This window comes from Colius striatus, chromosome 12, assembly GCF_028858725.1.
Source record: "Colius striatus isolate bColStr4 chromosome 12, bColStr4.1.hap1, whole genome shotgun sequence".
NCBI lineage: Eukaryota > Metazoa > Chordata > Aves > Coliiformes > Coliidae > Colius > Colius striatus.
In genome coordinates, this window is record NC_084770.1 from 14042573 (window position 1) to 14186751 (window position 144179).

General features: G+C 42.8%; 2 protein-coding genes across 2 annotated transcripts; both read left to right on the top strand.

Annotated features, from left to right (window-relative positions):
- Positions 1 to 605: 605 nt before the first annotated feature.
- On the top strand, positions 606 to 57630 carry CUL3 (cullin 3). Its single transcript, XM_062005764.1, has 16 exons — positions 606 to 1085; positions 20145 to 20342; positions 27612 to 27725; positions 34027 to 34187; positions 35536 to 35650; positions 36950 to 37178; positions 38615 to 38760; positions 41531 to 41707; positions 42770 to 42940; positions 44284 to 44391; positions 47575 to 47699; positions 48026 to 48122; positions 48748 to 48882; positions 53691 to 53877; positions 55562 to 55707; positions 56416 to 57630. The coding sequence occupies exons 1-16, from the start codon at positions 1020 to 1022 to the stop codon at positions 56545 to 56547; spliced, it is 2307 nt and encodes a 768-aa protein (XP_061861748.1). The 5' UTR covers positions 606 to 1019; the 3' UTR covers positions 56548 to 57630.
- A 13260-nt stretch (positions 57631 to 70890) lies between these two features.
- FAM124B (family with sequence similarity 124 member B) lies at positions 70891 to 77422 on the top strand. The gene is made up of 3 exons (XM_010209447.2): positions 70891 to 71216; positions 71374 to 72110; positions 74810 to 77422. The coding sequence occupies exons 1-3, from the start codon at positions 71186 to 71188 to the stop codon at positions 75404 to 75406; spliced, it is 1365 nt and encodes a 454-aa protein (XP_010207749.2). The 5' UTR covers positions 70891 to 71185; the 3' UTR covers positions 75407 to 77422.
- Positions 77423 to 144179: the final 66757 nt, after the last annotated feature.

Sequence of the window (144179 nt, forward strand, 5' to 3'; positions counted from 1 at the left end):
TGAATCAGCGGGGCAAAAGCGACAGCCGGCAGCCTTCAAAGGGTAAGAGCAGCAAAGGGAACAAACAGGCTTTCCTTCTCCAGCTGTACACTGCCAAGTTAACACCGGAACACGGCCAAGGCGCCGACCGTCTGGGAACACGGCTGGGGCTGGGCCCCGTGTTCCACAGGCCGCTGGGGCTGAAGCGGCGCTCAAGTCACTCTGAATGCTGCGAGGCCCACTCACGCTTCCCCGTGTGGGTGCCAGAACCTGCCCTTTAACCCTACTGAAACATCAGCCGTCATCCCAAGACGCGGGACGAGGCCGGGGCGGGAAGTGCCGCCCCAGCCGCGGCCCCAGCAGGCGGTGGCGCCTCAACAGGCCGTGCCGCCCGCCGCCCTCGGCCCCGCCCCGCCGCCACGCGGCCTCGCTCTCCCGCCAATCAGCGGCGCCCTCTCCTCCCGCGCGCCGACCCCGCCCTCTCTCCTCCGCCCGCCGCGGCTGTGACAGCTCGGAGCGGCCCCGCCCCGCGCCGGCGTCTCGCGAGAGCGGCGGAAACCACGCGAGAGCGACGAGGCACACCCCCCCCCCGCGCCCCCCGCAGGCGGCGCTCCGCCCCGCGGCCCTCCTGCCGCCGCCGCCCCCGCCCGCCGCCGCGGCCGGATCTCTCGCTGGCTGCGCGGCTGCAAGGGAAGAGAAGGGAGAGGAAGGGGGGGGGCGTTCGGCCCTGCGCACTGAGCTATGTTTGTCCGCCATCGCGGCGGAGGAGGCGGGTGAAGGAAGCGCCGCCGCCGGAGAGAGGGGCCTGCTCCGCCGCCTCGCCCCTCGCCGCCGCCTCCCCACCCCTTACCCTGCGGCCCGGCCCAGCTCGGCCCGGCCCTCCCGCCCTCCGCGCACCCCCCAGGGGCCGCAGCCCGGAGTGAAGGTCGCCAGCGGCCTCCCCTGCCTGGCCCCCGGCCCCGCTCGCGGGGTCTGTTGCCCCGCCGCGCGTCCTCCGGCGCCCCTCCGGACGGGAGGCGCCGCCGCCGCCAAGCCCGAAGATGTCGAACCTGAGCAAGGGGACGGGCAGCCGGAAGGACACCAAGATGCGGATCCGAGCCTTCCCTGTGAGTACCGGGCCTAGGCCGGGCCGAGCGGCCGCGCCAGGCCCCGGCCTCCGCCTGCCCGCAGGCCCCGCGGCCTCGTCGCCCTGTCAGCCGCGCCGTGTGCCCGAGGCGGCAAGCAAGGCTGGCCCCGGGCAGAGGCGGCCTCGGAGGGGACCACGCGCGCGAGCGGTTGGGGTGAGCTGTCAGCCGGCCGGCGGCCTCGGGCACCCGCCGTGTGAGTTGCGGCGGGGGGGCGGGAACGAACGGGAGCTGCTTCTCGGGGGAGCAGTGCTACCTGCCGCACGGCAAGTAGGAGGTGGAGGAACTGGTCCCCGCGATTATCGTCTCCCTTATCAGTCAAACAAATCAATCATGAAAATCCACGTACAACATTGAGGGGGGAGACCGAGGTTTCTTTGTGTTCGAGGAAAAGGCTCGAAGAAGTCGAAGGTTATACGTCTAGATCAATAAAATGAGTTAACCCCGGAAAGAGGGGTTGCAGGTATTTTTTTTTAAGTCCTTTAGAGAATTTCCCCCTGGTGAATTTATTTCACTCCACACTCTATAAAAGAGACTAGAAGTTGTATGATTATGAGATTTAGGTGGCACAGTGCCAAATGTTCAGAAGATGTTACTGTAAACATATCGGCAAAGGTAACTTTCATGCCTGTTTGGTAGAGCCGTGAGCATGCCATCCCTTTGAGTTACAGAAGGGAGTGAGCCAGATTATTAATTTATACTGCCATAAAGCTGGCTGTGTTTTGACAGTTGGTTCAATTAAAGCTTACAACAGAATAACAGCTACAGTACTATTAATGGCGTTGAGGAACGAGAGAAATAGAAAAGCTTTAGCCTGCCGGAGGATGGCCAGGAAGTGTGTGTGTGTGCGTGTTCGTTGGTGTATGCGTTATAAAGAAGATACTTAGTTGAGTCATTGGCTTTTAATGTTTAGCGTTAACTTTCTGATGCTACGTCTGATCCCGGTAGGCAACAGTGTAGAACTAATGTGCCTTGCCTTTGTAGAGAAACTGGACATACCTGTTTATCTTACTTCACTGGCAAGGAATATATCAATATATTTGCTCCATAAAAACTCTTGCTGATGAAATTAGAATTGTTTATATTTGCAACTGCCATGTTACACATAGCAATCTGATTTGTACTGGTTTACACTTTCCTCTGCTTTTTGTCAACAGTTGCATTTAGCGATAAAAGTCAAAAGAAAAAAATTGGTATGAAATTATGGATTTTTGCTGAATGAAAAGTCTTTTTCAAGAGTGTCAATTTTCTTAGGATTATAGGAATAAAGAAAAAGACTTTCTGCAATGTGACCAGGACTTTGCTAATGAGTAGTAGGGGAAACTCGTGCAAAAATAAACCATGATAAAACCAGTATGTATGCTTTTTAACAAACTACACAAAAAAATATAGGAGTCTTTCAACTGTGGATGTGTAGACATGAGTCAGCCAACAAAGATAGTCTTAACAATGGGATAAACTTTAGTGTTTTACTTTTTTCACCATTTTTGTAAATGAGCGTGTGAAACTAGTCTGGGAGGTGAATGCTTATACAGAGCCCTGCTCTTACATAACATTAAACATTGTCATCAGAAGGATTTTTTTCTCCTGAAGTTGTTTTTGCTAGTGTTATCTTTCTTTCCAGCTGCCTAAAGAATGCATAGGTTAAAAGTTAGTCTTGTTCCTAAAATAATTCGATAAGTAAATAAGCATAAAGGCCTACAGATCCTAAATGTTTGGTGACATCTATTGACAGCAATTTTTCAGGTGTTCCCCTCAATAGTTTTTCTGTTCCAAGACATTTTGTTGACAATCCTGTTGATAAAGTGTCTATAGAAAAGAAGCATGTACTTGGTTGTGAGATTAAGGAGGAGGGGAGGTTCTCTTTCATAATTGCAGAAGGCGGTAGCTGTGGTTCATGTAAAAATCTCAATGCAGATTCTGTGGAGCCCAAAGCAGTTGTATAGCGTTGGTCCTGCAAATAGTGCCAGTGACTGCAGTGGGATTATTCATGTCAATGAGGCTGCATTTGTGTGTTGGGTAGAGTCTATATTTAGAAAGTGTACTATTTGTACTTCAGCTACTGATCTTCACTCTTTTATCTCAAATTTGGTGGTTCTGCTCTTCAGTTCTGAATTAGGAGTACCTCCAGAGGTGACTTTGTAGATTGCTTCAATTTGTCTTCTTATTGATCCTCTTTCCTCAGCAGATCTACGTGGTTTTGATTAGATCACTTCTTGCATGGAGGTAGCTGTTTACTATTATTTTAAACAAGAAGTAGCCAAATTGGAGAGTAAGGTTCCTGGAACACAGAAATATTGTGATAACTCCTTCCATGCAGGTTCTGTCTCTAATATTTTCTGTTTTCCATAACCTTTCAATATCTCTGTTCTTGTTAATATTTATAGTAGCTGAAAGTAATTTGCAAAATATTACTACTCTAAAGTTTTCTGTTTCTACCTTACTAGATATAGAGATTGACCAAAACATTTGAAAACCACTAATGTTGTGCCTAGTGATATTAATGTTTTTGAATTAATTTTATTCTAGATTCCTTCTTTATTATTTCTAGTAATTGGTGGCAGATTATCTGTCATCTTAAGTGTCTGTTAATATTTGCTGCCTCCTGGTATGTACTCTTGGTGTGTGTCTTCGTACCTCAAGGGCAATGACTCTGAGTACGTGACATACTGTTTCACTGAAGTGGGTTGTAGAGTAATAAAGAGTAGTTGAGGAAAATAGTTTTGTATACATCTAAACCATAGAAAAAATGCATTTCCCTTCCTAATTTAAAAAATAAAAATACTAAAAATAAGTTTCTTATGTTCTGTTGTTTGGCTGGACTTAGTGATAATCTTCACATCAAAAGTAGTCCAGATGAGGATGTATTCATTTTTGAGGCTTTAGACTTGCACATTTTTTAGATCTAGAAAGAATAATGAAGATAATTTTTTAAGAAAGTTTACTCTGTGTTCAGTAGAGCAAACTGATGAGGTTAAGCTTGTGCAGTTAAGTAACTTAATGCACCACTGTGAAAAACTTCCATTGTACTGCTTTCAGTAACCACTTATGGTACTTTTAACATATATAGCTGTTCTGTATTTGTGCAGGGTCTATCCAGATAGCATTCAGAGTAGCATTAGAGTTAAAATGAGAGAGGGAAGAGTGTAAGTTCTTTTTTCTGAAGCAGTCTTTAAACTTTCTTGTTTTAAATCCATACCTGCTGCAACAAATAGGAATATGTTGTGGTCAGGCAGTAAAAGCAACAAAATAACTTCTGTAATGTTGAGTCATTGTCAGTGATGTAAGTTGGATATAGTTTTAAGTATTTTTCTCGTTAAAAAAAAATAATCTGGAGGAGTACAGTAGTATTTTTTTCTGAATATACAGTATGTTCATTGTGTGAAAATGCAGGTTTGATCCTCCTACAAAACATGAAATAATTGTGTCTGTTTTGGAGAAGTGTTGGGAGTTGTTTTCTTCCCTTCCCTGGATTAAAATGCTCTCAGGGTCTCAAATTGTCTCTGGTTGCTTTACTCTCAGTGAGCCCATTACTAATGGTTAAAGGAACACTTTAAAAACTCTCAAACAAGCTTGCAGCAAATCTAGTTTTAAGATTATTTAGTTGATCTGTGAGATGTGATGCCAAGGAGTGCTAGATTTTTGAGAGATCTGATGTCTGTAATGGAGATCCACTATGTATAAATTATGATTTCTGCAAATACATTTGACCTGTTTTGCTGTGAGTCTTTAGCTAGTGGAAAATGGTAGCCTTAAATGCGTTTTTATGGAGAAGTTGTACAAAGTGAAAAAATGGATGTTTCTTACAGAAATAAACAGTATATGAGAATTTGGGAAAGCAGTTTGGAGTTGATTTTCAAAATTTATATAAGTAACATTAGGCTGTGTTACGTGAACTTCTTTTTGCAGTAACTCCTCTCCATGTGGTATGTCAGTCGTCACCATAAAATTGGCTGGACAGATCTTTCAGAAAAGCAGCATGAGCTGATGTGGGTTATTGGGTTTGATCTTAAGAGTTGAGAAGATTTTTTAAATTTTTTTTTTGAGTGCTTTTAATAATTTTCATTTCCTGCAGTGCTATCTCACCTCTCTAGAGCAGTGCTGCAGAACAGTGTTTTGCCAATTCTCAGAACTGTTCCAGTGGAGCAGTGTTATTGTGGCTGCATTGAGAATACTGGAAAGCATTTGGAAATCCTAGACATGCACTTGAGATACAATGAATCTTTCGGTGAGGGGAGCGGGGGCTGTATATATGTGTAGATACATCTAAGTGTGAGTTTTGCTGATGCATTTATTGTTTTTAAATGCTTATGCTCAAGAAAATTCTTCATCTGGTCTTATGTAGAGAGGCAGACAGCATTTAGTTTCTTTCAACCCCATTTATCAATTGATGTTACTTCTTCCTCAAATAAATTTCTGTAAACTTAGAAGTAAATTATTTCTGCTCTAAGACTCATTGCCACTGTTTCTTTCTTCTCAGATCTAACAGCCACTTGTTTTAGGCTTTGTGTAGGCAGAAAGCTTTTTTTTTTTTTTCTGAGGGAGTACTGACTGCTTCTGTGGTTTGTTTTGAGTCTTGGGAAATTGATGATGTAAGTTGAGATGAGGTTTGTCAAATTTATGCTTCAACCTATAATGTGTAAATCTGTCAGTTCAGGAAGTTTATATACATTTTGTGTCTTGAGTATCTTGGTGCAGCTAGATCACATAAAATATGTTGATCTGCAGTGGATTTTTAAGTGTTCAGATTGTGTAAGCAATAGGTATATTTCTGCTTTGGCTTACAACTGTTAGAACATTTGTGCTGTATTAGTGAGTAAATGGATTTGCATGGAAGATGGGATGAGAGTAGAACTGGAGGATGGCTTACTGCAGTGTCTTTCAGTTCTGATTAAAATAATGCAAACTGAGTGCTACAAGACCATGTAGTTAACTGAATGTTTTACATGGTTTGCTTTGTCCATCTGAATGCTTTCTGTATTCTCAAACGTATTTATAAGAGCATTTTGGCTATTAACCCACATAGTGTACACAGTAAGTTTAAAACCTAAAAATAAAATACACCAAAACAACACCCTCTTCCTTCAAATAAGACAAACAGTGATTTAGTTTTTGGTCTAAGTTACAGAGAAATGCAGAAATACTTGCTTATTAATGGATAGTTAATCTTACGAAGGCCTGGTTTTCTCAGATATTTAAAAATTAAATGCTATGAGCAGACTCAGTGCCCTAATTATCTTTAGCGTTTTTGAGATGGTAACACTAATTCCAGCATATACTTTTGAGTAGTTGGGGTTTTTGTTTCGTGGGTTTATTCAGTTGTACATACTGTCTTTTAGTTGTGGTCTAACCTAATCTCATTTGAATTCCTGAATTCTGTAGATGCTGACATTTCACTTGCAAATTCTCTTATTTTTCCTTGTTAGCTGAGAATTAAGTTCTGAGTAATCATCATTCCAGTTGGTCTGAGTTTTGAGCGTGGTGTTGGAAAGAACTCAGCTGTTTAAGGATCTTGTATTTGAAATTTGCCTGAATTTTGTGCAAGAGTATAAAGGTAACATCACTGCCGTTCTGTTAAGATTTTTATACTGGCTAATTCAGTCTGGGGTTTTTCAAGTGGCTTTGCAGGTTTCTCCACCTCCTCATTCTTGTGCTGTACAGTAGTGTGTTAGTAAACAGGAATTACTCTTTTCCCCTGGTAGTGATAGGTAAAAGGGTTCTATGAAAGTTGCTATAAAACTGATCAAGATTTTTGTTATTCTACATTAAAAGCTTTAAGAACAGAAATTAGCATAAAACCAGAAGTTTTATTTTAGAAAGAGTATTACATTTTTTCAAAATATTTCCTCTTTTTTTTCATCTCTTTAGGACAGATGTACATGGTACAAGTGGCAACATTTCTCAGTTTCAAATTTTCTGAAGTCTTTGCTCTGTAGGACAGGTAGTCTTAGCTCAGGTGCTTTTAAATTTTCATAGCCATGACTGATCTACAGTGTCTGATAATCTCTCAGTATGTGGTGAAAACATTTTTGTGGTAGACTGGGACAGATTTTCTTAACATAGTTTGATTTAGTCCATTCATAAAATGCACAGTGATTCTGTTACAGACCAAAATAGGTTCTTGACCTCGTGTGTATCATCACTGGATGCTATCTTTGGTTCTAGCAGCTATTGGAGCTATGCATGTGGAAAACCAGCTCTTGAGAAGTGATCTTGTATTTTTCATTGTGAGTTAGTTTTTATGAATAAGGGGCAGGAAAGTACTGTAATACAAAAGTACAGCATGGCCAAGCACGGTTTTTAACATAATTATTTTATTTTTCTGAAGTTCAGTTATAGCTAGTAGAACCTTTTAAGTCACTAATGGTTCTTTTGTGAAGTTGCAAGTGCTGGCATACCAGCAGAAGTAAATACTGTTAAACGACTTAACAAAAGAACTTCCATATTGACCTTATTGCATTTTAGGGATAGAAAAAAGTATTAAACACACAGCAAGAACAAAACTGTAAGAAGCATTTACATTTGGATGGTGTTTGCTTTGGAGTTGCCTTGATTCTTTAATTAGTTGTGCATAAAATTAGCATTTGAAAGCTGAAAGTGTCTTACTTATAGTTTAAATAAGGTATAATAATATGTGAAATGTAAGCAGCTGACTTGCTTTATTTGTTTACGGTTATAGATGAGGTACATTTGTGGAAGTGCCAATTTTTGGTTTAATACTAATGAGAATAAACATAAATGAAGAGGCAACAGTAATTTAAATTATTATGTGTGAATTATATAAAATTGGGCAAGGTTATATTATCCAAAATTCATAGCATTCATTTCTACATGTAGTCTGACTACAGGCTGTTTGTCTGTTTCTTACATTTTCCAAGCGAATACTTTCTACTGTCACACTACTCTTGTCTTTAAGGTGTTGGTAGCATCTGGTTAAACCTATTTTTTTTATATTATTTATAAGAATATAACTTGTGTAGATATGTGGGGTTTTTTTCTGTTGGATTTGTTTCAGTGTTAGTCTTGCTTCTCCAGACACTGCTGGTTTGTGCATCTAATCATGGTGTATGCGCTATATGGTGCAGAAATTCTCCAGAGAAAGGTTATTGTCAGCATGTAGCCATATTGATTACCTGTAAATGTACAAGTGATTTATTAAGTGTCTCTTCCTTCCCCTCCTTGAAGTAAGCCAAGAAAAAAAAAAATCATCCTCTGTTGGCCTCTGTCTACCATAAAATGGTGTCTTTTATTTACTATACAAGCTCTGACAAAGTTAAACTGTTACCATTATGGAGAAATAGTTATTATCAAGCTCCTAAACCTCTAAAGGCCTTTCTGTCCCTTTTTTCCTTCAACCCCTCCCAAATCATTCCTTGTGTTCTTTGTTTTGAAATGGCTTCAGGAAATATGTCTACAACCTGTATAGCGTGGTCTGTATCTCACAGATTTCATCTAGAGTTGGTTTTTTTGAAAGTTGTAAATTACTGAACTACTGGTAGGTTAATTGAAAAAAAACCCAACCAAATCTTATGGGGTTTGCACTGAAGTGAGTAGACAAGGAATGAGCCATTTGTGGTTTAGGGAAGCTTTCTGAATCCAGGTCATCGATGCTGGGAAGTTAATGAACTAATGGATTTTTTCACTTGGAGAGATGATACCCCTGAGGAGACTTGGTACCTTCCATAGAAGACACTGATGTGTAGAACAGCATTGCTCTTGTCTCTAACAATTCTTAACTGGGATTGAGGCATAGAGTATCTTCATTATTCTTTGAAGTCATTGTAATGTTAACATTATGCAATTCATCAATATAAAAGATTTGCCCAAAAAAACCCATTAATTTGCCTCTTACTAAACAAACTTTATTTATTTCTACTTTTTAGTATTGAGACGATGGTTTTAAAAGTGATAGAAGTATGGTCACATTCTGAATCAAAGAGAAATATTTCTGCTAGCTTAGAGTTAGGAGTGGTATGAGTAGCAGGCTGGGGTGTAGCAGTGCTGCTTCTGTGGGCAGCCTCTGTCATCTCTACAGCAGTTTCAAGACAACCTACTGCACATTACCTGGAAGATTCCAATTCCACACTTGGGTTTTAAAAAGGAGATGAAGAGAGTCGGGGACCTAAATCCCATTGAAATTTGATACTTCCAGCAGTTTTTAATCTTCGCTAGTAAGTCTTGTTAAGTTATAGGTAAATGAATGACTTCCCTTTCTACTCTTACATCTCTGGTAAATTGTAAGTAATCCCAGTGGGACAGGAATGAGCCACCTTCATTCTGCTGCAGCATAAGTATTTAAGCCACTTCCAGGAAATTTGCAGACCAGTTTACTTTGTAGTAGCTTACTTGTAGCCAGTCTCCAAATTTTTAAAAGCATGTCCTTGGCTGTTCCAAGATTTTATTGCAGTGGGATGATAAATGACTTGAATGACATTTTTAGGATCTAGCGCTTGTTTATGAATAGGGAAAGACATGATCAGTTGTGCCCGTTTCCAGCCTTTGACAAGAGCTTGTTCAACAGCAGCACACAGCTGAGCTCTTGAAGTGCAGAACTACCTGTCTCTCCCTGTGCCTTCTAGACCTCCAGGATCCTGCTGACAGATGAGAGGGATGATTCACACCCAGAAATTTAGTTCTTCATTCCATTTCTGCTGTTTTAATTAGGTTCAAATATTTTCTTTTAACACCAACTTTGTTTAGGATAGAAACCTTAAAGCTATTGTATTTCTTTCAGGAATGTAGTTCCTGCTGTTACACAAGCCTTTCAGAATTTTTTTTCCATGACTTCTTATTTGAAGAAAGTTGTCATAGGATTGTTACTTCTAAAGAGGACTCTGAGCTTCTCGTTAGTCTTCAAAGTATTGATAATAAGTTTTGGGGGGAGAGGGGCAGAAGAGCAGAAGTGAGCAGATACTTGGTGTAAAGTCTTTGTATATATTCCTCTGTTTTGTTCAGAATGGATTTTTTTTCCAAGTTAAGCAATCCTGACCCAGTAGACTTTTTTTTTTCCCCCCCATGCATGTTCTTTGCACCTTAAATAATCAATGCAACAACAGAAATAAAGCAAAAACTTACTTCGTGTGTGAAAATGCTTCTGTTACCTTCTGAAGTTTAACAGGAAAGATCAAACTTCTTGAAGTGTAAACTTATATGTAGATTTCAGCTCTAACAGTTTCTAAATTAGTAAGAGAAGTTTCTGAAGGATAGGCAGTTCTTCACTATTGTGGGTTGAAGTGTTCTTAGGAAATAAGTAGTTTCATTATAGATGTTTTATAATCCTCCTCCATTTTCAGGCACTATAGTAATGAAATGTCATTGAGATGGTTTGAAAAGAACCTTGGTTAATAATACAGGCAGTGTCACTATTTTGGCTGTATAAGCAGTTCCATTCTGTATCAGTGACAACTATTTTTTGAAGTAGAGCTTCCTATATTTAACCTCTTACCAATTCAGTTCTTCTGGAAGCTTGAATAAAACCAGGTAATTGTTATCTTTTAAACAGAGCTTTTTCTGAAACAACTTTCATAATGTGAGGACGAGTGGGCAGAAGCTTGTACTGTGGCAAGGGAAGACTTACTCCTTCACAAATAATGGCTTTCTGGAATTTGAAAAGGCATTTATGTTTGTCTGCAAATGCTGGGGGAAAAGAAGGTAACTTTAAAACTTGGATTTATGGATTTTTAATTAAATAGTCTTCCACTGTGCTGTTTGACAAAGCGTCAAATTCTAGAAATTCTAGAATAGTAAAAAAAATTCATTAAATAGAAAGCTTATCTTAAAGATGCTAATTTTGGTCAGTTTTGTTTCTCTCCAATATCCAGCCCTGCTGGAGAACAACAAGCTTGTTGGCTAAATAATATGTGTATTTCAAAGGGTTTGTGGAAAACAAATAGTAAGACAGATAAGTGTATAAGAGACAGTTAAGCTTGTATGAGTGACCATAGATAAAATATTTACAGACTTTAATTATCCTATGTAGTTACTTAACTTCCTGAGATAGTTTTTTATGCAAAACCTTACAGACTGGTCTATGTGAATCCATGTATAACTCTAAGTGAATAAAAAAATTAGGCTCATGAGCTATCAATTCATTTTTCATTGACCAGCTCAGACAAGTAATATTTTACTATTTTCTGTATAAGTGAGAATTCTGTTTTTATCTGTATTAATCAGAGTGGTGGTTTGAAGGTGCACTTTTTAAGTTGAGCATCATGAGCACCATAAATTGCAAATTGAACTATAAGTTGATTTTTAGAGAGCATAACATACGTTGTGGACTATCCTTAGCAGACCCGCAGGAGAAGAAAAAGATAGGGACATTTTGCCCACAGACTTTAACATGTCATGCAAAATTGCCAAATCAGACAGTCTCAAGCATATTAGAGTGGTGAATGCACATGGACGTTGTTTTGAATTAAGTAGATGCTGTTACATACTACACTTCTGCCATTTACTAATGGCTACATATGTTGTCTTTTACAGTTGGATTAGGCTGTGAAACACTTTTACAAAAGACTATTGATCTTAAAGATCTCTTCCAACTGAAACAATCCTATGATTCTTTGTGTTTGTGTATATGATAGACTCTTCAGAGTTGTTTTTTAGTAATTAGAAACTGTATGAGTGTTGGGAAAGTGTGTGAAGGTCTGTAAATGGAATTATGTTCATGTTCACAGAATCAGCACTGTGTTATTTTGTGTTTTAGCTTATATTTAGTTGTCTGCCTCTCCAGGTAGTCTCCATTTTTTTTACATTTTTTAAAAGAAATAATTCAAAACACTTAAGCTTATCTTTTGCCTTCTGTTTATTCAGTAACTGGTGGCTGCTCAAATTTACATAGTTCATGGCCATAGTTTAGATGAAACAGGTGTTCAGGAGGAGTTGTTTTTCTCACTTTTATCCCTTTCCTCCAGGATATTCCATTCAAACAGATCTGCAGGACTGAAGTTGAGGAGTGGCATTTGGGAAAAAATGAGGAAATTGTATTAAATGAAAGTTAATCTTGAACATGGGAAGTATGTTGGCAGTTCAGAATTAGTCTCATTCTTCTGAAATGATCCCTAAAATGTGAAAGATAAATCTTTACATTTGTTCCATTTCCTAAACATGTCAAAACTATTGCTGCATTCTGACATTTTCTATTTAAGGCTTGTTTTAAACTTTTTATAGAGGCTGTTAAATTGCTGTTGTGTTGTGAAGCTCCTGTCAGGCCTACCTATAATGCAGACAAATGGCACCTTTTGAGAGGAATCTTTTTTTTTTTTTTTTTCCTGGGCTTTAGGCTTACTAGAAAAAGGAAGTTCTTGGAGGATATTAGTTTGCTGTAATGATTACCAAAACCAGCCAAACCCATTCCTCTTCAAGCCCCACTCCAAAGCAACATTTGTTTTGTGACATCAGCAGTGGTCTGGGACAATGCCTTTGGAGGTAGACCAAATCTGTCAATCACTATGCAGCAGGGCCAACTCCATCTTTTAAGGAAAATCACTTTTTAAAATCTACTTACCTTTTCTGCACGATGCTATCAGAATAGCTTTCCATTGCTGCAGAACTCATTTAAGCAAAGTGAAGAAGGGGTTTCCCTAAAAAGTTGAAACTCTTGAGTATTTTAATTGACAAAGAGGATTCCCTTTTTAATTGCTCATTCTTTCTTCTGCCAAGTAAAGCCTGACAGCTGGGAAGGAGAGACATATATCACAATTCCTGCTTTTCTACTTTTGAGTGAATATTTTCATGGACCCCTGCCTATTCTGCAGAGGCTGGAGCCTTTTTTGGGGTTAGCTCAGAGTTGTTTTTTCTCCTGGCGTTTATGGGATTACGCTTAGCACTGGTTACTCAGCTCACCTTCTGAGTCTGGAATGGAGCACAGTGCAGGCCATGAGTATTCCTTGCAGGAGGAATCTGGAGGAGTTTAGTGTAGAGATTGCCCACTCAAACAAGGCTAAGGTTTGAATGTCAAGAGATGAACTAAGAACAGAATGCAGATGTGAAATGTTGTCAGTATATAATGTTGTAGATGATAACTGGCAGGTGCCATAAGCAAATTGTAAGTATAGATTTCCCACTACCACACACACCCTCTGAGGGAGTATAATAGTATAGTAGGCATTTCCTGACACTCCTAGGAGATGTAGATAATAACAGACTGCCATCTCTATTTTTTGTTATAGGACACCTAAGAGCAAAAGTTGAGTTATTGGGACCAGTTTTGGTAGCCCATTGCTATGACTTTCTTGTGACTCTTTCAGCAGATGGCCAAAGTGCAGTAGAAGGCCAGATGGATAACAGCAGTAGGTCAGGGTTCCTCTTTCTTCATGCTCCCTCTCTTAGCTTCCAGTCATGTTTTTTGGAATAACAGTCAACCTATTCAGATGACACTACCCAGGTATTTTGTGCATTGTGATTTTGGTTGTTCAGGGGTTAGTGTTTTATTTGTGAGTGTGTGTGTGTGTTGTTCACTTCTTGGCATACTGATGTTCCTTAAGCAATGAGATGAAGCCAATATATCCTCTTCCAGGTATGCTCATCGCTACACAGTAATGAAAACTTCAACATTCAGATAAGTGTGCATATTGAGCTCTCTGTTTGACATTAACAGCAGTATATTTTATCTGTTCCTTAGTTGAAGAATATGTAGATCCATATCTTAATATGCCATTTTTTCAGATATATTCTTGGAGCAAACACTGGGCAATATGTCTCTGTCATGGTGAATTCTCATCTTTTAATTTAACACTATTGGAAGGATTTATAAAAATTCAAGTAGTAATTAGGTTCTGAGGCTGAAAATGTGCTGCTCTTGCCCTTTTCTGGATAACCTCAGTCAAGTTTCATCTAGAATGAAGAATCCAGGCTAAAGAAGCTGAGTTATCATATAACAGACTTTTTAATACCATCTTGATGAATGTCCTGTCTTGAAATGTAAGTGAATACTGTTTGTTTTGACAGCGTCCTTTACCTCTTGGACTGTGGGTCAGGACCTGTGTGGTGGTGATTTTAGACAACAGCCAGCCCCTGCTTATTTTATCTGCTGAGGGTTTGGAAACAGGGGAGTGAGAACAGTCTGCAGTTATTATAAATGTTTGCTCCTAGAGCTGCCAACTAACTTTAATTGTCAGTATCCACTCACTTCCTTCAAGATAGAGAGCATAAACACCTGCATTCTGTAATTTCAATTGGTTCTTACTCCAGTGCTCTGGCATATTAGACCTAAAGGATGTCATGGAAAGGAATGAGGCAAGTGATGGTTGTGTATTTTGAAAATTCTGAGAAACACTGCTCTGCAGTAAGCATTTCCAAGTTGATCTGTTTCACCTGGTAGTGAGTAATTGTGATAAACACTCTTCAGCTAGTCTGTAGGAAAAATTAGTAGCAATGTTGAGACTTTTTTAGAAAGGTTCTGCAAGTGTGTTTACAGTGTGTTAAATCTCTGTTTACTTTCTGAGAATTAGCAATGACCTGTTTGGTCTGAGGTCTTTGTGAGAACTTTATAGAACTTATCTAGAAACAATTTCTGCAAGGATGAGAAGCTCTGCTTAGTTACCAGTCTGGTGAGTAATAGTTAATATGCCTCCTGTTTTTGCTGGTTGATGAACTGTGGATACTCCTCCCAAGATTCTGTGGGATGTCTATTACTTCTTCCTCGCTTCTTTCTTAACCACCTCCTGTTAAAGAAGACTCAGAAAGTACTTCCAGTAAAAGTAAGCTGGTATAATCTGTCAGGAATTCAGCAGGTTCTTAACAATTTACCCCTATAACTGCCTTTCATTAACGTTCACAACACTTCAAGCATTGTTATGTAAGTAAGAGGAGCAAGCTTAGTAGTGTTAAGGGCAAAATGACCAACTGGCAAGAATGTGAAATGAAATTGCATTCAAAATAAATAAAAGCTAAGATGTATAGAATGGAAAGTACACACCTCAAAACATTTATTTCTATGCAAAGTAATCTGAATTTCCAGCAGTAGATCTGTGTTCTTGGTGAATCTGGGAGTTTTAGTGGTGTTCTTTGACTGTAGTTGGTATAAGCTAGAGAGCATGGTTCCACTGCCAACCACAAATTTTGTTGTTCACCATTTTTATCCTGTGATGCATTTTAGTTGGAAGACTGCTATTGACAGTTTCAATAGGTTGCACTTAGTTAGGGAGCCTTGGTTTTCTGGGATCCTCAGTGTACAGCTCTAACATGTATTCCCAAATCACAGAGTGGTTGAGATTAGAAGGCACCTGCGGATGTCATCTCCCTCTGCCTTGCTCAAGCAGAGTCACCTCGAACCAGTTACTCAGGGCTGCATCCTGACAGTTTTTAGTATTTCCAGGGATGAAGACTCCACAGCCTCTCTGGGCAATGTGTACCAGTGCTTGGCCATCCTCAGTAGAAAAAGATTTCCTGATGTTCAGAAGGAACCTTCAGTGTTTGAGTTGGTATCCATTGCCACTGATTCTGTCACTGGGCAACACTGAAAAGAGCCCATTTCCCTGTTCTGTGTAGACTCCTTTTAGATATCTGTAGACATTGATTTACTCCTCATGAGGCTTCTCTAAGATAAACCTGATTCTCAGTCTTTCCTCATAAAAGAGATGTTCTAGTCAGTTATCTTAGTGGCCCTTCACTGGACTCTCTCCAGTATGTCCATGTACTGGGGAGCCCAGAGCTGGGCACAGTACTCCACACCTGTCTCACCAATGCTGAGTAAACTGCAAATGCAATGACACTCCTCCAAATGCAGGTGAGGATACCATTAACCTTCTCTGCCCTTAAGGCCCGTTGTCTCATCTCAGTTGAGCCTTAGATTCTCTTCTGCCAAGCTGCTTTCCAGCTGCTTGGTCCAAGCATGTATTAATGCATGGAGTTGCTCTTCCCCAGGGTTAGGATGTCGCACTTCACTTTGAACAACATGACTGCAAGGGAGATGACAATATTTTGCATGAAGTTACATGTTAATACCAAAATTAGTGGAGTTTAGCAGTTTACCTCTTTTGATTTAAGGAATACTGATGAAGTTATTTGAAAGAGATGGTGGCTGTAGTGTTAGCTTCTGGGAGGGAAACATTGCAAATTATGTTCAGGACTGTTACTGGCTTTACCTGCTGATGTCATGCTCTTCAGGTGATAATGGCAATAGATTGCTGACAGTGATTGTTTAATTGTTCCTGGAGAACAATTAGGGTAATCAAACATTGTTAAAAAAAGGGCTAGCATGTGTCTGATCCTGCACTGTGGCAGTAGTGTGGAATAAAGAATCTTTTGAGTCTTTTGCAGACTTTTGGTTTTTTAAGTCATCGCACTTTCATGTACACTGATATTTTAGTCTCATTTCCTCAAGATATACTACTGCCACAATTTGAGTTCAGATGACTGTGTTCAAGTTGCATCTTTGAATCATTAGGACTTGGGCAGCGGTTTTTGGAAGCTTTCCAACTAGTGGCTTCTTATAAACAGTTCTCCTGCCAATAACAGACTTGATCTCTCTCCCATTCCCCAAGAAAGGTAATGTTCAGATAAACTGGTGTATATTAACACAATTCCTCTCTTTGGACACTGGCTTCTTACTGTGTTGGTGACTTGGGTTGTAAACTCTACTGAAATTATGGATATTTTGCTTCTGAAAGCTTTTCTGAACCTGGGGGTTTGAGGGGTTTTTGGACTTTGGTTGGTTTTTTTTTCCCCTTCAGAGAAGCAGCAGAAGCAGTTATCTAGCACTCTGCTTAAATCTGCAATAGAAGGCATAAGCGAGGTAACTGTTACAACTGTGGAGTTCACTTGTAAAATATAACCACTATAATAAATCTGAGAAGGAGCATGGAAAAACATTTGTTCTCTGATCCTTTTTTTTAGTATTTGTGGAAGTGGATAACTTACAGGCTTTGAGAGGGATCTAGAGAGTTGCAAATATCATCACTGTTGGGGATTAGGATTACAGTTCTCTCTTAGTTTTTGGAGATATTTTTGTACAGAATTCTGAAAGGTGCCAAATGTTCTAGTAGTATCACAAACTTATTGCTTAGTTGTTTGTTTTTTTAAAAAATCTGCATACAAGCCTAGCTAAAAGAATGAGGATGAAAAGAGATGAGTTGAGGGATCCAAGGGTAGATTTACTCATTGCAGTCCTGACGTAACTTTGAGGCTACCAATACAGGAAGACCTCTTCTGTTCAAAAGCTAAAACACCCTTCAGCAGTGGAATGGAAAAGAAGCTTTTGGTGAAGTTTTACTGCAGTGACTTACTGTTTGATAGAGTGGAGTTATGAGAAGTATTAAAGATCTCTGCTTTATTAGAAAACACTGCTGCAAACAGGCCAGCTATGCTAGCTGTTTTTTGGAAGACGGTGCTCTTTTAACTCGATATCCTAGAACTCAAGCAAACCTGTTCCTACAAAACCTCACAGATGATAATCTAGTCAGACAGTACCAAAATAGGAAGCTGCACTGAGAAGCAGAGTCCTTAATGCTTAATCTTAAAAGGTAATAATTTTATAATACTGCTTCAATTATTTCTTTATGTTGATCCCTTGGAGATGTGTACCCCTTAAAATTACCTTTACGGATCTTTCTTGTACTTCCAGAGCAGCTTGTGATGTGTCAATTGTTAAGTGGCAGAAAGTTTGTGTTCAACAAGTTTGGAGCAAGTAATGTTACAATTGGTCCTTCATTTCATATAGCATTTGGATTAAAAGTAGAAAAATATAAGCAGTTAACCTCTGGCTTTTTCTCGAATCGGCTTTTTAGATGTACTCCTTATCTGTAATGTACAGAAACATTTACTGTCTGACCAACTCACAAACAGCAATGCTGTAACAGCTCTTCAAACTAGTGGCTGGTTTTACACTTTTTTTTTTTTTTAAAATAGGTGAGCAATTAAATTGCAGTTGAGATTAAAAGGTTGTCATATTGGCTGGGAGATGTTTTTTATTAGTAAAAGGAGAAAATGGCACTGGGAAGTGTTGGTGTCAGTCTGTGCTTTGTTTGAAAACAAAACTTTTTTTTGAAAGGAAAACTGAAAAGCTTTTACTTAGATTGCTGTCTGCAATTCTAAATAGTTGCCTTCATTATCAGTACTTGGAAAATTGCTTGTTCAGGAATACTTTAGAAGGTAATTTCCCTGAAGAGGCATGAATGTAGCAAATGCAAATTAAAAAGAAAATAACTGACCTTTTATCATTATACAGAGCAGAATAAGCAAAAAGCAGGAGGGGATGACATTCTACCATTTCTCTGTTGCTTTGAGGGTTTGGGAGATGGAGAGCTAAGAATATTTTTAATAGGTTTTATTTTTTTTTTTTTTAATTGGTTTTGATATACGAGGCACATCTGTTAAATTTTGGGTACATACAGATTAGTAGGCTAGTGGATTCGGTATCAGCAGGTAGCAAAAGTAACAATAGGATTATTTTAATCATGAAAATTGTAATATTTGACCAAAACTGCAATAGATGAGTAGGATAGAGGAGTATGCATCCTTGTCTTGATTTTGCTCGGCAGCTCATTTCTTCCCAAGGCAGTGAATGATTTATTCTTAAGAGCTGTACTTTTATTTATAATGCCTAGAAAAGCTGAGGTTTTGAAATGTTAAAATATACTTTCAATTTTAAAAATTCTGCTAATCACAGAACAGTAAGGATGGGAAAGGACCTTTAGAGATCATGTAGTCCACACCCCCCACCTTCTCCAGAGAAGGAGACTCCACAACCTCCCTGGGCAGCCTGTGCCAGTATTTTATTACAAATACAGGCAAATTTAGTCTTCCATATCTTTCCTGTATTCACTTAGTGGTTTTTTTGCATGGAAGGGGAGATAGAAGAGAGTTAGACAAGGGCTGGCCATGGTTTTTCTCTGTCATACCATCATTCTCTACTCCTTTATTACTTTCAGCTCTTACTTTCAAGACTGCTTTGACAGTATTGGTAGACTCAGAAAGATTTTCTTTCTCCACAGAAATTCTGGGAATATTGGCTTTTTTCCTCTTGTCAGAGTTGCTCTTCAGATGTAAAATGCTCAATCAGTTCATTTTTGTATAAACTAAACCAGACTTAAAACATTACATTTTAAATTTGGTTTACTTAAGAAGATGTGGATTTTTTCAATTGAGTGATGAAACTTTGATAAATTACGAGCTTTAAGCAATACTGGCATCTGAAGTTTTGTTGTTACACTTATTTGCCATTCTAGATATTGCTTTATCTATAAAGCGTCATAAGTTGAAGCTTCTTTGCAATTGTGAAGCACCGTTGTAAACTGGGTCACACTAGCAGTAGATAGTAGAGGACAAAAGTTGGTTTGCTGTTCTGTTGAGACTATTCCTTGTAAGAGTTTCTCTTGTTTCTCTGATTTTTTTTTTATTGCTATAGTTTTTATCTGATGTCTTTACTGAAGTACATAGTTTCTGAATAACAGATTGAGTGGATGCATTTTCTCCTTAGTGCTTGATGTCAGTTATTTAACCATATGGAGATGGAAATATGTTCAATACAGATGTAAATTTTGGACATTTATGGGTGCTTTTAACACCACCTGTAAGTATTAAAGTTGTAGGTACATAATTCTTTGACCCTTTGTAAATTGCTGTAAATAAGCAGTTAATTAGTTAGCTCAAGCAGATGACTAAGTTTGCTAACTCTGTGTCAGGCTTTATTGTAGATGTTGATTTGGGGTCTGGCTAAGCAGATCAGTGTTGCAGTAGAATTTAGGAGGTATGAAACAGCATGTTAGTATGGGAAAGAAGTGTAGCTATTAACACTGTGGAGTAAGACTAGGGATTACCTGCCTTCACAACTGCACAGGCTCCAGAGTTCTAGGGATTTGCAGCTCTGAAGAAGAAAAGCATTTAACTTTTACAAATTATAATGTTCATAACTATTGAAATCCTTACTATGTTCATAAATAGTGGTTTCCTTTTGATAAAATTTGAGAAACCTCACGATAATGAAATTAACAAAATATAGCAGAAACAGTGGTTGTTCCTGAGTAAAGGAACTTGTAAAGATCACTTTCTGTAGTGATCTTTCTTCACTCTAAACAATAATGTATTGTTTCATTGTTACAGATGACTATGGACGAGAAATATGTGAACAGCATTTGGGATCTTCTGAAAAATGCAATCCAGGAGATCCAGCGGAAGAACAATAGTGGTCTCAGTTTTGAGGAGCTGTATAGGAATGCATATACAATGGTGTTGCATAAACATGGTGAAAAACTTTACACTGGATTAAGAGAAGTGGTCACTGAGCATCTAATAAACAAGGTATGTTATTTATCAATTAAAATTGAAGTGTTTTATATTAAAGAATTCTGAATAGTTATTTAAATGATGAAAAATCTAACTTTTATTATTATGTTGCCTTGTATGGAAATTGTATTGGTACCCTCCAAAATGGTATCTTAGAGCTAATGTCAAGCTTAAATGATAATTACAGAAATGATGATTGTAGATACTCTTTGTTGTAAGTTACTGATGGAGAGCCGACCATAGAAAGTATTTGAAACCGTGTAAGAAAGAACTTTAGCTGAAGCACAACTCTTGAGAGCTGGGATTTTAAAAAAAAAAAGGTTTGTGCCCCTTTGGTAGCATTTTGTGACTTTCTCAGAACAAATTTCAGTTTGTTTTCCAGTCAGTTTTTTAATCTGTGGAACAAAATAAATACCAGTGTAAGAACTTGCTTGTCCTGGGCTAATGACCTAATTCAGGAGTTAATGAGTTGTGCTAGGATTATGTATTTAAAGAGGCAGTAGGCAGTGTACAAAACATCAGCTCAGCAACAACAAAAGTCCTGGGTAGTCTGCGTTCTATCATTTCAGCCTTTTCAAAACCATGCAAGTCAATCAAAATGACATGCAATCACTTCTTGTTTCTGAAGATGTACCGTCTGAGAAGGGCTCTTCACATGTCGTGTTAAACCACAGAAGCTTCTCTTCAGCCTTTGTGAGGAAAGTTTATCACTGGAAAAAATTAAAATTCACTATTTTGTGGGTCTAGGTAATATTTAGTGGTAATAGGATCCCTAAGTCTAGTGAAGATGCCTTCCTTACTACTTGCTGTAATATTCATAACTGCCTATCTTTGAAGAGATGCATGTCCACTTTGATCCCATGTGCTGGCTGTGGGTCCAGGTGGTGTGTCAGGTTTTTGTCCTGTTATTACACCATTCGAAAAAGGAAGTCATATACCAGCATATGGAAAGAAGCTGAAACACAAAAAGTTCCATTTAAACTTAAGGAAAAACTGTTTTACTGTTGAGGTGAGGGAGCCTTGGCACAGGCTGCCCAGGGAGGGTGTGGAGTCTCCTTCTCTGGAGTTTTTCAGAACACGCCTGGACGCGTTCCTGTGTGACCTGATCTACGTGGACCTGCTTTAGCAGGGGATTGGACTAGATGATCTTTAAAGGTCCCTTCCAACCCCTACCATTTACTTCTTACTAAGTTACAACAAATGGATGGAATGGTTGTCTAAATGATGCGTAATACTCGGGGAGTTTTTTCCACGTTCTAACTGGAGTTACTACCATTCCAGAGAATGTGTTATTTCTTCTTTAAAATTCTATTTTTCAAAGATGTGATCCAGATAAATATAGTCTTAAACTGCTTTAAATGTGGGACTTTTTTTGTTGTATGTATGAGAGGAAACATCCTGTATAAAGTGGCTTGAATAATTTATGGCTCTATTCTGTAATTGTAGCACATCTGTGACTCTCAAACACTTTTCATAATTTGTGTATTCATAATCTGTACTACTCGCATAAAATGTGGCAAATGACTAAGACTTTTTTGTCCTGTTCTTCTATATGCCTATTTACAGTCTACACTTAATAAAAGCTTAGTGTCATTATTATTATTATTAGGCTTCAGTTTATCCTGGTTTAATTTGAGGAAAGCTTCTTATCTTTGTTCCTAGCTATTCTGCATATTAAAAATTATCCATATGCAAAACTGACAGTGGCAAACTGACAAAAAGGCAGAAAATCCTGAGAGTTTGTACTGTCACTACACTGGCTGAGGGGGTTGCATACATACCAGCATAGAGAAGTTTCTTTCTGATGCTTAATGCTGTTGTATCTGATACTTAAAAAAAAAAAAATCTTCTCCGATTATATAGTATTCTGATCCTTAATGTTATCAATCGGATAGTATCTGTGTGTATGGGTAACAAAAATAGATGACCAAAAGGTTTTTTTAAATAAAAAGGCTTGCTACTGAGTTTTAGTAGGCAAATACTATGAAGTTAAAAGATTAAAATTATTCAAACATGTGAAGATGCTGTCCTGTAAATGAAATAATCCAGGAAGAGGTTAAAAAAAAGAAAATGTGACTTCTGTCAAAGTTCTGAATAAAAAAAAAAACCTTCTGTAGTGTCAAAGATATTTGTAGTTTTTGGTGGTGTGCTTAAGGATGTTATCTTGATACAGTTAATAGATGGAAGGATGGAAAAAATTGTGCATTGTTACTAAAAATAGGATCAATCCTATAATGGCATCTTATGATCATGCCATTAGTACTTGTAGGATAGATGAGAAGAAGTTTTTATTCAACCTCACACTCTAAAGAAAAGAAATTTTAGAGGAATCTTCTATTTTTAGTGTCTTCTCAAGAGCAGTTCTCTGTTAACATTAACATGTCTACATAACATTTAACAAAAAATGCTCTTATCCCAACTTCTATTCAGAAAATCAATGATGGACGCTGGAGTTTAGAAGAGGAGGATTTTGCCAGCTGAAGTGTTGCTCATGAAATACTAACTTTTATCAAAATGAAAATCTGTAGAAATGTAATATATTCTAATGAAGGAGTAAATTCAGTTTAGGGAATGCTTCAGAGAAGATAAACCCAAATTTTGATTTTCTAGAGTCCTTGAAACAGAATTGCCATTTGCTATTCATACCTACTGGTTGTTTTTATACAAAAAAATTACATTCCGGTAAACTCAAGTCATGCAGGTTAATTAAGAATGGATGAAGAGACTAGATAGAGGCAATGTATTTGTTCAGATGTTTTTACAAATAGCTTTCAAGCTTGGAAAGGGAAAGTTTTTATTTTTGTTGTGACGTGGTTAAAAGGTATATTTATGCTTCATACTTATTTAATTACTAGATCAAAGTTTTACCTACTCAGCATTTTTATTAGAAAGAAAAGAAACACTTTAGAGAAGAAAATTATTTAACTTCCCATAAAGAAAACATCATACCATGTACTGTCTTTACAGCCTGTTTAATTGTAAATATATTGTTAAGTGCAAACATGATCAATGCAAGACACAAACATGCAAGCAGGTTACTGTAAAGTATGCTTTATTTTGAACTTGCTGACTCTAATGGCTTGTAGTGAGCAGTCACTGGGTTCTGGCTGCTTGGTGAAGGCAGTAGGAAGCCAGGTAATTTACATCATTGACAGGAGTCAGCTGTCTTGAACTACCTTGGTTTTACTTACAGGTTATGGACATGCTGAAGCTTGTATTTGTCTGTGTATTGACATCATTATTAAAGTGTAGTATATGTAGAACTGAGTTTAAAAACACCATTGAATAAAAGTACTGAAACCTTTCATCTTCATACAAGCTAATTCTTAGTGTATCTGGTACTTCATTGATTTTGCCCTTTCCTGTCCTTCAGCAATCCTGTAGCTTGATGTGTATGTTCTTCCTTCATGCTTCTTGAGCCTAGTCTGTTTCTTCTTCACACAAGTGGTGTAAGAGTGATTTTAAAAACAAACACACAAAGCTTAGTTTACAGTTCCCTAAATCATTTTATAAAAAACATCACTTGAAGTTACAAAGTTTACAGGATAATATTTTTTAAGTACCCTTCATTTTTATGAACATATCATAGTGAAATCTAAACCCATGACATGTAGCACATTAGACACATTATATAAATTGTGTGTATGTGACAAAGGAATTGAATGATTTTTTGGCCAAGCCCAATACAGTTTTGTTGAGTTTTCTATGTGACGTACATGGGAGATTCAGAGATGTGAAGGATTGTTCTAAACTTAAATGGGCTGAGACATGTTGGTTTGGAGAGATACTAGAGCATTATTGAAAAGGAAGAGATGCTTGGGATATTCTCATGTCCTGTAAGATTTTTTTTTTTCCTTCTTTTTTTTTTTTTTGATCTTACCAGGAGTTTCTGTTACTTTCTGTTTCTGGCAAGCCAGAATGTCTTACAACATGGTAGTCTTGGCTGATAGAACTGGTGGAGTTGGGTTTGGGGTGAAGGAAGTGTGGTTTCTCTGGGGCTTATGAAGGTATGTCTAGGATCCTTGGCAAGCTTTGAAGTTTACTGTCATTGTGTCACAGAGAGAAAGGGAAAGAGAAGGTGGGAATCACCTAGAGGGAGTTTGAAATTTTTTCTTCAATGTTATGGAAATAGGGAAGAATGACATACAGGAAACTAATTAGTGAGTATTGGGGTGTGTTGTAAACTTGACTGGCGATCTCTGAAGTGTTGTCTGCCTTTATCTTTCCTTAATGATGTTTTAAGATGATCTTGTGTAAATCAGCAATTATATGGAAGGCAGAAGATTGAGGCAATTGCCAAAAAGTAAATGCAATTCAGAATCATCGGTATTATTCAGTAGTAATTTCGTTTTTGCTTTCAGCAAAAAGATAGCAGCTGCAGGGGTGAACAGATATTTAACATAATTAGAACTCACAGGACTTGAGAATACTCTCTTTTGGACTACTTACTTGGACTTTTCTAGAAGAGGAAAAAGCTCTGTAATAAAAGTTCTGAAACCTTGATGCCTTAGTTCAGAAAGTGCTGTTCCATACTGCTGCCCCTCACAGAAGGTCCTGACTGTCCTTACGGTAGTGGAAATTACATAATTGACGTATTCCTGCTGCTGCATCAGACCAGGCACTGTAAGAGAGAAAATAATAGGCCACAAGTTTGCTGTGTGTACACTTAATAGAGAGTTATTTAAAGATTATGAAAGCTTATGCCAACAAGCCATTCTTCAGAGATTGGCAGGGGAGAGTGCTGTATTTCCTTAAGAGTTATATCCAGTATAAAATATGACTGAGCCTGAAGTTATTTACAAGGATGAATTCTTGTATATATGAGAACACCTTACGTAGATTATGAAGCTGCCAGTGTAGTTTTGAGACTTTATGGACAATCATATTTAAGCTGGATATGCCTGCCAATTTACTGCATAACTGCAAAAATTGTCATAGAAATCATTACAAGCTCAACAAATTGAAAGTAACATTCTGATGATAAGAATCCGTGAGAGAAAAATTATCTTAAGGCTTTGGAAGAACAGCAGCTGTGTCTCTGGAGGGCTTTCTTTCTACAGAAGAGTGTGGTTATCTAGATTTTCTTTACTACAAGTCATTTATTCCACCAAAGTGGTTTGACTCTGCGCATCTGCATGGCTGTTTTGTGCATTATAGTAGTTTTCTTGTAATATTGTTGTATTTGTGGCACAAGCAAGGAATTTATTCGATGTTTATTAACTGGGCAACTGTTGTCAGCAATAACTTGGTTGGCTTTTGTGGCAACTAAAAGCACTGATTACCAAACCTGTCCATAGCTTAAAATAAACTTGTGAAAATGTCATCAAGAAGCTTTACAGGGAGATTCTCTTTAGAGTAGTTGTGTTGTACAGCACCCATTCCTGGATTTACAACACATTTCTGGAAAGCCACGTGGCATACTGTGTGGAGTAGAGGTGGCAGGTCTGAGTGGTCCCTTGTCTACTTGGATGCAAATCTTTTGCTACCAGTTGGTATGTGATTTGTTACTGGCTGGTCTAGTAGGATTATTATAATGGTTGCGTGTAGCTATTGAGGGCACAGTGCCTCTGTGTTTAAAAAAATAAATCTTTTGTTTTTGAAGAGTTCTGTGATGGCCTCACACACTTTTGTAAAATTTATCAATCCCTGCCCTGGTTATCTATGCTTGTATACTAATAATGCTTTTAGTTTTACTTTGGGAAATGTTACTAGTGTGAGTGATGTACCAAATAATGTTTCCAAATGTTTCCAATGTTTTTCCACATTGACTGAAGAAGTGAAAGCAACCAAGTCACATTTGTTTCTCTTCTTATGGGAGGTTCTGTGTACTTGTACTCTTCATGAGTATTTTTAGTGTGTATCTGCATTTTAACTAAAAAGTACATAGATTAAATAACAACAGGGCACACATAGCTAAGGCCAAAGTGTAAATGATGATCAGTATCAGAAAGTATGAGGTAGCTAAGCAGTGCTGGTTGTTACATAGCTGCACATTGTATTTTCAAAATGGAAGGAAAGGCCTTGCTCAGGTCTGGGGAGGAGATACCTGAAGATTTTGGAAAGCTTTGAAAAATTTACAAGCATACCTACGTTACCTAGATTCAATAACAAGGTGAATATTATGGGGATAATTTTCTACAGCTTCTCAAAGAGACTATTATGTTGGTATATTATGCAATGCTATGTTTCTGGTTTGTTCATCTTAAGTTTATGGCATATATACAGTAGTGAGACAGACTTATTTTTTTGTTATGCTTGGTTTGCCTATTAAGTTCCTAAGACTTGATTCTGCAAAGTTGCATATGATGCCGGTGCAGCTTGGGATTGCTTGTCGTATGTCTTGTTTTGTGTAAATTCTCTATTGAAATTTATACTATTGCACAAGTATAAATGCAGATCTGTAAACGTAAAAATACATTCCATTTGATGACAACAGAGAGCAGCATGTGTTCTTTGTGTTCTGTCAAAAGTCGATTTATGCATTTTGTTGACTGGAGCATTTTTTTTACATTCTTTAAGGTCCTCCTTTATGCAAGTTTTTAAAGCTTGAGCACTGTAGTATGTGCCTACTGCCTGAAAATAAGAAAATGAAACTGGATGTGCTTTTTTATTAGTAGGGAGTAGTACTATCAAAAATAAATAAGGCATGAAGTCAGTGGGACAAATGAATCAACTAGCAAATATTTTCATACAAACAGCAATGACTGTCTTTTGTTCTATGTAGTCTTGTGGTTAGCGATTATGGACTGTTAGTGTAAGAGTGTAGTCTTTACCAAATGATTGTTTCCTTTCAGAAGTGTTGTTTGCTGTAACTTTTTGCTATATCAGCATATCTTTCTAAATGTCATCATAGTTCATTTTCCACCTGTACTACTTCCTATTTGTAACTTTTAGCACTGCTATCTGATACTCTGAAATTACTTGTGACGGTAAAAATAATATCTATTGAAACACTATAGCATAGGCAGTTAAACCTTTGAGGAGTTGTAAAATATATTTAACATTTGAAGCTTGAGGTAGTCCTCTGAAATTCAAATATTCTTGTTTATTTTGATTCTCTTTATTTTAGCCTGTTTTTTCTTACTTGTGTGAAGTCTTATTTTTCCACAGAAGTGAAATACAGGGTAGGGATGTTAAGCACCAAGGAAAAAAAAATGCACTTATTCATAATATTAAAGTTCATAGAGAAGTAGGAATTTTTCTTGAAGAGAAGATTTTTAAGATTAAAATGGTGTAGTAGAAACTGATTTGGGCTTATGACAATGTATTTTTGTTTTGCTTTAGGTGCGAGAAGATGTGTTAAACTCTTTGAATAACAACTTCCTACAAACACTAAACCAAGCGTGGAATGATCATCAAACAGCAATGGTGATGATTAGAGACATTCTAATGTATATGGTGGGTATTCTGTTTTTTCACACACTTAATTTGTTGCAATATGTGCAATTTGACAAATGTAAACACATGAGCTGAAGGGATAAAAATGCCTACCAGTGTCCTTCCCAAGTCTACTGTCTGTCCCTTGTTTCAATTCCCTGTGTGTGTGCACAACTATTACAGGTGTGTGACAAGTAATAATTGGATTCTCCTTTCAGGTTATCTCATTATCACTTGAAAAAGGTTTCTGGAGAAATGGCTGAATTTTGCAATTCTTAAAATATAAGCTAGTCAAACCTATTCTAATACATTACAGATGTTATTTGCATGTTTTATTTCCCTTAGTGGTGGTTTCTTACCATGGAAAGCATGATGGTGTAAAGCCTCCTCAGACTTCTGATGTAGTTGTCCTTTAAGCTTAAGAATTTGAAGAGGACAACTTTGCTTAGGTGCAGTCTATCCTTGAATGTTCAATCCTGATTGACTCTGCTGTTCACACAGACCCTGAGTACAAGATTAAGCAGTGTACATGGATGAGAATGGGATTTTTAAATTATTATTTTGTTGTTGCATGGCTGTAATTTTAAAGAAAAATGCAAGCATTCTTTACCTGATAGCTGACAGAAAAGAATTTTTGAAGAGAGAGTGCCTAACATTTTTGTGTTTGGATTGTGTTACACTTTGGGTAATTGGTATATGTTTAAATTCCTACAACAGTGGACATGCTCTCAGGATGCAGGAGGGTGTATTTTTGCATAGCTTCTAGCCATATGCTTGAACTTCAGAAGGAAAAGAGATATATGCCGAGACACTGTGATTTCTTTTTTCCACATGAAAGTTCTCTTTTTCCCCAAATATCATACTGAAGATATTAGATGTAGATTTAGAAAATGAAGGGCAGATAATAGTAGTGCTTTTTGTTTTTCTCAAAAAAGACAACTAACTGAGAACTCCAGCTGTTCTGCTGATGAAGTGTAAAGATTTTATCCTGTGGCTGTTAAAGAGCTCATGCTATGAAATCAAACCTCTTTGACTGTGAAGAAGTCCTACGTGGTTAATAAGCTAATAAAATTTAAAGAATTTAGAGTAATTATTATAGCCACATAGCTTTTTTTTATTATTATTTATTTTTTTAAATGTGTTTACTGCGGTTTTTTTTGTTGAGGGTTTTGTGTGGCTTTTTGGGGATTTAGGGGATTGCTGTTTGTGTGTTTGTCATGGTTGGGAAAAGACCACACATGTAAAAATAGATGACTGGATAAAATGCCTTCAGTGTCACTTAATGATTTGTGTATCTTATCAATAGGAAAATTGAGAATTTTTTTTTAAGATGGGCCATCTTTGCTATGAGAAATCCTGGAATCCCTAACCTGTTTGTGATGGCAAACACAAATCAATTTCTGCTAACTGCATCTAGTTAACAATTACAGTAATCTACTAAAGCTAGTGGTGAGTCTTGAGAAACGACAGAAGATGGGATCCAGAGCTTTCTAGGGTAGTAACTGTTGTGTTTTAGCCAAATACTGTGTATTAAGTACAGGAGGTGCTGGATGCTCCAAGATCTAAAGGTGGCCAAGAGTGGATAACGCAATGTTATCTGCTGCTCTGAAATTCAATAAGTCTTTGATCCCTCAGTGTCAAAAGAAAGCTGGCTTATCAGCTTTTCCTGTTTTAGTGTATTTACCAGCATATTGAGGGCCAAGAAGTCCCTGCTTTGAGGACGAGTTATATGCTTCGATTAGCACTTTTAGGGGCAGGTGGGAGCTGTTTCATAAGTATTTTTTGTGCTCTGGAGACCAGTGCCTTGACTTCTGTTTAAAGCTTGTGAGTGCTATTAGAACAGACAGCATTCTCTTCCACCAAAACTACAGAAGATGGAGACCTGCAGCATTTCTACAATTGTATTTCACTGAATTATATTTTAGATTCATGGCAAACTAATAAATAAACTTTCATGTTTGGCAGTTCCTTATTGTTTCAAGTGTGTGTCCAGTGAAGCCTCCTCTTGACTAATTATTTGCCTTCCATAGACTTTCTACTTGTACCAAAATGAGACTCACAGAAACAGAAAAAACATACCCACAATAACATACATCTATAATCTAATAGTAAAAGTATAACACTTTTTTCTTTCAAAATGCTTAGATAAACTTGTTAGACTTTTAGAGGTACTGATATTAGTCAAACATCTGTAATGTAGCATGGTTTTTATGATTATAAATTTAATCTTTATTAATCTTAATCCAAGGAGCTGATAGAACAGACAGACACTATCCTCATTGACTTGGAGGGGCAAATTGTCATTAGAAAATGTGTGCTGCAGTTACAAATTAAAGTATAAGCTGTGGTTTAAAATGGGACTGGTCTCAAAATTTTGCACGTTCACCTTTGTCACTGGCACGTCTCACTGAGTCAAATGTAATTTCTGTTCTTTGGAGAGAGACTAAGAGCAAGAAACTTCTAATCTTCGGTATGTATTAATTCAAAAAGCTTGAAAAAGCTGCTAGTGCCACAAAATTATAAAGCAGACAAAGATGTCAAAGATGAGACCTGATCTCTTCTCAAAGAAACGATTTTCAATAACTTTGTAAAACAAGAAATGATGGAGAATGAAAAATGTAGTTTTATAGTGATCTCTTATGTCAGAAGTTGTTTATACCTTTTTATTCAAGCATAGCTAATATAATTTACAAAAAATATTTTTTCTTTAAAAAAAACACTAGTTGTCAATTGATGTGCTTGTTTTCCACCAGAAGAATTATATGCAATTTTAATATGTTTATAAATGAAGGATACACCAGTCCTTTCTTTGTAGACTGTCCCAATTATCCATCAGTCTCAGGAAATGCACCTATTGGTACCCCACAAGCCACAGTCAGGTGTCAGTGAAAGTAAAACCTTTAAGATCCTTTTGAATTCTGATCTTACTCTCTTAAATTCTTGCTTCATCATGGTGATAGTACATCTTAAACTAAACTATATCTGGTTTAATGCCATGTTTGTTTTCTAGCTTGTTTTCACCCATTAGTTCCCCGTATGACCTAAGCCAAAACAAACACCTTTCCACCTCACCTTAATCTCTTTCCTCTGTTTAATTTTGCCACTTGTAAAATAGGAATTAATTAAAAGAGTTCTGGTTTAGAAAGATACTTTGTACAGTAGGGTTTCTACCTTGTTATGGTACTTAATGACTAGAATACCTGCTGTTTGAGGTTTATGGCAGGATTTCATTTTACATGCACAACCTGTTCCACAAGACACTTACCAAGCTTGTCTTATTGCTGCTTTTTTTTTTAAAAAAAAAAAAAAGATGTGTTACCTTGTTTCTTGCGTTGTGGTTGCTGTCCACTAAAAGGCTGTTTGGTATCAAGTCTGTTGTATAAAGTAGTTGTAGTGTGAGGTTTTGCAACTGGGAATTGCGCAATAAAGGCAAATCCTAACTTTCTTGAGATATTCTGGTTTCCACAATCAAGTGTGGTGTTTTCGTAGCTGTGCTGCATTTCATAGTGTATGTGAGCTAGTGCACCTCCCTTTGTTTTACATGCTTAGGCTACAGCAATCAGTGCCAGAACAGATGTAATACTCTGTAAATTGATGGCACTGTCTGCAGCAAGCAGTGAGTTACTGGAGCAGTGGAGTCATGTCTGAAATAGCATCTTCACTAAGTGAAGTCATGACCAAGACATGCTGAAGTAATCAAGTACTGACTGTACTGTATTCGGGCATATCTGCGATGCAGTCTCACAGCTACAGCATAGATACGTGTACCTACAGTAGTTTTTATTTAGCTACTGTATGTAACAGTAGTAGTGAAGGTACAGTTGTTTGGTGGTCTTCTCAAGCTACAGGAACCTGAGTGCTCTTGGAACATCTTAGGGAAACAGGGCTAAACTGTATTCTGCTGTGTCTCTTCTGTACTAGTACCTGCTCTATTTAAATCAATTTCAGGTGTGCAAGTGCAGCAGTCATACCCCTAGCTGCATTATAGGCAGTAGTATGGGTAGTGCCAGCTAAACACTGTGAGAAGCAAACAATTACTCTTGCGAGTACAGCTGTGTATTGTGCTGAGAGCAGAGCCTTCCCTTCTAATCCATGCAGGGCACAAGCCTGGTACTTCAATTTAGACCAGCAGACAGATGGGCTGTGAGTGGTGACCTTGGAGCTGTCGTGGTTCATGGCTTACACGCAAGGCAGTAGGGAAAAGTGGTGGGGTTTTTTTTCAAAACTAGGATCAAAGGCACTTGCTATATATGTACATAGGAGTATCTGAAGGCTACGTTACCCAGGTAGTGCATCCATGCAGAGATGGGCAAAACGTGGCTGGTGTTGTTTTACAGTAAGTAACTTGGTTTAGTTGAGATCCGAATCATTCTGCAGTGTATTCAGCGTTGTAGTTTATGAATAATTGCTATGTGAAACTCCACCCTTGTCTCCTGAGAGTTACCTTTAAGCACCTGCTGCTTCTCCCTGTGGGAAATGATTGCTGTTCACTAGCATGCTGCCTTGTCAGTCAGACCTGTTCCTAAATGGGATTTGCTGTTTCCAAGACTATTTTTTTTTTTTAGGTTGGGAATGCTTCCAGTAAACAGTGAAAATAATCTGTTACCAGGGGTAAGCAAATTGGCAGCAACCATCAGAAACATGAATTCTTCTACCCTAGTTTGGGCATTGTAGAGTGGTGGGGCTTACTGAAGAGGCATTGCTGTTAACATTGAGAGGAGATTCTAGTGCAGTTACTATATCATTGCAGAGTGGCAGTGTTTAGCAGTGCTGCAACAGAAGCCATGCAGGTGAGTCATGACCATGGCTTTAATCCATTTTTACACCCTGCTGCCTGTGCTTCAGAAGCCTGCATATTTTTTGAAGTAATATGTGCATTATTTTCTGAAGTTATATACTGTATTAGACTCTTCCTTTAAATTTTCTTTCACCTGTTCGAGAGCGTATTTTAAGCTTGTATTACTTCAGAGTCACATTTACTTCTGTTCTTGATGCAAGAATAAGGGAGGGAAATAAAAAACCCTGTTTCTAAATAACAGAAATATTCCAAAGATCTAGACCACAGTATGCAACTGAACTGACTTCATGAGACCAATTAGTAAATGTTTTGCTTTGAGGCAGAACTGAGCTTGATTCACGAGCCACAGAGTGGGCACATCTGACCTGTTTCCCGTCATATTTTTTCGTTTAAATTAAATGCTGCCTGTCTGAAGGGAGTGAGTGGGATGATATCATTTGTGAATTGTAGAACTCAGTGTTTCATTTTCCTCTGGTCGTGAAGTGGCAATCTGGCATATAATTAGTATATTAATAGTTTTGCCATGTAAATTCAGCTGCTAGAATACTGAAGGACGTGGTGTCTGTTCCTTCAGATTTTTCTAATTGTGGCATTTATATAGATGTATACTTCTGTAATCTTTTTTCCATGGTGTGAAGCATGATTTTTTTTAAAAAAACTAGTTTAATTTTCTAGGTGATTGAGTAACTTTACACTTTGATTCTGAGTGTGGTGAAGCGCTTAATATAATAGATGGAATCAGGGGAAAAACTAATCTTTATACTCAGTCTCAAACATTGACCTTCATCCTTTATAGAATTTGATATTTTAAAAAATTTGGTTATAGCTATGTAAATTCTCAGAAAACCTTATCACAATCAGATTTGTGAGTGGATGCAAAACTCTTTAAGTTTTTTTATCACCATAGTCCTGAGACTTAAGTGGTAGCAAAGTAATAGTTTCACAGACCTTCCACAGAATGTATAGTTGTGTCCAATTTTGCAGCAATACTTCATAAATGTTTTGATTTAAACTAGTCCCATCTTGGCTTTACTTTTTCTTTAGTTCATCTCTATGCTATTTCAGGAAATTTCACTGACTATTGAGGGAGAAACTGTCTGCCTAAGAGGAGTAGTAGGAAGATAGGTGGAAGATGGGTGAAACCTGATTATTTTCTTAAAGAACATAGAGGTAGATGCAAGAAGTCTGAGGAGATAAGTAAAACATCTTTCAGATTGTGCCATGAATTTTGTCAGTATTTAGAGATTCAGCTACTCTCAAACTAAAAAGTGGCAAGGCTATAGATCAGTTCTGGCATGCTTTAGTCGTACATGCTTTTCTTACACTCTTAGGCAAAGTAGACTTTCTGTGTAAATGAATTTTGGAAAATGGTACTGATGTTGAGGGTATATATAACTTCCTTTATGAAGAAAGAAGATTAATTTGATAATTTCTGTACAGTGGATGTATGACCAATCTTGCAATTTTGAATAGGATGCATGTATTGCACGTAAAATATTATTGCTGTGTATGCCTTTGTTGTAGGACCGTGTGTACGTGCAACAGAATAATGTGGAGAATGTCTACAATTTGGGCTTGATTATTTTTCGAGATCAAGTTGTACGCTATGGCTGTATTAGGGATCACCTGAGGCAAACTCTACTGGATATGATAGCAAGAGAAAGGAAAGGAGAAGTTGTAGACAGGTAAGATGTTTGTAAGTGATTGTCTTTTGTTGTTAGTAATACTTGTAAATTTTTGAGTCAATCAAGAACATATACAAATAAATTGTTACTTGAGGCTGCATTTCTGATGACAAGTAAAATTTCTTCCTAATCTGGAATAACATTTTCTTTCTAATTAAAGTTCAGCATAATGGTAAATGGGGAAGCTCATTAATATATATCTTTTTAAATATTTGTTGTGTGGTTTTTATTTACAACTCTTATTAAATCTCTCTGTTACCACCTTACACCAGATCATTTGGTTATAAAGCAGAGTGTTGGCAATTCTCTGCTTCCTACTACCCAGTTTTCCTCTGTACTGAGAGGTGGTTTAATTTTCTTACACCTGGTCTTGAATTGGGATTTTTTTTAAGTTTTCCGTTTTAATTCCATTTCCCTTTTTAAAATTGTTTCCCTTGCTCATGTTTCGATCCATCTGTTTCTTGATTGTTGCATCTCCGAGCTTTTAAATCTATCCCTCACGTTCTCCGGCCAGTTTTGTTAAGTGTGGAATTCTGTGCCACACACTGCAGGAGCCTACAGCTGAAGTAACTTCCAATTTCCAAGTTTTCTTGTTCTCCTCCAGTTTTCAGAGCAGCTGTTGGGTGTGGAGATATGTAAACTCCATGCTACTTTGGCTGCAGTTCTGTGACTGAGATTACCCAACACATAATTTATGAAGAGAAAAATACTTCCTGGCAACAGCTGCGTGTTGTCCCCTACTGACAGAAAGTGGAATTTTTTCCTGGATGCAGTTCTTTTGTTTTCACATTTTATTGATGTTTCTATGCCTAACCAAACGTTTAACTTTTCATTTTGTACTTTTTTTGTTTGTGGGGGTTTTTTGTGTTGTGGTTGTTTTATTGTTGGTTTAGGAGCTGGGTTTTTCTTAGGAAAAAAAAATCAACCAACCAAAGAAGCCAAACTTTGCACAGTAATTTCCATCTGTGAAATTGTTTGGAGTTGCTTAACTCCAACCTAAGTGTGCAGTTTTCATATTTCTTTCAAGTGGTATTTTTGGTTACTTTATTGTATGTTGAAATATATTCATAATAGATTTCTGAGCTAGCAGAACTTGAGACCTGCTTCCCTGTCATGGTACTTAAATATTTAATAAACATTGTAAGCTCCTTAGTTTAGAACAAAAAAAAAGAAAAAATCAATCTTGCTCCTGTAATCTTGAAACTGTCACATGCCAAACAGATTTAGGATAGACTTTTTATTACTGTGTTTTATTTAAGTTGAAATTACGTTCTGAGTTATTCTGCTGTGTACTCTGTCTTGCAAGCATGTCGATTTCTCAAGTTGTTAACAACTTACTTTTTGGCAGAGGCGCAATAAGAAATGCTTGCCAGATGTTAATGATTCTAGGTCTTGAAGGAAGGTCAGTCTATGAGGAAGACTTTGAGGCTCCGTTTTTGGAGATGTCTGCAGAATTTTTTCAGGTACAGCAATGTTGTAATACCACATTTGAAATGTTATTATTACTGTCTGGAACTGTGATCATTGTTTATCTTCTAAGTAATTGCTGTAATTTGATGTCTATCTGTAAAATATGAAAAAAAAATACTAACTTTGTAGGAGAAGTAACACAAATTTTACAGAATCAACATAATTTTAATGTAGCTTAGATGTATGAGCGCCTATAACATGCGAAATAATCATCATGCTAATCCTGTGCAAGCTTTGGGCTATTTCATAAAACTTAGCCCATCCCTGCATTGCAGCCGAAATACCAATAACAAGAAAGGTTCAGACTGTTTCAGGCTAGGAATGGAAAGAGAAGACTACCTGTCCAACTGCTTTTGAGGAAGCTTTGTTTCATTCATAGTTTCTATGTTTGTGAGATTTTTTTTTGTAACAAAAATAGGTGAGTCAAAGAATTCAGTGTATCCAAGTGACTTCTTAGTTGTTGACCAGCCACTAAATAACAGATTTTAAATATTTCCTGAGGTTTTATATCAGAGTTTCCAGGAGAAAACCTAGTTGAGTATAATCATGATCATCTATTGTTGGAAAGTGATAGAAACTGTAAAACCATTTAAAAAGAAATTTAGATAATTTCTCAGTCTCCCAGTTCTTGTGCAAGACTGACTGCCTGTCATATCGCCATATCTCCAAACTTGTTTGAAAATCAGAAGTATATGTCACGCAGCCATTCAGAAGTTTTATTCAGTTTTTCATTGGTGCTACATAAAATTAAGAAAAATAGTTACTTTCACTTACATTTTATTTCTTAGCCTTGCCTTAAAAAAAGAAAAAAAAATCTGTCCTCCAAAAGACTAAGCTGATCAATATAGGTAACATGAAATAATGTGCTCAGCATTGTCAGTAATGAAAACAATGAGAACTGTTGATCCTCATAACTCATAAATATGCCATAAACTGGTATTTGAAAGGAATTTTTGCCTCTTCTTGCTCTTTATTCTTCTCTTTTCTTTGGACCTGTGGCTAAAACTATCATGGATAGCTGGAAACAAGGTTGACTTAGGTTGTTTTAGTATGAAGAATACCATGTTCATATTGCGTGTTCCTCCTTACCAATGTAACAGAATTAGTGTAACAGAACCTTTCATTTTTTGTGAAGCATGTATATAAATCCTGGGGGTATAATGATCTCATTTGTTGGATGTGCTGGGGTTGAGTTGAACTTGCTTATAAATGCTGATCTGAAATAACTGGTACATTTCCTTTTTCCCCTTTTTAAAAAAAGAGTCTAAAATATTAATTTGTGTTAATCACAGATGGAAAGTCAGAAATTTTTAGCTGAAAACAGTGCTTCTGTATATATAAAGAAAGTAGAAGCTAGAATTAATGAAGAAATAGAACGGGTGATGCATTGTCTGGATAAATCAACAGAAGAACCAATTGTGAAAGTTGTTGAGAGGGAGCTTATTTCCAAGCATATGAAAACTATAGTGGAAATGGAGAACTCTGGGCTAGTTCATATGCTGAAAAATGGGAAGACAGAAGGTAAGACTGCATCATATGGGAGACAGGAATGCTTACAATACTGCTCATTGTTTTTTAAACATAGGATAAGTCAAGCTTTATGTTTATGTTTTTGTGTAATTGTAAAAACACTTTCGTATCTCTATTTTGCAAACATCTGAGACTGTTACTTCAGAGGCTTTTAGAGAGCTCTTGAGACAGAGCCCATATGTATAACTTGTTTCTATTTAGTACCAGATACAGATCTTTTTTGATAAGCCAAGTGTTTCTCTTAAGAAAAGCCTATTTAAGAAAATCTATTATAGTGGTCTTTGTTACCTGTTTTTGTGAGTCATTTTATTACTTTCATTCTTCTAGTATGTAGCTGTCAAAATGCATTGAAGTTTTTTGGTCCTTAGGCAATTATTTTAAAAGTACTAAATGACTTATCTAATAGAAGTATTGTAGGACCAGATCTTGGCTTTATTGCAGAAAAAATGTTATCTCTTTTTAAAGAATACAAACAGCTTATCAAAGTAGTTGAAAAAGAAGGGCTTGACATGATTGGATTTTCCCTAATAGAGGTTAATGTAGGACAGAATGACTGGATGAATCTTACTGTGGAAGATAGTACATAAGTTTCTCAAGCAGCCTAATGAAGAGAGAGTGATTGCAGTACCTGTATTTAGAAATCTGTGTTCATGCTAAAGCCACAAGAATGAGGAACAGACTTGCTGCTTAATGACCTTTGTTCATTAAAGCAACTTCACAATTACTAGGGCATAGTCAGTGAAAAACTGACCAAATAACTGTAAGTAAAGAGAATTACTGTATCAAAGCAAAGCAATGATACCATACTTGACGTATTTTCTTTAATATTCAGTTAAGATAACCTTCAGACTGAGGGTACAAGGATGTTGAAGAGGACTCAAAAGATGCAGGAATTAGTTTGACTTGTACAGAACTTGGTGTGATTTAGTTGAAGACTAGAGGAGAAATACTTGCTGCATCATGAAGATAAGATTTCATAGTTTTTGTTTTTCATATAGAAACAAGCATCTCATTAGTGTTGTCCTATTTACTTTGACTTAGATTTGTCTTACAACTTTTAATACTGTATTTGATTTGGGGGATGGAAGTGCTAGGTAATGTTATGGAAGCTTTAGGTGCACGATCCTTTAGCACAGACATCAACTTGTGCTGGCCTGGGTATCAGCAGTAACAGATTCCATGCTATAGACAACTTAGAATCATTGAATATAATCTTTGTTTTTAGTTTTGTCTGCTGCAGTCAGCATCTTGTCAGGGGTAGAAGAAAGGGGATGACATCAGAAAATGCTAGTGCTTGAGATGTTACGAGATGCCTTGTGTGGCTCAAGTGGCTGAACTTTTTCTGTTGTAATTTGCTATGAGATGAATGAGTTATAGAAGTGTAAAAGACAGAGGTGTCCTGCATAATATCTCATTCTTGTTTCCAGACCTTGCTTGCATGTACAAGTTATTTAGCCGTGTGCCAAATGGTCTGAAGACAATGTGCGACTGCATGAGCTCATACCTGAGAGAGCAAGGCAAAGCACTCGTTTCTGAAGAGGGAGAAGGAAAGAATCCAGTTGACTACATTCAGGTAGTTAAAATATTTAACTTTTTCCTCCATCTTTCTCATGTTCCCCAGAGTTGCAGTTAACTATGATTGATAAGGTAAACCTGAATAGTAATTCTAAAGGGGTTTTTATTAGTAAGCTAATATGTTCATAATTTTGTTTAAAATGTAAATTTTACCAATTTTCAGACATATTCACAACTCTTTACCTAAGTACATGCTCGAGTTTTGTGCTTTTGGTAGCTGATTTTATTAAATAGCATGTTCAGGCTAATTATCTAACTGCTGGGAACTTTTTGGATTATTCTAAATGTTATTTATCTCCAGAGTGAGACATGTAACTTCGTAGTGTCTGTTTTGTTTCGTTTTATGTAAGGTTAGCTGTTGAAAATCCCATGACAGTGTTTTGTGGGAAGAATAGCTGACTGAGGGGGGAACATGTTTTAAAGCATAACAAATTACTTGCTTCATTCTTGTTCTCCATCTCTCTGTAACAAGGGATGTGTACCCTTAATTTATCAACAACACAAAATACACTTTAGGGATGTTTGTAATATTTTCTTTCCCGTTGCTTCTGAGAAGATGGTTTTCAATTTCTCACATTAAAGCTTTACAGGTCATTGAACTTAAAGGAAATGGTTTTGTAGGTGGAACATGGTTTATACTTAATGTGAAAATATATTCATTAAACATTAAGTTTGTTTTTTTAAAATGTGTAGTTGAAGTCTTTTTGTCTGGTCTCAGAGAAGCATTTAATGCTTCTGCTGCTTTGTTTGACATGAATAACTTTGCTACAACTGGTTACTATTAGAAGCCATTTGAGTATAAAAACATTTTTGATTGGATTATTAATTTTCTGGCAATGCTGAAGCAAACTTCTTACCAAGCTTAGACAAGAATCACCTCTCCAGAGATTGTTAGGAGAGAATGGCTTTTGAGATTTATTAGATTTAATGATTAAGGGCTATTATGCTTTTATGGTAGTATGATTTTTTAAAAAAGGAAAGAAAGAAAAAGGGCAAATGATGTGGAAAATAAGTGTCTGTATTACTTTGAAGTAATTTTCACTCCTTTTAAATCTTTATGAACCTAAAGGGGTATCATAAAAAATTTAACTGAGAAAGAGTTAAAAACTTAATGATAAGGATGCTATCAGTGTTTCCTGCTCTGAAGGCGAATTGCATAATGAAGCTGAAGACGACTTAGAGCAGTACTGCATGTGCTTTGGCAGAGCTCATCCTCTCAGCCTATTAGCATGTACCCCAAACATCTCATGAAGATGCCCTAGGGAAGGGATCAATATTTGATAACCACATAACCCCCCAAACAGATTTATCTTCCATTTCCATTGACATAATGGAAGCAGAGAAAAATACCTATGAACTGAGAAACCACCTCACTCTTCTCATCTCAGCCACATTCATCTGAGTCTTTCAAGGACTCAAATAGCAGTTAGAAGACAGACAAGAAAGCTACGTTATAGCTATGACAAGAAAAAGAATCTTGTCATAGTCCAGCACTACTTTTGCAACACGACATCACCAAACTCTGAGCATAATTGGTGAGACGATTGCAAAAGCATTGCCAGCGGATTGTATTTAAAACTTCATATAATAATTTGAAGGGGTACTTAAGTGCTGTTGTGATTTAAGATACTAACAGTTTCTCCTGTTTAACACCAGGTTGTTCAGATGGTGTACTCCTGGAGAGGAGACATAAGCTAACCTTGGTAAACAGAGATAGTGGGATTTACTTTGAATTTAAAATTTCCTAAACGCATTAATTAGGCTGTCTAAAGACCATTCCTTTAAGTGAGATGGTGAGTTCCTGAGAAGCAGTACTACTTGAGTAATTCTTGAATGGCTTTTTTAAGTAACAACAAATAATTTCTTAAGAAACTGAAGACTAAGATCATTTAACTTAAACAATTTTTGTGGGTAGTGGTAGGCCGTGATATATTTAACTCTTGAGTGAAATCTTCTTTCTCCCCCAAAATGTTTAGTCAAAGCATGTATCATACATGATTATTAGCAAGGTGCTCAGGTAATTTGAAAGATCTTCTGCACTCAGTTGTTTTAACTCTGGGTAAAGATGGTGCAAACCCTAAAAATAATGTTAATTTGATGACACAGTTCAGAGGAAGTGGTAAGTCTGTGAACTTCCCATTGTGATAACTGGAGAGCTATTGCTTTTATCTAACTTTCATACATTCACAGCAACCCTTAAAGATCAGTAGGAGACGTAACTAAATACTGCAGAACATGTCCCTGGATTGAAATTAGAGGGAATAAAAAGCCTAACAAGATTAGGCCTGTTGTTTCATTGTGTTTTCTTCTGAAACTGGTTTAGTAGCTCTGGGGATGCAGTTAGTAGGTGCTTAGCCTTGTATTTTCTGTACCCTGATAGTGACTTTGTCAGTGTTATTTAAAATAGAAGAGCCTTAACAAATACAAAATGTGGACTTAAAAATAGAGTAAACCAGCCTGTTTAAAAAGGATGATTTTTAAAAAACGTTTTTAATCTTTATCGAGCCTATTAGCAGCAAACTACACCAGTATTTGGCACCAATATTTTAGCCAGTTTATCTGAAAATTACTTCTGTGAGAGCTTTTTGGCAGCTATATATTTAAAAACATAAATGATATTTCAGATACTTCCTAATAATGCCAAACATAGAGAGCTTCACACAAACTCTGACTGTAGATGTAGTCTTCTCTGTGACTTCAACTTTTATTACAGTTTCACAGCGTACAACTTGAAATCAATGAAAAAGGTTTTGGTGGTTTTTTTTAAGGGTTTGCTGGATTTGAAGAGCAGGTTTGACCGATTTCTTCAAGAATCTTTCAATAATGACCGACTCTTCAAGCAAACTATTGCCGGTGACTTTGAGTACTTCCTCAACCTCAACTCTAGGTCTCCTGAGTACCTCTCATTATTTATTGATGATAAGCTGAAAAAAGGAGTCAAGGGAGTAAGTATAAATTAAATGAAAAGATCATGCTTTTTGCTCTGTGAACTTCGATGAAATTACACAAAACTACTTTTCTGGGAATTATTTTTGTGCCAAGATAAATGGCAATACTGCCTTAAAAACTTACATATGTAACACATCTGAGCTTATTTAGATACAAATGTATAGAAATGTAAGGCACAAGGAAATCTGAAGATGCTATGTGGCTTGTCCCCAGTTTCTGAAGCAGTTACACCTGGATTAGTTTTGGCAGATACCCTCTCAAAAAAAAAAAACCCTAGATTGCAGTAGATTCTGCCGCAGATTCCCTTCCTTTGAAGCCTTAGGTACAATTTCCTTAAATATGTTTATACTTTGGCAGTTATTCTCAATATCTAATAATTTATTAGCATAATTAACTCACCCTTGGGTAGGAGAAACAGTCTGTCTTTGCTTGTTTTTACAACTTTTATGTATCAAAAAGACTATTACCGTTTCTGTTTGTTCTAGCTTAAGTAGAACTGGTTTCTTCAGTCTTACCTCGTAGTTTTTCATGAAATTTATTAAGGTACAGAGCCTAGAACTGGGCAAGGTGGTTCAACTGAGGCTTCACTGTCTCTATTTCTTAGGCTTTGGGAATGAAGTAGTAAATTCTGTTTCTAAAATAAGTAGCTACTTAATGTGACACCAGACATGCTTTCAAAATGAGTCTTAACATAAAAGCTTTCATTCCAAGGTAACTTCATACTCCTAATACTGGTTTCCAACTGTGCTTTTTTTTTAATGATATTACTTAAGAACTTATGCAGGAACTTTTACTGTATTTATCCAGGTGTTCTGCCTGTCCATCATCTTCCTTCTCACTCATGATTGCTTTTCTCTCCATTTTAGATCTACTTTTTTCTCCTCCCTTAAGTTTGTGCACTATTCTTTTGGCTCTATTGTTCATATGCTGGACCAGTTTTGTTGCTTCTTTACAGGCTACTGTTGGGCTGTATGTTTGCTGTGAATTACTTTAAGTATTTAGTTTGTGACAGACACTTGTGCGGGAAGGTTAAAACCAGCAAATTATTTCTTTTACAGCTAACAGAGCAAGAAGTAGAAACTATATTGGATAAGGCAATGGTTTTATTTAGGTTTATGCAAGAGAAAGATGTTTTTGAACGCTATTACAAGCAGCACTTGGCAAGAAGACTTCTCACAAACAAGAGTGTTTCAGATGACTCTGAGAAAAATATGATCTCTAAATTAAAGGTAAGACAATATCTGCATACTTCATTTTTTCACAAATGTGACTTCAGTTTTTACAGAAGGGATATATAGGTAACACACATCTTGATGGCTGTTAAGTGCAGATTTATTTACTTTTTTTAAGCCTTAACAGAAGATAGAAAAGGCTTTGCTGAATAATTTTGTGGAAATAAAAGGAAGGAAATACTGGAAAGCACCTGTGATGAGAGAACAATCTAGAAAACAACTATTTTTTCTCCAGAAAAAACCCCAATTAGTTAATACTCTCAAATAAGAGGACAATTCCTGTTACCTAGTGACTAGATGTGAAGACAAGACTTTTATTCTACATTTTCTGTTACTCACAGTAGAATCCTTCATCGCATGTGGTGTTGGTTTTAGTTGTCTCCATCTGCAGACTGGTGATAACGATTCCTTTTTTATTAAGTAGTTTGAGATTAGATTGAAAAACAAGATCTTCATATCGGTGTCTAGAAACACATTTTCCTTAGTTGGCTGAATTTACTGATTAAATAGGCCAAGAGATGGGGAAGAAAGTAAAGCCTGAAGGGGAACAGTCCATGAAGCAATTTCTAATGCAACTTCTTCTGAAGTGACGTAACTGACTAGGTAACTTGCAAAGCAGAATGATTTGATCCTAAAATCAAACTTCACTGATTTTCATTCTTGATCTTCATATTCTATCAGCGAACCCCATTTGCATCAGATTTCTCCAGATTGTCCATATTAATTCCAAATTATTGGTATTAATTCTTGACAATTATCTCTCCACCTCTTCTTGTAGCCTGGTGAATTCTAAAAACACATTTCCAAGATGAGTCAGTGGACTGGATCTCTCCTCTCTTGAATGGATTTGCATAGTGGTTAGGATGCTGAAGCTAACACATTTGCCTTTACCAGACATGTCAAGGTGTCCATTAAAAATGGGCACAAAGTCCTGTAAGTGCAACTGGAAGGTCTAGTAAGCTGATTTGGTAATATGCAGTAAGCCTTGAAAATGAGTTAGGACAACAATTGTATTGAAAGTGTATGTCTTGTTCTGATAGGCTTCCACAGGTTCTTTTAAGATGAGATGGGAAGCTAAAAAGAAATGAAAAATACAATAACGGAGAAAAAAGAAGGAAAGCAGGTTTTGATACACGCAGGGTTAGATCCTTACATCTGATATGTAACTTCTGTGTTCTGAAGGAAATGCAAATGAGAATCTCAGTAACCGAATACACAGAAATATCAATTTTGAGATTTTTAAACTAACTTATACTCTTGCAGTCCATACATTCTGTCCATACAGCAGAACCTCTGTTTTCATAGTGCTGGCAAAAAGAAGTTATTTTGTGTATTTTTAGACTGAATGTGGATGTCAGTTCACGTCTAAACTGGAAGGAATGTTCAGGGACATGAGCATCTCAAACACAACGATGGATGAGTTCAGGCAACATCTTCAGGCAACTGGGGTAAGAGCATGGGAGTGTGTATGCTGCTTTGTTTGCTTCAGCCCACGCCCGAGACCTTTATCAAAGCTTGTGGTTTTTCATTTGTTGGTAAATGTGTATGGAAAGAAGGAGGTTGCTGTCACACACAAATCACCTGTCTTTGACCGTGTTTCTGATCTTACAAACTTCAATAGTAGTTCCCGAAATACAAAAGTCAATTGGAAGCTTGATCCCACAGCCTGAGTAGTGCCAAGTTCATTCCATAAAATCCCAGGTCAGCTCCGACCGTGTCCCCGTTCTGCCGGTGAGGCTCTGCAGCAGCGCCTGCTGCCCGAGCTCGCCGGCAATTCCAGCCATTGGCCGGCAGGGGGCGGGCAGCGGCCGCTGTGCGGGGACCCGCCGCGGCCCGCCCCGCCTCTCTCCGCTCCGCCCGGCCCGGCCGTGCCCCGCCGCGGCCCGCCCCGCTTCTCTCCGCTGCGCCCGGCCCGGCCGTGCCCCGCCGCGGCCCGCCCAGCTTCTCTCCGCTCCGCCCGGCCCGGCCATGCCCCGCCGCGGCCCGCCCCGCCTCTCTCCGCTCCGCCCGGCCCGGCCATGCCCCACCGCGGCCCGCCCCGCCTCTCTCCGCTCCGCCCGGCCCGGCCGTGCCCCGCCGCGGCCCGCCCCGCCTCTCTCCGCTCCGCCCGGCCCGGCCGTGCCGGCTGCGGGCTCACGTGCGCGGTTCCAAAACGCCGTGTCACCAGCCAGGGCTTCCTTTTCTCATTGTTTAAAGGTAATCTTCGTGGTGACCCATGTTTTACGCTAACAGCAAGGAAAAGTACTTCAGGCATTGGAAAAAAACATGGTTAACTTTCCTGAGGCAGTTTTCGCCTTCACTGAAAGCTGAGCTGCCACTTTATTGCCAAATAGGAACTTAACTGTTCAATCAGGAGGTGTTATTAAGCAGATTTAGGGAGTAGTACATAATGGAGAAATCACTCCTATTTTGAGATGACACTTTCCTTGCTCACAGTAGCACTTAATAATATATAGTATAAACAGCCAAGTAGTTATCTATGTGCAGATAAGCGTGTGCATCAAGCATGTTTGAATTGATTTCAGAAATCTGAATGCCAGGAATATGTTCATGGGTATACTCTGTCCCTGGTTGTGTAGGGTGATCTGAAATCTTTGCTGTCTTGAAGCAGTCAGCTGAAATTTTCCTCATCAGCATGCTGTGAATCATCAGGAGTGAAAGAACAGGATGTTCCCAAAGTGGTTTCCCAAAGAGGTGGTAGTAGAGGATATGGATAGATATAAAGGTGTTTGTGGATGGACAGCTTTACTACTGATTTTTTTTCTTTAGAGACTGATCATGTTTTCCTTCTAGAATGCCTATAACATTAATTCCAAGAAAAAGATTGTTAGATCATTCCTAATTTTAGGTCTCACGTAGGACTTTTTTTTCTTCTGTTAAAGATTCATGTACTTCACATGACAGTTTGAAGTGAGGAGACACGTCTCTTTATGTAATAAGATAGATTTAAAACATTAATAGATATTCTGCTAGGCCTTATTTCAAATTTCATCCTATATCCTAAAATACATGTTATTCCAAGGACTGTATATGTGATTGGTTTGCTATCAGTGAGTAGAAGGGTAATCACTAGTGAAAGTCCAAGCTAACTGAGTAATCCTGGAACTGCAATTTGTTTGGAGTGTTGTAAAAGATTAGACCACTTCAAGACACTTTCTATTACATAGTTCATGCTATTTTTATGCTGAAAAAACATCTTGTAAAATGAAGCACTTAGAAAACTTTCTCAAGTCACAAACTGCTCAGTGCTCTGTATAACATATGATGTGAGGCATTCTAAATTAGTGCTATGTTCTGGGCTGGCAAAGACCAAAAAAAATTGGGAAACTGTTGCCATCTCAACTAAGATGTTTCAGTTCCAGATAATGATATTTTCTGCATCTTTTTGTCTGCATTGATGGTCTTACCTTACACTGTAGATGGAGGAAGGAAGCTGATGAAGCTTTTTTTTTAACTTGTTTTCATAGCTTAACTAATTTTCTGTGTCTAAATGGCAGTTTGAATTTCTCTTGTGAACCTCATCGTATTGGTGATAGGAAATTAGAAGCATGACAGTAATGTTTGCTACAGAACAACCTTTATATGGGTCTTTACATACTTTTGCAAATTGTTCCTCTTCAACCTTGATGAAATTCCATCAAAGGGGCTTTTGTATGAGTAGCCTGTTACCAGTCTGGATAGATTTTTCAGAAGTTTCTCAGACACAAGTTTGTTGATACACATGAGCATTCAAATATAAAACACAATACAAACACTTTTCCCTACTGCATGGAAAAGCTCCTCTGCTGTTGAATAGTGGAAGTTTCTGAGTTCATACAAGAGTTTTTGTGCTCTGTTTCTGTGTGGTGGGTTTATAGCAAGTTGGATACAGTATACTCTCTTTTTTTCTTGTCCATAATGTGTGTTCTTTGAAGGTATTGGTTATACCTCCTAGAGCTGAAGTAGTCATTTTTAAGTTTAATAACATTTAGCTTGGTTGAGATACCTAGTCAGGATTGTGCCTCAGTGGTAGCCAGACGTTTATCACCTGCTAACACAACTACTTCATAGATCAGCACTCCAGTTGTAGAATGTTTCCTAACCAGTGCTGAATATTTGTGGTAATGGCTGTCTTGAGGGAAAGTGGCTGCGCTGTGTGTGCGAAAGTGAGTAACTGTTTACATTGCAGCCCAGAGGTAAATTGCAGGAAAAGCTCCCTGTGGTTTCACATTAGATATTCAGTGTTTACTTTCTGCTTCCAGAAGCTAAATTTATAATTAGTTATTTTGAAATTGATACATTTAGCAGTCTGGCTTTACTGCATGTCATCACAAATGTGTTTAAAAAGAATTGTTAGGTGTTACATAGATAGTTGGGTCAATGATCACAGATACTTCATTTTTAATTAGGAACTAATTTTGTTAGATTCTGTACACTCTTAAATGCCAGAGAGAAATGATCTGGAGGATTTTTGCTGTACTGATACCTATTTTGAATGATTAAATCATTTGTCTGGGTTTGTAAAAATAGTATTTATAGATATGTCTACTTTTTCCTTTGTGAAAATTTGATACATTCTACACTCATACAGAAAAACAGTGAAAAATGATCCTGTTTTAAAATAGTGGATGTTTTCTTTCAATTATCCTTAGGTCTCATTAGGTGGTGTTGATCTTACAGTGCGGGTCCTCACAACAGGTTACTGGCCAACTCAGTCAGCCACACCAAAGTGCAACATCCCTCCAGCTCCCAGACATGCTTTTGAAATATTTAGAAGGTATGTATTAAAATAGATGTTCGGTTTCAAGATTTTAAGAAGAAGCTTTATAAACTTATAGACATGCTTTGCCATTACAGTTAATGATGTGCTGGCATATTGCTTTTCTTCGGTTTGTGCAGAAATAACAGCTTCACATTATGAAGCTTGAGGCTTTGGGAGCTTTTATTAGAATTCTAATGAGAGTTAATGTTTTGAAAAAGTAAAAGTTAGATGTTTCTTAGTGTCCTTGATGGTTATGAAACATCTATGTAACTTGTTTAAAGCAATTTCCTCTTAATACATAGTTCATGTTTTTGTATCTCAAGTTTTCATTTTTATTTCAGATTTTATTTAGCCAAACATAGTGGGCGACAGCTGACACTCCAGCATCATATGGGTTCTGCAGACCTCAATGCCACTTTCTATGGGCCTGTTAAAAAGGTAAAGTGTCAAGATTATGAAAATACTGTATCTTTTTTAAAAACCAAACAAATGCAGTTTTGTAGTAACTTGATAATTTGTAAAATGGAAGCTTACCCATTGATAATACAAGAATAAGGAGAAAGTGCCTTCCATCAGCTTTATACTCTGATTCTTCCTTTATAGCAGTTTCATTTTTATTCTTTTTTTTTTTTTTCTCCCTGTAAATAATTTGAATGCATCACTGAGCATAATCTTTGTCTCATAGAAAAGAAGTAATGTTGACTTTGGAGGGACCTCTGTGGTTTTTGTTTTCATTTTTTTCACTGAATTGGTCAAAAGTGCAATGAAATGTTTCTCTTTGATTTTTATTGATGTGAAAAAGTGTTGTTAAGACAAGTTTAGCCTGTTCTAGAATAGCTTGTCTTTGAGTGAAGTCTGGACTGTGGGACCGACTGAGGTGTTTCCAACCTCATTAACCCTGTGGTTCTACGACAGCTCCTGGAGAGACATTGTGTCTGCCACCAGCAGATGCTGTTCTATCACTTGGGGGTAGACTGATCCCTAGATAATTATGTCGTCTTACAATGGTAAAATACTTTGCAGTAGAGAATAATCTAATAGTAGTATTGTTATTTCCAAATAGGAAGATGGCTCAGAAGTTGGTGTAGGAGGAGCCCAAGTTACTGGTTCAAATACACGGAAGCACATATTGCAAGTCTCCACTTTCCAGATGACGATATTAATGCTCTTTAACAACAGAGAAAAATACACATTTGAGGTAAGCATTATGGTTTTCTCACCTGATTTTAAATAACAAGTTTAGGCACTTTCTTGTCTTCTTAAATATACCTTTGAAGATCAGATGCCTCTCATTCTAATTCAGTGTGGATCGGGCCAATAAAACAGGAAGCAGATCATCAGCAGGGCACCTGGGAAGCAATCCTAGGGAAGGAAATTATTTGTGAAGAGGAGTTTTCTGAAATGTCAAGAGCTGTTAATCCTAGGCCATAGGGCTATTGAAAAGCTGAAGTTGGAATGCAGAAGGTGGCTCCGTTTGCTCATTTTGTCCCTGAGAAACTGGATTTAGAAGCCAAAGGGTGGAAAAGGGTTTGTATCCTGGCTTCTGAAACACTGAAGTGCTTAAATTGGCAGGCTGGAGTGAGCTGTAGGATGAATCAAAGAACTTTCATCCCTTCTCTGAGCTGGTGAGCCAGAAAGGACAATGAAGATGGTTCAAATAGATTCTTAACAAGGAGACTAGGTGGGCAGTGCTGGGAAAGGTTGATAGACAATGATGAAGAAGACTTTGGGAGTGGAGGAGGATCATGTGCTATGAGGTTTTAGCATTGTTATTGTCAACTAACAGTTTTGTTTTAGACGTTGTCTTCTGTTTGAGAGCGCATTGGCAGCCTTGAAAAGCAGTATGGGTGCAGTTTGAAACAGTGTATTTCCAGGTTTTCTCATCTACTTTTGATTGTGCTGTGCATAGTAATCATTTGCCTTTTTGTTTGGATTTTGTTTTCAGCTTATTTGGCCTGTTAGTAAAGAATGCTTCTTTGAAGCTGTCTCAGCTGGGATTAAGGCAGGATTTGATAAGAGGCTCTTAATCTTTTTCTGAACTACAAGTAGTTTATTATTTTAGAGCACAGAAAGCCCCACGTGTTGTGAAATCTATTGCAGGAGTGTTATGGCTTGGAGTATTTTCTTGGCAGAATACTTAGGGGGCTGGGGGAAGGGGATGTTAAGAGTTCATTTTTTTTCTTGAAGTTGGTGTTGAAATTGGGCTGGTGCCTAGCTTATTCCAAAACATTGTAGGCTTTGAGTAGTGGAGCCTCACCCAGATAGGAATAAAAAATACTTGATAGGGAAGTGAAAAGTAAAATTTTTAATACGTACTCTAAATTACAGTTTAATTTACTAAAACCAGATGATAGAGAAATGTGTCCATGTGCTTTTAGGTTGTGTATGTTTTGTGTATCTCTGGTTTGGGAGTTCTTAAACTCCTACTTTGTGTCCCACTGTACCTAAAACATTAAGGCAGAGGGTTTATTTTGTTTGGTTTCTTTGGTGAAGTGTGTGGGAGTTGTCTTTAACTCCAACCAGGAAGGTTTATGAAAACGTAAGAGCAGAATTAATTTATCTTTGTTCATTGATTATTGAAGATCATGATTAATTGCTGAGTGCTTGGCAGTGCTTTCATGAGAGATGACTTGTGTGTGTTTGTGTAAGCATAAAACTGTTTGAGACACTAGTGTTTCTGCAGATTCACAGCTGAACAGGTTAATTTGAAGTTGCCTTCACAATTGAACAGACTTGGCTGGTTTGTCTTCAGTGTGATTATTAATTGTAAACTTGACAAAATCCTTACAATTATTCTAACAGCCATTAAGCCACATGATTGAGAAGAAGACTGGATAACGATGATGGTAAAATTATGCATAAGATGCTAGATAAACTTAAGGAGTATTGCACAGCAGAATTCCTTCACAAAAATATATTAATTTGTTGTGTTCCTATACAGCAATATTTTATTTCTATATGCAAAAGAACTCTGGCCATGTGAGTGTAGGTTAATGCTACTTGAACGTAAGAAGGATGTTCATGCAAGCCTTCAAAGAATGCTAAGTTTTTCTAAGACCTCAATTGCTTCTAATCAAGTTTTATCTTATGCTCAACATGTTTCTGTTATTTTACAGTATAAATGTGAAATGCACAATTTTTTTATGACAACATAAAAAATGAGGGAACAATTTTGGTTCTTCCTTAAATAAGCAAGGAATACAGATGCAACTGCAGTAGAAGTAAAGTTGTTGTGTAATTACACAAAAGTGAGAGATGAGAACGTAAAGCTGGCTTATATCTTTTCTCTTCAACTGATCTCTGCTTTAGAAAATAAACAAGTTGAAGTCTGTAAAAATAAAAATCCTTTTATTCTTTTTTTTTTCCATTTCAACAAAATAACATTTTCCCTTTCAGTTTCCTTCTAAAACTCTTTTCTTGCTTAGAATTTGACCAGAGGCAGTTCATCTCTTGTAGCTTCCAGGCAGGAACTCACTTGGTAATATTTGTAGAACTAAAATTCTGCAATCAGTACTGCTTCTGTGCACAACTCTTGTGTTGCCTTTTAAAATAAGGCTTTTTTGGAGATGAGGAAAGGGTATCCGTTTTTCCCCTGTTACATTAAATGTCTGTATACTAATATGTTCAGAAAAATTGTATGTAACAGACTGAAGGAAAAAGCGTAGCAACATCTGTTCTCCCCATTTACATTCATAGCTACACATTTTTTGTTGCAGCTTGAAGTTTTGCCTCCTTCTGAGACAGCATGTTATAAAATTACGCTTTCTGTGGTTTCTGTTTTAGTGCTAGCTTAGAAATTCTGCAAGGCAAATGGCTTGCATAGGTTAGGTTCTCAGTTGGAATGTTTAAAGGGTGAAGTCAAATTAACACAGAAGTACATAGTACTTACTATAAGGACGTTTAGCATCCAAAAAAAAAGCCATTTCAACTTTTTAGAGTATGTGTCTTTTTCTGTAGAAGTGATTTAGTTTTGAAAGGATTAATTTTAAGCAATCAAAAGTCAAAGTTCAGGAACCTGCATGTTATTGGCATTAAGTAAATACCTCAAGGCTACAAACCAAATCCAGCTAAGTCCTAAAATCTAAGTCTCCTTCCTTTGGTTTGTTAAATTTATGCTGATCAGTCCTTTTCAGTAAGACTTTCTGTTGTGATACTGTGAAAGATTATAGTATTTTGGATTTTTTTTTAATATTACTATGTGTTGAGTCCAGAAAGAATGTGAAAGTGACAATTGTTTTAAATAAAGCAACAAACAAAAAAAAAAAAGTAACTTTCAAAGTGAGCTGCTTGGAAAGAGGCATTTTCATATTAGCAACCAGATGAAATATCTGGATACATGTCACATTTCAGATAGTGTAGTTCTGAATGCATTAAGAACACACTTGAGTTTAAGAACACTTTCTTTCTCATAATCATCCATAAACAGTACCTATCACAAATTAGGATTCTTTCAAATTTTAGGTGTAAGATTTTTTTTATTTACCTCATTCAAATGAATATAAACTTATGTCAAAACCACAGTTTCCCATAAAGTCAACGTTGTACATTGCAATATTGTAATAACAGTTGAAAAGTAAGGAATGTTCTGTCTAAGCCTGGGCATCAGAGAGACCTGGCAGTGAGATGTCTGAGACACAGTGTAACTAATGGCAGAGTCTGAGTAGGGACCAGTACATTCAAATTATTTTTGTCAGTGGTGGGTGACCACAGAAGAGTGGCACTTTTCTTCTGAGTAGATTTTTAAAACCCAAACTTGAGTACACTGAAGACATAACATCATTGAATAGAACTTGATTGTGCTCTGAAATTTGATTTTTCTGGTCACTGTTTAAAGAACTTTTAACAAGTTCTTTATAGATCTTTACCAGTCTTGGCATTTTGATCACTGGAAGGTGTGGCTGCTGTTTTGTAGCCTGAAGGTTGTCATCATTCTATACCATGAGAATTGGGAATTTGAGGACAGTGTAAGAACGTGATACTGCTCTTGGAACTGAAGGTGGGGAAGCTGAGATGGTGACAGCTCTTGTGTCTGTGAGGTTTATTTTCTCTATATGGTAGTTTAATCTTTAGCTGACAGAGGTCCCTCAAATCTAACTGAAAATGTGAAATCTGAGATGCCTGCAGTTTCCTCAAACTAGAAAAAGGAAGAAAATTGAGATAAGGCTAAAATGAATTTCTAAGGAGCTCAGTAAATGAACAAGGTTTGAGGAAGCAGTAGTAGTTGGCCTCCTCCTAGAGCATGGTGAGATATCATTCTGCATCTGGTGTAATTTGGTTCCTAACTCATGGTCTCTAGTGATCCTACAGCCCTCAGCTGAACTCTGAAGAATACTGACAGAGATGCAACAAGTTATATATATGTTTTTATAATCATCTTTCTTCAAAGTTCTTATGTTTGCACTATGATGAGGGTTTTTTCATTTCACCTGGACCAGCCCTAGCCAAGGGAATCTGGGCTGTTAATATTTTGGGTTAATCAGAAAGATGTGATTAATCTAGACTATTTCTATGTTACAGGGAAACTAGACCTTATTTGCTCCCATTTAAAAAGTTCTTATTTCCCAGTGCTGTTGAATGCAAAAAGCATTTACCCAGTCCTTCATTAGGGATGCACATGAATATCATGGATATTTTCCACCACTGAGCTACTTAAAAGGTTTGGTTTCACTCTGTTCAGGAAACATTGATAACAGTGAACAAATCCTGTCAGTCTTCCTAAAAATTGCAGTGACATGAAACAGCTGGTTTTTATTCTTCTGTTTTCAGCTCATGGTGACTATTTACTTGAGAGAATTCACTATGCATTGACTCAGGTGGATCATTTTGCTTAGTACATATTGGGACTTTGTTACTGAATGATTTCTAACCTTTCAAGTCTCAAAACTGTTACAGTAATATTCTTTTGCACACATGAAGGTGGACGTTTAAGCAATCAGTGCGGATGTTTGCAAAACATGATACTTACTTCTGCTATAGCCATAAACTAAGAAAGATGTTTTTCTTTAGGAAATTCAACAAGAAACGGATATCCCCGAAAGAGAACTCGTTAGAGCCCTACAGTCCCTTGCATGTGGCAAACCAACACAGCGTGTTCTCACAAAAGAGCCTAAGTCAAAAGAAATAGAAAATGGTCATATATTTACAGTGAATGATCAGTTCACATCCAAACTACACAGAGTCAAGATTCAGACGGGTAAGTGAGCTTTGTATTTTACTGTCTTGCAGTCCCAACACCGCCCTAAAATGTCAGATTCTCGCTTGCAGGGTTGATGTCTGTACAAGCAAAAGGAAGAGAGAACAAACATTTTATCATTGATGATTAGTTGCATCAAAATGAAAATTTAAATTCTGAGAAAAGTGTGGAAGTCAGTTAAGCCTTTTACTGTATAAAACCTGGAATTTCTCCTAAAATGGAATGTTGAAAGAGAAATAAAATTCAACTTAAAGAGTAAAATTAAGTACATGGTACTGATTGATTCGGAAATGGGAAAATTGCCTCATAAGTTGCTGTACTGCTGTCAAATTGAGTGTCATTTTTAGATCATGGTAAAACAGCCATTTCCAAGTGCCAGGTAGCTGTAATGTTTTTGGGCAATGCCTTGGGTTTAACAAATAAGCTGATTGGTACAATACTACCTTGTTGGATCATAGAAGTTTGTTTGTCTTACACACAAGCAATGTTGATGCTTTTTGTCTAGAACACTCTCTGGAAGCAGACTGAGGTGTGGCATTGCTGTGGATATATCTCATTAGAGTGTTTGAAAGATCAGTTCTTAGTTTTTAGTACCTCTAAGAATACTTTCTGACTGTGCAGTTGTCGGTACATAAAATACACAGCATCGCTGGCAGTGTTTTAAGCGCAGGATTGGATGTTACAGAGTTGGTGGGCTTCTGTTTCTCAGGTTTTAAGTTTTTAAAACCTACTAGTACCTGTATACATTACATAAATGCTAGCTGGACTGTGCATATACGTGCAGAGTCCTGTCATGTTAAAACATTTGCCATTATCTGCATAATTTTCCCCGTGAGCAGGAGTGTAGCAGTCAAATGAGGATGTTGAGAACCCTCTGATCAGGGCCCAAGACACCTCCCAGGCATAGTTAAATTCTGTGACAACTGTTCAAGCTTTGGAATTCCGCTTTTTCATTTCTACTCCACAGGTGTCTGTAAATGAAGAATGTGATTTGGAGTGCAAAATGGTTTTAGATGAAAATTGATACTTGTGGTTTTATGCTTCTTGCACAGAAGACTTCTTCTGAGTGTCTCTTTAGTACTCATAAATACTTGGGGCTTTTAGTGAAGAAGGACAGGGAAGAAGGTATTATTAGCTGTGTGGGAGACCTTGGTTGTAATGATGCTTGGGTGAAACAGTAAGAAAAACTAGATATAAGGGCAGAAATAAAGCATAATTAGAAGAGAACAGAAAAAGAGTATGATTGAGTTGAAGAGGATAAAGTTGGACTATTTTTTCTGACTGACAAAGTTTTAAAGTATTTAACTAGTTTGTGAAGTTAATCTTCAATCTCTTTCCTATTTAATTAGTGGATTATTTGCTATATTAAAGAGAAAAATACTTAATGGGAGTGTGAGGATTGATTGGTGGTGCCTGTAAGCAGATTTGAGTACTATGCAAATTGTATCATAGCAATAATGGAAATAACAGATTGTTACCTTGTCAGTTGCTATCAAAATATGCCAGAAAGTGTTAATATGTTCTTGTGTCTGCTTTTTACCAAAAAAATTAACTTTGAGAATGTCAAAACTCAGGAAAATGTAACTTGATGTCTAGATGAAATAGTGAAGCTAACGCACAACTAAAATAATTTTAATTTGCTAACATATTTCACATTCTCTTTCTGTTTTTTTCTTTTTTTAAGTTGCTGCCAAACAAGGAGAATCTGATCCAGAAAGGAAAGAAACAAGGCAGAAAGTAGATGATGACAGAAAACATGAGATAGAAGCTGCTATAGTTCGGATAATGAAATCTAGGAAGAAGATGCAACACAATGTGCTAGTAGCAGAGGTATACTTGTACACAGTTTTGATATGGGCATGGGAGTTCTTTTCCTGTTAATTTGTGCAAGTTAGACAGTTTGCCCTCACATGATTCTGCAAGGCTTTTGGGAGATGCTGTATTTAATTTATTCCCTCTGTTTTTTTCTTCTCCCTATATATCTGAAGACATCTAACTCCTTGCCTGTCAGTTTAGGATGTACTTGTGGGTCTATCTAATTTTCCTTCTTCCTTTTAGTGCTGTTATGGTGTTACCAAGTCCCTTGAAATAACAGTTGACAACAAAAAACACTGCACTTAACATTAATTATTTTCTACTTTGATCTTGTTACTGACTGTTGGCTCTAGATTTGAGAGGTTTGAGCTTGTAGCAGGAAGAAACCTGCTGCTCTTAACTTCAGAGTCCTGACAGCTTCAGGGATAGCATAGCACACTTTTTCCACTCTTGAACTCCCTTAAGGCTCCAAAGTGGAGAGGATTCGCAGATTCTGACCATGCCTCTATAGAGGGTCAGTGCTTTGCAGCATACCGAAAAAAGAGCAAGCCATTGATGGGGGAAGGGGAAAAACCCTGACAGAAGTTTGCAGCCTGCAGCTTACACTTCATGGTTGCAGCCAGCCCTGTCTATGTTTATGATCACTTTGGTCAGTTAGGAATACTTAGTGATCTTACTTACCCTCTGACCTTGTATTACTGGTTTTGATCTTTTCTCTTTTAGGTAACTCAGCAACTGAAGGCCCGATTCTTACCAAGTCCAGTTGTTATTAAAAAACGTATTGAAGGACTTATTGAGAGAGAGTATTTGGCACGAACACCCGAGGATCGCAAAGTGTACACTTACGTAGCATAAAATGCATTCGGGAAGTTTGATCTGTTCTTGGACTATTCGCATGAACTGGGAAGTTCTTTTAAATCATTAATATTAAGACGACCATCTCTTCTATTAAATTACAGTACATGTTCTAGACCATTCAAATCAAGCGTTTTACTCCTTTTGAGAGTTTTCAACATCAATTGATTGAGCTTTTCAACGTTATCCCTGTAGAGATCATCCTTACAATTCTTCGGGAAAATGTGAATGTGCTGCGTTTGTTTTCAATACTGTATGAAAACAGGAAAATAAAAACAAATTTAGAAAAAAATACAGCTCATTTAAAAAAATAAAATTGTTGGAATTTCATTTCCCCAGATTCAGTGTTGATGTAAATGTGTTTCTGTAGTGTTGCTTAGCACTTCGCGCATTGTATAAGTTGGGATTAAAAGAAACCACGACTAGTAAGGCAAAACTCCCAGTTATATTGCTCTGCTTCAGATGTTTCTTTAACTAGCCATGGTTTTAATTTAAATATTTGGCAATTTTTTGGAAACCCAAGACGACAACTTGAGCATGTTTTCACTCTTCCAACTGCACTCACTGGTCCAACACCATGAATCAGGAACTTCTGGGGGCTCGGAAAAGACCGTAATCGTTTTGGCTTTCCCTTCTGTAATTTGAGGTCTTCTAAATTAAACTCTATATTGATTAGGTTTGTTCTGGTTTCTTTATAGGAAAAAGGAAAAGACTTTAGTGTGTATAAACTGTATAATAATTTTTGCTGTTGTACTCACTGCTGATGGTGGATTGTACAGGGCGATGTTTTTATTTCACTAAATGTAGACAAAATAAATTTAAAATAAATGGATTTAGTGTACACAAACAACTAATTCAAGTGTGTCAGAGTACAGGGTTGACAATCTTTTGGAACTAAATACTGTCCCCTGGGGAAACATGCTGGGATTATATTTTGTTAATAAACATCATGGATGGTTGTGTAGCCCCAGGATTTCCCATCATAAATGCATATTTCAGGAGATTGAAGTGGAGCCAGCGTTCACTATTTGTTTTTAAAAATGCATCTTAAACATGCAATAAAAAATTGTTACTGTAATGAAATTTTTTGTTCATACCCTGGAACTTTTTTCTTCTTGTCAGTATGCTGCAAAAATGGATTACAAATTGCAGGTTAGTGGCACCATTATTCTCATAGAAACTGTTTGAAGAGTGCATTGGGCTGCTCTTTTATTGACCAGTATTTCTGCCATTCCAGTGCACATATTACGTGATTTCTCTGCTGTAGCCATTTTTCTCTTTTCATTCAAAACAATATTTTTTTTCTTGATTCACTTTGCTTTCATCCATAGTTATTGAAAAATATGTAGAGCTGGAGTTGAAACAAATCAACCACTTCGTTGTCTAGTGTTAGGATACTGCCAGAGCATTTCTTGATTAGCTGTATTAAATACGTGGGGATGTCATGTAGCAATGTGGTTGGAGAGTATTGTTCATAATGTGCCTTCAATATCACCCCTCTTAAGCTTGTTAAGATACAAATCCTGTCTGTTGTTCAGTAGTAGGATATTTCTTCTAAAGAGAGACACTGGAATTGGGATGGTATTTTTAGCTTGACTGTTCTGAAGCTTTTTTTAATGAAGCTTCCTGTGTTTGCTGCACACCCGCAGCACATGAGCTGAGCTAGAACACTAGAGCTTCTAAGTTATCAGAAGAGAGGTGGCTGAGGGACATCTCAGCCATTATCCATCATGAATTTAGCACCAAAAGAGAACAGCTAGGCTGTCAGCCACTCAAAAAATGGATTTGCTGACCATTATTAGAGCAGCTGTCCCTGTACAGTATATGCAAAACTGCAGTAGAAATGCAGTCCTTATATAGCCATAGAACAATACTGAATACAGGTGAGATGAGAGCTGGGGTTTTGATTGTATCTTTAAGTCATCAGAAACACCTTCCTCAAAATGGAATGTGCTCTTCCATAGATCAGTATGAAGGTCTTATTTTATGTGTATCCTATTCCTTGAATAACAGCATGAATGTTGTGCTGATTGCATGTTAAAGTTTTCCCATGGTTTGCAGGGAGAAAAATGTTCATCTCCTTTTTCCCTGTCAAGCTTATAAAGATACTATTACTGTTGCTCTCTGTGACAGGAGGACTTGGTCCTTAGCGTTGTGATTGTACTTCTGCTGTGCGTCAGCTTTCTATCTCTGGTGGCTTTTGGAAATGCTGAGCCTGAATGTTCCATGAATTACTGTAAAATTACAAATTTAATGGTAGGGGTCTTTACAAGCTATATGGGCAGGGATGTTTGCCAGAAGAAAGCAGGTGGTGATGGCCACCTCCAGTAACAAATGTTAAAGAGTATAGTTTCCATTTTAAATTTAAGACAGTATTCAGCAAGGGACTTCTGCTAAAGTCACCTTTTGGAAATGTTTGCTGGAGGATTTAAAGACAGAGAATGCAAAAGGTCTTTATAGAGAACAAGACATCACTAGGATTCTGCCTAAGGTGAGTTTGCTGCTCCTGCCTTTATGCTGTGGGTGAGATTGCTGTTGGTACATTAGTGAGATTTCTCTTGCAGTCTGTAGCCCAGTTCTGCAATTCCTTATCTATTTTTTCATGTTTGTTTCCTTTCTTAATTTCCACTTAAAACTTTGGTAATTTTGTTAAAATTTAGTCTGTAGGATTATAGTTACATGGATGAGTATAATTATTAAAAGTTTGGTTTCTTTGCATTAATGTGCAGTTAAATGCAGTAACAAGGCCAAATGAATGTTGAGTTTAATTCTTTAGCTTTTCCTCAAATGAAAAGCAGGTGTTATTCTCTATTTGAAGATACATAGGCATTTATTTTGTAGACGAGCTTATTTTAAAGGGTCAAGAGTATATGATCTCATCTATCCCTGATTTAGTTCTTGCTCTTTTCATTGATAGTTATCCTCACAGCTTTGATTTCTTCTTTTCCTCTTCTAGAATTTTCTCTGTGCCATTTTCTCATTTGTTACAGAGCAAATGAATGTTAAGCATCTCTGCAAAGCAGGCTGAGTCTTGGATGCTTTAAACTACATCTGAATGAAATGTCTCTCCTCACATCTTTTCCTAAAGATCAACTTTGCCCTTTTGATCCTGAAGCTTTCAGTCTAATATTGCCTGTTTTGGTTATGTTTGCTCATTGACAATTGGCAGCTGCCTTAAGATTTACTTTTCTTCTGTTTTTACAGGTCAGGTCCAGAATTGCACTAAATATTCTGGATGAGCAAAGTACTTTTATTCACATGCATTGAAATAAAATTGTGCAGTACCTGATAGGTGCATATATATATCTCTATATATATTCGTATGTATGTATGATAATAGAGCCTGTCATGATGCATGATTTAAGGGGATAAGCTTCCAAAGAGATGAGGTTCAAATTGTAATTACTTGTGGTCTCTTGTGTTATGTCCAAAACTGGCCAAAACCTTCATAGCTCAACCAAACTCCTTAACTTTGCTTTGTTCATCACAATGGCTAGAGGCAAGGTGGGCTCTGGTCATTAGTGCCTGGTTCCTCGGAGCCCCTGGGGATTAGAGTGAGAAATTGACAGTCTAGGACCAGACTTAGAACAGTGTGTGGGGCAGATGAGAAGCATGATCTTGTGTCTGTACTGAAGTCCAGCTTCTGTCAGTACTCATTTTGATACTTTGGATAGTAGAGAAAATAACCAGTGTGCCGAGCCTGAAGCATGAGATTAATGGCTCCTCTGTCTTCTGGAATGCATCATGGGAAGTTGGTAAAATGCAGAACTTGCATATCCGACTGAAAGCTGGATAAACAAACAGGAGAATAATCCACTCCACTTTCTGTCCTTTCGTATGTAGGGGTGTGGTATGCAGTGTGCCCACAAACCAGATTGAATATTCCAAATCCTTTGGCTGATTTTATCCATGTTTTAACTTCATATGTGGCATGGCAGAAGGGAATGTTAAGGTAAAAACGTGAAGAGGCTGTTTCAAGTGAAGATTGTGACATACCTTGAACAAACAGGTGTGATAACCAGGCAGTGGACAGCAGCACCCACATCAGTGCAGCCTGGCTTCAGTTTGTGGGTATGGTGGCCTGCTCCAGAGCAGCAGGTCTCCCTGGGTATGCTGTGCTCTGTACGTTTGGTGTATCCTCACTGACATGACTGGACCTCTAGCTGCAGGAGGAGGATGCTGTGTTGGCATTAGTACATACCGAGTTTGTTAACTTCACTTTTGTCAGGTCTTGCTTTTGTCTTTATTTCTCCTCCGAAAGTGGAACTTTAGGGAGTGAGTCTGTGGGAGCTAATGCGTTTAGTATCATTAAGACAAATAAGAAGTTTATGGATGGGAAAAGAAATAACATCTGTACTTAGAGCGGTGATGTTTTATTAATTATTCTTTCATCTGCAGTTCAAAACTTGAGCTGCAGGTGCTGAGGAACCTTCCACTCTGAATGCCTGCTGTTGTCTGAACAACAAATCACTGTGGTTCGCTTAAATCATATACCTTATCATTCAAGATCTGTCAAAAGCTGAAACGAAGGTGGTGCAGTGTATTGTGTGTGCTCAGGAAAGAAGTATTTAAGGAGAGGAGTGCTGCATGTTTGCAGTGAGGGGCTGTTGTGCTGCCAGCACAGCCTGGCAGCTGTCAGGCACAGCTCGGGGAAGAGCGAGGGAGATGAGTGGAACAAAATTTGTTCTGATGTTGTGGCGAGTATTGTCAAACCTATGGTTCTATGAAACCTTGTGCTAAATGTTACTGTAAAAGTTGGTAATTTTAAAAGCCCTCTAATAACACTTTGTTGGAAGTTTTAGAAGGCAGATGTTCTTTATTGCAGCACTGGGTGCACGTGGGATCGCTCCGCCTAATGTGCCACTGAGAGACAAAAGAACTCACCTTCTATACATTTCAGAATATGAAGTCCCCACCTGTTAACCATCTGTCTAATACATGTGCAATACAAGGGGACATTCAGCATGCTATGGGAGGAGACTTGAGGACCAGTCATGTATGTTTAGCATATTCTCCTTTTAGCTCATTATCATGGATGTCAAAGGGGTGCTAAGTGTAATATTAATTTTTCAGTGAAGCAAAAGTCTCACTCTGGACAGTGTGACCTTGCTGAAATTGTTTTGAGGTTGTTTATCTGTTCTGTCCCATGATTTATAGCCAAAACCTAACTGTCTTGCTGCTAAGACTCCCTTCTTTGGCCGCTTCTCAAGCTCATTTTGCAGCCTCCCACTCATGGGTGTCTGTACAACAGATCAGTAGCACTGGCGCTTTTGATACTTGAAACCCTTTGCTTGCAGTTCTGTAACCATTTGTGACTCAGCTCAAAGTCCAAATCATGCTGGTAAATGAGAAGGGGTCTACTGAAGTTTTAGGAGTCTGGTGTTATCTAAGCAAAATATACTTTTTCTCTATCTTTTAACCTTTGCTCAAGGCGTCAGTGTGGGTTTACTACCTTGTATTCATCATCTCTTGGGATGGTAAGCTGTTCTGGTAGCTTTGTGGATGGCTTCCAGCAAGGAATAAACATTACTTAGTGATGCCTTTCAGCCAAAAAAAGCAGAGTCTGCCGTAAACAACGGCCTTGAACATCGCAAGCTGTGACACTGATGGAAATGGTGCCAAGGAGGCAGCCGAGCCTCAGCCCGTGCTCTGTCCCAAGCAGGCCCTGCGACTATGACTCGGCCCCTTTCCACGGTGGCATGAGGGGAAAGGGCTGAACGCCCTGTCTAGGCTGCCTGTGGAGAGGTGCTGCTGGGCCCTCGGCCCGTGTATGAGCTGGGGAGAGGGGAGGCCCCTCTTGCAGCCCCAAGGGCCTCCCCAGGGCCACAGCCTTCCCCATGTCCTGTCCCAGGCGGGGCAGAGTGCCAGGGCCAGCGGCAGGGTGCTGTGGGGGTGGGCAGAGCCGGCCTCCTATGGCACAGGCCTCTCCAGTCAGCCTCCCTTTATTCTTACCCTTTTTTTCCTCATTCTTTCCCTTCCCCCAACTAAATGTCCTCAACAGCCAGTCATGTCTTCGTTGTGCTGTGCCTACAGCTTCTGACTGGAACCTCTTACACATGTGGTTTGGAAATAGCATGGAAGGGAGCAGGCAAGGTGACTTCTCAGCTTCTCAGGATGAGGCAAAGGAGGACTGAGAGCTACATACACAGTGTCAGAAGATGAAGCAAAATAGGTTTAGCTCTGTAAATTCAGTATGAAAATTATGAGTTTTCAATCTAGTGATGGGATGTCTTGTTTTTATGTTATAATGCCAGATTTTATTTCTTTGATTTTTTTTCTCACAAGCTGAATAAACTTCAAGACTTCCAAAGACCACAGCAAGTGTGTGGCTTAGTTGGCAGTGATAAAGATATTTATTATGAATATTATTTCTTTTCTATCTAGTGTAACTGCCTATGTGGGTGTTAGTAGGGGTAATGTATGAGATGTAGCATTGTACTGGGCCTTGTGCATCATGAACTTGGAGTAAGTTTTGAGGAATTTAATAGGAAAATACTAACAAATGCTGTCTAGACTGAAATCTTGGTGTCTTGAGCTCTGTTGTTCCAGCAGTTGGTCTACAGTTATGTGATATGTCAGCACTTGGGCTCACTAGTTACGCCTTCAAAAGGAAACATGTATAATGGAAATGAGAGAGATTTAGCCTTCCCAAAAGGAATATTTCCTGAGCTCCTGGAAACACACAGTATCTCCTGTGCGTGTTTCATGTTCTTTGAGCAATGTGTTTTGATAATGAGCTATGCTTTTGCAGTCCATAGAGGCTCTTAACATCAAGCACTGCATTGGGCAGAATCACACTGACACTGCAGTTTGTTCATTGGGCAGCAGAGAGCAACTGCTTGATGCCTTTGTGATATTCCCTGAGTGGTTGTGAAAGGTAGGGACAGCACTACTACACTAAACAAAGGTGCTGAGAAAAAAGGCACACGCTGCTTTCTTTATCACTGAGCTTTTGTAAGAACCCTGTTATATGCCTGTTCACTAGAGGTGCTTGTCTCCTGCTGATGCTGCACACCAGCAAAGGTTTGTATGAAAAGTGCTGTAATAACAGCACATTGACCAACACTATTGCTGTGGTTCCATTTGTGCCCCATAGCTTTAACTGAGAGAGTAATAGGGAAAGAAAATGAGGGTTTAGCTAGAAATTGGTGAATCAATAGACCAAAAATGGTGAAAATACTGTTCCAAAGGGTAGGAAATATGTTCCACACTTCTGCACTTAAAGTATCTCATACTTTTTTGTCATATTTTGCACTTTAGCTGCCATAACAATTGTGCTCTGAAGATTCAGTATAAATATGTTCTTATTGCCTGGGGATAATTATGCTGTCCCTCTATGTGGTCTGTTAGGATCATCTTTAGTCTGGCAGGCTTTTTACCCTCTTCTTTTTAATCTTAGTTATTATCTTCATTAGGGTAGTACCTGGAGCTTCAGTTGTGATCACATTGTGTTTATCCTCTATGTGGTAAGCCACAGCATTGATTCTTGCTTTAAGGAGCTTATCATTGTGTTTGCATCTAACATGAATTTCTTTATTTTTACAACCTTTGAAATTTAGCCAGAATTTTCAAGGACAGCCCAGCAGTTCTAGCGAGGTACACTCACAAGCAGTGGTTCAGTAGCATAATACTTCTGCTTCATTCCACGCTAAGGATGTGAAGTTCAGGTAGGTACTTCTGATCCCAAACACAATCTGAACTTTGTTTTCACAGTTTTTGCCTCCAAACATGGTGTGACTGTAACAAACACAGTAGTATCTGCCCTGGTCTCCAGACAGCTGGATGTTGCCTGACTGCTCTCAGCAGCTGTTTATCTAAAGCAAGAAGATGTGGTACTGTTTAGGAGAGATAGGCCTGTCTCCCCTCCTCAAGTCTTGGAACTGCTCACCTGGATTAACTGTGGACAAGACAAGGAAATTGGCTGGAGAGATGATGGTCTGGAAGCCTATGTGCTGCCTGAGGAGAAAGCTGGGAGAGAAGGGGGATCCACCAGTAGGTGCAACTTCCATTCACTGTTTATGAATAACCTTTAGCAGTCCTGTTCTTAGGAGGAAAAAAAATCACAATGTGAGGGGAAGTCCTCAAAGTGAAGCCAAGTTAGAGCCTGCTAGTGCCTTACTATGGCCTTTGAGGTCACATGCAACTCTTTGCAAAGTTTGCTGAAGTATGCCTCAAACCCCACTAATGCCTGAGCTTCTTAGACAATGCAAGCCACTTCTGCTAATACTTATTTGATGTTTGGATATTGCTTTTGAAAGTCTGTTAAAGATGAGACTAATAATCTCCTGCAGCTTGTCTGTCACAGGATTTGTTACCAACTTCATTATGCAAATCTACAATTCCAACATCATGTGGGATCCAGGCCAAAAGGGTTTTTTTTCAAGATAGAATTTGGAGTGCATTATTCTGTATCTCAGCATGGTTGTTCTCATGAAAGGGAGCAATTAGGAGCCTTCATACTGCGTATGGCTGACTTGTCTCTTAAGCTGGAGCTTGGACTCGTTGGCGAGCTCCCTGTTTCCTGGGGCTTTGCTCTTATTAACGCTCGGTAGGATGCAGCTTCTCTCAGCGACAGTTGCTGACCTTCCAAGAATTTTGCCTCGAGTTGTCTTCATCAGTGCTAAATGTAAGCTGATTAAACAAATACTTCACTGGGCTCTGCAAGGCTCGATTTTGTTTAGATGTGCCTGTTTGCTTTTTCTAAAAGGTTTTTAATTAAAGTATAATTTATATGAAGATTGATAGGTTAAATCTTTCAGAAATGAATCCCCAAAGCTAGGCACTAAAATTCACATGTAGGTAAGCTGATGCTCATGCTACACTGACCTAGGTAGGAGTGGAGTTGATGCTGGAGATGTGGGCAAAGGGCTCCCAGAGATACTATCTCGACTCAGTGCTTGATTTTTGGCTCTGTGTAATCAAAAGACTAGACTTTGCTTTGTTATGCTGATTTCTGGTAGAACCTACTGCCTCATGAGGTTTAGTGGATCTTGGTTTGTGTATATAGAGTGCTTTGGGATTTTTGTGAAATATTAGAGCCAAACTGAGAACTGAGGAAGAACCTATTTGTCTGCAGGTGCCCATAACTTGCTGAGGACACAGCCCAGATTTGGTTGGAGTGGAAAACACAAGCTGCCTCAATCAGGTCATATAAGTTCATATAAATCCAAATCTCACAAACACTGTTTGTGGCAGTGGTGGGGAGTCTGCAGCCAGGCAGGGACATGCAGTGCCTTTTTACAACATGCTTGTTGCTGATGGGAAGCTCTAAGGGCAGAGTGTGTTCTGCCACTAAGCCATGAGGTACACAGAGGTGGTTCTCTCTTCTCTCCCATCCTTGCTTTGCTGCTCCCCACAGAGCACAGAAGAAAGGCTGGAGGGAGGTTTGTGTTGCTGTACAGTACAGACTGCTGCAGCATCCTCTCTCCTCATTGCCCTCTTCTTTGCCTGGGCAAAACGGAGACCCCATTTGGGATCCAGCCTAGTTCCCATCAATGACTCTGGTTCAATGTGAGGTTTCTGAGAGCCTGTTGAAGTCAGCATGTATTTGGAAACTCAGCGCTCACTCTAGGCTCTCCTTTTCCTGAGAGATTGTTCAGGTACCAATGGTTAAATCTTGATTGCCCCCCATACTATGGCAAACTATGGTGTGGGCTTTGGCAGAATCACTGGTCTGTTGCCAGTGATCTCTCTCATCTCTGTACTGCTCTCCCAGCCTTGCACTTGCTTCAAACTCCAAGTTGCTTGAGAAGAACTTATTTGCTTTACATTTTGTAAACAGAGTCACTAAGTGTACAGGGAAAATGTGGTTTGATCCACTGTCACTGAGTGTGTGTGCTGCAGCGCTGCGAGGACACCTGTTCCCACAGCCACTTGCAGCTCAGTGTCAGGAGCAACTTCTCTCATTTTAGTTTGCATTTTATCTCTGGTGAGTCTTGAAACTCCATCTCATCCGTGCATCTCCTCGCATAGTGTTTCTCACAGCAGGAGTCTCAAGTCGCTGGCCATGGGAGGAGTTGCAGCTGATGCTGCTGCCAGGTCAGAGCTGAGGCTCAGCCCTTCCTCCGGGAAGCTCTGCCAGGTAAGACAGGCTGCAGCCAGCTTCCCTGTCCCTCAACAACTGTTGGTTCTGAGGGGTTTTTTCCCCCTTTTTTGTGTGTGTGTGATTGGATCCTTATTCACAGTTGCAGTGGAGCTCTGTATGTTCTGTTGTCTGACAGACCCTTGCTGGATTCCTACTCTTTGTTAGCTGGTTAAAAAGAAGAAACAATAACCATTTGGGAGAGACGTCTACTGAAATTAATGCAATAAGTTAGATTCTTGTTTTCCTCTTTTGGTCATCGGGATTTTCCTTTTCTCTGAAATGATGATGGAGTCACAAGGTTGGGAGCAAGAGATGACCTCTTTGGAAAGCCGACTGGATTCAAGTAAGGCCTTAATCCTGATTTTTGTCTCAGTACTGTCTATGCTGCAGATAATTGCCCTCTAACAGGTTCATTTAGTATTTTTGTCCTTGTTAAGATTGGCATAAAACACCAACAACAAAGTCTTTTAAAAATCAGTTAAGTCCAAGACATTGCATGTACTTAGCGAGGCCTGCTCCTGAGATGCTGCCACAATTCACACTCCGTCTCTCTGAAGTTAATTATGTGCAAAACCTAAATCCTTATAAAGTGCTTCCTTACAGATGTTACCGTGAACTTATTAAATCCTGTGATGCATCATCAGTCTTGTTGGTATCAGCTAGTGCACAGGGTTCTGGGCACCAAAGAGAACTAGGCACATCTTAAGAATTCATTATGAAAAGGTATTTATAATTATTTTGCTGTGCCTTTCCACTGTGAGGTTTTAAACATATAGCATACAGTATTCTCTGAGGCTTCATGCAATAAAATGTTTGCTAGTTGTTTATGTTTGGGCTTGATTTTATGCAGGACTCACTAGTGCACGTAATGGTGGTATATAGAAATACTGGTATCTGACCAGCTCTTACACAAAGCTGGACAACGCCAGGAGCCTGCTGTACATGCTGCTGTGTTGCCAGTCACTAACGTATGGGGATGGGGCTCCAATACAGAGATATTTTTTTTCACTACCACGTGAGAATTGGGGTTATTTTTTCCCCTGCCTTCAGCAGAGTGACTTTTCAGGTAAGACTGAACTGCTATTTTTGTAATCTCTTTAAAAAAAGTGTTACTTGACGTGTTCAGTAGGTCACTGTGGGTAATGTGCTTTTCCATTTGGCAGCCACGCTGGAAAGCTGGAGGAAGGGTAAGCAGAGAAAGGCAAGGACTCATTGCATTCAGGGATTAGAGTGAAACCAGCACTTTCCAACAAAACCCAGAGCTTGTTTCTAATGGCAGTCATCTCTTCTCCACTTGGGAACTTGATGCTTCTGAGAAAAGCAGTGGATGATGAGATCCAGACTCACTGGACTGCAGCAGCAACAGTCATGGCATCTTAGCTTTACCCACAATAGATTGAGGACAAAGAGAAGGCATGAGAATACCCTTGTCTAAAGGGAGGGCATGAGAATACTCTTGTCTGAGGTTGAGGAGCCTGGGTTTGAGTGATTCTCCATGGATATTTAGGTATCTATGCAAAACAGAAGAGAAGCAGGGCTTTCCTGTACTCAGCAGTGCTTAGCAGGGTGGTAGGACTGCCCTCCAAAGGAGTTAAGGCAAAGGCTGATGGTCGAGTTCGTTTGGTGGTAGGAGTGGCAGGGGCCTCTGACCTGGAGCTGCTGGAGAGCTTGTGGGTCCAAGAACCAGGCATAAACCTGTTCTCCAGGCAGGTCCATCAGATGGAGCTCACAGGTGAGACTGCTTCCCTGCCCCCTCTCAGCATGTGTGCTGCTTACAGAGGAAACATGGCATGTGGCAGGGTTCAGGATTTGGACCCTTTTGTGCATAGACTCAGTTTCTTGGCTGCTGTAAAACCTGGTGACACTTGAAATGCATCTGAGCTACATCAGATCCCAGCTCTGTGTGGGACTGATGCTGGTCACCTTCAGCAGTCTGTGTGGGAGGCACCTACCCATCTGAAAATCGATTTGGCTCTGGCTGACTACAGGGGGAGCTGGAGGGAGACGTGATGTCTGCATTGTTTCCTAGCACCCACTCCTCTCAGCTCCTCAGCCCTTACTCTACACCTGCCTTGGAAGAGTCCTGGTTAGCAGTGCTTTACCAACTTTGCTCGGTGCTGCTTCCGCTGGGGTGCTGAGCAGCTGGGCCCAGGCGCTTCCAGTGGAGCCGGGGCTGGTTTGCCACAGGAGCAGTGATGGAGCCCTCAGCTCCATGGAAGAAGGGGGATGGAGGGCAGGAGCTGTGACTGTGGTGTGGCAGCAGCCCAAGGTGTGTGATGGCCTGAGGAGACAGCGGGTGTGCAGGTGAGCTGAGCCTGCTGCTGGGATGGGAGGGCACAGTGCAGCAAGCGCTCTGCAAGTGCACATGCTCTGTGCTTTCAGAGGCATTGCAGTGTGTCCCTGAACTCATCACCCAGCCCCTAAAAATCTCTTAAATCCTACATCCATGCACACGCTCAGTCACCTTCCCAATCTTTAAAAACTGCTGGTGTCACCTTGCCTTGGGGCAGGTCTAATGACATGTGGAGAAGTGTTTCCTCACTTGCTCAGAAATGTGTCTTACTAGCTGCAGTTGATCCTCTTGCTGCTTTTTGAGAGAGTGCTTTAGCCTCTGGCTGCTCTCTTACCCTCCCAATGCCATTCACAGCTCTATAGCATATCCTGCCATGGTTCCTTCTCTGGGCTGAAGGTCCTCGCTTGCTCGTCTCACCAATGAGCTTCTTTAGTTACTCTTGTCTTCCTCCACCTGCATCTTATTAAGGGACAGCTGGAACAGCACGTACTATTCCAGACACAAATGTGCTGTGGATTTATAGGCTGCCGTGCAATGTTTTCTGTTTCCCTCCCTATTCCTTCCCCACTAATACAGTAGTTTCAGGATGCTGCTGGCCCAAAAGCTGCTGCTCTCACCCGGCTGGTGGCCTGGCCCTGGCAGCAGTGCTGGCCTGTACCACAGCCTGCAGGACCCCATGACGTGTGCAGGGTGAGGATTGCTCCCTCCCCACTGTCTTCAGGTCCACTTATATTTACCCATTTTGATGCTTATGGATCTCTGCTGGTTTGCCTGACCCTAAGGTGGCAGGACCAGGGCTGGTGCCTTGCTTTGGCATGCTGCTGCCAGGACTGAGCCAGGCACGGGACTGAGCGTGTCCAGAGACAGGCACTGGAGCTCGGGAAGGGTCTGGAGCGCAAGTCTGATGAGGAGTGGCTGAGGGAGCTGGGGATGTTTAGTCTGGAGGAGGCTGTGGTCACTCTTTACAAGTACCTCAAAGAAGGCTGTAGTTGAGGTGGGAGTCAGTCTCTTCTCCCAAGTAATGAGTGATAGGACAAGAAGAAATGGCCCCAGGTTGTGCCAGGGAAGATTTAGATGGGAGAAGAGGAAGATTTTTTTCACCAAGAGGACTGTCAGACACCGTCCCAGACTGCCCAGGGAGGTGGTATTTAAAAAATATTTCAGAGTTCTTAATAATAGACTCTAATGCTGGATTTCTGCATGGAACCACTGCTTTGTGTGCCTGGCTGTTTTAGAGGGAAACTGGTGTGTGAGCAGAGAGAGATGAGTTCCTCTATTAGATGGAGCTGAATACGTTGTCAGATGCCCCAGCTTCAATTTATACACTGGCTGCAGTGGGGACAGTTCTGTTACAGAAAATTGATTGGCTTGTAGGGCTTGCTCTTTGTTTGCAAAATATGGTGATGGAGGGTCAGTGTGATTTATTGTCTAGACATTAGGTTTATTTTCAGCATTCCTCATGTAGTCTATACAACAAGCTAAGTAAAGTACCAGTAGGTAAGCCCAAGAAGCAGGGCTGGAGTTTAAGGGTGCTGATTACACGGGGGGTATCAGCATTACAAAAAAAAGCAAGAGGAGGAGCAAGGCAAAGAGAGCACTGAAAGGGGAAAGCTGGGACACAGCTTTTGTAGAAAATTTATAATAATCCAAGATGCTTTTGCTGGCTAGGCAGTGAGCTACCTGTGTTGTGAAGTGTGTAACTAGGCCTCAGAGGTTTTTTCCCAAAGCTCCTCTTTCCTGAGGCTGATTCATATCTGCCCTTATTGTTATCTGCTCTGTTCACATGGGTGGTTTTTTTTCCTTTGTTAGTCTGTTTTCCTTCCTTGTTTTTAAAGAATAGCTTATCTGTGTGCCCCAGCAGGGTGTGCCTCACAAAGATCACAAGCTTTTTTACAAGGAGCTAAAGCCAGCCTGCTGACTACACAAATATGCTGAGGTTTCCAAAGGTAGGTACCACATGGCCCTTGCAGCAGGCAGAGATGGCAGGGAGATGTGCACCGGTGGGACTCAGCCGGGGCCGCTGCTGACAGGCAAGTGTGCTTACCACATCACCTCATCTCAGAGAACTACTGCTTCTGTGTTGCAGTGCTCTTCATCCCTGCTGCTCCGTGCTGTGAAGGACAGCAGCAGTCTGACACAGAGGTGTTTTCGGACACATAGATTGCATGTTACACGGTCACGAGAGCTCAAGCCTTGGAGTTGGAAGATGAGCCTTCAGCTGAACTCTGCTGTGATGTGAGTGACCTGGGATTGGTCACACAATGCTTTGTCACACTTTGCCTGTCTCCTCTGGTACGTTATTACTGCATACCTATGTATCTCACTGGGTTATTGCAAAGCCTGTGGAGATTGAACTTGTTCTAAGCCTTAGAGTACACCCCTCTTGATACTGAGGCTCCAACAGTGGGAGCAGGAAGACACTCATTTGTCTATTTTTACTTTTTGTTAGGAACCTTTGCAATGGATGACAAAGCAGACTCTCTGACTGTGCATCTTCTCGCCAACTCGGGACACTCACTGCTGCTGCAGCAAACTCTGGATCGTCTGCTGGAGTGGGTCTGCCCAGACATTGGCCTTTTCCTGGTGTCTGAGCGACCTACTCCCCTCAGATGCTATGAGAGGCACCGTAAGAGAGGCTGCGGCTTCCCTGGAATATCTGTTCTCCTTTTCCTACACGAGGGCTTGGGAGAAGAACGGATTTTGCAGGTCCACGAGCAATTCCAGCAGCCGCCCTGGCGCTACCAGCGTGCCCGGATTGCTAATGGGCAAAGCCACCCCTACGCCCCAGCTCACCATGACTTCTACAGCCTGGATGACCAGCTGCCTGTGTGGGGCATCAGGAGGGTGCACTGTGGCCCCGAAATCCTGCGTGTCACCCTCTACTGCAGTTTTGATAATTACGAGGATGCAGTGAGGCTCTATGAGTTGATCCTACAGAAAGAAGCAACTATGCAGAAAAGTAACTTCTGTGTCTTTGTGCTGTACACAACCCAAAACATTGCCGTACAGCTCTGCTTGAAGCAGTTGCCCATTGGGGTGGCTACTGAGCCCAAGGACTCAGTGGCCTTGCAGTTCAAGGTGCGAGAGATGGGACAGCTGGTGCCTCTCCTGCCTAACCCATGTATTCCCATCAGTAGCACCAGGTGGCAAACACAAGACTACGAAGGAAATACAGTTCTGCTTCAGGTATGTGCCTGTGGGGCTCCAAGAGGAGGGTTGGATTGTTGTTGGTGTTTTGCTGTTTGTTCAGTTGTGTGTTTTTTAAGGAAAGCAGGACTTGTTCAAAATGGAAGTTCAGATTTTGCTTGTTGATGTTTCCTTTTTGAGTTTCTGAATGCAGTGATCTGTATCTGCCAGTGCTGTGGTGCTGCTGGGAAACAGAACACAGGTCATAGTATCACTTTGGTTTATACCATTAACATCTTTACTGCTTGCCTGAAATTGAAAGTATGAATGCTTTTGGGGCAGACTAGTTTAACATCTTCCCTTCTCTGCCTGTGTCAAATGATGAGGCAGGCTGTTCTAGTTCTAATCAGTCACAAACGTTTATAAACAGTTACAAATGTCTTTGAAAGCAGATTTTGGCACCCGCAACCTGATGTATTTTAAGTATAGTGCTGATACGACACTGCCTGCAATAGATTTGATGAGCTCCCAAGTGAGTTGCAGTTGGGTGAAAGTGCCAAAGAGAAGGGTCATCTTTGCCTTTTTTGTTCAAGTAGGTGGTTCAGAGGTCATATAAATACAAATAAACAAAACCCAAGAGCCTGGGAGATGATACTCAGTGGGAACTGTACACGTGAACAGTGGGCAGTTGAGCTCAGGGTGCTTTCTGCCCACTGTAAGAACCCCTCCTAGCTCTCTTTAGTTTTTCATGTAATTTGGATATATTAATAATTTGCCATCCTGTGGGAGTTTTTTTTCTTTTTTTGCTTCCAGAGCTCATTTGTTACAAATCAATTACTCTGTATGGCCTATATTTATTCTACTCTGAACACTAATCCTCAGGGCAGCCTTTGCATACTTCTCCTTCAGTATCACTTTACGAACCGCACTGGACAAAACCCTGAGCATCAGTCCTGCCCGGAGCAGTGGATTTGGGCTAGATGACCTCCAAAGGTCTCTTCCTAAATTACTCTGTGGTCCTTCCTGCTATAGATACCAGGTCTTTAAGCTGTCATATACATGAATTCACTGTCAGGAAATTCAGAAGCATTTCTGGGGGTGTAGCCATGCTGCACCATGCTCCTGGTGAAGGAAGCCAGAGTCCACTTGAACTTGTGTCCGTGCTTCATGCAGCAGGCTGACAGCCTAGTGTGCAGCACTTCATTCTGCAGCTCTTTGGTTCAGACTGGCAATCTTTATTCTAAGTACCTGCAAATGATTTATTTTTCCCCAACTTTGTGTCTTATTGCAAACCAAATCCAAGGGTCTGCTCCTGGACTGCCAACCCACACAGACTTGTCATTGCCCCCTGAACCTGCAAGAACTCTTTTCTTGTTTTTATTGGTGAAGAGATAACTCAAGATGCCCAGTTTGATAAAGAAGGAAATAAACTCTGAAAAATAATCTCTGAAGTCACTCACTAATTGCTATTCTATTCTACCGTGTCCTTTCTCTGAGTGTTTACAGGAGACCTCTGTTGCTCAAATTTTACAAGTTTAGCCTTAAGACTCAAGAAGGAGTCTTAAGCAGGAGAGTAGAACTATCTCCATGTGCTGTTTTGTGAATAAAGCCCTGAAACACATCCTCATCCTTGCAAAGGACTGGTGAGGTGGGTGCCTTAGTCTGGGCTGCTGTCCCCAGAGGCAGCAAGCTCCATAGGAGCCAGCAGGACATGCTCAGCAGGTCCTTGTCCCATTGGCCTTACTGGTCTGATGGGTGTCTCCGCCCTGGATTAGTGTTGGTCCATGTGTTGCCCACCCATCATAGGAATGCCATTTGATTCAGAGCATCCTGAATAAGTTTATTTCCAAAAACAGCCAGTCTGGATTTGCAAACATGAAGGTGCTCTGGCAGATCTGATGCCTCCAAGGTTCTGGGACAGGCACAGCTCTTTGTGTCTGCTGTGTTTAGGTCACCTGCAGCAAATCTGTTGTGTGTGGGCACTAGTCCTGAGAGCGTGTGAAAGCTGCCCATGAGGACCATGGCACGTGTGTGCTGCTGTCGGGGAAATCCCAGGCAGAGGTGTAAGAGCTTGATAGGCACAACACAGTGATTCAGTTTGTCTGGCCTGGGCTTCAGCCACAGCTGGCCATAGGGAAGAGCAAGAGGACAAGTGTATGTGTTGCACCCTACTGGTACACACCTGAGCTACCTGTTCTAAACTCAGTCTTCTGAAGCCAACTGTGGCAGCTTCCAATGACTCTCCTTTCCAAATGTTTATCCAGTCTCCCCTTGAATCCATGTGAACTTCTTGTATCCACAACATACTTTAGCAGGGACTTCCCCAGGTCTGCTGCCACCTTCCTTTGATTGAAACTGGCTCCAGCTGCCTTCATTTGATGGCCTCTGCTTTTTGCATTGCAAATAGCAAGGAATGGGCAATATATATCTGTTTCTCTGTGTGTCTCTTGATGTTTTAGCCTTTTATCCTCTCCTAAAACTGTTGCTTGTTTGTTTGTTTTTTTCCCCAGGCTAAACATTCCTAGCATACATGATTGTTCCTTTACTGTACTTGCAGTTCCTCTTGCCCATTTCTGAGCATTTTCAGCTCCATTCCCTGCTCTGTGTGATGCAGGTGAGGGACAGGCATCATGGCTCAGCTTGGGACCAGAGCTGCACAGTGCATGACAATAGTCTCTCTCTTGTTTGTGTGAGGGCACCAGTGTTTGGTCAAGCTAGAACGACATGTTGATGGGGTTGTCTCCACACTTTCTTCACAGGTTCAAGATGGCCCCAAGCACCATGGAACAAATGTTGGGCTTTGCCATCAGCATAGTAACGCAGGCAATGAAAATATCCTGCAGGACTCTGTCGCAGCCCCCCTCCCTGTGAAGCGGAGTTACCCTGGGCACAGAAGCCAGGAGCTCAGAGCCACAAAGGGCAAAGCGAAGCCCGACCCAAGCGAGGCCGTGGCTCCGGAGCACACGGGCAGTGTCCTCCGCAGGCCCCGCTGCGTGTCTCTCAGCAGCACAGCGGCACGACCCAGGTGGGCCAGCAGCTCGCTGTGCCGGCAGATGAGCAGCCAGCTGCAGGCCCGGCCCCGGGACAGCCGGGCCGAGACCAACGTGGACACCGGGCTCGCCGTGGCGGCTCCCGCGAGTGGCCGCTGCCCGCTGAGCCGCTTCTCCAGGGACCTGCGGAGCAGCCTCCTGCTGCCCACGCCCGCTGTGCCCTCCCCACACAGCGCCCAGCGCCTGCTTGCTGCGGCCTCCAGGACTAAAGGAGCGGGGCAAGCCGCTTTGGGCTGCCACTCGCCAACGCCACTCGCCAGCCCTGCCACCAGAGTGGAGGATGAGGAGGAGGAGTTCTTTATATGACTGAACACAAATGTGCCTGAGGGACTGGTCACTTCCCAGTGACAGCGGGGTGCTTCTGTGTGTGGTGTGCCCCCTGTGCTGTGACCACTGATGCTCAGCTTAACCACTGTGGCAACAATCCAGTAGCAGGTTCACCAAAGCTTTCTATGAAAAAATGCTAAGGAGGCTGCAGGCAAAGCAGGAAAAATAATGAGGGGACTGGAACATCTTTCTTATGGGGAAAAGCTGTGGGATCTGGAGCTGTTCAGCCTGGAGAAGACTGAAGGAGGACCTCATCAATACTTACAAGTACCTGAAGTGTGGGTGGCAAGGGAATGGGGTGACACTTTTTTCTGTAGTGCCCAGCAACAGGACAAGGGGTAAGGGGCACAAGCTGGAACACAAAACATTCTGCTGGAACATGAGGAGAAACTTCTTTGGTATTGGGGTGAGGGAGCCCTGGCACAGGCTGCCCAGGGAGAGTGTGGAGGCTCCTTCTCGGGAGGCTTCCAAACCCGCTTGGACATGTTCCTGTGTGACCTGATGGAGGTGAACCTGCTTTAGCAGGGTGTTGAGCTGGATGATCTCTAGAGGTCCCCTCCAACCCCCACCACTCTGGGATTCTGTGATATTATGAAAAATAACTCTGTATTTACAGAACGATTTCTCTTTTTTAATGCAGAATAGATTAAAGGATGATTGTGCAATGAATAGGAATAAGCTGTATGACTCCCAGAGCTGCTCTAAGATGCTAAAAAGTAGCCAGTGACACCTTCAGATGGAAATAGAAGGTGCAGTTTGCCTAAGCTGCCCAAGCAGCTGGATTCCCCCCAGGCGTGGAGGCTCATCATCCATCGCTGGGATATATGGGAACAAGGTAGCAGCACAGTCACGGTGCTGATTTGCCTCTGGGTTCCTTCTAGCTTCCCCTGTTGATGGTATTTAAAAGCTATCAATGTTAATTTTACGCAAGATGTGAAATACAAGAATGTTCTTTTAAAATATTTTTGAGGGAAGAATCTTCTAGGGAGATCTTTTCTCCAAATTAGCACAGTGCACACAAAGCAAACACTGGCAGGGAATAGTTTGAGCTATGTTTATGCTCCAGGAAGATCTGATGTTGCCTTTTCATGTGACATTTAACAAAATAAACCCAGCAACAGGCCAGGCTTGGTTGGACCAGTATGCAGTTACCAGCAGGCAATCCTAATTGGGTTTTAATTAGCAGAAGACAAGAGATATTAAGAGTCCTGGAAGGAACTGCTGAATGCTGGAGAGTAAGAGGGACAGGAGGAGTGAAGCGGTGTGTTGGCAGCAGCTGCTGAAATAACTGCTGATCAAGATGGGAGTTTGTCAAGTAGGACTGAGTAAATTTGAAAGGGAAAGAGCATGGGGAGGGCATGACAGAGGGGAGGTTGTTACAAGAAAAAACAAATCTGATGCTACTTACCTTCTAAGCAGCACAACAAATGCTGTATTCTCCTTAAATAGATCTGAATTCTGCTTTACCCAAAAATGTGCACTTGTTTGCAGTGTGCCTTCTCATTGCCTCCTCCTACCCACGACTCAGGTTTGACAGGCAATGGCTTTGTGTGGCCCAAGCAGAGGTGGAGGGTGATGGGCAGCAGCAGAGCCTTCCCGGGGGCACAGCCCACGCTGCACTGCATGAACATCCTTACCTGGGGAGGTGCAGCCCCCCTGGCTGCTGGTGGGCTGTGAAGCCCAGGGGCAGTAGAGAGCAGGGCCATTGCTGGGTGTTGGCTGGGGCTTTGGGAAGGCCCAGCACTTTGGGGAAGTTTGAAGGTGCAGTCCGGTTGGTCTGAAGAGCTGCAGGGGGAAACAGGGCAGATCCTGCTCTGAGCCTCCACACTCCCACAGCTGGTGCTGCTCTGGAAGTGATGCTCATCTGCCCTTTGATTCAGGGGCCAAAACCTGCAGGAAGCTGAAGAGGACACTCATCTCGCTGGACACTCACCACTCCCCCAGTGTTTCCATAAGCTCTGTAAAATGTGGGCTTTGTAATAAATCATACTGTGATGTTTTGTATCCATAAGGGTGATCATTAATCTTAACCCCACACGCTAGAAACGGCCAGTGCTTGTCAGAGCTGGAGAAAATGGTTGATCAGCTAGGGAAGCAGCAAAGAGGAGAGCCTGCAGGGGGTTGGCACTCTGGGTTTGCTATGGTGTGTGTGAGGGTGGGCTGGGAGGCATAAGGAGAGAGAAGGAGGGGGATCAGGGTAGGGCCTATGAACACAGGGTTACAGCCCCACAGTGGGCATGGATGGGATAGTCATGGACCCAGGAGTAATGCCAGAAATGGAACTTCTGGGAGAAACAGTCTCTTCCGTGGACTTCACTCTGCTCTCTCATACCAAAGCTACTTTCAGCGTAATCTCATTTCACCTAAGAGGGTGCTTAAGATGGTCAGTATCTTAGCATGGGGGAAATGCTACATCATTTCTAACAAAAAAGAGAAGAAAATGATACGTGAGGTTCAGCTGCCTGCAACAGATCACAGGAGAGAAGGGCTTCAAGTCAAAGGAAAACTGCCTGAAAATATTGCTTGTAACAGTGAGTATATAAAATCCATTTATATTCTGGTGGAAGTGGTTCTGACCCAGCTGTGACCATCAGGGATGAGGGTGCTGTGGATACCCAGCTGCTGATTCCTCTGATGGGCACCTTGATGGACTGCAGCCAAGGTGGCCAGCATGGGCTGGCACCCACCAGGGAAGGTTTAAACTTTGAGCTGTGCACTTTTTGAGGCTGGTGGGCATCCTGCATTGTGCTGGTCTGTCTGTCAAGCAATGTGGCAGCCAGCAGCAGGAGCACTGCCCGGGGACTCCTGCCAGCCAGGCTGCTGGGTCACCCTCTTCCCAGGAGAGAGCAGAATGCTGCCCTAGCTGTACTTACAAGGAATGATGGTGAACAGCCTGAGGGCAAAGGCTTTTCTCCAGGGCAGTTGCACAGTCCAGGTGATGGAGGGAGGAAAGAAATATATACTTGTGGGAACAGGGTGCATGCTGAGAATGGGGCCACTGGCAGTGGGGGTCAGAAGAGGGAGGGGAACTTGCTCTGGCATAGCCTTATCCCAACCCACAGAGGCTGCTGCAGCTCCTTCTGTTATTTTAGCCCTTGGCTACAGATACGGTGTCTTTTGTCTCCTTTGAAGTAAGCAGAATGGTATTTCTGAGGGATGAGTTGCTGGGCAGGAGTGGGAGCACTCCCCAGTGCCTGGATACAGCACAAAGGCAGGGGTGCTCCCCCCATGCCTGGCATGGTGTCACGGGCAAGCACCCAGGCAACCTCAGCAGGCACTCGGCCAACCTCTGCCTCACAGCCACTGCAGTCAGGAGTGATGCTGCAGGCTTGGCCTCGCCTGTTAGGAAGTTGGCAAGCTTGATTCTTTCGGGGAAGCAAATACTGAATGCACTCTTTCCTGAGTTTGGAGAGAAAACTGGCCTTTGTGAATGCCTTGGTAAACCCTGAGGTAGCCAGCACGCACAGCTACGCTTTGCAAGCTGACACTGGTGGGTCTGGGGTGGGAACTTTTCTCTCAGCTCAGGCAGGGTATTCTCCATCTTGTGTTGGTACTGTGCTCTGTGCCCAGGACAGGCAAATCTTCACAGCCACTTGGTGGAGTCAAAAAAATGTTGCATATATCAGAGATGCTGTGTTTGTACTGGGGACAGGAACCAGAAATAGCTGAAGACGAGTGTCAAGTCCAGCTGTATTGGGGGCTGTGCCCTGGATGCTCTGGGCACCCACTTGCAGCCCAGGCATTGGGGGCTGTTGCTGCCAGACACATGGGCAGAGAGCACAGTCGCTGGCTGGTGGGTCCCTCCTTCACATGCATGTGTCTGTAGTGTAGATTTTGCCCTAATGCCTTTCTGCTGCATTGCTCGGGCCCATTCAGCTGCCCCATCCCCTGATCCCTTGGGCCTGTCACAGTATTCCTGATCCCCTCCCTCTTCTCTCTCTCTCCCCATTTTCTCCATCTCGCCATGCTGTTGCAGTTTCCTTTCCCTGTGCCTAGCAGTGGCAGCTGGGGCAGGAGCTGAGGGCTCATCCCCGTGGCACAGCTCTGCCAGGTGCCCGCCTGGCCAGGCCTGTCCGGGCCTGCCGTGCCCTGCCCGGCCCCTAGGCAATGGTGTTCCCACGGGTAGGCACCGGGCCATGGTGTTTCTTCAGGTGCCACAGGGGCCTGGGCACAGTTGAGCTCTTTACCCACCTTCTAAACCTCCTCTGCACCCGTTGTCCCCTCTCACCTACCAGGAATTGAGGCTTTTAATCCTCCCATTAACATTAAATTAACCTGATATAGAAAAGAACACTGGAGATACCAATACCAATTTATGTCCCATTCATTTTCTCTGACAACAAAGCAGTTAATTAGAGAGATCTGTCATAGAGTTGATGGGGAGAATAGTCTTTCCTTACCACGTTTATAGTTTTGATGGCAGCCTCAGACACCAATGCTCTGCCATTTCTTATGCAGTTGTTACTGTCTGTGGAGTGTAAAGAAAAATTAAGACACAGAGCCGACATGATAATTAATAAAGAGATATTGCTAGAAAAAGCTGCAGCACGTCAGCTTTTTAGCTGTGATAACAAGAAAATTAAGTCGTTAGTTTTAGCTGGGGGCGATTTGATTTCAAAGGTTAAAAAAATAGACTTCTCCCTTTTCATCAATAGTGAGGACTGAAGGATCCCTCCTGGGTTGTGATGAATTCATCCTGTTGCCTGTAATGACACCATTGTGGGAAGCGGGTGCCTTGCCGGGCAGAGCGGGAGGCGAAGCAGAGCACTTGGGGCTATGCCTGTACTCACAACGTGCCTCACCTGCAGTGGGAATTAGGAAGCTCAGGGTCCCTTTGGGCTTTGCTTTCCCTTAATAACAAAGAACAGAAATGTTCTGCTGAAACCAAAGTGAAGTGAGGGAGACTTTTGGGTGGTGAGGGAGGCAGAGGGCTTCCTCAAGGCACTCTATGTGGCACACTTTTGCTCCCCAACAGCATGCCATGGGGGTTTTGCAGTTCACCCCTCTCGGCACAGGAGCAAAGAAAGTGTGTTTTGAGATTGGATGGATGCTCTGTGGCCCCTTTTGCCCTGGGTGCTGCCGTATCTCAAGCTGAACACCCCAAATCCTTAGTATCTCACTGAAAATAAGTGTCAAAGCTATTTCCCTGTCCTTAGAATATAACAGCAGTTATAAAGAATAATAAAATGCAGTAGCTGTTACAAAAAGTGATTTCTTTCCTGTTCCTGTGTAGCAGGTTTCGTTAAGCACAGAGGATGCACCTGATCTACTTGGATTAAGAATTCAGTTATCCTGTATTTTACAAGAGAATCAGGGACCAGACTCAAAGCTGGGAGGGTGTCTGGGAGGAAAAATCAGCATATTGGGAAGCAACTGGTCGTGGGCACTATCTGGAGGCAGAGCCACTTCCACTGAATTTCTCAACCTCCTCTTTCAGCAGGCTCCTCCCGCCACCACAGCTGCATTGCAGTTTGCTGTGCTGCTTTTCTAATGTTTAATTCTCATAATTTGAGAGAGGTTTTGAGAGGTTTCCATCTCCCATGGAGCACTTGCATTAGTATTCCAGTTCAGGATCTCGGTTCTGCTGCTGATCACAGGCAAGGGCAGATACGGTTCCTATTAGCCTGAATTAATATTCTTTAAGAGTCCCAAAAGCTTTCTTCTCCCCTATCGCCCTCCTTCAGGCACTGGCAGCTTGGCTATGCTGGGAGGTGATTAGGTTTGTAAATTTGTTCCTGCAGACACTCGGTGACACCATTAGTTTTCTCATTTCACTTGTGCAGCTGAAATTGTGACAGCCTCGCTTCATTAATTGGGATCATCTCAAGCTGCATCTCAGCATCAGAAGGAGCCATGTAGGGCGCAGGCCTGGGTAGGCACGGAGCAGGTAGGAGCTGCTGGGGCTTTTCACTGTCACAGCTGGTAAAAGATCGATCCTTGCTTTCTAAAACTGGAAGACAGGTGAGAGATGCTCTGACAACTGACTGGAAGTGGAAGATGTCCCTTGTTCTGAAGTAACCCCCTCCTCTTGGCATGGCTGAGGTTCAGCACCTTGGCTTGGAGGAAGAGCAGAAAGTCCCACCTCCACTTGCGTCAGTTTGGCTCACTGCTGCTCCTGTGGGAGCTGCAGGAGAGACAGAGGGAGGAAGAGGCATGGGAGGCATCTCAGCCCTTGTGCCCCCATGTCACTTGTGTCCTTGTGTCCCTGTCTGTGACGTGCTGGTAGCTGGGATTGTCCCTGGTGGATGTGGGGACAGGAACAAGTGCAGGTCCTGCATCATCTCTCTGCTCTTGGGCATCTGGGGTGGGAAAGGGTGTAGTTGGAGCTGTGGCTCCTGGATGGTGACTCGCCCTGTGCCACCTTTGTCTCTTTCTTGACGTGGCAGCAGCGAGTGTTCCCAATGGCCTTAGGGGACCAAAGGTCTCGGCCGAGTTCCACGCAGCCCTGCGTCACCCTCGGTCCCTGCACGGCAGGAACACCCTGCCACTGCCATGGGGAGAAGGCTGCTCTGTGCTGCACAGGCACCAGCACTACCACGGCAGCTCCACGTGGCCCCAGTGCCCTGTTCCAGCACCAACACTTCTCCCTGCTGTCCCATGAATGGTGCTCATGGGATGCAGCAGGTGATGAAGGGTCTGACCAGGGCCTGCAGTGTAGGGACAGGGGGGCATGTGGGTGGATCTGTGCCTCTGCTGTGGGCAGAGGGCAGGGACTGGTGCTGCTGTGGTGTTCCCAAGAGAAGGGAATGGGCTGAGCTACCTAGGGGAGAGCTCAGCCTTATTTCTCAGTGTTAGTTTGGGCACCACCAGTAAGGAAAAACGTTGGGGTAAGCAGCAGCCTCTACGTGTCCAGAGGCGGGCAATGAAGCTGGGGAAGGGTCTGGAGCATGAGTCTGATGAACAGCGGCTGAGGGAGCTGGGGGTTTTTAGTCTGGAGGAGCCTGAGGGTAGACATGGTCACTCCCTGCAACTACCTGAAAGGAGGTTGTAGTGAGGTAGGGGTCAGTATCTTCTCACAAGTGAGAAGACAAGAGGAAATAGTCTCAAGTTGCACCAGAGGAGCTTTAGGTTGGAGAGGAGGAAAAGCTTTTTCCCCGAGAGGGTTGTCAGACACTGTTCCAGGCTGCCCAGGGATGTAGAGGAGTCCTCATACCTGGAGATACTGAAAAGATGCATAGAGGGACATGGTTTAGTGTTGGGCTCAGCAGTGTGAGTGGTTGGACTTGATGATTTTAAAAGTCTTTTCAACCAAAACAATTCTATGATTCTGTAGTGCCCCTCTTGATCTATATGGGATAATTTTCTAGGACCTGAGAATTACTGGCTGGTGGGATGGGTGACTGCAGGTTAAAGTAATGCTATATTTGTGTGAATCAAAACACTAAACTGCAGTCTAATGTCCACTTTGAGCTCATAGTTTATGTATTCCTGTCTGTCAGTGTGCTGCAGACACAGGAAGGCTGTCACCATGCTCGTTGCTGTCATAGGAGTGACTCAAATCAGATGCCTGGGCCATAAATGCTCATCTGTGATCCTTCCTCCAGGCTGTCTGGGAACCCTATCCTAACACTGGCCTCCCTGAGGGATGTCCCTGGCTGTCCTATGCTCTGAGGTGCCCCACCGCAGCTGGAACCTCGCTGAGCCCATCAGCTGTGGGGAAACTTGTGTCTGCTTTGAGGGAAGAGGGGCAGTTCTGAGGGCTGGGAGTGTGGAGCTGCAGAGCCCAGCCCCGGGGCGCTGGGAGCAGGGCTGCTGTGGGGACGTGGCTGCTGGTTGCTGTTGTTAACCACCAGCTTGTTCCCAGGGACTGGTCTCTCACCTCACCGTGAGGGAAGGTTTTCCTCCTCTGCATTTATTGTTGCTGAGAACTGGAACTGGGAGAGCATGTGTCAGGGTTAGGGCAGCCAAGAGGCAGTAGCAGTTATTGTCTACCCTATATTTTGGCAATAAGCCCACCTGTCTCCTTGGACTTCCTTCTTCAGGTAGATCCTGCAGCTGAGCCAGAGCCTGCCAGCAGTGTGCTGAGTGCTGGGTTGGTTGTCCCAGGGAGCACTGGCCTGCCCTGCCTGGCCAAGCAGCCCTGCAGCATCAGCTGCCTGCTCACTGGTGATGGAGAGAGGCACCTGAGCACTGATGTTCCCATGGTACCTTTTGAGCCTGCAGCTTCACTGGTGTATGGTCAGTGCAAGTGTGATTTGTGTTCTTGCATTTGCTTTACCAGAATTGGTTTAAGACACTCTAGGGATTGTTAGTTAAAGCAAGCAAAGGAGGTTGTACTCAAGGACAACATGAGAGATATACTTCTGAGTGTACAGTGAGTACAAAGAGAACACATTTTGGCCACCTCTGCAGCCGGAAGTTTTGTTTCCAGCCTGGCAGTAGATCTAAGCAAGCAGATCTTGGTTGTGTTCCTCACCCTCCCTTATTTGTTGGTTGTGTTAGATGGAAGCATCCTCCCAGGATGACTACATGTGTTAGGAACAGCTTCAAGAGCAGCTTCCTTCAAACACAAGTGTGGGGAAACTGTTAATGGTCACTGGGATGGGTGTAACTAACTGGGATGAAGCAAATGAGTGTTATGAAACTGTGTTGTAGATCAAGTGCAGCATTTCACAGCATTGGTACCCCCCTTCCCAGGGGCTCCTTTCCCATTGGGTGTGGTGGTGGTTGTGTTGATCTACATGATCTCCTGCCAGTCCAGCCAGTGCTTAAAAGTGTAGATGTGGTTTCCAGAAGTGAGTTGAGTTGTTGGAAGATTACTGATTAAATTGGTTCTGGCACCACCAGAAGTGTCTCGGTGCGTCAGATGCCAAATGCTGATGCCTGGGCTCTGCTGAGGGTTCTGCAGGATTCCCTCTGGCCTCACAGAAGTGGTTTGGCCACCAGCTGGTTTCACCTGTAGGTTTGGTGCCTTCACACTGAGGATGGCACAGGGCTCCCAGCCCCAGAGCCTGGCTCCCCCAGACCTGATCTAAACCAGGTTGTGAGGGTTCCCAGCCCGTCTGCTTCAGCTGGGAGATCAGGGGAACGGGTGCAGCGGTCCCCAGGGGAACAGAACTCCCCTGACAATTTCACTGTGGCTTTTCATCTTGATGGAATTCAGAGCTGCTGGGCTTTGTGGAGGGAATAGCTGATGGCAGGAATGCCTCACGCTCATGTTTACCAAATGTTATTTTTAGATGGGAAAATCATTGTGTGTCATGAGAAATTTTGCAAATGTTCATTTTTGCCACATATCAAAGTGAAACCAGATTTCAAGAGGTTTAGGCTTCTCACAGACTTGGCATTTTGGTCACCCTTAGCTGCAGCTCTCTGTCAGCCTGCTTGAGCTGCTGAGCCACTGTGTTCTGTAGTACAGCTGAGGCAAGGTACATGCCATGGGAAGCCATGCCCTTTCTATTAAGGAAGAGAATAACTTTGACTACTTGTAGCTGTTTTGATTCAGCAATTGTCTTAGTGGAGACCTCCCTTTTTCCAGTTTCATTGTTTGACTCTGGTAATAATTGTTGTTGTGTCTACAAGTTTTAAGTGATGACAGGCCAGATGCTTCCCCGGCATTCAGTTTCTTCCTGTGTCAGTGCCTTCTCTTGTACCGTGCTGGCATGGGGTACACATCCCTTGTGCCCCCTCCCCAAATGGGCAGCATCTCAAGGTGTCTCTCATTCGAAGAGGTCACATTCAGTCTGCAGTTTGTTCGCATCAGTAAGGCAGGTACCTGATGTGGGAGTCCTTCATGGCCCTCAGGCTTCTTCTGTGCCCTGTGTTGTATTTCATTCCTGGATTTAGTTTGGGGGGGGGAAAAAAAGTGCTGCTGGGATGCTAGAGGTGCAGCAGGCTCAGGTAGGTGGGCTGAGATGGAGGGGCCAAAGCCTGAGACAAAGGCACTGAAACAAGAGGTGAATTAATTCGACTTTCTGCTCACTGCCACCTGGGATACTCAGAAGGGTCAGAGCTGTTTCAGTCACACACACAGCAGGGCAAAATGGGTCTAAAGGTATGAAAGTAGGAGCTGATGAGTAGATAATTAACACAGCCTTTGGAACTGCCAGCCTGAGGCTGGATCCTGGCCTTAGGGAGGATCATAGGACTATAGAATCATTTTGGCTGGAAAAGATCTTTAAGATCACCAAATCCAACCACTCACCTCACACTGCCAAGCCCACCACTAAACCACGTCCTTCAGCACCTCAGCTACATGGCTCTTAAATATCTGCAGGGATGGGGACTCCTCTGCCTCCCTGGGCAGCCTGGGACAGTGTCCGACAACCCTCCTGGTGAAAAAGTTCTTCCTAATCTCCAATCTCAACCTCCCCTGGTGCAATTTAGCCATTTCCTCTTGTCCTATTGTTCACCACTGAGGAGAAGAGACCGACTTCCACCTCACTACAATCTCCTTTCAGGTAGTTGTAGAGAGTGATGTTTCCTCTAAGCCTCCTCTTCTCCAGGATGTGCCAGAGGCTGAAATTGGCTCCTCTCCACATACCAGGGTGGGCTGACCACAGCCACGGCATGGTCCAGGAGCAGCAACTTCTCCTCCTCCTCATTGTCCACGTGTGCCACTGGCACAGCCCGTCCCTGCTGAACCCCGCCAGGCACAGGACACAGAGGGGGCAGCAGGCAGAGCTGCGCGCAGGAGAGCTGGGAGTTGAGAGCTCCTGGGCTTCAGGTTTCAGGGTGGGAGCTGCTGAGTCACAGGCTGACGCCAGCCCGGCACCCCCCCGCAATCCCAAACAGCCCTGTCATGGCCACTTGCACAAGCTTGGTTACTGAAACTCAAGTGATGTGGGAAGCCACGTCCCAGAGAAAACTGGGTGTGTTTAGACAAAAGGGGAGGGGTGGGGGGCTGAGAGGAAGGAAGAGGAAGGAAATGGACCCATAAAGCACTTTTCTCCAACATCTTGCAGAATCACAGCCCTTGTCCCACTCCTCTGGCTGCTGGCTTTATTTCCAGCTGTTTGAGTCATGGAGCATGTCTGGGTGCTGCTGCTGTGTGCCCAGTGACTCACGCTGCCCACAGGGAGCCAGCCTGGGGTGAGAGCCCCTGCAGCCATGCTGCCCTGCATGCGATGAGGTGTTGGGGCTGTGGGGGCTGCCCGTGCCCCAGAGCACTGCCTGGAAAGGTGCCTGTGCAGTTTGCTGCTGTTGGACACGTGCAACTTAGCAAAAACAGAGTGTGGGGGGATTTTTCCAGGTTTAATTTGAGCTTTTCCTGATTCTGGTGTAACCATGAGATTTGATAGACTGACAGAATCCCAGACTGGTGGCGATTGGAAGGGACATCCAGAAATCACCCAGTCTAACCCACTGCTAAAGCAGGTTCACCTCAGTCGGGGTGCACAGGAACATGTCCAGGTGGGTTTGGAAAACCCTAGAGGAGACTCCACACCCTCCCTGGGCACTGTCAGCAAAGAAGCTTCTCCTCATGTTCCAGTAGAACTTATTGTGTTCCAGCTTGTGCCTATTACCCCTTGCCCTCTCAATGGGCACTACAGAAGAAGATTGGTCTCATCTTCCTGACGCTCACCCTTTAGGTATTGATAAGATTCCTCCCTCAGTCTTCTCCAGGCTAAACATCTTTTCCTCCTTAGATGTTGTAGTCCCCTGATCATCATGGTAGCCCTGCACTGGGCTCTCTCCAGCAGTTCCCTCTGTCCCTCTTGAGCTGGGGAGCCCGTAACTGGACACAGTGCTCCAGATGAGGCCTCACCAGGGCAGAGTAGAAGAGGAGCAGAACCTCCCTCAACCTGCTGGCCACATTCTTTTTGATGCATCCCAGGATGCCATTGGCCTTCTTGGCCACGAGGTCACATTGCTGGCTCATGGTTACTTTATTGTCAACTAGCACTCCCAGGTCTGTCTCTGTAGAGCTGCTCTTCAGCAGTTTGACCCCCAGCCTGTACTGGGGCATGGGGTTGTTCCTCTCCAGATGCAGGACTCTGCACTTGTCCTTGTTGAACCTCATGAGGTTCCTCTCTGCCCAACTCTCGAGCTATTTGAGATCCCACTGAAGGGCAGCACAGCCTCTGGGGAATCAGCCAGTGGTCCCAGTTTGGTGTCATCAGCGAACTTGCTGAGGGTACACTCTGTCCCCTCATCTGGATGTCCTGTGTTTTCCATGTTTTTCTGTGCTGTTGTGGCAGGAGCAATGAAGAGCCTCAGATCATCATCAAAACCTGATTTTGAGTTGTTTGTGAAGGAAACTTGTATTGACAATGAAAATACTTGGAAAGTAGAGCAAGGCCAAAGCTGAGGGGAGATCTGCTCCCTCCACACTCGCTGCAGAGATCTTGGGCCTCCAAGAGGTGGATGAATGCAGCAATGGTGGCTGCCCACAAGCAACTGACCCACAGTGCCTGGAAGGGCTGGCTTCTAGGATAGTGGTCTGGATTTCTCAGTTGCTTTTCTGGGTAGGATTTGTCTGCAAGAGAATCTATCATGGTTTTGATTCAAGTTACTGCTTGGAGGGTGATTATTTGAGAGTATTTGTTCTGTAGGTTTCCTCTTTATGTTCTGTCTTGCTTGACCTACACACAGAAATGCACGTTGGCAACCTCAGCCTATCCATCTATTATCATTAATGCTCCAGCATGTGTTTTTACTTTACAGAAGATTGCACAGTGCTTCTGATGGTAATGGGAAAAGAGATGTTATGGGCATGCAGCAGCCCCTTTTAACATCTACTACCTCTTGGCCAATTTTTAAAAGCCAAAGCAGTCACCCATTGTATGTTCTAAAAGCTATTTGTAATCTTAAATTGTAAGAATAATAATAACCTTGCTGATGCAGAGGGTGTGTGGGAGAAACAGTCCTCCCTGAAAATTTCCTTCAAGGCTTTGCCAAGCTCACTGTGATTTTTTTCTTTCTTTTCTTTTTTCTGCTGACTGAAAGCTGTTTCTCACAGCAGTGGGCAGCCAGTTTCAGCTGCAGCATGTCAGAGCCAAGCACAGGATCAGGCTCTGGAGGCAGTGTGGCTCTCTGCTGTATCCTTTTGCAGAACATCGAGGACGCAGCACAGTGATTTTTTTCCCCCAGCAACATGAAGACGCAGGCCCTGGATGCCCTTGGGTCCAGCGAGGTGTTGCAGCAGTCCTGGCACCTCCCAGCCCAGCTGTGCCCAGCTCCTGCACATCTGCAGCTCACAGCACTCAGAGGTGGGCTCAGCCTTTCCTCAGAACCCATCCTAGTTCATCCAGCATTGAGCCCCCAGGGCTGCTGATCTCCCTGGAAAGGATGCAGTGTGCCAGCTCACTGCAAGGAGGTGACAGGTTAAACCTCAGCTGCCTCTGCAGGCCCTGCCTACCTGTGGCAGTCTGGGCTGCATAAATGCAGTGTCTTGAAGCCCAGGTCATGTGTCTGTATCTCTGTGTGTGTGTGTGTCCAGGGCAGGGACTGGCAGCCCAGCCACCCCCGGGTGCTGTGTTGCTGCTGCATCGCAGGATTGATGAGACTGTCAGAGGAACAGCCGCACAGTCACGGCTGAGGAGGGGCTCCTGTCCCAGCCCCTCTCCTGAGGCTTCCCGTCTCTCCAGAAGATTGCCCCGTGGAGTGTGATTTCTCATGCTTATTCTTAGCCTAATGATGTGTAGTCAATTTGGTTTTTGGAAGGAAAGTCAATTCATTTGAGTTTAGAAATTCAGTCAGTCAGATGTGGTGGGTTGAGTTGTTTTTTCTTCTTTCACCTTGTGCTTCATGGATGTTTTGGTGGTGGGTGTTGTGAGCATTAGGGCTGAAGTTATCTACAACTCTCCACCAGGTAGGAAAATAGTGTTGTTCCCATGAAAATAAAGGGTTTTTCTACAGCTTGCCCAACATCACAGGGAGAATCCCTTTAATAAAAACCAGACCTCCCATCTCTTAATCTTACACATTAACTACAGCAACATCCTTCTTCCTTAATCTTCCTTTCATACACTTCAAAACTGCACTAACAGTTTGTTTTTATTGGGCATGGCCTTGATAAGTGATTTCTTTGAACAATAGCCAATTCACTGGCTATTGTTCAGTGGTAATGAGCTGGCTTAGCACACATTCACCAGTGTGCCAAGATTTAACACCTGAATAGGCATCCAGGGTCTGAACCTCGTGTTTGATACCTGAAAAAAATCCCCATTATTGTTTGGAAAGAAGGATCAGAACAATTAAGAGGAGGACAAATGCAGCTGTATGGCATAAATGCAAATTGCAGTCATCTTGGGTACCCAGGCTGGTTTCTCTGTTTTATGCGGTACCATCACTCCCTGTTTCAATATTTATCATTGCTTTTTGTCAGAGGGATGGCCAGATGATGATATTGCCTGTGATCGGGGATGCTGGTGGCTGTGAAGGGCTCTGTGAAAGCTGGTCTGCAGTGGGCAGAAGAGAAGGAAGTTTCGGCATCTATAGGAGGAGAAAGGGCTTTTGGATGACAGTAAAGAACTCATTGTTTGGAGGAATGGTTGGGAAGTCAGCTAGACTCTAGTTAAGGTACTTCTTGGGGAATCTGGGCATTCTCAGACAACAGGATATCTGAGAGGTGTGAATGATGGAATGTGAAATAGCTCATGGATGTTTTTTATCTCCATGCTCCTTATGTGTTTACATACATTAATGCAACTATTCCTCTGTTCTTCCTGCCTTTGGAGGTGTTTATCACTGCAGGCTACTGGAAGATCCTGGGGAGTGGATGGTCCTACTTTGGCAGGAGCATTGATTGGTGTTTGGAAATTAATTTCTGGCAGTACTTAAGAGTTGTCATCCTTCCCCTAGTCAAGAAGTGCTTGTGTACTGTGTGGTGATTTGGATACTGGAGAGGGAGGTCGATCCTGAGGCCTTGGCTGTGCTTGTCCTTTGTGAGTTCAGGTCAAACAGCTTATATATGTTGATGTTGCTTTTCAGAAGTTACCCAGTACACTTGCCTCCTCCTTCAGGTGCCCTGGTGCTGAGGAAGCCCCGTGTCCCCCCGTTGGGTGCTCTCCTCAGCGTGCAGGCTGGGAGCATTCATTCCTAGGCTCCTGCCCACTGGCAGCAGGACACAGACACTGATCCCTCAGTGCTGATGTTGGGAATATTGGGACTGCCCCCACTGATATGTTGTCCTGTGGTTGTATTGCACTGATGGCTCTGCAAAGCATTACTGAAACTGATTTTGTTTGGTGTTCGCAATAATTTTCTCCTGGGGTCACAGATTAGGTGGTTTTGATTTGATTTGCTCTTTCTTCAGTCTGGGTTTAATTACTATTTGACCTCTTTGCTGCTGGTTCTCTTCTGCACTTGCCCTCTATTGCAGTCATTTTGCTCTGGGCTGTATTCTGAGAAAAACTAGGACATACTCAGTGCCTTTGGTAGATGTTATGCCTGGAAGGTGGCCCAGTGCTGTAAGAAATGCTCCTGACTGAATAACAGAAGCCAAGAAATAAAAAGTTATGATAGTGTTCCAGTTTAAACATGGGAGCACCTCATACAATTTCAAAGTGGCTTAGCCTGTGTCGTCACAGTACCGAAGGAACATGACTCCAGAGCTCTGCTGTTCCCAGGACATCGTTGGTTTTATAAGTCATCACTCAGAGTTTTCAGTGATAGCTGCAAACCACACCTTTGGTCTCACCTATGCCTTTTGCTAGTTCAGCTGGCAGACAGGCCATCTGTCCTCTATAGGGTTTACATGCAGAGGACATGGCTTGCAGGCTCAGTATTTATCAAGAGATAAGGCATTGCCAGACTTTCTGATGGATGTAGTTTTGGATCTAGTGTTCTGTTCTGCTTTCTGTGTCTGCATTTGCTTAAATCTCTTCCATGTGTGTTTCCCAGAGTGATAAGATCTCAGCAGCTTAACCTCAGCAACAACAATTGAATTTAGCCCATCCTCTTTTAAAAGCCTCTGCTGTCAGCAGCAGCCAGGGGTTCCTCCTGGGCGGGTGAAGGAGCTCCCTGGGAGGGCTGCCCACAGTACCATGCTGCGTGGGGAAGCTGAGTGATGGAAAAGTTACATGAAATACAATGGCACCTTACAAACCCTCATCTAGGGTACATAGAGGGTAAGTAAATACCATCTTTCATAGCCCATGTTCAGAGGCTGTGATGGTCATCACCCCCAATTCGGAGTTAAGTGATGGATATGCAGCAACTTACTTCAAAGCTCTTGATTTGACCCAAGAGCTGAAAATATCCACCTGGAATAACAAGGATCTAGGTCGGTAAAGGCAATGGCAAGAGACCCTTTGGTGGAGAAGCCTAGTTTAATTGGGGTTTGCCACAGGTGACTTTATTGTCTAAATCAGCCAGGCTGCAGTGTGTTTTGGTCAGTGTGGCTTCTCTTGGCAAGAACTGTATCTTCTGCTCGATGTTAGTAAAGTTCTTTGTTTAACAGGGCTCTGACTTGCTGGTGGTATTGCTCTGTGCCAGGTGAATATTGAAATTTTATTGTCTAGTGCTGAACAAGCATAAACTTGCTCTTTTATCATCCCTACTGAATTATTCTTAGGATGTTGTTGAATAAAATACTGTAACTTGTCAGCATGACTTCATTTTTATTGTATTTGTGCATTGAATCCAACCTACAGACAATAGTGAGCTTCACACTGTGCTGTGGAAATGCTCCTATTCTTTGTCTTGTGCTCTTTCAAACAAAGCAATCTGTGAAGTGTTTATCTAGAGGCATAACATCCCCCACATAAATGGATGCATATCCCAACTTTGTAAGACTTGCATATTAATTTGCTTTTTTTCCCCCATCTGAACAAAGGACCTCAGGAACTCACAAGCATGGTCAGAATCATCTTGATCCAATTTGCTACATAGTTTTGCCTGACTGCACAGATGTTTTCTGTGTGCTTGGCAAAAGAAGAGGGGTCAAACTGTATCTGGGCCTACTATTTCTGGCAAAAAGCCCCTGATATTTTTAATCCTTCTTGAACAAGAATCTTCTGGGAGCTTATTTTGACTTGTTACCCTGATGATTTGAACACAGAGAAACAATCTGGAGCCGTGACCTTCAATTTAGGTTAGTTGCACGCTCAAATTTTTCTGCCTTGAATCACTCCAAGCTTGGTGCAAAGTGTGTGAAGAACCCTAATGTGCACAGCAAGGTTCTTCAGACACAGGTAAGCTTGTGCATCTCTGTGCAAGGCTGGCTCTTGTCTGCACAGTGTAGTGAGACCTGCAGAGGATGCAGTCACCCAAGCTAGGTCTGATGGGGGGCTCTGGTTGTATGGACAGACCTCCCCATGGCTGAGGAACCCCAGCCCAGCCAGTGTAGTGTGGGGCTCTTCTCTGGAGCAAAGCTGGCACAGGTTGAGCAGGCACTGGCCGTTGCAGGTTGAACAGGCACTGACTGTGGCAGGGTCCTGGCCCCTGGGGAACAGCCAGATTTTGGAGGATGCCACGCCATGCCATTTCTTAAATAACACTCTCTAACTCTCCAAAGAAGACCTGGAGATCACCTCTCCCTGTGTGCTTTGGGAACACATGGTGACACAGCATCAGTATCGCTCCCATTCCCTGCTTGTCCCATAGGTGAAATGGTCCCTAGAGCCCTGCAGTGAAACCTTGCTCGAGCTCTGCAATGAAACCTTCCCCGAGCCCTGCAGTGAAAGTGCATTTCCTCAGTGCATGGCAGGATGAATAATGCTCTTACCATGTTCTGTGAGGCTCCGCAGCCTGGGTGACGAGGCAGCAGTCACAGATACCTCCCTTCCTGTTACTCACAGGCTTACTGACTAATTCACACATTCCTGGCCAACGTTTTTCCAGCTTGGCTGCCTCAAAGAAGGCACCTCTGATGAGAGCGACTGGGCTTCAGGAGGTGCTGGGATGTCCCTGCTGCCAAGGACAGTCAGATTCACAGTTGCTGGCCTACGTTTTGTGCATCACTGCACAGTGTGAGCATTCTCATTGCAACTGGAACCAGAGCTTTTTATAATCCCATGGAGCAGCTCTGAGTGAGCTGCAAACAGCCTGAGAGGCCCAGGAGTAGCAAGGATGCGGCAGGGGCATGGTTCTCAGCCCATGGCAGAGCTGTCTCTGCAGGGCAGACTGCAGTGTCTGACAGAGTCAAGGACACGGTGGATGTCTGGGAAGGTGTCTGCTGAATGCAATTAGCACTGCTTCTGCTAAGGAAACCAATGGAAACAATAGCAGGAGCCAATAAACAGCCTTGTATACAGCAAACTCTTACGTTCCCCATTTCGTAAGAAGCAGCAACTGTTCAGGGCCAATATCATAAAACCCATCTCAGAGTGCTGTTCTCTGTGCTGACAATGGCCAGATGTTCAGTCAAATCTGACTAACCTCTCTTGCACAAGTTCAGGCTCTTGCTGTGCCCTGGGCCAGACCCAAAGCTCACGGGAGTGCTGGAGGGCCTCTGCGGGACGCGGGGGCTCCGAGATGTTTCCCAAGCTCCGAGGTTGTTCCATAAACATTGGGAAGCGGCTCTCAGGAGGCTCTCGCTGTGTGTTGAACACTGGCTGCTTCTGGGCTTTGAAAATGTGTCAGATGTAGACATCAGTAAAAAACACAGCATTGTGAGTGACACTAGAGTGAAAACTGGGGATGGGGAAAGAGAGTTCAAAAAGCTCAGCTCATGCTACTTGCGTTACGTCTTGAATACATTTCTCTCCCTCCCTTCTGCAGAGAAATCTCAGTGGGCATCGCAGAGGCAGCTGTGTTTCAGGCATTTGCCAACGATTTTTATGTGCTGACCTAAGGTACACTAAATTTTGGCCCATTGTGCTCTTTCCCAAAGCGCATGCTGTAACTATATGTTTGATTTAGGGATGATTTGGTATGGCTTTTAATTTTTAGTCTGGACTGATCATGCTGTGGCTTTGTTTTTTCCTCACTGAAACTGTCTTTCAGGAGAGGTCCATGGGCCTGTTGTGTCTATCGAGGCAGCAGGTCTTGTGGTCTTTCCTTCTCATTTCTAGCCAAGAAGAGCAGAGCTGGCTGGCCAGTGAACGTTGGCTCTTGGTGACAGGAACTTATCAGACAGGTCAGTGTGTGATTCTTTTTGGATTCCAAAAATCCTTTTTCACCCAGCAACGCTCTGTCCAGCAGACATGACTCTGAAGGAGGATCCATACCCAGACCTGAGTCCATCTCTATAATGTTCTGATCTGCCTAATGGCCAGGACTGAGAGGTCCTCAGCTGGATTGAGACTGTAAAGGTCTGGTGCAGATGTTGCATTTCATGCCTCGATTGTCTCCTAGTCAGCATACAGCAGCACAACACGATTGGCTTGGGCTCAGAGCTTGTCAGGGAAATGTCTCTTTTAATCCACAAATGTAGGGCATCTGTCAGATTTATTCTGTTTTCACTTATCCCATGGTGCCTACTGTGGCCTCTTTGGAATGATAGTATGGCTCAGTGTCCCTTTGACAGTTGTCCAAAGCGTCCTGGATGTGCACAGTGGAAACCCAGGATGTTTTAGTGAAAACTTCAAAGCCTAAATTTCTCCTCTAAGTACCATAATTCACATACTCACAGTATAAAAGCCTCAAATAGTTCCACTTTATTCTGCCCCCTCTCTGACTCACCACATTCTCATGTCTTGCACCAGGGCTCAGCAGAATCAGTGGGAGGCTTATCTGTAGGCTCTACAAGGTCTGGGTCCATAGGTGTATCTGAATTATTGCATATTGCTTAAGCACACCAAGCCACCTTCAATTGCTATTCTATTCTATTGCTATTTAGAATTCATATTCTATTATATTCTATCATATTGCTAATATAGAATTGCCATTCTATTAAACTCCAACAGAGGCAATTTGGGTGATGGGTTATACATGCTTTGCTTGAACCAGCATGTGTCTTCCAGCCTTGCAACCTTTGTGGCTACAGCTGGTTTCCACCACAGGAGAGCGACATCCAGGGGCTCACACTGTGCAGTGATGTTCAGAACCCTCAGCAACCCCCTTATTCCTCCCTGTAGACAGAGATTGACACACTGAAGCTGGCTGGTATTTCCAGATGAGTTGAGAAAATATTGAGCAGGTCAATAAACAGTTGTCTGTTAGAGAAACCTGGGGTCGAGATCTTTGTGGTGGAGGATCAATTGTGAACTTGTAGGCTGGTCTAAGAAAGCAAAGAATTTGTTGCTGATCTGGACAAACAGTGATTCTTCAGAGCAGGACGTGTTCGAAGCCAATGATGACAGCATGTCTCATCCCAGGTTGTAAGAAGAAATCCTACATTCAATCCAGCTCTCTTAATAGACTGCCTAGTCATCTGCTAGGAACAGAAATAATAGTCAATGCTCTGTGCAATTTTTCCCAGTATTTCATGTAGCAGTACTGGCACTGATGGATTGCACCAGTGCATTCTAAACCCAATCCATCAAAGCTGTGTGCTGCTGTGGACAGTGATGCTGGCAGGATTTAAAAGGCTGCTCACTGCTCTCCTCTTAAGCTCTTTCAGGTCTCTTGGTGTCTCTGTACAACCTCATCCCTTAAAGGCCGGTCAATGCCTCTTGGACATACAGGACTATCCCAGGCAGCAAGGAGCTGAGGGAAGCAGAGCTGTGGTCCTCAGCAGCACCCAGCCTGTCACTGAGGCACTGCAGGGCAGAGGAAGGCTGACCTCAATGGCATCAGGGGCCTCTCCTCAGGCAATGAGTCACTGTGACCCAAATCCCCCACACTGTGCAATACCAAAGACTACAGACAGTACAAGTGAAAAGTAACCTCCAGGTACTTGATCTGCTGATTGATCAGTGTTCCTCTGGGATGGACAAAGCTATCTTGTAGATCTGGCCCAGCCTCTCTCCTGCTTCTAGCAGAGGGGAATGGAGCCATCCAGATCTGTTTGGCTTCCACTGATTTCTGAATTTACCTGTATCCAGTGGAGACGGAGCCCTTTGTACACCCCTGATGTCAGACATGGTTGGATGAGGCTTTAGTTTTGCCCCTCTCTACTTTCAAGCAAAGCTTCTGTGTGCAGGCAGAAGGAAAGCAGGTTTGGGGAGTGCTCATCCTTCAGGCTCATGTGTTGGATGTCCACTGCTCCTTCACCTTGTTATAAGGCCACATATGAGCTGGTGTCACACATTGCTTTCCACTTGGGCCCATGTGTCTTCCTTAAAAAGAAAGATCTCTGTCTCAGCATTGTAGAAATTCAGAACTGTTGCTGTTTTACAGCTTGGCAGGCACGGAAGCTGGGGCTTGACCACTGTGCCATGAGGGGACAGCATATCCTCCCTTTCATTGTTTAAAATAGGTTGATTTGAGCACTGTAACAGATTAAGGCACTGTGGGTGTTTAAACTTTCAGGATGATTGATCACCTCTCAGAGGGAAGCAGATGGTACTGTGATGATTTCCAGATCCTTTCAATTGAGCATCTTCAGGGATAGTTTTATGGACCATGCTGGGGGGAGGGTGCTCTTAATTAAATTATTTCTTTAAAAACAATGTAGAATTTCAAATTAAGTCATCTTGGCTCAAGCAGTAACTCTAAAAATTGACTCAGTTTAAAATAAACTGCCTGAGCCACTCTAGAATGTGGGCCAGGTGAAAGGGCCTTGGCTCACAGCCTCCCAGAGGCTTTGGAGAGGCTTGGAGTGGGTAGACCTTTGTGCTGTGGTCTCACCTGAGTGCTGCTGCCTGGTGCCTGAAGGGAGCCCAGGTCTCTTCCCAGCCACGGTGACCGCTGAGCTCCTGGACTCTGCCAGAAGCATCCTCATTAACGCCCCTGTTTGCATTAACCTACCTGCAAGCTTTTGATGCCCGGAGCAGGAACATGCTTTCAGACCCACTTAGAATATTCTGGTGGCTGTACTGGAGCTGTTAGCCTGGTAGCCCCATAATGGGGCTGATGCTCGATGAATTATCGTTAATCTTGAGCAAAGCTCAGCAGCTTCCCAAACACGTCCCGCGTCTCTGCTGGCCTTGTTTATCTGAGAGGGAGAATTGATTAGGAAGAGTCCTGTTTCTTCTTGCTTTCTGGCATGGCTTTTATCCCTTTCCAGCAAGCGTGCCGTGCTGCAGTCAGCCTGCCCTCCATCTGCAGCAGGTTGCCTCGAGCGTCCCCGTGGTGTGGAGCAGATGCGGGTGTCTCTGTGCCAGGGGCCGCATCTCCACGTTCCTCTTGGTCTCTGCTGTTTGCAGGGACTCTTTGGGAAATCACACCTTGGCTTCAATTCCCAAACCATTCACTGTACGGGTGTCCAAGGAACCGATTAGTCTTTCGATGGCAGTTTCTGGGCTTTTTGGTGGTTTAAGACTTCCCCACGAGCCAGTTGGCAGCAGTGCCTGTGTGAGGGTCCGTGCTGTGTCACCCTTCCTTCAGATGCACTCCCAGCCTACCCAGGTCCCAGCTCTCTGCCTGTTCAGGATGTCTGGCTTGACTTCTGCAATTAGTTAAAGGTTATTGTAGGTTTGAAATGTTGTCAGCTTTGGCAGTGTCTGCAGTCCCTCAAGGCAAAGATGCCTGTTTACTGTTACAACACCATCTAAGCACAACACAGAAAAGTCCTTGTAGAAAAGAGTATTGCAGTGAAGTGGATGTTTTTTTTTTAAAAAAAAGAAAGAAGTCTTGGCTGGCCTCTGAAATTTAAATGCCATTGGAAACTAATACTAAGTTTATTATTTTTCTCCATAAATCACATCTTGGAGCTTTTGCTATGCAGCTCTCATCCTGCTGTATCTTCCCAGCACTGATGATGAGCTCTCAGCTGCTGCCTGGGATCTCCAAGGAGTGAGCAGATCTCAGGGGTTGCCACTGGTTTTCCTGGGGGCCAAAGGAGCCCATGCCCTACACTGGACCCTGGGCATGGCCTGAGATGGGCCATGGGGTGAGATTTGAGTGAACTTGCAGTCAGTCTTCACTGGGATGCATCAGTTGTGCTTTGTGCTTTACTCAGCCATTGATGGTGTTAGAACAGTCTGCCTGTGCAGCCTTGTTTCTCTGTGCTGGAAAACACAAGAGGAAAAAAAGGAATAATTTGTCTCTCCTGCTGGCCTTGGTTCTCCTCAGCACAACTGCCAGGCAGCCAGGGCTGCGGGTGTGTGTGTGGGGCTGTGTGCCGTACAGCTCTTCTCCTGCCAGGCAACGAGCTGGGGGGGTTGCTGAGCTGGCTGTGGCTACTTGGCACATATGGGAGATGGAGGAGACACCATTGCTCTCCGTGTGCAGGATGTTGGCCTGTTATCTGGTCTGCTCAGGGCACCCAGGGGCACTGCCAGTGCTGGATGTCTACTGGGAGCCACCCCATGCCTGGGGAGCAGCTCCTCTGGGTCTAGGCCTTGTAACACTTAACACCCAGCCACCAGATAAGCAGGAGGAGGAAACCCCATCCTGGGATTTCATGTCTGGGATGCGCTTGCATATGAATAAAAATAAGCAAATGTCCTGAAATCTATTTTGAGCTTATCTTCAGAGGAATCAGAATATCCAGTTGAGTGTGAAAATCCCTGCATCACTGGGTGTGAAGCAAGGAGTGGCTGGGAAGAGACAGCCTGGCCTTGGCCTTCTTCAGGGCTGTGAATGCTTGTGCGTTTTTATATGTTGGAGCAAAACCATGTGTGTAATATGTGGGTTGTTTGGGGTTTTTCCCTCTAGCAGCCATCTTTGAAGCTTTCCCACACTCTACGGGGGCCGTGCAGAGCAGCAGCCAGCTCAGTGTGCCTTTGTCACCCACACAGACGAGAAGATGCTTAAGGACAGGAGGATTCAGTCCTGGGTGCGAGTGGCAGTCCCACTCCTTGCAGGGAGGAATCACACCTTGCCAGGCTCCAAAGTGTCTGCTTGCTTCTGATTACTCTGAGACAGGTAATTCTGGATCATTGTGATAATGTGGATTAAATACTGAGGCCTTTTTCTTTCTCTAGCTCACTCTAGAAGACATTGATGCATCGTTCTGATCCTTTCCTACTACTAACTATCAGGGTAATCACAAGTGAAATGGAAGTATCTGTGTATAGATAATGTCTGACTGTGCAACCTGTGCACTGCCTGTAGTATCTATTGAAGATTTTCCACTGATCTGGCACATGATGAACTGGAATGGTTTTTGATTTCACTCCTGACCCCCCTCACTGTGCATACATAATTTAACGAGAATAATGAGCCAGATCATCATGTCAGCTATGATACAGCAGCTGACGAAGTGGCTATCATCTCTGCAGCTAATAGTGCATCCTGGTGTGAGCAGTGGTTTGAATATCTTGGCTTTTACTGAGAGCACTGAAACTTCTGAGGGGATTTATTTTGCTTTTCTCCTTGCATTTGATGTGAACTTTATGCTAATGTGCTTCAACTCTCTTGAAGTCCCTGTCAACATTCCAACTTTCACATCTTTGCCAGCAAGGAGCAAATCAATTAAGTTCCTAAAGCTTCACAAGACTGAGGGCTTCAAAGCAATTGCTTGTAAACACATTACTCAAGGAAGACAATTAGCAGAATATTCATGACACAGGTTTATCTTCCACAAGGAGAAAATCTAGGCTTAAATATCTCTGTGTGCTTTATCTTGCCACACTTTTCCTTTTGGGCACTGTAATGATTATATGAGATTCTAGTATTATATAAAATTCGAGAGATATAGATGAAATATCCACCTAAATCCTGAATCTTACTGGGTTGGGTTTTTCCCTGTTTTGTTAAATGACAACTGTGATAACAATCTTTTGGGGGGATAAGGTTTTAATATCAGTTTATATATGACACCAAAGTTTTCCAGAAGCATGAAGTGGAATTTACACTTATAATTTGATTAAAAGTGGCATTATGTGAACTCATAGTAATGATCTTTCACTGAGGATAACATCGGGATGCCTCGGGTGCCCCAAGTTACACAGGCAGAGCTTCACTAGTGCTAGTGAATTATGGGATCCTTTGGCATTGTGCACACTGTGCCTGAAGCTCCATCATGTCTCTGTCCCACAGACTGGTAATTGACCATGGGATCAGTTGGCATGTCACAGGCAGCTGGGGAGTGAGCACCCTTGCAGCTTGTGGTTCATAGCTCAGTGCCTTGTGCTTGGGACTTGGGGTGTTACAAACACAGAAACTGCACTGGAAAGAGTTGGCAGGTCATGTCCTGGGAGAATTGTGGTTGTGCCATGGGCTTTGTAATAAATGAATTTGAATACAAGTAGTATTTTATCAAGTTTGATGGGAGAACTAAACAAAATGTTTTTGGAGTAGTTACATCAGTGTTAAGCTGCTTTCCTGTGTTAATACCCCATAAATAAAATGACAACATATTCTTTGTTCAGAACCTTACACAGATGTTGCACAATATCCTCACTCACTCCAGATGAGCTTTATTTTCTATTATTTTTGCCTGCCGTGGTTGGAGCATGAGCAGCCAGGAGCCAGGTCTGAGCAGAAAAGGAGCTCCCAGGAGGGGCTGTGGTGGCCAGGGAATGCTGCGCTGGTTTTTCTAGTGATCATTGCTTTGGGGACTTGGCATTGGTGCGTTGAGTGTGGCCAGCAGGTCGAGGGAGGTTCTCCTCCCTCTCTACTCTGTCCTGATGAGGCCTCATCTGGAGCAGTGTGTCCAGTTCTGGGCTCCTCAGCTCAAGAGGGACAGGGAACTTCTGAGGAGAGTCCAGCACAGGGCCACCAGGATGATCAAGGGACTGGAGCATCTTCCTTATGAGGAAAGGATGTGGGAACTGGGGCTGTTTAGTCTAGAGAAGACTGAAGGGGCAACATTTATCAGTACCTAAAGGGTGGATATTGAGAGGATGAGGCCAGTCTTTGTTTTGTAATGTCCAGTGACAAGAGAAGGGGTCATTGGGCACAAGCTGGAACACAGGAAATTCCCCTGGAACGTGAGGAGAAACTCCTTTGCTCTTTAGGTGAGGGAGCCCCGGCACAGGCTGCCCTAGGAGGGTGTTGAAGCTCCTTCTCTGGAGGTTTCCAAACCCATCTGGACATGTTCCTGTGTGAGCTGATCAAGGGGAACCTGCTTTAGCAGTGGTATTGGGCTGGATGAGCTCTAGAGGTCTTTTCCAACCCCAACCATTCTGGCATTCTATGGCAGGAGCCATGTTGGAGGAGGAGCAGGTCTGGGTGAAGCTGTACCCACACACACTGGTCCGTGGTGTGAGGTAGGAACTGCTAGCAAGAACTGTGTTTCCTGTGTCACAATCCTGGCTGGTGGCTGGATTGTAACACAGGGGGGGAATGGTGAAAAAGCTCAGTGGGGGATAAAGCTCTGTGCTCTCTCCAGCTGGCTGCCAGTCATTTGCATGTCACAGTGCCTCACAGGGCTGATCCTGTAAAGCTGATGCTCAAAAGGAACAGTCTGACTGCTGCCAGCATTTAGATGCACAAGAGACCTCTGGTTGTCACAAGTACTGAGCAGCAGCAGTCAGCAGAGGGCTGCAAAGTGAGACCGCAGAGCAGCTATCCCGTGGGACCAAAACCCTGACGCTTCAGGGCCAGTGATTCCCAGATTTACACTGGGGGATCCACAGAATTAAACAATGTGCATGGAGCTGCTTTTGTAGGCAGGCAGCAGGCTCTGCTCAAAGGCTATCTGTGTAGAGCTCCTTAAGTCTGTTATTCAAAATATTTCCCTATTCAGCATAAAAGCACTGAAGTGATGTGAGCACACTCAGGCATTAGAGGCAGCCCGAAGACCTCACACAGGCTGTGACCTCAGATGCCACTGGTGTTTTAGCTTTTCTTATGCTTCAACTAAATGTCTAAAATGTTGAGGGGTACAAAGCACAAGAGGCTACTACAGTGAGCTGACATAGTGAAGCCTTCTGCAGGCAGCAGGGCATTGCTGTGTTTGCAGGGTACTACAACCTGTACAAAAGGGCCAGAGTCCTCTTTTTTTCCTTTCTGCTGGGATGCTTGCCTGCAGATTTTGAACATTCTTCAAGTAAAAGTTGGACAAAGCTGCCCTCTCTTCTCAAAAGCTCCCACTTTGCTGGCAGCATGCTGCTGCTAAGGGGAGCTGGCGAGGCCCAGTACCAGCAGATCTCATGGCAGTGCAGATGGAAAGTCCATCAGGGGAGCAAGCATGTGCCTTCTGTCTGGCTTCTCAGCCCCTTTCTGGCTTCCTAGTGCCTTGTGCCTGGTTTCCCAGCTCCAAGCCGTTGCAGTTCAGCTGCCAGCACCTAGCAGAAGCCAGAGAGGCTGTGGCTCAGCAGCACTTTCCCAGGAGGGCTGCAGCAGGCTGTCCTCCAGCTCTTGGTATCACCCAGGCTCCCCAGCTCTTGATTCCCTTCCCAAGGTGTTGCTCCTGCCCTACCCCACAGTCTGAAATGCAATTTATATGTTCCATACATTGTGCTGCTTCCCACCATTGTTTGGGGAGGTCCTGGAGTGTGCAATGGCAGCAGCTCCGAGTGCTTCTTCCTTAGGCAGTGCCAGGAGAGATGGGATGTATGCTTTTCCCTTGGAGGTCACAGGCAGCTGCAAGATAGACAGTTTCAGAAACAGGCTCGATCTTGGGGGGATTTGCAGCAATGATGGCTCCTTATAACCCCATCCAGCCCAGATGATATCTCTGTGTTGTGCCTTCCTTCTTATCTCTGTATCCCTAATTGCTTCTCCTAACTCCCTGTGCCTCCCCATTTCATTCAGGGGCCAACTGCAGTGGTGTAACCAGGTGGCTTTCTGCAGAGGTACAGGACATGCTCTGAAGCAGGTCCTCACAGAAGCACTGAAGGTTGCTGAGACCATCCCTCTCTGATGTCAAAACGCTGCTCCCCATCTGGATGAACCACTGTAAGGTTTTAACTGAGTCAAAATGATGAATTTTCCTTTTCCTTCCTATTCCTGACACAAACTACTAAAACTGTCTTTAAAAACTCAGGGAAACACCTGGCTTTGAAAAAACAATCCCAGTGTGATTGATTTCAGTTGTGATTTCAGCTTTACAAGCCCCTGAAAAGGAAAGGTTTGGAGGCAGAAAGTGTTAATTGGAGGCTGCAGCTACCTATGGTGCCTGGAAGACCTTGGAGCAGTGAGGAGGTGGCTGGCCACCTGGGTGCAAGGCCACTGGCCAGGGTATGCTGCTTCCATGGCACTGGTGGCTGAGGCCAGCAGTGACTACAGCTTCTTCAGCAATTAGATTAAGGTGAAATGCTATCACATCTCCCTTTCTAATTCCTGCTTTTTGGGGGACACACACACCCCCTGAAAAGCATTTAGTGTGCAGAGTTTTAGTGCCTTTTGCAAGCTTTCTCTGAAACCAAGCCTGACTAGAAGTAGGTCAGCTGCAAAATTAGTAAATTATACTTGCAAAACTGCATTAGGAACTGTGATGTGCATAAATCTAACCACCATTTAGCAGAGGTCCTAACAAATTAGAAATGAAAGTTTTAGACAGAAGTTTCCCGGACTGCTGGGGGTGAAGCAGCCTCTGCCCTGGAGAGCCGCAGGAGCAGCCTGCGGGGCACGACTCTGTCAGATCTCCTCTCTTTTTTGGCTTTTAAGGTTAGATTACTCCATAAAAACTTGTTTCTTGGTGCACTCTTTGCTAGCAGTAACAACATTAATCCTTTTATAAAGTCCTGTGCAGGGATGGCGAGTGCTCAGCACTCTTCTGAAGATCAAACCCTTCAGCTTCTGTTGATGTGGTATTTGGGCATCAGCAGGGTTTTGAAGGCTTCCAGCTTCAAAACCCTTGCAGCCTTGGTCACTTTAAAGCCAAACTCTCAACCTCACAACTCTTGTTCTTTTTCTTAAAAAGCAGAGTTGGGAAGGGGCTCAGGGGAGATACAGCTTCAGCAATGAAAACATCATTTTACATTTTCTTTTTAGAGAAAGATCCAGGATACCCTGAAAGCACAGCCCTTCAAAGCTATAGTCCCAATATGCCCAGCCAGAAACACTAGCACATCTGTTTCTCAAAGGATGTTCTTTAGTTTGTAACACTAAATACCAAGTCTTCAAGAAAAAACAAAGCAAAGGAGTTTAATGTAGGTGTGTTGGGAGAATTGTGATGACAAATATTTTCAAGTAAGCATTTTAAGAAAATGTGTTTTCTCCTTTTGAGGCTTGTAGTTTCTGGGTCAAGTACCTTCAAACTGCAGAAAATCAGGCTTTATTTTCCTTCTTTCCCTCCCCTCCCACCTAATTTGAACATGAATCTCCTTTCCCCAGTGTGGTTCTTGTTCTGCTGTCTGGCAGGCGTGCCTCGTCTTCCAAACAGGCACAAAATTTGCAATGTATTTAGAAATAAACATTAGGCCCTGTCACACATTCTCATCTGGCTCTCAGATTGATTTGAAAGATAGAAGTACTTGATTTTCTTTACAAGGCAGTAGAAGACCAGTAAAGAAAATAGCTTTAGAAAAAAATGCCTCCCTTGAAACACATTCCTGAGTGCCTGTTTTACTGACCATATGCAACCTCAGACACTCAGGCAGGGAAAGTCCCTCAGCACCTGCTCCTGAAATCCATCAGATAAGCAGGTCTAAAGCACAGCATGTGAATGGTCTTCTATATGGCAGATACACCACTGAGCACCCTCACTGGGGAGTCCCCAGAATGGCCAAGGGCAGTGGAGAAGGAAGATGTTCAACGGCTACCTCAGTTCACGTTCTATTGCTTTACCCAGTGGTAAGGGTAGGCAATCCTGGGAAATTGCTGTTTGACTCCTTGTTGCTGCCAGAGTTCCTTTATGCTTGAAAGTTCACCCTGATACCACAAAAGGTGAAAAAATCCACACTGCTGTGTTAAGTCTTCTTGTAAAGCAGAACAGTGCTCTGGAACATTGAGAGGTTTCTTCTGTGTGTGTCTTCATCTCTTGCTTCTTTTGCCAGCTGTTCTGCAAGGACTGTCAGCCTCCCTCTTGCTGCATCTGTTGCAATGCCATAACTAAATTCTTTCTGAGCAAGGGGGAAGTATTTAGCTGAGTTATGCTCATGATATCCTAAACAAAGGGCAAATCTGAAAACTGCAAAGGTGTTCCAAATGCAGCTGGGCTCCTGGATGTAGCATCCCTACAACCCTGAAGAGCAGGAGCTGCTTGCTTTGCCACAGTAATAGTTTGTGTGCTCTAAAGCTCTGGAGTCCCGAGGGATAAAAGTACAATAGTCAGCACTGGAGTGAGGAAACTCAATTACAGTGCAGAGATTAATGTCCTGTCAGCTCATGGGACTGCTGTGCTTTGCAATCACAACCCACACGAGGCACCGGAGGCCTTGTTTGTAGTAAAGTTCAACTGCTTACCTGTTTTCTTATGCCAGCTTCATTTTTTTGGCAGTGGCTTTTACTTTCCCTGTCTTGGGACCTTGTTCTGAACTTCCAAAACACCCTTTTGTGCCTGAACTTAGGGTTTGTATTTGTTTATTTCATAGCTTTAGGGGGAAAAAAAGAGAAGGGATTTGTGAGGGAGAAGGGGCATTCTGCACAGTTGATTCTGTGAAGACAAGGTCTTTAATTCTACTCAAAGAAGAAAACTAGAAGAATTTTACTCCAGGTTAAATACTATCTTAAATGCAGGGAGGGAATTCCAGTTGCAGGCAGCTAGTAGTTTCATTGTATTTGAAGTACATTTTCTCTCACTTTTAAAACCTTTATTAAATAGCATGCAAATATTTCTGTATCTGCTCTTGTTCTCATGCTGCATTTACTTTGTGGTACCATTGTGTATACTACTGAGATAAAGGAAGATACTGTGTCATGATACAGAAGTATTTCTACATTCTCAACAACACAGGTAGAAGCCAAGCCCTGGTAAAAGCTCCATTTCTGAACAAACTCAGCAAATTTCTCCTGGGAAACAGAGGCACATGGTGATGGGGACAAGACCAGGGCTGTGTGCCAAACCACGTGGCTGCCGTCAGTGGGTTTTCATCCCTACTTGCATCGGGTTTTCCTTCTTGTAAAAGTGCAGAGCATCATGAGTGTGCAGGATCCTAGGAAAAAATAAACCCCCTGTCTAGGAGCTTTGCTGAGGCCTGAGGGGCAGGAGGTGGCTCTGGCCAATTTATGGAGAGAGGTAAATAAATGGGAATATACTCCAACTTGCAGAGGCTTTGCCACAGGAATCCTTCATGGGTCTGGGGCTACTTGGCAGCACACAGAGTCTTCAATCCATATACATATATGAGGTGATGCTCAATGAGGACAGCAGCCCCAGAAAGCAGAGCTGTCCTCTGCCTCCCTGGCTGTCCATACCTGGCTTTGTTCTCACAGCGTGGGCTGGCCTTGGAAAGATTTATTAGTCTCCCTCTAACCAGGGTTCACAGCATGACAGTGCAGTGCTGGCCACAGAGAAGATGAGGACTGATCTCTGTTTGCCTGGTTTTTCTTACCAGTCACCGCTCAGAGCCCGTTCACTATCTCAGAGAAGGAGCAGAGACTGGTATGAAACCCATGGGAGCACCTTTCTGTGTGCAAGTTGCTTATTACTGTTACGTGTTTTGTCACATGGATTATACATAATCAGAAACCAGAGCCATGCAAAATCAGAATGATAAATACATTACCACAAGCAAAATATATGGAATAGTTGCCTTTGTGTTCTCTCACTTGGCAGTTTTGCACAAGGTATTTCAACAGAGCAATTTATCCTCTTCAGTTACTCGATATAACTGTGTTAGCAGAGGATAAAGTAATGATTGTTAATGATGGGTAAATTACTGTCCAATCTGGTGAATCCCACGTGGTTTTCTTACCTATTAAAATTTATCTGTTGAATATTCCTCCACAGGAGACTGAGAGGGAACTGCCCCTCAGATCCAGGTAACCAACCATCTTTTGTCTGTTATCAGCAGAGGTTGTGCTTTGTTTTGAATCTAACTCATTCCAAATGTCACTTCCAGATGATCTGAAGGCTTACAGATGCCTGAGTGGAGGACAACTGCAAGGGAAAGGGCATTACACGTGTCCATCTCATCAGGAAGTTTTGTCACTTTGCCAAAACCCCAAAACATTCACGTTGCCAAAGCCAGTTTCTCTCACTCTGTAAATCAGTTCAGTATGCTGTGCAGAAAGCAGCCTGAACTGCAGTGTCCTTGAAGGAGCTAGCACGGCTCGCTTGGTTTTAATTGCAAATAATGAACCAGATGTTCCCAGCATACTGGGAAACGCAAAATACTCCCCTACTGCTGCAGGGCCAGACTTGTGACTGATGGAGTGGGACCACGAGTTCCTTGGGGCACTTTTGTCCCCTGGAGCTGCTCAGTGCTTCGTTCCCCTGGCAGCCTGCTGTCCTCAGGCCTGTGATGGGGCTGCTTGTGCTCCAAACCTTTTCCTGCCCCATCCCATACCACATCACAGCTGACCCTGATCCCAGCACTAATCCCAGCACCACTGTGACTCAGCCCCTCCTCAGCAGCTCCTTGGGCCTGCCTCCCTCTCCCCGCCTGACCTCACGTACACTCGGATGCGCTTCACTCTTGCAGTTTGGTTTCTATGCCTGGATGGAGTCAGAAAAAGCATAAGCAGAAAAATAGCTGCTGTAAGAAGTTACCTGACTTGTCCTTTGCTCTGTGGCTTGGCAGCTGCCCCAGCCCTCACTTGGCAGCCCCCAAGCCACCCCAGCTCTGGCATCTGGGCAGCTTTCAGCTGGAGCAGAAGCCGACCATTTGGAGCAGAGGCCAAGCATTTACAGTGAGGAGCGGGTGCTTGTGGGAGATGTTTGTGTGTGGTAATGTGCTCAATGGCCCTCAGTCTAAATACTGAAAAATGCAAAACACCCTGGAAAAGCTGCTGGCCTTTGGTGCTTAACTCCTTGCTGATCATGTAACAAGCAGCTAAGAACTGTAATAACCTGGTTAAAAGTACATTTGTTTCCTCTTTTGCTGCTTATATAAGAGAGAGGTTAAATCTAACTTCCCAGCTTTGTTTAGAAAATCTGTGTAGGCTTCTTTTCTTGTCTGCATGAGAGATATTGCTATTTACTTCACTCTCTTTTAAATATCCTAGAATGTATTGGTTTATTTTTTGAGTCATTAGAAAGTTGCCAATTTTCAGGTCCTAGCAAGGACTAATTTCTCAAGGCACTGTTTCACAAGCATGTTTTTGGTAAGACTTCCTGCATTAACTCGCTGGATCACAGGTTGTATCTGACCGTCACTTGGGGTGAGATTTCTCTCAGGCAGCAGCATCTCCTGTTTGCAATACAAAAGAGGTCTATAGGCTTGTGTCACCAAGGAAGGGTGACAAAAGCTGAAAAATGGCCCTGCCATCTCTATTGCTAACATGTGACAAGCAACTAGGTGATGGTTGGGGCATTCACAGTGTGTCCAGGGTCAGTGGGCTGCTCAGGTTCCAGCTCACGATGCCACCGTGAGCATCGTTGAGCAATGGTTGAGAGGGGAGACCTGGGGGCACAGAGGTTGTGCCAAAACTAAAACACCTATGAGAATTTCAAAGCCCAAATAGCAGTGTGAATTTTGACACATAGATTTAATGCATAAACACATGTAATAATGTGGATTTTAAAAAGACACTTAAATTCCAAGGTACATCAGGCTGCGTGTACCCATAACTCCTTCCTCTGAGCAAAAGTGCACAAGTGCCGCTGTGAACTTCAGTTGATCTTTGGTCCTTCCTCTGGCAATCAAGTGTATTGTTTAATTTTCTTTGACAGTACCCACATCACTGACGGGCACTTGATAAATATAGCTACCTCCATCCTGGCAGGCTTCAGCTCTCATTTTACAGTGTGGTTTCTCTATGTCAGATGACTATGTCTTTTTCTGAACTGTTGTAACAAAAGTGTCCTGAATGATGCAGGTTTATTGTCTTAGCAGTCCTACACATTGTGCATTCAAAACAACCAGCTCTGCTGTCTGAAGGGCTGTACAGTGCTCCTGGAACAGCAGGTGAGATATTTTCATCTGAGATTCCCATTATGGAGCTGGTGCAATCAGTCCATCTGACTTATTGAGACCTATACGTGGGAGTTTTTCCCCCATGTGTATATATATTATACACATCATTCCCTGGTTGAAGAGGTGCTGCAGTTTTAGTCAGTCTCTTGGTGCTCACAGAGCAAAAGGTTTTACTGTTTTGGGGGTTTTTTACTGTGTTTTACTTTGCTCTCTGTGTGTGCTTTCCTTTTGCAAGCTTGGAAAGCAGAAACGTGCAGAAACAGCTGGAACTGCTGGGTGAGAGGAAAACCATATCGGCAATTGATTTGGATGGGAATAACAGGGAGTTGCTGATGGGTGGTCAAGGCTACAGTCCATCATGTCTAACTAGCCTATTTACCTTCTAGAGTTCTTTCAGAATGTTCCTTCACTTTTTCTTTAATTTGAAAATGGAAAATCTGGGGGTGGTTCTTTCCGCTTGTAATCTCTGGGTTTAGTTAAACCCACAAAAATGCTCAGGGAAATTGCTTAATCCCACTGAAGTCTGTCATCATCTTTCAGCTCGACAGAAAATGTTGTTTGATTTTTGGGGAAACTGTTGTTTAAAGTGTGTTTTAGACCATAGCAGAAGATGTCATCTCTACGTGTTATGGAAAGCTTTTTAGTAAGTACAACTAACATATTGCAAAACCAATGTCCTGCACATTCAGTTTTAAGGGGTAGGTCAAGGGAATGTCCTAGAGAGTTGGGCTGAGCAGGCTCCTTGTGCTGCACTGGAGCTTGCCCAGGTTCCAGCACACATGACTACTAAGAGTACGTGTCTGTGAGGCTGTTGCTTTCTGCTCTGTTATACTTTTATGTATCAAAGATCATGCTCTTGTGCAAAACTCAGCTCCCAGGCCTTATGGCATCACTGCAGCCTGCTCCAAAGGAGATACTATGTTCTCCCTTGTTTTCTTCTAAAATCACCTCTCTTTGAAAATGCATTTTTTTGTTCTAGGTGGTTACAGGTTTGGCAATTACCCACACTTGGCAGGACAAGATCTGTAGCAGAAAAAAATATAGATTTATAGATGTATATAGGCCCTGGCTCCCCAGAGGAGTTACTGGCAAGAACCATTTTTCTGTCCAAATTGTCCATGACTCAGCATCCATCACTGATCTCTGGAAGATATCATCATACCTGTCAAATGTTCAAGTTTTTTCCAGCTTACAAGTTTCCTAAACTGCTGTTGTATAAACAGCCTTTTAATTAGAACCTTCTTACACGCCTGTTCATTTATTAAAAGGGCCATCTGAACTGTCTGAATAAGCACTGTATCTCCTTCCCTTTGCCTTCCATCCTTCCAAAAGTTCTACTCATAACTGTGACAGATATTTGTGTTCAAGTCATTACCTAATCTAGAAAAATGAGGTCTTATTGCACATAGCACATCCTCAGGGCTGTATTTCAGGCTCACAGCTGACACTGACCTGACCTTGCTGTTGAATTCTCTATCTTGCAGCCTGAAAACATCTGGTCTCTTGTGACCAAACCGAATAAGCAGCAAAACTCAGGGTTTGGGGCTTTTTTGTTAACAGGTTTTAGCACAAATTCTGAGAAACCTCTGTACCTTTCACTTCCTGAACGTGGTCACGAACCTTCCTTGGCTATAGCAGAATACCCCTGTGCTTGTACAATAGATTTCCTGAGCTTCTTCTCAACTGAAGCTCTAATATTAATACAGCAATGTGATGTCACGTGCCAGGCTGGGAAAGCACCTTTTGAATGGAAAGTCTGTGTCTCTTGGTGACAGAGATTGCTTCAGTTTAGCTGGTTAGGAGGTAACCCTGTTTCCCAGGACAAACATATGGTTCCAGTAAAAGGTAGTATTACCTTTAAAAAAAGAAAAATCCAACACTTGGATTTAGGGGAGCAGGGGAACTCAATTCTCCATCAAGGAAATCAGGAAAAGATGTTTCCTCTGGGAAACAGTGATGAAACGTCGATACTTGTCTGCTCTTACAACAGTGGCTCTGTGCCAGCCTTCTGGCTAAGCCACAGTAGCTCAGTGCTGTGCTGTGACTGGCAGTGGGGTGGGTGCTCTGTCAGGAGCTGGTCTCACACGTGCAGGAAGGAGCGTGGGGCCTCTGGACCCGCTTTCACAGCCGCTCATCTGAGCAGGTTCATGTGGTTGATTCCCGCAGGAATTCTCTGAGCCAAGAATGCTCTGAGCTCCCACGCTTTCAGGGAGGCTGCAAAAATGTGACCTTTTGTGTTGAAGTTTAGGATGAAGCCAAATGGAGTTTCAAATGGGAGAAAATGGTGATTCTTGAACTGTCACCCATGGCCCACCTTAAGGTCTGGTAAGTCAGGCTTGATAGTAGATAACACACTGGCCCTAGAGACAGTCGAAGGCTGAGCCAAAATATGTCGCAAGGACTACAATAGAAACGTCTAGAGCAGATTGTTCTTCTGTCATCAGTTCTGCTTTAAAGGCAGTACTGTTATTTTCAATGAAGAGTGAATAAATGCATTTGAAACATGTAGCAGTTCAATACATTGGCTAAGGAAACAGCTATAGCTCCAACTTCACTTTATACAGAGCAGAACAGTGTCAAGTTCTATTTAATCACCATCTGTGTCCATGTCCCTGTTGAAAATGGTCTTGCCTGGGATTCTCAACTGGCTGCAGACCCTGGCCAAGGTGGAAAGCGTCTCACCTGCTTCATGAGGCTGTGTGGTTAGACAACAGGGACATGGGGGAAGTGAGAAACAAGCGCTAAACTCTGGGTTTAGGAACCAGGATATCACTGCTTGGAAAGGTGTGGGATCAGGGACTGACAGATTCTGCCTTGTGCTCTGTGTCACAGGGCTGCTGCTGGGTAGTAGGTAAAAACTCAATTGATTGAGCTTTTCTGACCACTGCTGAAAGTATGAAATGACTCTTGATTGCGTTCCTGTAGTTGTTCTTGGCTGTTTTTCTGTTGGCTGTGGTGGGTGTGAGGATTCCCGAGGGGCTTTGCAGGACTGAGGTGTTCCAAAAATGACTGCAGAAGGTAACATAAAGCTGGAGCCCTACTGATTTCTTTTGAAAATACCTCAGGAAGATTAGTTTCATCCGGCTCTTAAAACTAACTTCACTTACAGCATCTTATACGATTCTGTGAGAGATGAGGAACACACATCCCTTTTGCCTGTTTTATTCTGCACTACTTCAACTCCCTTCTGTTGCAAAGCCTGTCTTCTGCAGTATGTCTTAGCTCAATGTAAGAACTCCTTCTCAAATCTACATTGTTTCCACCCTAGTTAAGTGTGGAGAAAATATTGCTCTATGCAACCTAAAACATGAGTGTAAGAAAAGCCTCATCTGGATAATTTTTGATTGATTGAGTCTTTTCCATTAACTGAATTAAAGTGGTCCCAACTTGTACAAATCCTTGTGAAAAAATGCAGCTAGCATTAAATGTGATAATTGGGGAAAACCCACTACAAGGCTGTCAGTGGTGATGGTGAAAGCCTGGCAGAAGCCAACACCAGCTAACAACTGGTATCTGCAGAACGAGTGCTTCTCACTCCCATAGGCAGTAAAAACCAGTTCTCCTGCCCCTTCCTGGCGGTGTCTGTCTCATGCCAACTGTAAAGCCAGGATGCTGTGTGGCAAAAGCTAAGAACAAAAGGTACCTTTGGGAACTCTGGTGTCTCAGGCTAAGGAAAAAAAACCCTCCATGACAAGATGAATCCACTGAGTCATCTGTCCTGGGAACAGCATGAGCCATCACTGTCTGTTAGAGCTGTTAATTTCCCAGGACAATCCCTCAGAGATGCTGGTTTGCTCTGACAGGAAGCATTTGCTGTAAGTTTAGGCAGGAGATGAATTGCTTGTATTTCTGATCAGCAAGAGCAGAGGGATGACTTGGACAACTTGCCCTTGGCCCCTGGGATTCAGGTTCAGGGGCAGAGCAGCAGGGCTGGAGATCATCTCACTGTTTAGGGACTGCTCCTGCAGCGTGGTGAGGCCATGGGTACGTTGGTCCCTGTGGCATTATCCTGGCAAGCTGCATTTACCTGGTGTTGAGAAATGAGCAGTTCGACCCCATGCATCCCTTCTGACGACTAGTGAAAGAATTGAGAGGTGAAGGTGCTGGTATCAGTTTTTGGTGGGCTCCAGCTGCATCTATGAGGGTGAGCATCTATCTGTGCAGCCTGAGCCACAGCGGCTTCAAACGGGGTTCACCCAAAGCCGCACTCTTGCTGAGAGAGCACAGATAAACTTCAAGGCTTTGTGTACCAAGGTCTTTAGCAGGAAGAAAATGAACAGAAAAAACTAACTGAAGCTTTCAGAGCAGATGAAAACTCCCACTGTGATCCAAGGGCCAGCTTTACCTGTCCTCATGCACTGAACAGGAGGAAGGAGGAATAATTTCCTCAGGCCTCCTTTTGTATCTGTGAATTAATTAATGCCTCTCTAGATCTATATGACTAGTTTAATCTTGAGCACCTAGAAAGCTTTAGGTTCCATGTAGGCCAAAGAAAACATGTTTTTGCTATTGAAAGCCCTCTCGTTTTATCTCATCAGACTATGCATTTCTTGCAGACTATGGTAATGTTTGCAGAAGTGAATTTCTCTTTTCTCTGTTCTCGTCACATGCAACTATTCAGTTGGCCAAAGGTAACAGCAAGTTCCTGGAGAACACCTGACCTCACTAGAGAGGAATGTCCCATTCTGGATATGGAAGGTAAAAAAATCTCATTTATCTTATTGTGGCTTATGTCATCCTCTGGAACAGCAACATCCCTGAGAGTGCACTGATGGACAACTCTGAGTGGCTGCAGATTTCCCCACCAGACCTGGCCAGTGAGTCACCAGGACCTGGTGCTGGGAATCCCCTGCAAGGTTTCTGAGCTGCCAGTAAGCAAGAGGGATGCCACTGTGAGGAGAAAACGGCTCTATTGTGAGGTGACGGGAAGGAAATGGGAAGCTGCTGCCAGTAACACAAGGGCAGAAACGTACTTTTTTGTGATGAACACTGTGGAGCTGAGGATGAGTTTATCCTTTTTTCTCTGGTATTACTTCATAGAATACTTGTAAAAGGTTCTTCCATAGAGCTTGATTTTCCTTGACTTGAGGAGTTTGTAACAGAGAAAGATGCCCCCGATCCAAGGTGTTACCAGTGAATAGAAGGATGTCCTCTCTGTAAACCAGTTCTTAAGTGAGTGAGAGCTGTTGGATGCTGTGCTGCCCAGCTTTGAGTAGTTCTGTACCCGTCCTTCATCAAGATGCTGAAAACAGAGACGAGGCTCTCCTGGCAGAATCCATACCCCAGCTAACCTGCTAGCCTTTTATGCAAGGTGAATTGTTATCTTTACTTTTGGGATTTGTTGTGTTTGTTTTCCTCTAGTTAGGCATTGATACTCTATTTAATATTGGTGAATTAGCAGTGGAATAAGGAAATAGCATGGTAAATTAATCCTTTCAACTTGAGATGTCCCAAGTTAGATATACAGTGCAGCAGCTTGATTTCCAAATACTTTGGAGTGAACACCAGCCTCATTTTTCATTAGCCTTTCTGTGTGTGTCTGTTCAAATCCAACAGCTGCAGCTGGAGATGAGCATGAGTGGTGGGGTGAGGTGGGCAGAGCCGGCCGGACCAGCCCAGCAGCCAGGCTGGGGCTTGCAGGGTACACCACGAGCCATGCTGGGAGGGAGGAAGCCTGAAGGCTCTCCATAATGAGCACTATCCTGGGCAGCAGTGTGAGGGAGCGATGCCGTCTCCCTGCAGAGACCTGGGGAGCTGGATGCAGGGGGGAGGGAGGCAAGGGGCTGGAACAATAACTGCTAAAGCACAGCCAAGGGGCTTGGGCTGTGGAAACAGTTACGATTGGATTTTACTTGATTTGAAGAAAATATTCCTATTCCATCTACGTTTCTGGTAACAGCTGGGCCATCTGCAGGCTCTGCAGCACGTTGTGTTTACCAGCATCCTCCCCTTGCCTGTCTGCTCTTGCCTGCGTTTGCGGCAGAAGAGAGAGAGATGTTAAGGAGAGATCCAGCCTTTGAGAGACACGTGTCTGGGTCTCTTACTGTGTACAGCTGTTGTAGACAGCCCTTGCTGCCCTAGCTGTTAATATAGGGAGCTGTTCACATCCCTCAGCCTCTGGAAAGCTGGCACAGAGGCCTCTGGTGCAGCATTGAGAAGCAGCTATCCTTCTGACTGTTGTTTTCTCCTGCAGGGTTTCAGCTGGGAACAGACTTGACCTGCTCTCCTAACCAGAGTGGGCCTGGGGTTTTCCTGCACGGCTGATGAAAAGCCATGCTAGCTACTGTGGGGATCAGAAGAGGGGAAATCCTTATTCTCCCACTTCCTCCAAAACTGGGGCTGACTGCAGAAAGCGGGGCAAGAGCCAGGTGGGAAGTGTGCTGTGCTGGGGAGGGCAAGGATTTCCAGGCAAGTGCCCAGCATCAACTCTGGGGCGAGTATCTGGGAGAGGCCAAGGGAAGGCGGCCTTAACCCCCATCCTGTGCAGCTCTGCTGACCATGAGCAGAGCCCCCGACCCACGGAGGCTGTAAGGCAGGGCTGGGGTGTGCTGCCATGGGCCGTGCTCCCTGCTGGGACTGCTCTTGTCAGGGAGGAGTAGAGAGAGATGCTTCCTGCCCCCCAAACAGCGAACCTTTAAAATTTTGTGGGTTTTTACCTGATGAATGGAGCTGTTCCTACAGCTCCAAGGTCAGACTGTTTGTTTGCACGGGCTGTGTTAATATAATCTCATTTTTATTCCTTCTCAGCTTTCTCTTTTTATCTTTTTTTTTTTTTAATAAAAAAGCTCTGAGAGGTTTGTTTGGTAAAGTGTTGCAGCTCTGCTTCCACGTGACATATTTATGATGCCATCAGTGATCTGAATGCAGCCCTGTGCTGCAGTAATAACTGGCAGGCTGTAATGGTTATAAACGTTGCTTTGCGATTTAAATTTAAGAGACAAGCCCAGGAAATAGATCTCACTATAACACACTGTAACCAAACAGGCTCCCAATAAAGAGAAATAAAGAAAACAAATTTTATATCTGAGCATTAACATTCTCCCAGATGTTGAGTACCATCTGCCAGGCTTTTTTAGCTCCAAAGTAAGCTCCATTTATAACACCCATCCACTCAGGGATTTCTTCCCCTTTCTCCCTTGCCCAGGCTTTTGCAAGGGAAGAACACACATGATAGCAACCTGGGGTGGCAATTCTGTTGGTGTACATGGAGAACAGTGTGGCACATGCAGGGGGACTCTGCTCTATACGCAGGACCAAGATGTGGTGGACTAAGGAGTTGGATCACCTAGATCAGTGAGCGGGGCAGCTGCGGTTCCAGCTCCCCAGCACAGAGGCTGAGGGGAGGACAAGCTGCAGCCAGGGATGAAGGTGCCAGCAGCATCAGTGCTCCCAGGAAAGGGTTTTGAAGGTGAGGAGCTTTTTGTCTTGATGTCGATCAGAATCTAGCTGATTCTGGCAACAAGGCTGCTAACTTTCTCGTTTGGAACAGATCTGTACACGTTCCTGGGCAGTTCACATGTGCTGCTTACAGATGCACGAAGTCTCAATTCTGACCTTACTGCTATGTGTTTGTTACATCAACGGGGTATATTCCCTAGAACTCAAGTTTTTACTGGAAAAGAAGTTGGTCACATTGAGAAGTGTTATCTAGTTTTGTTTCCATTCTGGATCCCAGAGATTCTACACAAAGATGAGATTTATTAGGGGCTTGAATGCTCAGTTGTGTGTGTTATTTCCACTGGATTGGGAGCAGATTGAACACTGGAGAACTGGACATTCACATGGTCCAAGAAATGAAAGGTACAACTAGCACTGGATTATTTTTTTTCCCCTCTGAGTTAAGCTGACAGCAGCTATAACATTAAGGCTGAAAAGTTTATTTACTATATAAAGGCCACATTTTCCCTTCTTACCCTAGCTTTTCTTGGCTCTCATTGCTTGGCAATGTCCCCTTAACCACTAACACCCAGAGGCATGGTATTAAACTGGGATGAAAAATGAACATGCAAAAGAATATTGGAGATTTAACTGGGTATGATTCTAAGAAAACCAGTGGAAAAAATGTTTACTCCAAGCATCTGTAACACCTAATTCAAGCAGTGATATTTTCTGTAGGAACATAGGGAACGCTTTTCTGCAGGAACATAGGGAATGCTTTTCTGCTTTCTGTTTGGCTTTGAATTTCACTATGAACTGATGTGACATAATCCATGGAATTATTTTCTCACAGCTGCAATGGAAACTTTCTGCCAATAGACAAGGATGTGTTAATCGGTGTGAAAAAGCTTACGCTCAGTCCAGCTTGGCTTTCTGAAGTCTTTGTTAGGAACTGTTGCTTCCTCCTAATTTATTGGAATCTAGTAAACACTAAACACCGTTATTTTTGAACTATTAATGTTGCTATAAATTTGAATGGCTAGAAAAGGGCAGCAGATTGTGATCAAAAGGGAGCTGATCTACAGCTCTGTGGGAAATAATTGTCGATACTAAATGTGACAGAGAAGTTAACCACATATTTATGCACCATAAAGGATGATTTAGTGCTCCTGGGACTGCAGTATTGGCATCACCAAATGAATTCCTGTGAATCTAATTAGAAGAACATAAAAGATCCCATATCATCTTTAGGGCATCTGCAACTTGCTGTTGGTTGTTTCTTGCTTATTCGTGTTACTTTTCCCAGGCAGCTGTTATTGGAAGGGTGAGTTCCTCCCTGATGCACTTGCTGGGAACAGGGGAGCAGCTGGGGGAAGGCTCTTGGCACAAGGTGATCCCTGGAAAGGGTGGTAGGTGCAGGAAGGCCCTTTCCTGAGGCTGTCAGAGCACCGGGCACTGCTAATGCCACGTGTGTACCAGGGCTTCAATTAACAACAGCTAAGTCCCAGTCAGCAGTTTTAGCTCATTATCATCCATTATTGGCCTCATGGTTCTCCAGTGCTGTTCCCAAATCAAGAAATAAAAGGCTCTGTGTGTATTTGACAGGAACACATGGTCAAGGAATGAACTTTTCTCTCCTGCTTCCCTGTCCCCACCTCCTTTGAGGCAGTAGGGTCCTGCAGCAGTCACCTGTTCTAACAGCTACCAACTTAAGCATCCCAGTCGTTTTGACTGTATTAATCTGTATTTATACAGGTCATTTATCTTCCCAGGAACGCACGACAAAATGCACAAGTAAGCCCACAGTGCATCCTCGTTCCCCAGGGAGCCACAGCAGTCTCAAACAGGTACAGAACCCCTCCAGCCACTCTTCCCATAGCAGCTGCACAGCCAGGTGGGCTCATCCTACTCCTCAGGCATCCCCCTGCATTTCACCTCACCATTCTTTTACTCCTCTTTCTTACCACCCAAGGAAATGCCACTGCTGCCAGAAGTGCCCAGGGCCCCACTGACAGCCTGGTGCTTCACCTGGGCCGTGCCCGTAGTCACTGCTGCCTCAGCCACCAGTCCTTCTGCAAAGGAGGGGAAATGAGTTCCCATACATCACAGGTCAGTCTGACCTTCTTTTCCTTCCCCTTTGTTGTGTGTGCTTAAACAGGAGCTGCTTCAAAAATGTACTTATTTTTTTTGCAAAAATACAGATTTACATTTTTCAGAGACCTTTGAAGACGTAAATCAAACAAGATATGTTTTAAAGCTCTTTTAATCATCATCACAGCCCTAGTTTGTGCCATATGGAGGAGCAGAGGAAGAGACTCAGTCTGAGAGAGTGTGGAGGGGTGAGTGATGCACCAAATGGCCTCACCAGCAAGTCCTATCAGTGAAGATTAGCCCAAATGGGGAGGTTTAGTGTGCACTATGATGTACATGGTCGTGGCCATCACAAGAGAGCATGTGTGTGCCAACAAGGTGGCTGGAAAAAAATAGATCTCTATTTCATAGAACCATAGAATCATTACAGTTGGAAAATACCTTTAAGGTCATTGAGTCCAGCCACCAACCTCACACTGCCAAGTGCAGCACTAAACTAAACCCTCAGCACCTCATCTATGTTCCTCTTAAGTATCTCCAAGGATGGTGACTCCATCACCAACCTGGGCAGCCTGGGACAGTGTCTGACAACCCTCTTGGTGAAAAAGTTCTTCCTAATGTCCCATCTAGACCTCCCTTGGTGCAACTTGAGCCCATTTCCTCATGTCCTATCATTCATTACTGTATAACAGTGAACAAAAGAGGCCACTGATGCAAGTGTTTGAGAGACAGGGACTCTCCTGCAAAGGGTTACCAAAAGACCTGTCTGAAGACAGGGCAGTGCTCAGTGCATGAGCAGGGCCAGCAACGAGCTTGGAGCTTCATGAATACATCTGTGGGAAAAATGGTTGTAGTAGAAACAGCCCCAGTTGCTTGCAGGTGACTGCCTGGCCTTCACCAGCCTCTGCAGAACAACAGGAATGTAATACCCACCATTTATAGGGACTAGTTTCCAAACTTTTCTCAGTGAACAGTTGAAAGAAAAGCTAATGTCCCTTCCTGGACAAACATTTGCTACTTTTCTTTTGGCCAGTTAGTAGCCTGAGTGATGCACATTGTCTTGGGTATGGAATCCCAGGCCCATGAAGAGGTGGGTTCACACAGGCTTACAGGGTTTCACACAGTGGGATGTGCTTTAGGGATTTGTTGAGCCCAGTAGAGATGTGCACTGGGATGTGAAGGGGTGGGCTGGCACCCTTGCTCCCCATCCCCGACAGTGTCCCTCAGAAGCAGTTTATGGTGAGGTATCTTTTGGCCAAATGAGAGAGGGATCTGGCCTGCTGAGTAGCCATCTGGTTGCCAGATCTCAGCACCTCAGTGGGGATGGGAGCAGGACCTCCTGCTCACCTGAACACTGATTCTGTCACTTCTCATCGTGCACAAGGAAAGGCTGAGAGACCTGGGGCTGTTTAGCCTGGGGAAGAAAAGACTGAGGGGGGATCTCGTCAATACTTATCAATACCTAAAGGATGGGTGTCAGGATGTTGGGGCCAGTCTTTTTTCTGTAGTGTCCAGTGATAGGACATGAGGTAATAGACACAGACTGGAACACAAGAGGTTCCACTTGAACATGAGGAAAAACTTCTTTGGTGTTGAGGTGAGGGAGTCCTGGCACAGGCTGCCCAGGGAGAGTGTGGAGGCTCCTTCTTGGGAGGTTTCCAAACCTGCTTGGACACTTTCCATGCACCCTGATTGAGGGTAACCTGCTTTAGTAGGGATTGGACTACATGATTTTTAGAGGTCCATTCTAACCCTCATCATTCTGTGATTGTGAGAGCAGGGCTTTGTTCCTGGATTAGTCCCCTGGCACAGGCATGGCTCCTTAACAGATTGGGAGCAGGACAGGGCAGAAATAACCTTTGCAGGGTCTCCATTGGCGTGCACAAAGGACACACAAAGGGGAAGGCCAACATAAGGGAAAAGCAAAGGTGAAAAAGATGTTCTTGATTTAAAGAAGGCTGTTCAGACTTTATCTCCAGCTCCCCACGCACTCAAAGCTGAGCTGGGTTCCCTTCAAGCCCTTCCTGACTTCCTGACACAAAGCCCTGATTCTGACATTCTTTTCCACCTCTCAGGCCTGTTGGTTTTTTTTTCCCAGCAAGATTAATCAGAGTGCAAACCGATGGGCTTAGAATGGCAGAGCTCTTCTCCACCTACGCTGGCAGGGAAGGCCTGTGCCTGTGCAACCGCAGGGCTGGCTGCTTGGGAAGTTCCTGGGGGGATAAAAACAGCTCTTCTGGGGGCAGCTGGACTTTCACAGCCCTGTAGGTACCCAAACACTGGTGAGGATTTCTAAAAATGGGTTGGAAAATATATTTTTACCATTGCAAGTCCGGTCAGCCTTCGCTGGGGCCTCTGGGCTGGGCTGCAAAGGAATTCCACAACGTGGAGCACTCAAATAGAAAATACACATGAAAGAAGTGAAACCTTGTATTGCTGCTCTTTTCCGGTGAGTGTAAATTAACAGTGGTTCAACACTGTGCTGAAATCAATGGGGTGAGACTGTGGGAGAGCTATTTTTAGGCAAAAATATGCAACACTTAAATTGTCACCCACTCCTTTGCTTTATAACAGGAGCAGGGCTCCAGCAAGCTCCCAAGGGCACGTGCCTGCTGCCTGCACCCGCCTGCTCTGGAGCAGCCCTTGCCAGGCACCTCCAGCCTGTCCACAGGCAGGTTTAGAAGCAAATGTAAGATTGCTGCTCCAGCAGCAATATACCACCTCCTATGTCTATGGCTGTAGCTTGGGAAAAAATCTCCACACTTTCCAGTAGTGGTAAGCTAGCAAAGGAAATTTGGGAGCTCCTTGCTGTGCTCTTTTCCCACAAGATGTTAATGGGTGGTGCTAACCTCACCAGCTTCCATGGTGAGGATGTGCATGCAGAGAAACAGCAATCCTGCTGTAATGGAAGGTGGTGAAGCTGTGGGATTTTCTTCCCCAAATACATGCTTGGTTCTGGAAGGGGAAGGAGAGCTATGCTGTGTTTGAGGGCTTTTTAGAAGCCCTCTGCAATGGCCTAGTCCTGCTGTGACTGATCTCAGTTGGGGAAGAATCTGCTGTCTGCTGAGGATTTCTGGATGTCCCACCAGCAGCAGTGCTGGGGTGCTCAGCTGCTCTCCCAGGCCAGGGATGTCCCTTGGGTGTTTGGACCTGACTTGGCCAGGCTGAATGGTTCCCAAGAGCCACCTCTGCTTCTCTATGTGACTTTGTATCAATATGCAGATTTACCGTGGGTTTTTTTGCAATTACTGTCAGACAAATTGAATAATGCTCTCACTTCTGTCTCACAGTTTAAGCACCATCCTCAGCTGTGTCCAGAGACCTGCATCCTGCAGCTGTAATTGCACATGGGACTTTCCCAGGCCGTAACACAGAACAATAACTCGCCACCAGCAAGCAATATGTGTCTAGTCAGGATCAGACCTGCTGTCCTCCTGCCAAATGAAATTACTGCTGGTCTGCTAGTGCTGTTTTTCCAAGTGTATGCTAAGGCTTGCTATCGATTTGAACAAGTCTTAATTTTCTTAATTCAAGTTTTCTTTTGAAATATCCAACAAAGCCAAAGCCAGGCAAAGCCAGGGCAGCGAAGCAGAGATGAACACACAGAAGCTGAAGGAGAAGGGGAAAAAAAAAGAAAGAAAAAAGGACCCAGGATTCTCTTTAATTTGCAGTTTATCTGCAATTTAAAAGAGTAAACACAGTCACACTGAAGATGCATAAACACAGCTTGGAGAGCCATTGAAATCTAGGTCAGGGTTTCAGCTCTGCCTGGGGATCTCATTATGTGAATCAGAGAGGATCTGTGCTGCTCCAGGAACCAAGTGGAGAATACTTCTGAAGCAGGATAATGAAACCAGGTAGGCTTCTGCATAATCCACAGCAGCTCCTCTACAGACTGCTAAACAGGTCACATAAGTCATTGCTGAGCTGAAATTGCTAAATTATTACCAAATCACACAGTTCAGTAACAGGGAAGGAAGTAATTGTTTTATTGTCTTGTGGCTTTAGTCTACAAATCTGTTCCAAGCAGGACCTGAAACATTTGCCAGCAGTAACCAACTAACATTCCAGGTACTTGGGGAGGAAGTATCAAGCTGTCAACTTGATGGTTGTTAAGAAAATATACAATTTTAGGGGAGAGGAAAAGGGAAAAAAAAGGCTTACACGTTCACTGGATTTGTAATCTGAGTGTATGAATTTTGTGGAGCACCAATCTATTCTGTATTTGAGACCCAGTCTGTGTTTGTGTTTTAAGCTAGTCTTCCAAGCAAAACATGTGAAAAAAGAACATTTAAACAGGAAGGGTTTGATATTTTTTTTCCCCTCTCACAAATTTCTGTGAGTCTTGTTGCTGCTAATTACTGGAGATCTCAGCACGAGAGCTTTTCTTTCTAGCAAACCAGCTTCTCATGTTTCCTGCCCTTTGGTTAATCAGTTATAATCTCCTGCTCCATTTGTTTGTTTAACTTTTAAAAAGCTAATTGGATGTTTGTGACATGAGTCGATCTGAGCCTACGAAAGCCAAGCTTGTTTGTGTGTACCCGCTGGGCAGACTGAGGGTGGGCCGTGGTGAGGCCCACAGCTCGCCCTACCTGCTCTAGATGTTCCTTCCCTGATGCCCAGCAGCCACTGGCATGCAAGGAGGGTAGGCTCAGCCCCACCTGCTGGCCCTGTGCCCCTGTGCCTGCCCAGGCAGGCTGTGGTGCCCATGAGGTGGCTGGCCAGCAGCCGGGCCCCGTGCACATAGGGCAAGGGCAGCTTCCAGGGCTGGTGAGTTGCAGCATTGCCCAAACAACTGATGAAGGTGGATTAGGATCAAGTAAGGCAGTGATGTGCACAGGAGCCACTGCAAGCCTGGTCCTCTGTTTCTTCTGGAGGGGCTGAAAAAAACAGATGAGAATACAAAAAAATTGAAAGAGCTTTATTGCAACTTCATTTGTGTCCCTGTCAATTTAAGGAACTTGTTTGTGATGATGATGGTGGGCTTATATCCTTGTATATCCACTACTGTCCCCACATCCTCTCCCTGGCCCAGAAATGCTCTTTGGAAAGGCCAGGCATCTGTTCCTTGCTGTGAACACATAGTGCAGGACAGTGGCTGTACCCACAGCTCTACTCCCTCATGCCCTGGAGTCAGATGCAAACCACCATGTGTGGATATCAGGGCTTCTCTGCAGTCCATGTCATTTCCCTTCCTTACATAGCTCCATGTCTTCCACCTGAGTCTCAACGGGGTCCCATTGAGGCAGCCCTGTGGGCTGGAGGCTGCAGCTCAGACAGGCTGAGGGGCTGGGCTGTTACTAGTGGTCTCCTGGATCCTCTCAGAAGGGTTATGGGATGGCTTTTTGACTGCATGTTTTTACCTTGACCATGTAAGAATAATTAAGCCACACTGATCTATCTTTCTCTCTTTCTTTCTTTCTTTCTGTCTGTCTTTCTGTCTTTCTGTCTGTCTGTCTGTCTGTCTGTCTTTCTTTCTGTCTTTCTTTCCTCTTTTTAAAATGAGTCCCTAGATCACATCAGACTTTGGGCCCATTGCAGCCTTCTGTGGCATTATATGGCTATGGGCTCAAAGGATATGGCTAGTGGAGAAATCTTCCCGAGGGGGGTTTCCAAAAGAGTAAGTGTGCTGTAAGGTATCTTATTCATGCTCATGCATGCATAGTATTGCTACAAAATAGATTTTTTTTTTGGCAACTATGTGCTCCTGGGATTTTGTTTCAGCATCAGAGAAGCAGACTGAAATGTAAAGACTCTTCAGAAGGTCCCACTTGAGTTCCCAGTATGACAAAACTACCATTTCACCTCAAGCCATCGAATACAAGGCACTCTCTGCTTCTAAAGTGATTTGAGACATTATGCACAGCCCTATAAAAATGCAAAACGGAGCTGCTGTATTACCTCCTGTAGTTCAGCAGGTTTGGAGGAATTGGTTTCATCATTTATTACCAAAACAGCACTTCCTTAAAGCTGTGGCTGTCGCATCTTCCTTTGCAGCAGGCTCTTTTTGTGCTTATAACATTGCAGCTTATTTCCGTGGCAACAACTGTAATGTGATAATTCACATCCATAATCACTTCACTATTATTAGAAAAGGTAAATCTGTGACAATCATTTTGGAAAAATGACCTGAGTCCAGCTGAAATAGCAAACTGTTTTAAAAAATTACAACTTAAGTGAATTTCTTGTGTATTAAATCATGAGATATGGAGCCGAGCATATCATTTTTCTCCTCTCACTGCAGAAAAGTTGCCTGCTGTACTGAGAGGCAAGCCTGTGTAAGAAAGCTGAGACTGCAGATGAGGGAACACACAAGCCCTCTTATTGGTGTTTTACTTAAGCTTTGGCAATGTTGTTCTCTGTTTTCCCTTCCTTAAGGACTCCAATTACACAGGTATTGTTTTCCTTCATTCTACGAAGTGATGCACAAATTGTTTCTCCATTCCAGGTTAGTTTCTGACATCCCTCACTTCTGTTTCCACGTGGGCAATGAAGATGCTGCCCTGGTCATCAGGACACGAGTAGGCTTCCTGACTCCAGCCTGTGCCAAAGGAGAGAAGCTGCATCAGGTCAGTGGCCGCTATGCCTGAACTGGGGTTTACCTCAGCGTCACCAGTTATTCCATGTTTTTAAATGTGTTCTATATTTCACCTGTGTCCAGGATCTCAATGCTCTCCATCACTGACAAGTTTAGGATGTTACGTGGACTCTGCTGGATTGAACACTGTGTGCAGTCATTGAGGAACTGAGGGGAAAAATGCCTTTCCCTTGGTTTAAATTTCGTATCAGTCACAGTGTGTCTTCCCCAGTTTTGTCTGCTGTGGATTTTGCTTGCTTTAAAAGCTTTTACAATATAGCAAAAGCTTTTTTTTTCTTGTGCATACACACACATACACTTGTGTTTCATTAAATACATGAGAATCCTGCTTGTACGGTGAGACTCACCCACAGAGGGTGTGTAAGGCTCCACGCTTGTCTGATCTTCAACACCATGCCTTGATTCAGATGATCCTTGATTCAGATGATCAAGAGATGAGTTGATTAAGTCTATTTTAGTTGAATGTTTAGCAGAGGTCAGGCTTCTGGCAATATAAAATGAGCTATGCATATGCTTTCCTGAAAATCTTGTATTTCCTCTATAAATAGAAATAAGAAAGCTGGTACTGAGAGAAAGCAGCAGGCTATCAGAAAGGTCAGTTTGTTTGGTGTAGAAGTTGTTCTTCAGATGATGTTATTTTCCATGAATTACTTGACTGCATAACCAGGTTGAGAAGTTTGACTTCTTTCAGAAAGGTAGGAGCTATGTGAGCCATTTGATCCCACATGTGGTCATGAGCACTTCATCCTACCTCGAAACAGCTGGGCGAGCAAACATCACTTTTCTCTGTGGTGTTTGATGTGGTTTGAGAGTTGGAATTATGAAACAAACCTCCTCATCTGCTGCTTTCTCTCATTACTTTTCGATAGGCCAAAAAGAACAGAAGACCTCATGTCCAACAACACAAGCGTGGGCTTGCCTTGGCCCTGTGTTCCCTTGCAGAAGGGTGGTGAGAGGTCTCTTCCCAGCCTCTGAGTACTCCTAGGATGGGACTTACAGCTCAGCTGGCCTGGGTCTGCCTGCTCTTTCTCTGTGCTCTTCTTGCACGTGGTACTCACCTACACTGGTACATGGATTTGGCAGGTAAAGTTTGTGGCTTTATATAGATGTTCTGCAATCTGCTAATTAATGCATGGCCTTTATTAGAATACAGTTATGAAGGATTGGATCTGTTGTTATTTTTTGCAGAGCTTGATAGGCCAAATTAAATTTTGTCTTTCTTTTAAATTTCCTGCTCTTCCTATTGCAGTCTTATAACAGCTATTGGAGTCACCACGTGACATGCTCCTCGCCGCTGCCTGTGGGGATTTTTTTGCTTGATATTCAGAGTATTATCAATATTGATTCTCAAGATGGTTCTTGTGCCGTTTCTAGAGAGGCATACAAATCAAGCCACTTTCCATTTAATACTAAACAAAAGTCCTTGGAACATATTATCATCTGCATGGCAACCAGCAGCCCATCTGCAGCTAACAATATTACAAAGTGCAAGAGCCCGCTTTTGACATGGTAAATATGCATTGTGAAAACCCTTATCAGATCTGAACGTGGGCTTGGTGGGAAAAGCCATCCTCTCCCTAACACTAACAGCAAATCATGTTATATTTCAGCTGTGAATAATGGACAACAGTGATTCACTCTGCAGCTAGTCTCATAAAAGTCCACTCCTTATTATCTGAGATAAATAGGAGTGATATTTTTATGGAGCAGTGTTGTTGTTGGTAAGTCCTTTCTAGGTCAGTTTAAACCAACACATGTAACCCCTCCTGGCTGACTCCCAGTTCCACTGGTCTGTTCAAACAGGGGCACTGGAGCGGTGCTTTGGAGGGGACATGATAGACAAGCCACGCATCAGAGCTGGGAACAGGCCACAAAACTGCCCCTAAGCCAAGCATCGAGACTCAGGAGTGCTGAGCTCTACTCTTTAAGGGAAAAAGAAGAGTACCAAGTGCTTGCCAGGAAGGAAAAGCCAGTTCATCTGGGCATAAGCCACAGAGAGGATCCTCCATGATGGTGGTGGTCTACCCAGGGGTGACATCCTTGCAGGCTCCCTGTTTGGGTCTGTGCTTTCCCTCAGGTTAATGGTACTCTTCTGCTTACAAGAAATCAGCACAGTATTAATTTTGCTGTGCTTTAATGTCTCCTTTTCTGGTTTTCTACATATATGGCTGCTTTTACACTTTAATGGAATATTTTCCATTAAGCAGCTCTATGCAGTACAACAAAAATAAACACTCCTATAACAACGTGTGTGAGATTAAACTCGCTCAAAGTACACAGTTCATAAATTAGAAGTGCTTATGCTCATACTTCAGTATTGATTGCTGAGTTTATAAAAATAGAAGAACTTGCCCTTAGGAAACAAAAATCATGGTTCCCCAAGCTTTTCTTTGTCAGGATGCCAAAAAGACAACATTACATGGAAATGTCATCGTTTGTTCATGTCAAATGGAGTTTATTCAGTTAGATCTTTTATAACTCTGAGTTATACCACGGAGGTTAATATTTTTTATTGTTTTTCTTCATGCTGTGCCTCTAATACACACAAAGATAACTTAGCCTAGTAAAATATACAGTGTAATTCAGTAATGTGTTTATTGGATTGCAGTAAAAGACTATAAGAGATTATTCGAGATTTTTGCTGCTTCAACTAAAATATTTCTTTATTTTCCCCATCATTTTGCAAACTTTTTGTTTTCTAGAAATGCTTTAAAGAAGAAATTACTAGAAACAGAGTTACAGAGTTGCAATTTATCTGCCAAGAGTCAGGAAAGAAAGGCTTTTTGGAGAAGGTCTTTAGTTGTTCATGTTTTCTGAAATTCGTCTCTGGTTCTGAAACATATCTGATGTCTTGCAGGATGGTAAATGCAAGAGGAGCTTAAATTTACATTAATTACCTAGTGAAACTGTCTTATGGAGGGTTCAGATCAGTTATGGTTTTATGGGTGTGGTTTTATGGTAGTTTAAAATAGAAAAAAATATTATTGGGTTTTTTTTTGGTGGAGTTAGTTTTCTGCCAGATTGAAGTCTGGAGCTGCACTCAGCTCCAGGGGCCAGATAAATGCCACTGGTGATGCAAGGAGAAGAAATGGGAACATGCAGCCAGTCCAAGGGAAAGGAGATGACCAGACAGACGTGGATTTTAGGTGCACTCAACCAGTGATGGAACTGCAGCCTATGCAGTTGCATAAAGCTATGGGCATGCTCATGAGTTGTATTGAACCAGGACAGTGGTACCATGCCCTGTGCAATGGCTTTGTCACAGATGTAAAGAAAAAGAAGTCAGGCCATTTAACTGACTTTGGGCTGAGAACCACGTATGTGGCCCATGGTTACTTAAAGTTCCTGCAAGCACTTCCACTGTGTGAATCTACAGGAGGTGACTTTTCTCTAAGGGAAAAACATGCTACCTGGAAAAACTGAAGAAGCTGAAAAAAGGTGGAAGTGGAACACTACCACCCCCTTCCTCCTGTGTAATTTGAATAGCCTGTCCTCTTAGGCAGCTGAACCCATGATGGTGAAGTCAGGGCTTTTTTGAAGTCTCCTTTATCAAGAGCTGTTACCGTGTTTGAACTCAGTTGAGGACATGAAACCAAGTGCAGTTTGGAAATCTGCATAGACTGGAGCTCATTTTTCTTCTCTGTTAATTTACCTGTCTGTGGTTTTTTGTGCTGCCTTGGATGTAATCACAGCTTGCTCATGAGGTGCTAAACACGTTTGTCTGAAACTGGGCTGGCTGCTGACTGATGGGCAGCAGCAGTGTGTCATCTACTCTGGCTACTCCTCCCCATGGCTGGGCACAGCTGCTGTGCTGTGACATGGACAGTCCCCAGGCCTAAGGATTCCTTTAACTAGTACTTTCCTGAGCACATGAAAGGAGCACTGAAAAGGTCTTTCACAGAGGATATACCTCAGGGCTGCTCCAGCTGGTCAGGGGCTTGTGAGGCTGTCATACAGAAACCCCTCCATCCAGCTTATGGGCTACACCAAGAGCAGAAGTGCTGGAGATGACAGTGTGCTGTGGTGCACAGTTTGTGAAGAGGCCTCTGGGAGGGACGCCGCAAACTATGATGACTAAGAGATTAAGCCTGGAAGCTAAATTCAGTGTAACTAAGGGTGTAGGTTCATAAAATACTTAAATCCAATTTAAATGCAAGCTACTTCCAACAGAGGTGGCCACTACATATCCCCCACATGCATTCCTGCCCTCTCCCTCCTGTCGCCTTTGGATATCCTTCAGCTGCAGGATGACTTAGACTATGTTGTTCATCTAGTCCAAAGCAGGCGACTTCTGTTTGTTGTGGGTTTGGTTTGTGTCAGGCCATAAGTATGCATATGACAATCTGACCTAGGAAGGTCCACTCTGGCAGGACAGAGATAGAAATATTACTCTGATAGCCTTCAATTAGATGAAACTGGACTACAGGGAAACCAATTTGACTAATGCTCAGAGCTGATCTGGTTTCAGCAGCTCAGGAGACTGAAAAACAGAAAATCCTTGGAAACTCCTCTTAGCTACCCCATGTAGGAACCACACAAAACCTAGAGCCTTGCAGCAAGTTCCATTGAACAGGACTACAGACAGAGAAGCCTTCTTTTGGAAGCATCACTTGGGAGAAATCAGCCAGCCAGAAGTGGTTTGAAGGGGCTTGCCGATACATTTACATGGGTCAATAGTCTGGAGGCCAGGAAGGAACTCTGAAATGCCTTCTCTACCATTGACTTTACTACTGGTCCCAGCTCTCCCTCGTCCACTTTACTGCTGTTTGCTCCTGTTTCAGACCAGGGACATGGCAGGGTTTGAACAGGGCTGGTGGTTGCACAGCACTTGCACAGCACTGCAAGGGAACACAGCCACGGCCTCCTCCTCCTGCTCCACTAGCTTCCAAAATAAACAGCCTGTCATCGCTGCACTTCTTATGCTGTGATTTTAAACATAACTTTTCCATTCCAGATGTAAACACTTCCCAGGATTATCACCTCCAGTTTCTGCAGATGGCTGCTTGTTTCAGGAAATAAGTGGAAGAGCAGCGAACTGCCAGGGTAAGAGCTCACTCCCAGCAGTTTGTCTTGTCTGTGTGGAGAAGCCTGTGGTCATTACTTCTTCCAGTCTCGTCAGATGAGTGTAGTTGCAGAGCGCTAACAAGAGGTGTTACAGGACTTCTGAGAGGAGCAGTGGCTCAGGGAGGTTTTGGGAGGTGCAGGTAGGCGCTGAAAGTGTGGGGTAAGAAGGAAAGGGACACCTTTCCTGGAGTGTGAAGAACATTTGGCAGCTGTGGAAAGGCTGGAGAAGATTTCTAGGTTTTATCTATAATGTCAAAAAAAAAATCTCTGAGAAGTCAGGACAAAAAGGTGAGGACAAAGGCAGGAAAAAATATGGAAGCTCTTCTTCCACCTTCTGCTTCTCTGTCCTGCTCCTTCTGTCTCTGCTCTGCATTGGTGTGTTGCTGCTCTACACCTGCAGCATTGCTGTGAATCCCATCCATCCTGCTCCTGGTGTGACTCACAGAGTGGGTGCTGCTGTTTTCTGACATGTAACAGTAAAGGCTCTGCCTGGGTTGGTGCCCACCTCAGGAGGGGGATCAAGGACGCCCTTGCATTTCCAGGAGGTGTCATGCCTCCTAGCCCAGCACCAAGCACCTGAGCCAACGTACATGTGAGATTCATGAGGCCTGTGTGCAGGAGAAGCGGAGGATCCCCCTTGCCACAATGTTGTAGGTAAAAGTCAGATGGTGAAAAGGGATTTGGGAGCTCATCAGCTGCCCAGACAACACATGTTCCCATTTAAGCCTGTGGCAGCTCAGGGATGGGCAGCTTGGGCAGCCTGCCCTGCCCCTGCCCGCAGGGCACAGCTCCAGCCCACAGCTGCAAATGAGGCAGTTTTCTGTCTTGCAGGGGAACAGTGAGGGGAACAAGTGAATGGCACAGAGAACAAGCCCTGGCAGACCTGAAGAGAGGGCTGCACAGGTAGCAAGCAGTTCTGGACTCCAGGCCTTGCAAATTGTATAGTCAAAGCCATTATCACATCAAGTAAATACATAAAATAAAATTCATTTAGGTGGCCTGCTTTACATAGTAATGTACTGCATGTGCCATCATGGAAGTCTTCCATGAATTCCTTCTACAGTTAATTCTAAGCTTTATTATTTTTAACTCATCACAGTTCCAGAAATGTCACCCAATTTCCCACTGTCATACAAAGTGTCCGAGGCCGTGACTGAAAAATCTTATGAAAAGACTCATATTCTGTTTCTAATCTGATGCATTTCTGTCTTTAGAGCATCTGCTAGCTAGTCTCTTTTTGCCTGCATGCCTTTTCTGTTTTGATTTACCCTCTTCTTTCCCCCTCTGTTGCAGTACCTCTGTCTGCAGTGCCAGTTTCTCCTTCACAAGTAGTTAATAGGAAGAAACTACATTGCCCCATACCTGGGCAGGTCAGCTTGGAGCACTCCTGAGCCACAGCTTCAGCTGATGTTTATGGTGGCTAGCAATGAAAAGATATTTTTACAATGAGCGTAATGGTGTATTTTGCATTGTGAGATAAACCTTAGATGTAAAAATCATTATTTATTTAATAGGAACATCAAAGAATACCACTGGAGGTAGGAACTTCAAAGCTTCCTGGAATAATCAGATATCTGCTATTATGCAGGGTATTTTTCTCTCCTGACACTATAATAATGAGTAATATAAGTGCAGTTATCAGAAATCATTGAAAGCATTACTAGATTAAGTTAAATGGAAAAAAAAAACCAAAAGGAATTAAGTGTTTTCTTAGAAGCTGGAAATCTATCAAGCGACAGGACCACAGGGGTAAGGAGGGAACAGAGCTGCCTGACTCGCAGCAGGCTGCAGTGCTTCCGAAACCCACTCCCAACCTCAACAAAGATTGCATTTTGGGGAGGAGAAGTACCACTGGGAAATCTCCTTGCTCAATTTCCTACATGACTTGCCTTAATTAAATGCATATTTAAATAAGCAGGAGGTCAGTAATGGAAGTATCCTATAGCATCATTGTGCATTGTGCTCAGGCGGTACAGAAGCACCACTGAGGGCAGCCCCAGCTCCAAGCATTGCATATTCTAGGTAGTGCCACAGAAAAGACATCCTTTGTGGCTCTCCCGTTACAGATTTGTCTAAACGGCTTTCTAAAGCCTCTGATGACTGCTTGTGAAACAAGGCCCCAGTTGATTAAGGAACGGAGTGGCTTGGCAGTAGAATGGGGTCCTTCAGTTTAAATTCAGGCTAGTTTCCGTTTTCTTAGTCCTTTCCACGGCTCAGAGAGAAATCCCTCACGATTTTTTAACCCTTTGTTCTGCCTGGCCGAGCCCTGGGAAGATGTGGACTGTGTGGGTCACCCTGAGCTTTATGTTGGCAGCATCTCACTGCTGGACCAACCCTGCAGCTCCCTGGAGCCTCAGTGCAGCAGAAGGCTTGCCAGGCAGGCCTTGTGGGAGATCTAGGTCCACTCACTTGATAGGCAGAAAGAAGGAACCGAGGGGCAAAAGAAGGAATTGTGTATCTTCCCGTGGGAAGCACTGAGGTGCAGGTGCTGCAGTGTGGCTAGGGGGGAAGCGTGGTCAGCCCCAAGCCCAGGGGCAGCGTGCTGGTCCTGTCTGTGATCTGCCTGTGTCTGAAGGTGGAGGTGGAGAGTCCCCTGCTCTGTGTGTGGGATGTTCAGTGAGCAGGCTTTTGGGTTTGATGTTACTAGACTCGGCTATTGCTCCAGCCCAGGCATGGTCATGGCCACAGAATTGCCAGATTTTGACAATAACTGTGAAAGACTTGTTCATCTCAAACAGGGTTAATTTCCTATTCCCACAATAGGTGCATTGTTTGCATGCATGTGCTTGAGAAGGAAGAACAATTTCTAAATGGGTAGGGCAACGATCATTGGACCTGGCTTCTTGTCTCACAGCTGTCAAGGGTCTGCTTGATGCCATCCAGCAAATCATTCCTCATGGCTCAGTTTAGCTATTGTGAAACAAATAAAAGTGCTGACCCTTGGTAAAGTGACATCCATTAGCAGAGAGTATGGGAGGTTATACCAGTATTATTATTATGGCATGCATGAGGAGCAGAATAGACAGTGTCTGATGTCCTTACCCCAGTAGATTTCTTGACAATAATGTGTGTATTTCAGAGCTTTTCCCAGCCTTTGGTTTCACGCTCTATTCTCAGGCAGTGTTCCATGGTCCTCTGTAGGCAGCTGCAGCATGCATGGCCCATGGGCCCAGCTCACTGCTGGCTGCTTGTGTTGCCCTAGTTCCTCAGCCTGAGCTAATGAGCCCTGTGAGGGCTTGAGGGGGTGCTCACAGGCATGTGGCTTCTGGCTGGCTCACAGCATGGCTGTAACTTGCTTGGGCATTCTGCATCTGCCTGATGGAGCCCAGATGGGATTCATCTTGCCAAATGACAACTTCTAAAACCTGGCTGGTGAAGAGCATTGACACCTTCAAAGGCTGCTCAAGCTGCATGCAGTTAGGTGTCCAGGAGCCACAGCCAGGATGTCACCCTGCCAGGGATGGCCAGTGCCATCACCAAGCTGACCGAGGGCTACAAGCAGCACAAAGCTGTTCCAGGGTGGGCTGGGTTGGGGAGCAATTATCAGGTTTAGACATATGGAGGTACTGCACTGATTTGAGCTGTTCATGAGAATCATGCCTCATCTGACAGGCAGGAGACAATATATCCTTCTGCAGCTCATTCAGAATTGTTCCCTCTGACATCATTAACCAATGTTTCCCTTCTAGTGGGCAGGGGATGTATTCTTGAAGGCTCAAGCAAGCAGTTTCTCACAGGAGCAGAAATGGAAAGAAGTTAGTCGAAACAGAACCTCTCAGCTGTTTAGAAGGGAGAAAGGGGAAAAGCACTCAAAGCACATGGTGGCTGTTTGCAGTTGCTCCCTTCCCCCATTAGTTGAAAGGCTGGACTCTTTACCCAGAACATGGGGAACCTGCCCCTGACACTCCTCCACCTCACACAGGTCTGGGAGCACCATCAGCACTGCAGGGCTGCTTGGGTCCTCCTGCACTGCTCCCCTAAACCTGAGCAGAAGTGAGTGCCCAGGGACACTGCCCATGGGGAATGCTGAGCCAGAGGGACAGAGAAGCCCTCCATGCCAAAGGTGAGGCCAGAGGTTCCTCCCGGTGGAGCCACGCACAGGGAAGGACTGAGGAAGGCTTACCCAAAAGTGCCATGGGGCAACCAGCTTGAAAGAGGGTGAGGAATAGAGGCAATGATTTTAGCTGAGCAGCACAAGGGAAAAACTCAGAGGAGACCTTGATGACATTACTTCTCATAGGACAAAGACTTTTAAGACATGAAAAATAGGTAGAGCATGTATGGGTGTGATACCTGTGAGAGAAGGCAAGGGACTGCTCATGGGTTTTGGTAACATATGGTGAATTAATAAAGAAGGCTGCCTAAACTACAAAAACAAAGCTGATGCTCGGCGAGCTGTATGACTGATCTAAAAATAGTTCTGAAGTTCAGAAATAGTTCTGAACTTGGAGATTTTGACAAGCTGCATTAGCTGTTTTCAGAAGGCAAAATAATATAATGGTATAACTGAAATGGAAGGATATAGGTGTCCCGAGGTCTTGAATGTTCTCTGTGTGCTTGCAGATTGCATGAAAACCATAGCGGTTAAAAAGAGAATATACCTCTTGTCCTAGCAATAAACAAAACAAACTTCTGTTCCTATATAAAGTCTGGTTCCAGAAATATGTGCAATACTTTAAAGTAATACCAAATACAAAGGTATATTTTCCTTTTTCCTAAATATCATATATTTTTAAAAGTCTGTGGTTCAAGTGGTCCACAGTACATGACTGGAAGCTTTTCAGAGAGAACACTCTGCAGGCATGTTCCACCCCTGGACAGTGATGGATCTGTTGCAGAGTCCTTCCCACACAGAAAGGGGCTCCTTCTTGTAAGATGTGCAAAACAGAAGGAATACAAAGCTTCAAAGAATATCTGTCTATGTATAGGTGGCAAAGACACCGGTGCTTCAATTTTAAAATCAATACAGGCACTTGTAATGATTCCTAATGGCATGAAGCAAGACTCTTGCATCCTTTAGCATTAGGGCTGGTGAAGTCAGGGCAGAGAACATAAGTGGGAGATTAGTACAGCTCTAACCATGCTGAAGGACAGCAGGGCCAGAGTTTACCAGTGTAATTGTTCATCAAAAGGATTTTTACTGGACTGGGAAAAGTGAAATGGAGACTTATCCTCAATACAGTGCAGTATTTTGAGAGACTAATGCTAACAATGATAACATATAGATCTGTCATGAGGACAAATTTTTGAGGACCAACTCTAAGGGACAGGTGCTGGACCCAGAAAAGCCCTGCGCTAACCTGGGTGATAAATGTAATACTTTCTTGAACCTAGAAAGAAAAATAGAAAGACTGGAAAGAGTAGTAATCTATACAAGATTTGTGGTATTTTTGTGGAGAACTGACTAACAAGCACATGATGTGCAGCTTGGAAGAGTGGGGGGAAAGTGCTGAGACAGAAACCTGAGCTTTCAGAGAAATTAAGCTCACTGACATTAAAACAACCTCAGTTCACACATTTGTGGGAGCAAGACCCAAGTGCCAGTTTTCTAATGAAAGGATAGCCATGATCAAGCCATGAATAGCAAAGAGGCATAGCAAAGGGGTTTTTTAAAAATGGCAACATATTGAGGAAAATCTATCTGGAATATGTTGGCTCCAACTGCAATATTGAGACAGCTGTTGAACTGCAGCCTGAAAAAGCGTAAAATATTGAGAACTGGCAACAGAAGCTCCAATTTTGAAATACTTTTGTGACAAGCAGAAGAGAAACTCGTTAAGCAGCTGAAAATGTCACAGAACTAATTGCTTCATTTTGCTAGCTACCTTCTGTTACATGCATACCAAAAACTGCTCCCTAAGATGAGGAATATTCACCTATTGAGGTGCATCTGTGGCATCTAAACCTCTAAACTTCTGCTGTCTGGCACCATCACAAAGAAATGCCATTACTCCCATTTTTACAGATAGGGAGGTAGATGGAAACACATGAAGTGATTTTCTAAAGGTTGCACTGAGAGTTTGCTGACAGGTCAAGGACTGAACCCAAGCCCTGAAAGAACTATCTAAATCTGTAGCCACTGGATTTTTTTTGCTGAATTGTGAAATGGGTCATTGTTAATCCAGAATTGTTACTCTTTTCTCCTTTGACAGATTTAAGGGCTTTCATGTGCCACCTCCTTGTTCTCTTTTGTCTTTATATGAAGCATGCATGGCATATTTGGTTGAAAGCCAAGTGGGCCTCAGTTCCTCATCTGCTCTTTTTATGTTGAAACTTATCTCCCATCCCACCTCTGCATTGTCTTTTGTAAGTGGACCGAGATACCAATGTCACAAGGGTGACTGCAACAGCAGTGCTCCTAATGGTGTTCACCAGCATGTGGATGGAAAACTTGAGCAGCCTAGGAACAAATCACTAGGTGTTTGAGATTATTTTCAAGAACCTTTGCTAAGTATTCACCAGGAATAGGGAGACAGCTGTTAACACTCCAGAAATACCAAGTGAAGGTTTGAATGCCAACCCAGAAAAAGAGTTGAAAATATAGTAGTTGATTTATCAAGGGCATATTGGAGAAGTGTGAATAGAGATGGTGCTGTCATGATGTATCTTACAGTGCCCTATACTGGAATGTCTGCTGAGAGATTTCCAGTTAGACATGGCAAAATTTATGGTAAGTGCCAGTGTTGAGGGAGTCTATGTTTAATGGGGTTGGGGTTGGGGGAATGAGAGTTTAAATATACTGACAGAGGTTATTATAAAGAGGTAAGAGGAAAATGGCATTTATATCACCACCCCACTTGCCATCAGTGGCAGCTCTCTCTGCCCTAGGTCCAGAGAGAGGATGGAGAGAGGACTGGGGAAGGAGTGCTGAGTGCTCCATTGCAGTGAGGGCGATGGAGACCGAAGGAAGAGCATCTGCTGCTTTAGTTTCTCCCAGTTCATCACTGCTGGTTGCAGAGGCAGGTGGGAGATAGCCAGTCACACAAAGGAAGTAACTTAATCCAAATAATAGGCATTGGTAAAATAAAAGAATACTTAGCAAGAAGGTTGTAAAGAACAAGAAATGTTTTGACCTGAGGTGTGATCACACCTGAGGCATGAGGTGTGAATTGCTTAATGCAGTGTGTTTAGGAAAGATGGATGCAAATATCAAAGTTGCTGCTGGCAACTGCTGCTTTGAGTGATATGAGAGCTTGGTATTGTCTATGTTACTTGGAATTGGCTTTTAGCTTCTGCTACTCTATTATCTGTCCTGTTTTGACAGTAACTTAATAAAAGCAGAAGCCAACTGCTCTGAGGGATCTGCGTGTCCAACCTGGGTGTTCGTTCCAAGCCCAGTCTGCTGTCTAGCTGACCACGTGTGTGCACAGATGCCACTTTTGTGCACACAGTTGCTACGCCAGTGCCAAGAGATGTGGCAAGCACAAATTGTGCAGGCACTTAGGCACACAGGTAACCAAAAGATCTAGTCTTTAAAGTATGATGGTTATTACCATCTGTTTAATGACTGCATTTTAGAATGAGTCAATCCTAATGATTACAAAAAGAGACCTGCAATAGTTTTTCTTCATATATTCCATTCATTTTGAATAGTGTATGGATACTAAACTCTGATTCTCTGCCTTTGATCTCCAGTTAACTATTTGTTCCTACACAAACTGCACTCTAAATACTGCTGAATTCCTGAAAGGTGAGGTAGCTCTGGGGTGTTTGGTGGCCGACTGACCCTGGTTTGACAGGGATGTGAAAGGTTGGGGTCAGAAACACTCAGGCTCAGTAAAAATGTCTTTGTTTTGCCTCTGAAGGGAAATCATATCCAGTAGGCAGTTCTCTGCTCTTGATGACAGTGAATACTCAGTACTAATGATGTAATATTGGATTGCTCAACCCTCAACATGAAAAAAAGCTTATAAAAATTGCAGGTGTGAAGATTTATTGAGATAAACTGTGGCAAGGTACCAGAAACTCCTTCATGAGAGAAATAACCACCTAAGAAAGCAGAGCCCAGAGCACCTCTGAGGACTGGGCTAGTCAGAAGTGACAGTGAGAAATGGCTTCTCTGGAAGCAAAGTGAATTTGAAGTGCTCTTAGAAGAAATGGGTAGATATGAGATGCTGCTGCTTTGAGCTGTCTCAAAGCTACTCTGAGCCTAACTCCTGGCCTTTCTCTTACAAGTTACTAAAAACAATGGTTTGATATATGCCTTTTATTCAGTACAAATGATTGTTCAGCCTGAAAAACTACGAATCACGGAGGACTGGCATAAAGGCACTAGGCAAGATTGCTACCTTTAGAGTACTGTATGAACCAAGTGAGAAGTTCATAAGAAAAGTGGAAGTTGCTTTATGCAGCTCATTGCCATCTGGATTATCTTCCTGAACCTTCTTCTTGATAACAGACCCATTGCCAAAAATATCTTGCTCTGATACGGTAGGACATGAGAACTGAAACCATAATACCAGTGCTAATGCACACACCTCCTGCTGTTTCACGTGCCTTTTGACCCTTCCCTCACAGGGCAGAATTAGAGGAGTCATCTCTGAGGAGACTTAATTGCAGGTATTTTCAGCTGGACAGATGTTTTATGTGGTACTCTATGACTTCTGAACTACCTAGTACACCAAATGAATTATAGATATTGGCTGCATTGTATCTCGAGGTAGGTACATCCACATTTTACTATAGAAATACAGCTCTTGATGTCAAATGTCCAGGAACTTGTGAAGTTAGAAACCCTAATCCATGCACTTATGATCTTTGAGTAACTAACTCTGGAGACAAGTTGGAATGAGCCAGCATTTCTGTGGTGATCCTTTCTCCTGAAGCACTGACAGCTTTCCTAAGTGCTGTCATCTCATGGGAAGGCACTGGGGCTACAGCATCAATCATTTCTGAAGCGCTGTCAAGCCCGATGGGGCAGGATGCACCTGAGCTGGGGACATTGCTGCCAGTACACTAGCTTTCTGGATTAAAAGCTTATCCACTGGGCTCAAATGGCATGACTGGAAAACAAAGCAGCAAAACCCTAGCTGACAAAAGTGGATGGAGTTAAGCCAGGACTAGGACCAAAAAAAAGATGCAAAGCAAATATAGATCATCTCAGCTCTGTTTAAAATACAAAAAAAAAAAAAGGACTGTTCTGTATCCAGAAGTCTATGCAGTAATGGGCACAGAGCAGGCTTGGACCGTGATTTATGTTCCCACTTAAGACACTAAACATGGTAGAGAAGTCAGAGCTGTCTGCCCAGCACAAAAAAAGGAAAAAGCTGTGCTTGTTTTCCCATTAGAAGGGGGTAACTTGAGACAACCTCAGGTTCGTTGTGTCCTGTCTTGGTTAAGGAGTAGCCTTGATCTCTGATGTGCTGGGCTATGTGTGTCTGAGATGAAAAGGTGCTGACTCAAGGAAGACCCTGAGAGAGATACTTTGGTGCAGAGCTGAGGTTTTCCTAGGCTAGCCCATGAGCCCACCAGTTTACATGTGGTTTCAAAATGCAGACAGTGGACACAGCTTGGAGATAGAAACATATCCCAAGCACTGTTATGATAGCTGTGGAAATGGCAGTCACTGTCTGCAGAGCCACAGCAAGCGAGATGGCTATGGCAACATCCTCTGTTCAAGAAGGCGCACTCATGCTGCTCTGGCAACAGCCAGAGGTCCAGGCTCCGAAGGGAAATGTGCTCCCCTAAAGTTGTTCAGACCCAGAAGATGACTTCAAGGTGCTTAATTGGTTCCAGAGGAAGCCATCAGATGGTGAATAGTCTAGCCTCCTAACTTCTGGCATGATGAAAGGCTCCCAGCCTGAGACAGTCTCAACATCTTCCTTAGGCTTCCCTCATGATGCCAGGACTCCTGAGCAGATCCATCTGCTGAAGACTCAGAGATGGAGCCCATGCTGATGCAGCAGGGAGACTACCGGAGGCAGATCTGCACATAGCAAGAGCTGGCCTCTGCCATCTGGCCTGGGCTTGACCTGGCATTGCCATCAAAAGGGCCAGACATAAATGGAGTGGATGGGAAGTAGTGGTGAAGGCCAACCACAGAGCAGAGCACAGGCTGCAGCTGCCCGCAGTGCCCACGTACCGCGGGAACGGTGCTGCCGACGCCGGGGAAGTGGTTTGGCATCCTGTCTGCCCCCCTCTTCCCTCTGTTTTGCCTTGTGGCATCATTCCCTGGGAGCACTGACCTCAGCAGATGTATTTAAGCTTCAATCAGAGCTTGCTGAAGTTTGGCAACAGAAGTACCCAAACCGCTTGTCTCAGAAAGGGTTTTCGTCACTATTTTCACCCTCTTCTTAATCTACAAACTTATATTTTCCCTTACTAGCAGCAGCATGATGCAAAAGGGCCCTGTAGGCTTGAGTGCAGAGGCACTGCGTGGGGAAGTACACACCACACTCACCAGAGGCAAGGCTTCAGTTCTTCCCTTGGTCTTGCCAGTTGCCAACACACAGCCCAAGGTTTTGGCCAAAAAAACCCCCAACTTAGGACACTAGCTGCAGTTGCATAAGAGTGAATTGAGTGCAACTGTGGTTTTGCTCCTTAACAGCTGCTTAGCTCTATAAGGAGACTTCTAGAGCTTTCTTGGACACCTCTAAATTAAGAAGGACAGAGTTGTTTCTGCCCAAAACTCTACCTAGCTGTGTGTACTGAAAGGCAATGTCTTTAGTGATTAAAGGCGCTTGTTCTGTTATCAGTAGTTGTAAAAGCTGTTTCCTGAACCTTATTGTTTCTCTTTTTTTCAAACAGACCAGCTGTCTCACATCGTGCTACTGGGTTTTGCATATAGGCTTTTACATATATTCACCACATATTGAAAATACAGGAAACCTTTCCTACAGACTGATAGTGAGTAATTGACATTTAATCCTAATGCACAGTAACAACTAAATGTAAGGAAGTAGATTTGTCCTTATCTTTTTATTATTATTATGATTACATCCTGTCAGCAGACTGCTCTTCTACCTCAGAAAACTGAGACATTACTTCACAAATTAGCCTGGCGTCATTAAAAACAAACCCCACCCCTTTCTCAAAGGCTGAAATGTGAACCAGTCTACTTCTGCCTTCAGAAACTGAAACTTCAGAAACTGAAACTTCAGAAACCGTGACTGAACTCCAGCTCTGAGAAGGGGACAAGGGACAGGAACTTTCCCATCATCTCTCAAATTATTGTGATATGCCTTAATTCTTAAAGCTTTGAACCAGTTAATCCTATCTTTATTACTGTTTTGGCATAATCTGACTCAATGGGATATCTAGACTAAACTATAGGCAAGAGAAATAAAACCAAATCTCTCCTACCTAGCAGAGAGGAAATCAGTCCTGTAAGAAGCTGGTGCTGGAATGCAGAAGGGAGTAGGCAAACTCAAGACAATGAGGCATCAAACGCACTAGAAGGAGGTGGTGAGTGGGGAAATAAATAGGGAAAATTGACAAAGAATGAATATTACTATGGTGATAGGTGCTTCATTTATATATAAAAAATGATACATCTATATATGAAAAATATGTTAAAAAGCTTCACCTTAAGCATGGCTGTTTGATTGCTAAGCCCTAGAGACCTAGAGAGGTGACAAAAAGCATGACAGAAGCAACAGAAGCTGAAGATCATTAACATGATCAGAGTTTAAGTGCAGGCTGGAAAATGAGGAGACCAGGAGGAAAGTATGAAATATCTTGCTAAGAACTAACAGGGTTTTCAAAGCAAGACCTGAAGTATGCTAATTAGTTGAAAGGCAAGAAACCTTTATTTTTAGCCAAAGACTGCCTGCTCTGCCATCTTCTACGTCATTTTGGCAAAAAGAGCAAGGAAAGATTTCCTGTGAGTACTACTCCAGCCTGTGAACTCGGAAGTTTCGGGAAAAGGCAAGCTAATTCAAGATGCTGAGGTTTAGCTATGGTGTCAGGCCCAGCTGCCTTGTGATGAGAGAAGTATGTGCTGGTAGAAAGCTGGAAGACTCACTTTTTGGGGCTAGCTGTTGTGCTTGCCCTGATACACAAAAGAGAAGCGGGGTTTGCTCAGGCAGGCAGGAGCAAGGTACATTTGCATTGTACCTTGGCTGCCTGCTGCTGAGTTTCCTGCCTTCTTGAATGGCAAGTGATTACAGGCTGCAGCTGCTAATTATTTGAACCTTTGGGAAATCAAAGCGTTTGTCTTCTGGACTCTTAACTTTGGACTTTAGATATTTACTACTGGATGAGCAGGCCAATAACCTGCTCCCTTGGACAGCTTTAGCAGCAGCCTGTTTCATCCAAGCAGGCTGAAATCAAAACCCTGAACCTGGTTTGTCTTTTCAGGCCTCTGAAAGGGAACAGTAATCTAAATTGATTTCATGTTCCTGGGATGAATACAGAATTTCTCTTTAAACCTTATCCTCAGAGGCTACAAAATACTTTCTAGCCCCAAAAGTCATTTAAGTTGGTGGAAAACAACAACAACAATCTAAAGTCTTAATCTGCAAATCTCCAGGGAGAATATTATCTTTTTATTGTTTCCCTATCAATACAATGCAGGAAATAGTTCTAACTGCCCCACCTCAACAACTTCCCATTATTTATCAGAAGAAATATCCTTTCTAAGTTCTTTAGTTTACTTCTGCAAATGGACTATGCAAGTATAGCCTGGAATTCAGTGTATGGAGCAGATGAGATCCAAACTCCATTTAATCAAATGCAAGGAGCCTTCACGTGGTGCTGCTTCAGAGGGGGAGCTGGCCACTCTCGGGGAAGGCAGCGCACTGGATTGTACTGCAGAGCTGAGAGTATGAAAACACACAGGTAGTGTAGAAAAAGTAGCTAACCAGAAAATATTTACTGGGGCTGAGAGGAGAGCACATTTTGCAAAGGCCTCTTTTATAAATAATTATTTTTAAAATCTTTGTGGATTTGCAGATAAAAGAACCCCTAAACCAGCAACAGAAACTTCAAGATTGAAGTTCTTGTGTGTTGATTTCATTTTTAAAAAACTATTCCCTGAAACCTCTTTTTTCCTTTTTCAGTTTGAAACAACCAAAGAAAGTAAAATCTACAAAACCCCATCTCAGGCAGAATGCAGAGCCAAGGCCAGGTTTCCAGATGAATGTGTCAGTAAGAAAGAAACCTACAGCTAGTAACCAAAATGCCTCAAGATGCTATCATTAAGTTATCTTCAATAAAGTATGTACTGTGTATTTCCTGAAAAGCATGACCAAAAACTCACTGAGACCATAGATCTCCCAGTAGGTTATGGCATAAAGCCCAGCTAATGTTTTATGCCTCTTTTTGGTTCATATCCAAAAGGATTTGTTTGTTTGTTTTCACTCATTCCTTACTCATGAAAAAGACCCAGTGAACTTAACGGGGTTTGCAATACAAAATTCATTTTTCATTTGTTAAAGAGCACTTCCTCCAGACTGTAGAGAAGTTATTTCCCAGCACAGGAAAATCTGTTCTGATGTGGTTCAGATTTCCCTCTATTGGGGACATTCTGAATTTCTTTAGGGCAGTGAGTAATTCTCGTGGTGGAACCAAACTCAAATTATTCATATTGAATGGCAAAACAACAACAAAAACTTTCCCAAATTTGAAAATATCACTAAAAAAGAAGAAAAGCCATTATGGCTGCCCTAATTTGAATCACACGGGAAAATGCTTTGTTAATGGCTTTCTTCTTTTACTCTTCATTGGCAACAAACCAAACTAAACCTCTCTCTTTGTTCTTTTCCCTTCATGTGTTGCTTTTCCATCTGGTTTTAGAAGAAGTTGGTCCAGTGGGTTAGCAATTATGTTGAAATACCAGAGATCTGGGGTCATTGCTGCAGACCTCCTGAACAGCCATGGGCTGACCACTTTACCTCCGCTACCATTCTGGAAAATGGGAATAATTCCACTTGTTGTCACAAGACCATTGCTAGAAAAT

Coding starts and splice junctions, on each gene's coding strand:
- CUL3 (XM_062005764.1), top strand. CDS start 1,020: ATGTCGAACCTGAGCAAGGGGACGGGCAGCCGGAAGGACACCAAGATG. Junction 27,726..34,026: donor GAGACATTCTAATGTATATG/GTGGGTATTCTG, acceptor CCTTTGTTGTAG/GACCGTGTGTACGTGCAACA. Junction 44,392..47,574: donor AACATCTTCAGGCAACTGGG/GTAAGAGCATGG, acceptor AATTATCCTTAG/GTCTCATTAGGTGGTGTTGA.
- FAM124B (XM_010209447.2), top strand. CDS start 71,186: ATGCTTTGTCACACTTTGCCTGTCTCCTCTG. Junction 71,217..71,373: donor CACTTTGCCTGTCTCCTCTG/GTACGTTATTAC, acceptor ACTTTTTGTTAG/GAACCTTTGCAATGGATGAC. Junction 72,111..74,809: donor GAAATACAGTTCTGCTTCAG/GTATGTGCCTGT, acceptor CTTTCTTCACAG/GTTCAAGATGGCCCCAAGCA.